General features: G+C 44.3%; 7 protein-coding genes across 19 annotated transcripts; 2 read left to right on the forward strand and 5 right to left on the reverse strand.

The window, feature by feature from the left end:
- Positions 1–8,219: 8,219 nt before the first annotated feature.
- RTF2 (replication termination factor 2) lies at positions 8,220–63,979 on the reverse strand. Of its 2 annotated transcripts, XM_075108974.1 has the most exons (10): positions 63,973–63,979; positions 40,433–40,532; positions 39,009–39,103; positions 38,817–38,910; positions 38,481–38,620; positions 34,169–34,247; positions 14,461–14,574; positions 11,272–11,326; positions 11,099–11,191; positions 8,220–8,554 (listed from the first exon to the last, which is right to left on the reverse strand). In XM_075108974.1, exons 2-10 carry the CDS (start codon positions 40,499–40,501, stop codon positions 8,370–8,372), a joined length of 924 nt encoding a protein of 307 aa, XP_074965075.1. In that variant the 5' UTR covers positions 40,502–40,532; positions 63,973–63,979; the 3' UTR covers positions 8,220–8,369. The 2 variants fall into 2 exon arrangements, with proteins under 2 accessions (XP_074965075.1, XP_074965073.1); XM_075108972.1 differs by lacking the exon at positions 63,973–63,979 and having other exon boundaries at positions 40,433–40,608.
- Positions 18,816–27,211, forward strand: LOC142064268 (putative beta-1,3-galactosyl-O-glycosyl-glycoprotein beta-1,6-N-acetylglucosaminyltransferase 7). 3 transcript variants are annotated; one of them, XM_075108970.1, is made up of 5 exons: positions 18,816–19,226; positions 21,782–21,918; positions 23,283–24,314; positions 24,787–24,882; positions 25,648–27,211. In XM_075108970.1, exons 3-5 carry the CDS (start codon positions 23,339–23,341, stop codon positions 25,872–25,874), a joined length of 1,299 nt encoding a protein of 432 aa, XP_074965071.1. In that variant the 5' UTR covers positions 18,816–19,226; positions 21,782–21,918; positions 23,283–23,338; the 3' UTR covers positions 25,875–27,211. The 3 variants fall into 3 exon arrangements, with proteins under 3 accessions (XP_074965071.1, XP_074965070.1, XP_074965072.1); XM_075108969.1 differs by having other exon boundaries at positions 21,782–21,909; XM_075108971.1 differs by lacking the exon at positions 21,782–21,918.
- On the reverse strand, positions 40,948–66,061 carry CASS4 (Cas scaffold protein family member 4). Of its 5 annotated transcripts, none has more exons than XM_075108964.1 (7): positions 65,784–66,059; positions 51,862–52,290; positions 48,547–48,651; positions 47,362–47,511; positions 44,220–45,554; positions 43,321–43,380; positions 40,948–42,601 (listed from the first exon to the last, which is right to left on the reverse strand). In XM_075108964.1, exons 1-7 carry the CDS (start codon positions 65,817–65,819, stop codon positions 42,188–42,190), a joined length of 2,529 nt encoding a protein of 842 aa, XP_074965065.1. In that variant the 5' UTR covers positions 65,820–66,059; the 3' UTR covers positions 40,948–42,187. The 5 variants fall into 5 exon arrangements, with proteins under 5 accessions (XP_074965065.1, XP_074965066.1, XP_074965069.1 ...); XM_075108965.1 differs by lacking the exon at positions 65,784–66,059 and adding an exon at positions 61,926–62,423; XM_075108968.1 differs by lacking the exon at positions 48,547–48,651 and having other exon boundaries at positions 65,784–66,061.
- Positions 66,062–68,265: 2,204 nt separating this feature from the next.
- On the reverse strand, positions 68,266–77,605 carry CSTF1 (cleavage stimulation factor subunit 1). 4 transcript variants are annotated; one of them, XM_075108903.1, is made up of 8 exons: positions 77,332–77,605; positions 76,479–77,105; positions 75,837–76,007; positions 74,999–75,194; positions 73,308–73,585; positions 72,321–72,518; positions 71,355–71,745; positions 68,266–69,845 (listed from the first exon to the last, which is right to left on the reverse strand). In XM_075108903.1, the coding sequence occupies exons 2-8, from the start codon at positions 76,596–76,598 to the stop codon at positions 69,586–69,588; spliced, it is 1,614 nt and encodes a 537-aa protein (XP_074965004.1). In that variant the 5' UTR covers positions 76,599–77,105; positions 77,332–77,605; the 3' UTR covers positions 68,266–69,585. The 4 variants fall into 4 exon arrangements, with proteins under 4 accessions (XP_074965004.1, XP_074965005.1, XP_074965006.1 ...); XM_075108904.1 differs by having other exon boundaries at positions 76,479–77,003; positions 77,332–77,576; XM_075108905.1 differs by lacking the exon at positions 75,837–76,007 and having other exon boundaries at positions 76,479–77,003; positions 77,332–77,473.
- Positions 77,516–84,545, forward strand: AURKA (aurora kinase A). 3 transcript variants are annotated; one of them, XM_075108908.1, is made up of 9 exons: positions 77,516–77,539; positions 78,012–78,097; positions 79,189–79,471; positions 80,053–80,131; positions 80,838–81,029; positions 81,729–81,867; positions 82,241–82,389; positions 83,024–83,198; positions 83,827–84,545. In XM_075108908.1, exons 2-9 carry the CDS (start codon positions 78,044–78,046, stop codon positions 84,016–84,018), a joined length of 1,263 nt encoding a protein of 420 aa, XP_074965009.1. In that variant the 5' UTR covers positions 77,516–77,539; positions 78,012–78,043; the 3' UTR covers positions 84,019–84,545. The 3 variants fall into 3 exon arrangements, with proteins under 3 accessions (XP_074965009.1, XP_074965010.1, XP_074965008.1); XM_075108909.1 differs by lacking the exon at positions 77,516–77,539 and adding an exon at positions 77,676–77,704; XM_075108907.1 differs by lacking the exon at positions 77,516–77,539 and adding an exon at positions 77,779–77,837.
- A 3,177-nt stretch (positions 84,546–87,722) lies between these two features.
- Positions 87,723–93,494, reverse strand: FAM210B (family with sequence similarity 210 member B). Its single transcript, XM_075108910.1, has 3 exons — positions 93,165–93,494; positions 89,824–89,996; positions 87,723–88,384 (listed from the first exon to the last, which is right to left on the reverse strand). Exons 1-3 carry the CDS (start codon positions 93,348–93,350, stop codon positions 88,168–88,170), a joined length of 576 nt encoding a protein of 191 aa, XP_074965011.1. The 5' UTR covers positions 93,351–93,494; the 3' UTR covers positions 87,723–88,167.
- Positions 93,495–134,839: 41,345 nt separating this feature from the next.
- MC3R (melanocortin 3 receptor) lies at positions 134,840–135,817 on the reverse strand. The gene has a single exon (XM_075108695.1). It carries the CDS (start codon positions 135,815–135,817, stop codon positions 134,840–134,842), a length of 978 nt encoding a protein of 325 aa, XP_074964796.1.
- Positions 135,818–141,235: the final 5,418 nt, after the last annotated feature.

Genomic DNA, 141,235 nt, shown 5'->3' on the forward strand with positions numbered 1-141,235 from the left:
GGTTTTCCCCTTTTTGCAGTCCATCTCTTTCCTACGGTCAGTATTTCTTCACTCATGACTACGATGCATTCCCCAAAATTAGGAGCTTACAAACTACATACGTACAAAAACAACTGAGGAAGAAGGAAAGGACGACAGAGGCATCGGATTTGTCCTGGGATCACCGATTCTCCAGGGGAGACGCTACAGCGAGCTGCCGTGCGCCCCGGATCACGCACAGCACCTCCTTCTGCACCCCGGGCCCCTGCGCGATGCCGCAGCATCACCTGCTCATCGTGCCAGGGGGTTAGTGCGCTGCTCCTTGGGTGGCAGCAGGGAAAGCTTTCGCAAGGCTGCTGTTACCTAGAGTTGTTTATTAAGCTGGAAAAACAGAGACGACTCGCAGCACGGTTAGGGAGTTTCAGAAACTTTGGGCAGCAGAGAGAGCGAACGAGAACGTTTCGAAGGGATGAAGTTCAGCTTGGGGTCGGTGACCCGGGGCTCTGCTCCCACCCGGGGCTGGGCTGTCCTGCCTCTGCCCTGCCCAGCTTCTCTGCTCCGGCCGCGGGGAATGCCCGGGCTGGCCCCCCGCCGCTCTCTGGGCCGGACTTCTGGTGCCACCGCATGGCTGCCGTGGCCAAGTGCAGCTCCCCGCCAGGCGCTGCCGTGCTTTGGCGCAAAGCCAAAAGGTCTGAAAGGACTAGAGGAGAGTTTGGTGACCCAACCTACTGCGGATTCAAGCTCAGCGACTCGGGGGACTTCGATTCGAAGAGGCATTTTACAGCACCCTGCTCTTCCCAGCCGGGGATGCTACAGATGCACCTCCGCCCGCTGCCTCGGCGCCTTCACCCGGAGCACACCCGCAGGTACCTTGGCAGGTAGTTGGGGTGTGCGTGTGACTAAATCTTCACCCATTCGATCAAATTCTGACTTTCTTATTTTTTTTCCCCGGCGGTTTTTAAAGACAGGAGCGCTGGGATGGTTCTGCCTCTCGCCCTCGCCTTGCGCAGCTGGCGGCAGCCGCTGCAGCCAGTCCGACGGGTATGTTTGAGACTTTAATGATTCCTTAAAGAATGGAAACATGCAAACCAAATGAGCTATGAGTAGCTTAAATCTCAATGGGGAAGTAAATGGCTACAGCTTAAGAGATCCAACCAGCCCAGCATGCCCGCTGCTGACCACAATTCAAATGCAAGCAGATTCTGTTTCACTGAATTAAACAAAAGTCCTTGTTCAAATATTAGGAAAACCAAGAAAAAAAAACGTTCTTGGAGAAACAAATCCTGCTGTGCTGGATCAGCTCCATGGACTAATCCGGGATTCTGTCCCAGGAGCCACCAGCACCAAGTAACTCTGGGAAAGGTGCAAGATACGGACACCTCATCTTGCCTCCGAACCGCAGGGATGCCAAGAGTTGAGGGAAACACAATAAATATCTAAGAACTAGGCAGTCTTAAGTGGACACCACAAAAGATTAGAATTCAATTCCATAAGCTTGGACGAACGATGCTGTTTTAACAACTGAGTTTTCATCTTTGTTAGTGTAAGTTATTGGTCTCAGCCAGATCCCAGCGGGGAGGAGAGCTGGCTTCAAAGGACAGTAACGGGCTTACTAAAAATACGTGTAATCACGCTAGGAATACCATGTTCTCCCAAGGAATGTATAATGCGAGGCCCGGCTGGCAGCTGCTGCTGGAGCAGGCGGGTGGGAGCTGGGACAGGGCAGTCAGGGCGCTGGACATCGAAGGGGAATCGTGGGGGGTGGAAGAGCATGGGCAGGTTTTGCGGTTGGCCTGGGCCGGTGCAAATAATCATTGCCATTCATAAACATAAGAGTCAAGTATTCCCACCCCCCCATCGCCATTTAAGAAGTATCTGACCTAATTATTACTATCCCTGTTGTGTAAATTCAGCACTTTGTCAGTCTGAATAAATGTACATTAGCCTTAACATGAGCTAAACAAGTTTAAACAACGAAGGAAGCTTTGTAAAGCTCCCTTGCTTTTTAACTTATTTGACACCACACTAAAGAGCCCATTTAGACTGAAGAGTTCAGCACATTTTGGGACCCATTAAATACCCAGGTTAAAACTAGATATTCCCTTTTTCTTTTTTTAATTTGTCCTACCTGGTTGCTAAAGTCAGCATAATTGAGCAATAAGCTGCTTTGCATTTCTTTAGCTTTGTAGGCAAGTTGAGGAGAGCTACGCCCATCCCATTGGATGTCCTTCCAATGCTAATGCGCCAAACCCCACTTATCACTGCGCAGCGGATACTGAGTGAGTCCTCAGAATTACTTTTAATTAAAAAAAAGAGGAAACTCATGGCATAAAAATATGACATTCATGACTATTAGGCAAACTTAGACTGTCAAATTGTTTCTATTTTAGGCTAAAAACATATTTCCAGAGACAAGTCAGCCTTTGACAGCCCAAGGGAAAACATCCTTTCTCGTCTGTTTGCAAATTGCACTGTACCCTGATACGGACATCTGCCGTACTCCAACTGTAATAATTAAGTCTTAAGACATCCTCACACAGTGGGGAAATAACTTAAATGGGACAGAAGGGAGGGAAGGGTTGGACATCCACCCAAGATCACAGAAGGAAGAGGGAAACACCTTCTTACCAGTAACATGGAAAGAGATTGAACATCTTCACGTTCTCCACTGCGGATACAACTCTGCTCTTTAAGAACTGCCACACAGGGAGCAAAGTAAGTAATCCGCACAGTGACACGCTATGAGCCCGTCCTGACCCAAACTGCCGTCAAATTCAGGGCCTGGCCTGGAAGATGAAGTTCAGCTGGGTGCGGCGGCCTCTCCGGCTGTGGAACAACTGCACATCAGCCCCAAAGGGCAAACAGGGCTGCAAACCCAGAGCATCGATCACCCCAAGCCATCCCTGTTCCCTGCTCGCCTGGTCATCGTCAAGCAACGCACCGTCTGATTTCTGTAGGCAGCAGAAATGGAGGCGGCAAATGAGAAGGAACAAGGGACAAACTGGGTGGAACAAAGCAGTGGTGTGGCCTGACAGATGAATGCTTCTTCAAGGGGAAGGGGTTGTTTTTCACTAACTCACACCCTTAACTTTTGAGAAAACCTCTTAGGGGCATCACAAATGCTACACAAAGGTTGAGTTCTGCTGGATGCGTTCCAAAGAGCTGGTAGGGCAACATTTTAGAAAGAGAATTTCATTTTACTCAAGGTCACGGTGAAACTGGTTCTTCCCTGAAACAGATCCGTGGTCAACCTGCAAACTGAATTCTGTCACTGACCTGTAAGCGATATTTTAATCCACATGAAGTTAAATGCTCGACAAACCACAGCTATGAAATCGTTAGCAGCACCTCCACAGTAAACGGGCAGTTGGATGGATACTTAGGTTAAAAACCTGCTCTTACAGGCAGAATTCCCCCCAACTGCAGATGGATCAGGATTCCATCCCTCTTGCTCATTTTGAAGGTGGGCAAAGTTTAAAATCACACAAAAAAACCCCAACTCAATTATAATTTCTAACTGTCAGGAAGGAATTATATCGGTTCCATCTTACAGAAGGAAATCGGCGCTGTCTAGCATTAATCAGTTCCACATTTGTGAAGCCTTCCAACAAAACACTTTTTGTCTATGATTTGTACTCATCTTAGGACATACTGATTTCAGACCCTCTGTGGCTTGTAACGTATAAACAGCCCTTTCATTTTTAAATGCAACTAAGAAACTATTTGGCAGGGCCACCGCAGTTCTGAATCTTGAGCAAAACATACCAACTGCAACTGGCGTCTAGGCTGCGAAGCCAGCAAGACAGGACACCGAGACAATCGGGTTCCTTCAGTTTAGCTAAGAATAGGACATGAATAAGAAATATTTTAATCTAACAAGGATCATGTTTTAAAGGCAACTTTAAGCTTTTTTTTGGTCAATTTGACAGGCATGTGATGATCTCATGGCATGGAAGTTGGAGACCGAAGCAGAGAGATTCCGAGATTCTAACAAAATCTCCCAACCAGCTTAGCAAACCACACGCATTTTCCCACTGTACGCCTCTCAAACTTTATTCCCGTTAGAAGGAAGATAGTTTTATGATAACTTCTAAAAAAACAGTAAAAGGAAATAAAATTTAACATACCCTTACAGAATGAACTCTGTCCCTGGAAGCTTACTATTCACTAGCTACGGAGTTTTATCAGCAGGATGTCACTAAATTCCGGTCTTTCCAGAACAGATACGACACGATCCTCCCTGCAGCTCTGCCTTCCCGATGGCTGTTGGGGACGCTGCTTTTTGTCTGAAGGATTTTAGTCTAGTTTTGTAGACTCAGGGCTGCTACACCCCCCCTTTTGTCAGCAACATTATAAACCAATGTTTAATTTCAACTAAGATTCACAGAGATATAAAAGCCCTGAAGGCATGGCGTTCTTAGAGGTTTTGTTGAAAAAAGATGGCTGGAGAGACAAGACCTCCAACCGCAACACCCTTACAGAGGGACAGGCTGCAGAGCTCGTCCGTGACCTGCCAACAGGCCGATTAGCTCATTCTTCCAGCCTAACTGCTAGTAAAAACACATGGGAAGGAGTCGATGGTGTTGGCAATATGGCGAGGTCAGGAGATGCGCCAAGAATGGAGGTACCAGAGGTTAGGGAGTAAAGGAGGAAAGGCACCTTCTACTGCGGTGTGCAGGAGCCAGGAAAAGAGCAATCCAACCCCAAACCCACCTTTGTCAGCTCCAGCAGCTTAGGCATACAAGGTTCAAGGCGTGCAAGGGTCACTGTCCTCCACAAAGACAAAACGCCACAGCGCCGCCGCCTCCGGTTCCCTTCGCAGGTCAGCACATGGCACAGGCGAGCATGAGTTGGTTCGTCGGCTGCAGGAGGGCATCGAGGCTGCTCCACGGCGTCCCCCCAGGCCAGACGCTGTCAGGAATTGTCGGGGACAAGGGGAAAAGGTAGTTTTTGCACGTCCTGCCAAACAGCGTGAAACATCACATCCGAGCTGGTGGGACTGGGGAGTCAAGCTGCCGTGCTGAACCCCGACACCAGGCCGATCTACGCTGAGTCTGCAGGTCTGAACACCCTCAGGTTTTCTGTTTTGGAGGTACCAATATCAAAAGGACTGTATGCTCTGCAAGTGTGCAGAAAGACAGACAGTCCACAGGGCTGTAAATCAGCAAATACAGGCTTTACAGTCCCTTTTCACTAGTGCTTATCTGGGCCAGGTTTCACAATCAACATTTGATTATTGGCTAAGTGAAGGAAATCATCGAATTTCAGTCCAGTTCCCAGTGGGCAGGTTCCACATCACCAAAAAAAAAAAATCCCCCTATTATACAACTGACACTAACTGGATCCTTTTTAAGCTCTTCAGAAGAGAGGCCGAGGCTTGAACATCATGGAAACAGAACTAACTGTTCTGTGAACTCCCCCAGAACACAGACACATGGATGCTGCGGGAGACCTATGCAGCATCTCAGAAAATACAGGTTTCAGATTCTAAGACTTCTGCAGTCTTCAACTTTCACCAACATTCAAATTCACCTACATTAAAAGAAAATTAAATTGCCCTCCCCCACAAAAAGCAAGCCACAACAAAGCAAACATCCTCCAGCAAACTATTTGCTTGAATCTATTAAAACTTGCCAAGTCAACGTTCCAGTCTCAACTGCCTAACCCAGCCTGGCAACAACAGAAGTGTCAGTTTTTTGCTCCTCTATTTTACATTAACAGAAGTCAATTGTGGCGATGAATTGCATCACATGCCAACAATATATCACATTCCTTCACAGCTGTTTTTTGTAAAGGGAAGGAAAAGACCTCATCAGTCACTGACAACACTTCCACAAACCATAAACATTTGAAGAACTCCATCCACAAAGCCGGGATGCTAAACTACCACCCAAAATCCTAACAAAGTGGCACGGCATGAACTATCAAGTCCAGATAATAAACCCGAGTGTACGTGAAGAACAAGTACATCAACAAATCACTGTAGTCATGATCTTACTGTGATAGATGAGCAGGCCAGACTGAAAAAAGAAGTCACTACTATGCCCCAGCGAGCAGGACAGCCTGTTACCAAGTCAGCAGGCTGGACTTCGCCTAACATAGTATCAAGAAAAGGGAAGCAAAACTGCATACTATGTTTTCTCGTACTCTTCAGCTAACTAATAGCTAAATCAAAAGCATTAAGTTAATCCCCTTTAGGATTAATAACTGATTTAAATGGAAGAAAAACGCACTCCTGCAAAACACTATCAGGACTTTAACACATATTGTCGAAACAGAATTAGACTGCAAATAAAGGGCCTCCTATAGTGTATCTTCTAGTGCAGTCACTTCATTATCTGTAACTAGCAAATAATAAAGGATAATAATGAAGAGGTAAAGAATACAGAACAGGGAGAACAAAGCCGATTACTACACATGCATACGAAATGTGGCTGAGTGCTTCCTGGAAGCTCAAGTAAACCTCAAACCGTTTGATGTGATGTATATATGCATTCACATCTTTGGAAGACAAAAATGCTTACCACCATATAAATTCTACAACAAGCCAATTTTTAATTATACCTATAAAAATAATAATAAAATCCTAGCAGTTTTATTCAACATGCTTGAATCATGGAGACCACCTACGCAAATATAAACACAGCATTTGAATCTCCAATTAACTATTGCCAATTATAAATGGGGACACTTTTAAAAATAAATTATGAGGATAATTAATCACTTTCACACACAAAGGTAACAATATAACACCATGCAGTGGTTTTAAAAGCCTCCTACTTTCCGCATTTCTATTCTGGTTAGTTTGTGCCAAGATTATAAAAGCGTAGTTTAATTTTAAAAGAGGAAGAGAAGACGGTGAAAAGCTTCCATCCCTCCCTCTGGTCATTTCATGTAGATATTATTGGATTCAAGTATTCAGCCACTAAATCATTGCTATGCAATATTAACATTTTAAAAAGGATTCCTGTACTTGGGGAAAAAAAAAGTTAAGGATAAAAGGACCAAAGGAAAGCCCATAAAAAGTTATTCTGTTCTGACAAAATAAGCACTTGTATATCTATCTGTTCAACTGAACATCAAACGTTATGGTCATATGACAAGAGCAAATTCTAGTTAAATCAATGTCACAGGGATAAAAGCATAAATATAGCAGCAAAACTCAGTGTCATGCTATTCTGAGCAGCTTTGTGTAACAGGCAATTAACACTCAAATAGTTGCTTGCTGTTAAGAATTTCATTTCAGAAAAGAACACAACGCGCACTACAGACGATGTGAAAGCGGCACATTTCGGTTACCTGCAAAGTGAAAGAGAAGCACTCTCAGAAGCTAACCCCAGCCTCACAGGGCTCCCTCCTCCAGCTGCCGATGGGTTCGACTCCCACGACGCTGGTGCCCAATGGTTTCTCCCTAAAAAACCAGTGCAGATCTGCCTGCTCCTGTTCTGTCACCACCCCTTTTTCTCTCACCCTGCGCAAATGGTCGTATTTTCATGTAAGCTGCTGAATTCAAAATGGCAAATTGCTCCTCAGAGAGGTACACAGAACAGTACTGTTTTAGCAGGAAAGCAAGGAAACTCATTCTTTAGTCCCACTGTATTCTGATCCTCTGAGAAAAGAGAGGAAGCTCAGACCTGATACTTCTAACCTTAAAACACACACCCACAAAGAAAACCCCAAAAACCTTTTTGGGAAGAAAAAACCGCCTTACTGTTACAGGCTCATCTTTATAGATAATGATTTACAAGGGAATACTGTGTTAGTTATCAAAACCAGGCTACAACAATATGTACAAGAAGCAGGTTGTACAAACATTTTCATGATTATGCTTTCATATATTCCATCAAAAGGTAAATTACTTGGAAATACCTACAGAACCTTTAAGAAACATATACTCGTTCTACTGAGGGCCCAGTTAGTTAGTACAAAAGAAAAGCATTATTGCTCTTTTTCTACTGTTAGAAAGTTTTGAAAAGTTTGAGTTTCTGTACTAATACATTGAAAACTATAATTAAAGTTGCGGCAAATATCAATAGAAGAGGAGAGCAGGCAGATCCTTCTACTCTCACTCCTACTACTGAGGACACTAGCTAGCGTGACTAAGAATCATGGCATCCAACTGGGAGAAAAGAAAAAATTTTGGGGCAAATAATCTATTATTTTAGAATGAGGCTGCTGATTCGACATGGATTCTGGTGATCTATTTCTTATTTAACAGAAGCCGCAACTAAAACCAGATCATTAGTTATTCACAAGTTTATAAACAACTTACAAACTGGATAATTGAAGATAACATCGGATTACAACAAAAGTTCTGTATCAGAGTTGTACAGAAAAAGCCTTAGGGAAGGCAAGCGGTAATGAATGTTACAATCAGGCTCATCATTGTTTCAGAAATAGTACGCCGTGTGAGTAATCCAATTGGAACACTCTTCCTTTGAACGTTTTGCTGAGCTGTGTGATGTAAAAATAGATTTGTACGCCTCAGATTTCTCCTCGCTGTCTGCAATGGATCTCTTCGCAGTAGCAGAAGCAGCCTTACCAACTTTCCCTGGTACAGATGAATTTCCGTTATCTGATAGAGAAAAAAGATTTGAATGAAGCACGTGTAACAGCTTACCATTGATAAAAGTATTCAAATAAAGATGGAAAAAAGTATTTAAAAAATAACATTTATGAAGATGAAGCATACACACTTTTCAGGGCTATCGCAAACATATCCCGTAATTTTATCCAACAGCAAACGTTCCTAAAGCAGACGTGTTCCTAACAAGCTTTTAGAATTTCTGCTCAAAATGCATTTGAAATCTTGGAGAGAGAGCAATTCTTTCTTACTTGTGTAAACCCCTTGCACTGTAATTCCATACTGACAGCATTTATTCCTCTAAGTGAAAAATGGCTCTGAACCCTCATCTTAAGAAAGAGCCATGAAAGTATTCCACCACCCTGAAGTATTGTTTAGAAATTAGCTATCGAATGACAAAAGCTAAACTTGTGACATACTGTCCCCAGGGAATCTATCTCCTCCTTTTATTCTTTGCAACATCATTTATGACCAATAACAATGGTCTGCGTCATTTTATATTTGGGATAGGAAAATGCCCATCCCTCCGTTTCTGATACCATCTCTCAGTGCCTTGTATCTGCTGTTACAAGAAGACCCCCTCTCTTAACCCCCTTCTTAACAGCTATTTAACCTTCTCCAAAGATGAAGGACAGTATTTTAAAAAGCATGTGCCAAATCTCTTCAGCAAAGGAATGAATACATAGAAACCTACAGAAACCCTGTGTGTTTAGGTTAACTCAGGCACAATGGCGTGCAAATAGCTCGCAGGGAGCCTGTCTGAAAACGCACTTAACTGAGTTCTGCATGTACTCATAGCAATTATATGTGCAATCCTAAATCATCGTAGATCAGACCCTTTTTACAGTTGGAGAATGCTGCTTTTAATGCCACCAATAGTTGTCTGGAAAGAATTACCAAACGCTGGATTTGAAAGAATGAGTATGTATGCTGCAAGTCCAGAAACCTTAGGGTGCCATGTTCACAAATTAATTCCTGTGCTACTGGCATTCCTCAGTCCATGGATTTTCCTTTATTTTCCCCTCCCTCCTCTTAATCTCTTGCTGGTTGATATAACTGCTGCCAGAAACATAAACCAACGACCTGACATTTCAAAAAGGCATATTTTTTCTTTTACACTCTTGGAAAAGAAAAATGCATCAAACATTATTAGAATTACCAGGTTCCTAAACATCCAAGAGCAATTACAATCATCTGGAATGACACATTTTTAAGTCTACCCTTTACAAAAACAGACAGTAGGGGGCAGGTAAGGCGTTTCTGATGGAAATTCTCCTGGCTTCTCACGTAGTTTATCTACAGTTCATCATTCAACTATTCGCAGATTCTTCAAACAATTTATATTGACTTTTTTCGTGGCTGTAACGTATACAATTGAATACTTCACGCAGAAACCTTAGACTGACTTTAAAAATATACCCATTCTTATAGTCCTGTATGAAAACATCAGTATGAATTAGAGACATTAAATAACAATATATATCGCCTAAAGAGAGGCCACCATCCTTTGGACTAAAGGACTGCCAAGATTACTCATAGCTGCATGACTGCTGTAGGTACGGCAGCACATCCTGAAGATCCATTCCACTGCTCCCAGCGACACACAGCAAATTAGCAGCTAAAATAGAGAACTAAAAATCAAGTCATCAGCCTGGGTCATTGTCATGGAAATAAACCGCCAGAACAGATTTTTTGACCACTTGTATTTCAGGAAATCAGCTACTATTTCTCCTCAGACAATCTCCTAGCCAATAAAACAGATACACCAAACCCTCGACTATATCACTGTGTGAACAAGAATCTCTAACCTCATTCAAGTTGGTTCCCACTACCAAAGCACAGCAATGTTGGAATGACTTAAACAAGTAAATCTGGCTCGTTTCACAGTGAAAAAAACAAAATGCGATACGGTGAAAAGCGTTCATTATTTTTATTAGTTATCTGCGTCACTGGAGCACTTCCTAGTCATGAGCTGGAGCAGAGACCCTGTTGCTTTAGGTGTTTTGTGAAAGCAAAAGAAGAAGTCAGTCGCTACTCTACAGACTATTCACTCAATGTATAGGACGACGGCCAGCAGATGGGACAAGGGCAAACTGGGCAGGGTAAGGAAGAATGGATGAACAGACGCCTTTGCACACTCACTTTCTGCAAAATCTACAAAACTGACTATGCAGATTGTAAAACAAAGCTCTGTTTTAAGAAAAAGTGAAACTGACTACAGTTTCTGTTGAACAAGGAGCTTTGTGCATGTTTACGAGGCAGCTTCCTACTCTGGCTTGGAAAGGCAGCCTTTTAGGACAGACTTTTGAAAGAGGGGGTTCTTTCAAAAAGCGACCCACGACATTACGGCTTCCTTGAAGGCAGGAATTGACCTTTTATTACTGAGAAAGATTAAAAAAAGGAAGTGAGAGGAGTGAGAGGATAGCTTCTGAAAACTATGGTACAAAATAGTCAGAGAAGGATTTCTCCAATATTTTTCAAAGCAGAAATATTTGTTCACATTTTTTACATTTAGATTAAAGAATAAACACCAACCCGAACTTTTGGTGAAGATAATCTGCCTCTTTTCCCCAGTGCTGGAATTGGCACAATCCTTTTGATTCTTGGTCTTTGATGGACCTGGAGAATCTACGAAAGGAAAAAAAATGAAATCATGGATCTGCTTCATGACTCAGAAGGCTACACAAAATTTGGAGCTGTGACATTACCTTCGGCGGTATCTTGCTGAGAAGTTGATTCTGCTGACTTGCTTTTCTTTGATTTCTGAAACAACACAAGCAGAAATCTGGTAATGTACCGAGAGGATGTGCGATTCCGATTCCCAGCTTGCGTTTGATAGACGCGCAATCACATTTAGCACATTTTTCTCTCTTACATGGTGGAACTCTTCCTTTCACAATATTGCTCCACACTTTTGGTATTATTTCTATATGGAAAAATAATAACCTTGAAGGCATCTTAAAAGAAAATCACACAGGCCACAACTAAACTGTCTGGATACGGTATTTTGGTTTGTGTACTTTGCAGGGGTGTGTGTGTGTGTGTGTGCGCATGTGTGTGTGTGTGTTACCATCATTAAGGTAATCTGATACCCTGAACCTACATGGCAGGACAGTAAATTGCATGACATTAAACAGGACACAGTTAACCGTAATCAATAAAGATGTTTTTCAATAAAAAATAGCAGAATAATCCTGCATCTCATATCCACTTAATTTTATTTACTTAATTGAAAGTTACCCAGGAGGGATTTTTTATAACTGGCCCCTTTGTTGCAAGATTGCTTGGGAAGAAAAGATGCAAATAGTTAATCTAAATTTTTTAAAAGCATCTGTGGACCAGATTTTCCAAGTTAATTTACGTTTTTTCCAGATTAAGAAACATTAAAAAACCAAACAACAGCAACAAGAATCCCATTACTGGCTTTGATTATATAAATGCCAAGCTGAAAAAGAAAGATGTATTAGAATAGCCGTTGGCGTTATTATCACAGAAGATGACTCTGCATGCATTCATAACGGTGTACGTACTTCAAGAAAGCTACACAAACTCAAAAAAACCCCCCCATATTTCAATGTGTTCTCAAAGTTAGGAGAATCCATGCTGTCAAGCATATGATTAATGACTGAGGGAAAAAAAAAAACAAACCACATGTTGCTGCAAAGCTTGGCCAGAAGGTGGTGGCAGAGGGTTTATATTCTGAAGCAAACTTGCCTTTCCTGGCGTCCTTCAGTGTCGGTGAAAAACCTCTTCTCAGGGTGCTTCCACCTTTGTTATTATGAGTGGATTTACAAAGAAAAGTTACCTCCCAGTGTGTGGCATCTGAACTATGAGATGTTTGTAAATATATGTATGCACATAATGAGTTATATTATACGTATGTCATCACAGGCACATATGACATAGTTGAGTTCGAATAATTTTTTATACCAGTGCTAGCTGCGTCTTCGTCTCATGGCTACAAAGACAAGGAGCTTCTGCTTCCTGCTCCACATACAGTTGGTCCACTTCGACCGCCCCCCTAACTGAAAGAAGGAGCAGAGGAAGAGGTTCGAACAGCAGCACCAGCAGACCCCGAACTAGAAACTGCCTTCTGATGCTGGGACTGGAGCTCACGGATCTCGGATTAGAGCGAACGGTGCCAGTGACAGCAGAGAAGACTGGTTCTAGCTGCAAAAAGATCAGCTGGTACAGCAAGGCAGCACTGCAAAACCAGTCAGAATCTGAGGATGAAATGCAAGGGGCCTGCTGAGAGATTTGCAAATAAGGTACCTGCCTGTAATATAAGTCTTCACTAAACAAACAAAAAATATTTGCATGCTCACCTCAGGCATACAGATCCTGAAGACCAAAGCATGATCTCCTGTTGTCTGCCACCACAGTGACTGGGCTGACACCGTAAGAGACAGAAGAGCTCAGCACACATAGGTGGTACTTCAATGTGTGGAAGTTGGGGACAGCACCAGCTTTCAGACAATTCCCAATTATTTGAACCAACGCTATAGATGCAGTGTTAGGCCACCTTCCTAATGAAAACTGAGTGCAAATGACCACTATTCCGGGGGCTGATTACTTATCTACTGAGATCTGCACTGTTCTATCATCAAATTATCTTAAAACTTCTTTCAAACAGTTAATTACCAAGTATTGAAAAGAAAAAAAATCTGAAGACACAGCATAAGATTTATAGCATTGCTTTTATGCCATAAGCTATAGGACACTGAGTGCAGAGGCTATGAACTGAGAGAAAAGAGCAGTAGGGTTTCCACGGGTAACGAAGCTTTTCTTTTATTGCCCAGGCCCAATGATGCCGTATTGGTGCAGAGGAATAAAGACCCTATCGTGAGAAGGAATCATATGTTCATAAACTGGTATTTGTTTCAAAACAATCTAGGAAAACATTTATATGCCGTCTAACCCTACAGGCAGACCAAATCAAGCGCAGTAATAGGGGGTGAGATGATCAATGTCCATCTAAAGTCTCAGCTGCTGAAAGCGTCAGACAATGATGATTCACGCTCTTGAGATTCAACTAAATCTGTCTGCACCCCGGATTGAGCCAACGCTGAAGTTTTTGCTTGCTTTGTCATCCTCCAGAACAGCAATGCCAGTTCAGAAAAAAATAGCAATGCTGAAAAAAGCCCCATGTGCAGAACTGTCATTGACAGTACAGTTCCGGAGAACAACTATTACTTCGCAGAGCGGTAGTATACAGTAGAGTTGAGCTGCAACGACTATTTTCATGGCATTTTGCCCAGTCAGATAAAAAAAAAAAAAAAAAAAAAAAGAAAAGAAAAGAAAAGAAAGAAATGCAAAGACCTCAAGAGGATGGTGGGAATTAGCATTGCCAGTAATCACTCAGGACTGTAAAAACCACAGAGTATGACACGATTTGCCAACAGTAGTCTTCCAGAACCAGACCGGGAATCCACGCATTTCAGTGGTGTGTTTCTGACTCTGGCCAGTAGAGGATACCTGAGATCAAAAACTAATAACCTACCATCACAACAAACCAGGAACTACCATGTGAAATACAGAGAAGATTTTGCTCATTACCAGAATTAACTCATACAAGGCCTTTGTTTCAAGAAAAACCTAGAGTACAGCTGCGCAGTGTCCATTTTCCCCATAGCGTTAAATTCTGTGATTTTCAGAGCACCATGTGCTGCCTGTTAGTCAAAAGACAGTTTCAGTACATACAACTTCAATATGCTATTAGCAAAATGTGCATGCAGCCCCACTATTTTAAGAGTAGCACTGAAGTACAACACAGCTTACTGAGCAAATCCTCCAGTCTGCATGAAGATTAGCAGAAAAAGCTACGCAATCTAAGAGCCGATTGCATTACAGACAAGAACACTTTTAGTTTTGTTTTAAACAATGAATAAAAAGATTACCTTTTCTAATTTACTTTTAAGTCTTCTGTCCTCCATTCTTTTCTTCAATACTTCCACATCTTCTTTATTACCATTAAGGATAATCACATCTTCCTCTTGAAAGGGAACACCACACTTCAAGAAAAAAAAGAAAAAAAAGGACAAAACTATTATTCTTTTTCAAGATCTTTATGCTGTTGAACCTTTGTTTGAACTAACACTGTTTAAGCTCTCCAATCTCTTGTCACTGTCTTTTCCAATTGTCCTTTCTCCTTTAATACAGTCTAATACATCTTCTCACCTAAAATGTCAATGGGAAAATCTCAGCTGTTTTTACCACTGAGCAAAATAATACTGATTGACAGCATCCCTATTCTCAAAAAGAAGAATAAATACTCCTCTTACCACTGAACTATGAACTTTTGATAACCACATTTAAAAGTAGCTCGCGTACCAATCTGCACAGCAAATTATAAAATAATTTCAGAAATATGACAATATCTTGCTCTTCTTCAAAGCCCTATTCCATGTAATAGGGCTATGGAAATTGCGCATTTATTTCACTATCAGTCCCTTATAAAAAACATCCATAACTAATTCTGGTTTTAGTTTGAAGAAAAGGTCTCATGCATTTTCTGTTCGTGGGTTCCTTGCTCTACTAGCCTAAAATGTACACTGACCAGATTAAACAAAGTGGTCTTAACTAGAATCTACTCCACTTTCTGAACCCCCTAGCTGAAAACCAACACACTAAGGAACTTTGTGGTTTCTTTTTTAGTTATGAATGCGCTTCATTAAGAGCTCAGCATTATGCCACTCCCTCCAGAATTTGTCTTTCAACTTAGTAGGACAAGAAACAACAACTGATAGGAGCAGTTCCTTTACGCTGACTAGGAACACCACCAAAGGTGTTATTCCTCCACACGTAGAACAGACAGCACCAGGGAATTTTTCTCCCCAGCAGCTAGACAGGAAATCCTGCTTTGTTTGGATTTTTTTTGTTTATTTTTTAAAAAATCATCATTATTTTTAAAATTACTATGGAGATAAAAAGGGGTCATGAAAGGAACAATATTCACTAACCCAGCCTTGTCTTCTCATTGTCCTTCATCTGAATCAAACATTCCCAAATTTCAAATTACATTTATAAATTAATCTGGATAATGCACATCATGTGCTTCATGTAATTCTGCATTTGTTCTCTGGTTGAAGACACAGATGTTTCACTGTGCACATTTTCAATCATCTGGTGAAGCCAGCACATTAACTATGATGTTTTATTTTCTAAGATCTCAATTTCCTTTTTCGTGTGTGTTATTTTGTTAAATCCAGCAGCTTTCTGTTAATCTGCAAGATTAGTTTGTAATCCTGCCTTTGTCATTACTCTTCTGTTTTCTAAACAAAGGTTTAGAAAGGTTACTCATGTATTTGCAGTAGGAATTAAGCAAATGAAAGGACATATGGACAGCACTTTGACTACAGTCTGCTCAAGTGATGAACACAGTTTAAAAAAATGAATCTGAACACAAGCAGTCAGAGAGATTATGAAGGAGAAGCAAGGGTTAGAGAGATGCATGTTAAGTAAGTTAAGTAGAATAATAAGTCACACACAAGAAATGGGTGAGTAGCCCAAATTTTTCCATTGCTCCTCAATGAGCCAGTGTTAGAAATACCAGCGTGGTATGATCTCAGACACTCGCGAGTGAGAAGTCTGGAAAACCAAAACAGATGATCAGTCTTCATACTGAGGCAGGGGCGACTGGCGGCTGCCTGGACTCTAAAGAAGTCCTACATGTTCAGTTCTAGTGGGGTGTTTTCTGAATACAGCACGAGAGACTGGCACCCTCCTCCAGGCTCGTGATTTAAAAAATAATTTCTGCAGTAATTTTAAAAAACATATTCTGCTAAGCGTACAAAAAGAAGTGGAAACTTCCTCCAAGTAAAAGTTTGATATCAAAGGACTCTAATTTTCAATAAACGCTGCATTTTGAAAAAGCAAGCAAATCCAGGTTCCCGTCTGGAAAACACAGGTGGAACTGTTCTAAAATGAAGAGTATTTACAAGAAACAGGTCCTCTTTCCATTCACTGAAACAGATAAATTTTTGCCATGACAACAGCCGGACTATATTAGGGAGACCAAACCCTTCTCACCCAAGTACAGCAAGTTAGAGGCACAGAACCCACTCCACCTTCCCAGGTTTCACTGACTCCAGCAGGTACGATTTCTTGTTGCATCATACATGTGCATCAAACCATTTTTAATTGTTAGAACTGTTGGATGCAAAGCCTTAGTTCTGATTTTTTCAAAAGCTCACTCTACCTTCATGAAAAAAGAACAGGAAAGATTTTTATCTCAACATTTGGAAATGCTGAGATAAAAAGCAGAAAGAAATTTCAGTTTTGCAAATTCAAAAAGATTGTTCCTTCAAGATTAAGGTCTTCTGGGGCAGATTTTTGTTTTATGATTATCACAGGGTCTCCCTTGCTTGTACCTCATTTATATTGGGACTTTAAACACCTAAAAAGGTACTTGCTGCAGCACCTTGACTAGAAGACATTCCTAAGTGAGACTGAACTTGAAAACTATTCTGACAGACCAAAGCAGTAGAACAGCAGCTTGCAGATCTGAATGCAAGATTCGATCTGTAATTGAAGGCGAGCAGGATGTTAACCGAAGGAGATGCTGGACAAGCAGCTTGATTTTTGTCTAAAAGCCTTTTTAGGGTCCAATTATAAAAGCATGTCCAAAACCCTTTATATCTAAATGGCTTAACATGCGTGCACCAAGGAATTATTTAAAGGGTGGGCAGGTATGATCAAAAAGCCTTCAAAGTCTGATACTCATAAATTTATGTACCCTACATACCCCATACTCATATACATGTACGCACACACAGACAAAATAAAATTTACAATAAAAAACCCAAAACCAAAACCAACCCAAAGACTTAAAATCATTAGAACAATAGTCATTATGAGCTGTAAAAGCCATATTAGCTTAGGCATCAATATAATACTTTAAATTTAAACTAGTAATAGAAATAGTGAAATTACTCTTTCAAATGATAAAGACTTAAATTTCAAGTCATTTTAATATAGTAGGATAGCTTCTTATCTTCCTTAGAGAATAAAATTGGGGTTTTTTTTAGTAATAATGAAATCTTAGTTTAACATGATTTCCTGAATTCTAAAGTTTACAGCGTCTGAAGTTGCAGCTACATAAGGCAATGGCTGGACCGTATTTCTTGCTGTAAACTACTACTGACAAAGTGATTTTTTTTTTTTTTGTACAGCATCCAAGATGTAGTTCCACCCGTGACTAGTCCAGTCTTAAAATAATACAAATAAACAACAGGCAAATATGTTTTCATCTCTAAATGTTTACATCAATGTTAACAGTTTAATGTCTTTGGGGAAACCTGAAGCCTCTTTCCCAAATTATAAACAGTTACCTCCTGCAGTCCTCCGAAATACCACCACTACTAGGAAATGCATAAAGACACACATACTCTTCCAAAACAATTCCCACCAGATTATGGAACTCGTATGACCACACCTGACTTTCCCTCTTTAACCAGGGCAGGATTTGGAAAGAGGATCGAACAGCCCCCCGTTCAACCACGGTCCGTATCACCGCTCATTTTCTAGCCACACAAGCTCATGTATTAAAGATTATCGTCTCTTGTAACAGTTAACTAAAAAAACATGTTTTAAGAGAAGATTCTCTTCCAGCGGTTTATTCATTAGAAGATCAGTGGCGCAAGATTTGCTGAACACAGGTTTTGGCATTGCCACCCTAGTCAGACACACAGTGGGGCAAAGAGTAAAGGGTAACTTGGGAGGAGCAGTAAGTCTCCTCCATAATAACTCACAGAATGGGAACTTACCCTCACAAGCTGTAGCACCTATTGCAAAAACACCGCCCGAGCAGAAGCCTCTATTGACAGAGCTTCCCTTAAAGTGGAAGATACTTTTGTATCTGCCATACCTGCAGCTGTGCCTTAATTTACCTTCAGGCTTTCTCTGTTTATTTCTGACCAACGTGTTATTTTCACCTGAACGTGTCCAAAGCACACCAGCCTTCTTGTTTCTAGAACCCCAGAGCTTCTTAATTCCAGCAAATTTAAGCTGTTAACTTTTCACTTATTAAAAACCCCAGGAACCTTTATAAAAGTAGTCACACAGTAAACATTCAGTTTGGGAAGGAGGCATTTCAATTATTACCTTTTAAGATTCCAGCCACCAGCAATGACCAGAGGCAATTCTTTGCTATATTTATTTGCTGCAAACTGGAAAGTTTCAGCAGGCAAACAGTTAAGAACAAAGTGGGGGGAGGAGGAGGAGGTGGTGAGGGTTTATTTCCTTTCCAGTTATCATCATCCAGCATGCTCTGTTAGCAGTGCAGAGGTTAAAAGCTCTGAGGTAAAGAAATACTATTTATAATCAGCAGCAACGTACTCTACATGTTTTTAAGTCTGATTTCAGTCCTTTAAAGGCTTTCTCAGAAAGAGGGTCAACAGAAATTTGGAGAAGCTTAAGTTTTCTCTCATTATTGTGAGGCAGAGGATATTTCTGAAGCTGAACCGCAGAATAAATATGCTAAGCATTGCGGGAAACCAGAGGCAGTCTTAAATGAAAACATTTACGTTAATGTTTAACCCCTTTCACTCACACGAGATCTCTACACAAGCGACAGAACGAGGAATGGTGTCTGAATTCTGCTGAAGGACAATGGGACTCTATTTATTTTTATCATGCTGCCGTCTCCTGGCTAATTTTCTACAAGGTAAGACTGAATAATGAGATTGCAGGACTTCAGGTTTTTGCTTTTCCTTTATTAAAACCTGTGTTTTAATTGTTGTAAAGTGACAAATATATTCACTTCAGAAAGACCATTTCACTTTAAAAAAAATACTCAAGTCTTCAATAAGGGTAATCATTTATTATTTTTTTTTTTTACTTCGTCATAGAGGTACAGTAGGGTGGAGGTCACTACTATTAGTGCTGTTTGTCTCATAAAAATCACAATACTTATGAATACTCATTATGCTCGGTTGCAAGCAACTTAGTTTTTTTACAGCCATCTAACTTAATGGTTTATATAGCTTTCACAGTTATTTGTTTTAAATTGTTATGAAGTCAAATACACTATACAAGAGGGGGGAAAAAAAAACAAAACAGGAAGCCAGAAGAAAACAGCAAGGATGAACAGGAAAACCTCCATAAGTCTGGTAAATATTTATCAGTAAATACGCATGCAATATTTTTAAGTAAGAATGATTTAAAATTTCTAAGGCAGTGTTAATTTGGTTTGATGACGAAATTTCTTCTTTTACTTGACGCCTGTCACAGCACAGAAGCAGGCTCCCCATACTCACCCGGGCATAAGGAAAAACCAAAGCAACAGAAAAAACAGTTAAAAGCGCCAATTTTAACATTAAGTTTTCAGAGGATTGAGTATTCACTTGCTTATAAAGTGTCTACAGTAATGCCTGCATAAACACCTGTCAGACAAAACCAGACATAAAAAGGTTTGGAAATAAAGAGTTAATGCCTTCTCATTAGAAGATGAAGTATTCCTAAATCATTTGCTTTACTCGATTAATTCATATTATTAATTCACTGGATTATGAAGTCATATGAACTAAGTTCTATCTAAACATTAAGGAAATACAAAGAGTACAGACAAAACAGACTATTTAGAGGTGCAGTGATGCAGTCCAAAATCCTATGATAGGAAGAGACGGTGCATTGTACAATGATTTGTTACTATGAAGTGCACAGCAAAGTATATAGCTCATGGGGTCTTGACGAACTGAGATGATATTTCACAGGCTTATTTTCAGGCATAAACATAATTCTTCTTTTCTCTGGAGTTCACCTTTTTAATTGAGATGGAGGAGCTTAGGCTTACACCAATTTTCTGTAACGTAATATCCATAAAAGACGCCACAAGGGTGCTTGCAAATCCCTACAAACGGGTTGTTTTTTGAAGAACGTCAAACACTACTCTCAGCACTTTTAAAAATTAAGACAACTTCATCCCCCCAATGGAGAGAACCTATCCATAACACAGAAAAGGCTGAGTATCAGAGAGACGTTCTGATAACAATAAATACCTATAACACCACTCTTGCATAATAAAATCAATGGGCAAGACAGGCATAGACTGTGTTACGCCCGGACAATGGGTCTTAACAGTACAATAACTTGCTCTTCAAGGGCAGGAGGAAATGTGGGAGCGTAGTCCTCAGCTGCAGACAATAGCATAGGGGCTAGAGGCTTCTTCCAAGTGGCAAATTTCATACACAATGGGACTAATGGCTGCAATTCTAGCTCTAAATCTGGTGAAACACTAGCAGAAAGCCAGTGCTTTCATTCTACCCTGAGGCTCAAAGATGTCAAATTCTGTTCTCGTAGACATGGCTTCATCATTTAGTAATTCCCCAGAAACATGTTAACGCTGGAGAAGGAATTGTTTCTTCTGACCTGATAACTGCCTATTTGTGTACTTTTATGCTGTCATATAAAATACAGCTTCTAGAGGCCACGCAGTTCAATAGGAAAAATCCATAGTAAACACTTAACGACCTGAAACATCCCTGGAAGCTATTATTTGAAGGGTAATAAAAATTTAAGTGTATGAAACAGGTTATATATAGATTTGTTCCCTAGGGAAGTATCCTTTGCAACCTGTCCACAAAGATGTATTTAATGAAAAAACCAAACCCAAACCACCACACTGATGAACGCGCTCGTTCCATACAGATGCCCTATATTGTACGCAGGTATAAAGCCCCAAATATTTCTCTAACTGGCCATCGTCTTCAGGGTAATTCTTAAATCCAGAATGAACCTTCCCTGTGATGTACGAAAGAGACCGCACCGCACCTAGTAACTCAGAGCAAACTCAATGCCCCTCCTGTAATTATTAATTCAGAACAGAACAGTTTTTCTGACTCCAGGTCCACAGAAATCTGTGCCTCCCTAACAGACACTCCCTCTCCCTACCTTCTGCTCCTGGGTACATAATGGCCCTCATGCAAATCTGTTCTGAGCTCTGGTAGTCAGCTGGTAGCAGGCTACAGCACTGGCCGTTTGATTTTTGCTGTGAAAATCCTGGCTTTCACCTTTCAGGGGCATTCCTTTTCTCCTCCTTTCCGCCCAATATTGAAAGGTTGCCGTGGGTTTGATTTGCTGAAGTTTCTCGTTCCAATGGATGAAAGACTCACATCATCCTTGTTTACCCAGTAAACGTATCCCTTAACAGCTGTGAAGAAAAAGTATTCTTCAGGGACCTGATTCCCTAACGTTTTTCTTTGGCCTATGCATTCAATGCAGACTGAAGAGCGCTGCTGGTAGAACATAGAAGCAAAATGGATGAACCCTCCATCTAACATACAACTCTACTTTCTGGAATGCTAAGTGGAAAAGAGGCATTCATCCAGCATGAAATCCAGTGCATACCAGTAAGGACAGTAAGACAAATACATTCTTTCCCAACAGCCTAATAAGCTTTTAAAATTGTGATATTATAGAGTATCCATTCTCTTGGTTCGAATTCTGTACTTGTAATGGTTTTTAAAAATTCCATGCTTCATTTCTATTTTAACTACAAGGCCCTTGTTATTTTCAAGCTTCTAAAAACAGACGCAGACTGAGTTTTCTTTAAAAAAGTATTTTTCACTTCTAATGACAAACTAGAGCCTTCTAAACCACAATAGCATTCCTATGAAGAAACTACCTTTATAAAAATATGCCTTTTCTCTGTTCCCACGTACTAACAAATACATTGTGATGTTGACAGCTGCAAAGTATGACATGTTTACATGTGAAATACAAATTTTGTTAAAAACAAATTAATTGAATAAAATAAGAGAAAAATAATTATCTTTAAAATAAAAAATAAAATATTTCTTAACTATTAAGCTTAATGGCAGTAGCTGGACCCTTCCCCCAGCCCTGGGATTTTCTCCAGGAAGTTCTTTTCAAAGATAAAGCCTTCACTTAATTGCTGCGGGATTCAGGACTGCTGCGCTCTCATTCTTCTGACTTTTCAACAAGGAATACATAAGGGGGAAAAAAAAAAATCACAATGGAAACACTCGTATGCTAATACTGATGTAAAGTACACAGTTATCTCTGAAGGCCAATACGGCAGTAGTGTGCTTATCTCAGGATATGCACACATGCTAAAAATAAGAAGCGAGCCTTGTCCCCATGTTCTGTTTTCAGAAGCACTAATATAAAGATGTCAGAGAAAAAAAAATCTGAGTTAGAAACATTTACTGACTTTATAAGGACAAAACCCAGTGTATTTTGTGGATTACGTTTTTGTCTCTTCCTTTTGTTTATTTAATACATTTTCTGCTGATTTAATTTACTGAATTCTGGTCCTCTGGCAGAACTTAAGGTTTCCCAGGCCTTAAGGAAATCTTAGCAGCAGCTCTCCCTTAGCACGCGGTGCTCACACATCGTCACTATTCCAAAGCTAGTCCCTGACCAGCCTAAGGCACTGGGCTCACCTACCGCCACACACACTGCTCGAAGTAGAAGAAATTTCTATCCGATGGGCTAGGCCCCCCTCCATGCTCAAGTAAAAAGTGTAAAAAGCCATTTTGGGTTCTTTGGGTAATTTTGTTTGTCCTAGAAAGGCTGCTTCGTGGCTCTGCAAGTACCACCTCCAGTGGCCGAGTACACTGCAGCATGAGCACACGCACGGTCTCTCCTAGTAACTGGAGAGAGAGTAATCTCAACATTTATAAACGCAACACTAAGATGTCATCTGTTAAAAGAAGTCAGAAAGGTTCTCTCCCTCTCTTTATCTTACTTTTGCTTTCAGATAATCGGAACGCTTAATTAAACTATGATGAGAAGACAGTATCTGGAAAATAAAAGATGAACCTACTTGATGCTACCAAATCAGTATTTTTAGTGTGCGTTGCTGTCTGTATGTTCATCTACACCTTTACCTACCTAAAGGATATGCTTTCCAAAGACCCAAATGAACAAAAATTTAATGCAAATATAGCAGAGTGTGGTTTTTACCCGGATGAACTTTGTTCAGCTCTTTTTGTGGGGAAAACTGCTGCCTTTCAAATTGGAAGCTTTTGTCAGAATACCTACCAACCTAAACCACTCAGCTGCATTCAGACTTCGTGCAACTGCTCCATGGTTTTGAAGACACTGGATTTTATCACAAGACCACTGTCAGAAGAAGAGGGAAATTTCTCATTGGCATACATAATCACAATTCACAAGGAGCTGGAAATGTTTGTAAAGCTGCTAAGAGCTATTTATATGCCTCAGAATATTTACTGCATACATGTTGATGAAAAGTCACCAAAGGATTATAAAGCTGCTGTACAAAACATCGTTAATTGCTTTGAAAATATTTTTATTTCCTCAAAAAGAGAAAATGTTGTTTATGCAGGATTTTCAAGACTACAAGCTGATATTAATTGCATGAGAGATCTAGTTCATTCCAAAATTCAGTGGAATTACGTTATTAATCTATGTGGTCAAGATTATCCCATTAAAACAAACAAAGAGATCATCCAATACATCAAAAGTAAATGGAACGGTAAAAATATGACTCCTGGGGTAGTCCAGCCACTTCATATGAAATACAGGACACAGGTCAGTTACAGAGAATACGTACATTCTGGAATGTCATACGTGTATCCAACAAAGAACATAAAAGCTAAACCGCCACATAATTTGACGATATATTTTGGTAGTGCCTATTATATACTCACTAAAGAATTTGTAGAGTTCACACTGACTGATGCACGTGCAAAAGATTTGCTTGAATGGTCAAGAGACACATACAGTCCGGATGAACACTACTGGGTCACACTGAATCGCTTAAATGGTAAGACGTATGTTATTTCTGCTATGAATAACCCCTGGACCGACAGCATTGTAAGGTCTCTGACACCGAGAGCTAGCGAGCTCCAATTCAGAGCTTAATGCCACCGCTTAATTGAGTTACACTGCATAAATGTGGTCATTTCTTCAGCCTGGATGCTGCCCTTTCAAACAGTCACATCTCCTGACGGCTGAGAAACAAAGCTTGATGCCAGGAAAGTACTACTTGTGGTGCAGACCATTAGCTAGAAAAATGTTGATTAAAAAAAAGAAACGTAACTTCTTTTTTGCTACGTAGAAGCTCATGCACTCAAGGAATAAAAAAAAGCAATATAACTGAGAATGACGCCTGTTCTTATGATGTAAATATCAGTAAATAAATACTAACATAGGTACATTTAAAAAGTCTTCAGCAGTGAAAAATCTTCCCTGTAGTAAGTAGAAAGAAATCTTATCAGAACCTTATATTTTTAAAGATGCTCCAGGGGCTACACCCAGTGCAGGCTGGGAGGGAAACATACGAGCCATTAAATGGAAAGATCAAGAAGGATCCGCACACAACGGCTGCAAAGGTAATGTAAATTTCCATCAGGAACTCAAACTTGATTTACTGACCAGCATTCATTCCAAATTATGTATTTTGCTTTAAACTAGCAATTAAACCTGCCACAGCGGTCATACATATTTTATTTTGGACAGACCATATAAAACACCAAACCATCCTACTAAATCACTCCACTGTATCCAATGTAAATAGCTTCTGCTGCATTCTTGCAGAGATTGCCACAGTATCCACGCACTGACAACCATTCTTTCAAATGCCAATTACCAAAGCAGTAGCTTGACTGCTCCCTTTTCAGTGAAGGGCAGGGGGTTTCCTTGACAAGGGTGTTTGTCAGATACCTTCACTAACACCGGGTTAAAACTCCTCAATCTGAACAATAATAATTTGACCATATGGAAAGAATGTGGAAAAATATTTAAAATATGTAACCGTATGAACTCCGCACAGTAAAGGACTGCATGATTAAACCGTTATCCAGCAGAATTAGGAGATCAGAACTTCAGCATGCCCAACTACCAGACGCAATATAAAGCGGAGTAACACATCAGTGAAGCAGCTAGGGGTAACCTGCATCCATTTGTGTAAAAGAGAAAATGAAACCCTTGCCTTTATGTTTAAAATCTAGCGTTATCCTCCAGATACAGTTCAGTGATGCTCTATGTGAAATGAAAAGGTATTTTTTGTTAGTAACACTATAGAGCAAAGCTATTTCTTTTAAATGATGCTGTTCAGCGTTCTGCTGCTTTCAGATACCTTCCATTTGCCTTTGCAGGTCATTACATCAGAGACATTTGTATCTACGGACTAGGGGATTTGCAGTGGATTATTGAGTCACCTCATCTGTTTGCCAACAAATTTGAGCCTGCAACATACCCCCTGGTTATGGACTGCCTAGAGAGACGCTACAGGCTTAAAGTACTGCGCCAGGCAGAAGTCCCGATTGAAGATCACTGGCGTTTTCAGGACGAGAACCACTTCAACATGAAGCTGGACATTTGAGCTTAATTAACATCTAAACAAGTGTTCAAAATACTGACAGAAACCATTAATGTTGTGCATTACAGCAAGAGGGTGAGCACAACGCTGTACTTACTACCCCCGTCTGCCAGTGAAATAAACAGGTTTTATTTATTAGAGTAAGATAAAGAGCAACAACTGCTAATGGGTTAATTCTCAAAGAAAATTACAATGTCTAAATCTATAACTTACTGAAGACAAGGGGGAAGTCCATAATCCTTTAAAGGACTTATTTAACTGGAAAAATACATATTCCTCATGCCTGCAGCCAAAAAAAAGAAAAAAAAAAAGGACTATCTGGTATGAAAATAATAAAGTGGAAGCAATGACTGAACAAATATAAAATACACAAGTTAAAGTCATGCCTACTCTGACTTATGAAATAGATTATTTTGGGTAATGAAGTTTACGCTAACATTTCAGAGCTCGTAAATAAGCAAATGACAACCAGTTTCAGACACAGTCCATTTCACTGCTTTTTGGGTTTTTTTTTCCTCCATGACCAGCTGCATCTCTAATTTCATTGTGTAGCATGGCAACATCACTCTGACACTACTCAGGCTTTGCTCCTAATGAAAAGGGGGGGGGCGAGCCAGTGACAGTAGTAGGGGTCCTGCAATGCATCCTCTAAGTCCCTGTTCTGAGTCTCTGCACGAGTTTAGGGCAAGGAGACACAGGAAATTTGAGGCCAGGGAACAAAGGAAAAGCAAATGAAAAGCCATCTTTCAACCCCAGTGTACCTGAGGGAAACAAAAGTTCCATGAACCTTGCCATGGTCTGCAGCAATCAGAAATAAGACCTAGCAGCAAACAGGCCAAGCATCTCACTTCCCTAACCCTCTGCAGACCAAATGCGGCTCTTGTTGGTCTACAGTAAGGGAGTGGCTTTTACCACACAGGCAAAAACAGGGAGCAGTAATAAAAAAACCCCCAAGGATCCAGCCCTTTTCCAGGCAAGAGTTGCTCTTTCCTCTTCAGAACTCCTAAATTAATCCTTTCACTGTGCAACTGAAAAGATTGGGGAAATATGAGGAAACAGAGAGGATACAGGTGGTGGTCTTCCATACAATATGACAACTCTTCCACAGGATTAAACCTCTACACCCCATCTCCAAAGGTCTTCATTTACGTGCTACTGATGGAAAGAGACCAGCAGAAACCTGAACTGTGACAAGTCATTTCAAACTGTTCGTCCTCCTTGAGAAGTACTTTGGCAAGAATGCAGTTGAAAGTTTCTTTCCAGTAAATCCAAAAAAAGCTCACAACTATTTTGCATGAACTCTGACGCAAACTAATAAAATACATCGTCTTATAAGCTCACTTGATTAGAAACTACAAATTATAAATAAATGCCCAGGAGCAATTTAGAGGTAAGCTTCAATATACACCTAAATATGCACCCAGGAAAACTGATTTACAGATTAAGCATTCTGCCGCCCCCAAAATCAAATGAATCAACAAGTGACTCGAAGAAGGTGAAAGTTTCTTGCTACAAACTTATTCCCAGGTTCCCGGAACTGCACTGCTCAAGTTCCCACACGAGTTTCGTGGAAACATAGTATCCTTCAAATGAACTTTAACCTAAAGAAAGACCATCTGGTTCTTATTTATTTACAGAAACTTACAAACTCAACCCAAAGGCCTGTACTCAGCTTCATGTATAATCCAGGATTTATCTTGTGGCTAAATATTGCTGGAGATGCGCTTTTATGAAGGCAAATAAAGCAAAAAAAGAGGTAAAAAAAGCGCCATGCAGCATGTTCACTCTGAGCCTGTTTAGAGTCCCTCTGAAAACCATTACTGAAGCTAATGGGTCTCTGGCATGTATTAATCATGGCAATATTCATAATTAATTTCTCTCCAAACCACACCCAATCCACTGTAGGGCACTGCCAGCATTCCATGTTTTTTAAAAACAGAAATGGAACGTTCTTTGTTACTGTTGTTGCAGCAAATCCGGTCTTTGAGCTTCCACCATCACACAAAACAATCGTTGTGTCTCACTTCTGAATTGAATTAAAAGGATAAATTCAATAGCAAGTTGATGCATAACATGGGCTTGGTCTGCAGAAACTGAACCAGTCTGGGGAAAAAAACAATCTGCACAAAAACCCCTCTTAAAATATAATTTAGGTATGACTTTACCCATGTCAACCCGGGAAAATCATTGGAGCGTGATCCTCCTTCCTTAAAGGATTTTATATTTTAAACAAATTTTTACATATATAAACCCCCCAGAAAATCATAATTAAACCACCCCATCCTCAATCATTAAGAAACAGTATTTGACACATTATTTTGAGTGACCATAACCACATTATATTCTTGAAAGATTTTTTTACTTCTGACAACAGTTAAAAAATTAAGTAATAAATGGTGAAAGCTGAGAGCATTTAACATAAAAAGCATTAAGTTCTGTATGCATTATCGGGTTACGAGTAGATCGATCACAACTTTCAGATTTCAGCAACCAGTGTTTACTAGCTTTTGGTGACTGTTGATCTAAGAACATATAGTGTCAATGTGACCTTGCTGAAGGAAACACTGTGCTCTATAACATACTGCACACACATTAACTCTATATCTGAAAGATGTATGCATAATTTCTCTTTCAAAAAGCCTGAGGCACATGTTCAACAGCTCTATATCTAAGTTAAACATTTGACTAAGTGTTTTATATGGCACAGACTTTAATAGTTAGGGTACTATTTCAGGTGTGTATTAGAGTCTGTTGATTCTGAAAACAATTCCACAATAAATTTTAAAGTGACACAAGAAACTATGTCACAGAATCACAGGCTGGTGCGGGTTGGCAGGGCCCTCTGGAGCTCACCCCGTCCCACCCCCTGCTGGAGCAGGCACCCCCAGAGCAGGGGCACAGGGCCGCGTCCAGGCGGGGGGTGAATGTCTCCAGGGAAGGGACCCCACAGCCTCCCTGGGCAGCCTGTGCCCCTGCTTGGGCACCCGCACAGGGAAGGGGTTTGTCCTCATGTTCAGGTGGAGCTTCCCATGTTCCAACTTGTGCCCATCGCCCCTTGGCCTGTTGTTGGGCACTACTGGAAGGAGCCCAGTCCCATCGTCCTGACACCCGCCCTTCAGATATTTATAGGTATTGATGAGATCCCCCCTCAGCCTTCTCTTCTCCAGGTTGAACAAGCCCAGGTCTCTCAGCCTTTCCTCCCAAGGGAGATGCTCCAGCCCCTGATCCCCTTGGCAGCTCTGCGCTGGCCTTGCTCCAGCAGTTCCCTGCCCTTCTTGAACTGGGGGGCCCAGAACTGGCCGCAGCCCTGCAGGTGTGGCCTCACTGGGGCAGAGCAGAGGGGGAGGAGAACCTCCCTCGCCCTGCTGGCCACGCTCCTTTTCATGCAGCCTAGAACACTGTTGGCCTTCTTGGCCACAAGGGCACAGTGCTGGCTCATGGTCAGCTGCTTGTCCACCAGCATTCCCAGGGCCTTCTCGGCAGAGCCGCTCTCCAGCAGGTCCCCCCCAGCCTGTGCTGGTGCGGGGGGTTGTTTCTCCCCAGGGGCAGGACCTTGCACTTGCTCTTGCTGAATTTCATGAGGTTCCCCTGGGCCCAGCTCTCCAGCCTGTCCAGGTCTTACTGGACGGCAGCACAACCTTCTGGTGTATCAGCCACTCCTCCCAACCTGGTATGATCAGCGAACTTGCTGAGGTTACACTCCATCCCATCATCCAGGTCACTGATTAATATGTTAAATAGGACTGGACCCAGCACAGAGACCTGGGGAACACCACTAGTGACAGGCTCCATCCAGACTCTGCTCCATTCATCACCACCCTCTGCGTTCTGTTGTTGAGCCAGTTCTCTGTCCACCTCACTGTCCAGTCATCCAACCCACACCTCCTTAGCTTGCCTGTGAAGGAGGCTATGGGAGATGCCTGGCTGAAGTCAAGATAGGCAACATCCACTGCTTTCCCTTCATCGACCCAGCCAGTCATGCCATCACAGAAGGCTGTCAGGTTGGTCAAGCATGATCTTACCCGGGTGAATCCATGCTGATTGTTTCTGATAACCTTCTTGTCCCCTACAAGCTGGAGATGACCCCCAGGATGAACTGCTCTATTGCCTTTCCAGGGACAGAGGTGAGGCTGACTGGCCTAGAGTTTCCCAGGTCCTCCTTCTTGCCCTTTTTGAAGATAGGAGTGACAACATTTTGAAATGTAATCTTGTCCTTAACTTCCAGAGTGACTACCTGAACTCCCAGAGGGACTTCCACCAGATTCAATAACCACTATCCCCTCTCCAAACTACCTCTAGCCTGCTATTACACCAAGAGTAACTTATTTGCCAGTAGAGTTAACATCAGAAATTGGTAACGGTGCCTTTTTCAACTCCCCAAGACTGAGGTTAAATAGATGCTATACACTGCTAGATAATTCTTCTATTCCACCATTTCCAAAAGCATATTCTTTGTCAAACAACAGACTTCCAAACAAGCAGGCACCAAGGATTGTCCATGCAAGAATCAAGAAGCCAGAGAGAACAGAAGTTCCAAAGCATTTAATCACTTTTGGCCCCACCAAAATCTATAGACCACCACAGATTAGCACTAACTTAAAATCTGCAAAATCCCACTGAACAGCAGAAGAGTGAGTAGGAACTGTCCTGCTTGTTCTTTTTGTTTTCATAGTCTGTTGGAGAATTAAACACAACAGGTGAGAACATCCTATTCAAAAGTGCAAATTTTAAACTGACAGTTTCCATGACACCCCTGATTCTTCCTGAAGAACAGGAAGGTGGAGGCAGCAGAAAACTCCTGATCCTCAGGGCTTCTGCCACAGAACACACACCACCAAACTCCGGTATCTAGAAGCAAAGTTGTTTCTCTTCCTGCTGATCCAATGTCCTGCCCTGTGCATTTTAGCACATGATGTAGTACTGATAGAGTTTCTGCTTACTGTACAAAGCCTCAAAAATACAGCTCGAGCAAAATATGCTTCTGTGTAAAAAAGGTGTAAGTCTTCTTTGCATGCATAAGTTGCTCTGCTTTAGACAGAGCTCTTTTTCAACTCTTTTCAGCCTAAATAGAAGCTTCAAAATTTGTCCTAAGCACTTCATCTAACAAGCTCGCTCTCCAACATAAACCACCCCTGCAAAATTCGCATTGCTCTTTCAAAAGGTCTTTGCCCAGGGAGTTTTATATTTTGGCAAGACAGTTCAAAGCAACTACGATTCAGGCAATAAGAGACTATCTCTCTCTCAGCACTGCTACAGTGTCTGACTGTTTGCCTTAGAGTTTTCACATTTTGATGGTTTTTAAACTTGAATCTTTCAGTATACTGTTACTTAAGAAGTCAAGCAAGAAAGCGAAGCTTACTTCCAAGGGAGGTGAGTCACTTTGAAAAAGTCCTCGCACAATAATTACAGCTGCCTTACTAGAAGTCCTCCATCCCTGACACTTTCCTCTCACATTCTTCTGCCTTTCCAAGGTACCAGTACGGTCTTTTTAACAATTCCAGTAAAAGCAGATACATACATGTATTTAATATTGTCAGCTTTTCACGTAAAGTCTCTATTGAGGCAAAATAGGGTTTTTTTTGAAAGAGAACTCTGATAGAAAGACTGCTTCATCCTCCCTGTACCTAGACTCCATAACACCTTTCAAATCTAGTACTAGAGCAAATACTGTTGAGATAAACCACGGAATGCTGAATTCTTCGTCGTGGGGTTTTCCATTTCCTTCAATTAGACAAAATCTGCATACACATTCAATTTTTTTCCTAAACACTTATTTTGTGATGTGCATATTGCTGGGCAAACAGATCGCTCCGTATCTTGTATGAGCTATCACAGAAAAAAACGAGAAGAAAACCGAGCAGCGAGGCAAGCGCCTGTGGGACTTCCCACAAGGTGGAAAGCATTCCCATGAGCCGAGCCGGAAGGCCTGGAAAGGAAGCAACCCTCTGCTCCGGGCACAGGAAAGTAATTTCCTACAGTTTCCTGACAGACATTTTGCAATATGCATCGCGTAGCATGTAAATATGCAGTCATTACCTAGTTCAGATGATCTAGTTTAAAGTGTACGAGTATGAAGGTGAGGACTGCAGAATTGTTTGGGCTGGTGGATAGCTGTATTCTCTGGGGAATGTTTTTACTGCATCATTACGGCATCTGTTGATCTGATAAAGTCCTTTGGGAAACTGGTGCTGTTTACAATTTAGCGGACTATCAATACTGCTCTGCAGGCTCTTAGGTGAATTTAATGCACAATAATAGCTTGTTTTGAAAGAGCTTTCTTGAATTTCACGGTAGAAATGGGGAAGAGAGCTGCCACACAGCTCCCAGACTGACACTTCTCCAGTTCACATCCGTGCTATAAACCTCATCCCCTGGGATGAAGTGAAAACACAGATTCTGCTAGCTGAAAAGAAAAACTGAATGCAGAGCGTAAACAAGCAAATAGAGGATTATTCTTTTTGAATTACTCTCATCTCGTCACTCTCTGAAGTCACATAACAATGCCTCTGCACACACAGATGGGGCAGGGGCACACACTGGCAGACAGAAGGTGGCAAGGCCATGAAAGAAAATGCTGTGGCCCATATGTTGGATTTTGGTTAAAACAACCTATGTTGTCATTCTTTAAATACAGCAGTGAGGCCCAGGAGAAGCATAGGTATGGAAATCCACAACATGCAAAAATTTTCTGAAGTCCGGAATGTTTGAATTTTGAAAGAACATGTACCAGAAGAGGATTCTATTTGTTAATAAACAATCTCTAATCCTAGCATATGTACAATACACAACACTTCATTTCTTTCTTTTTTTTTTTTGTTTTTGTTTTTTTCCCTTCTTCATTAGTCTTGTTCGTTTTATTCTATGTCCCACTGCTACATAAAGAGAGAATGTGCTGGGGGAATGCTGCTCATTAGTGCCTTGGATATAAACAAACTGTTAGCTACCAGAAAGCACAGCAACCAGTTCCCTGTGATCCTAGTTAGAAAAGTTCTGGTCTCCTTCTTGATTCTGAATACAGAAGGAGAATATTATCAGTACGCATCCAAAAAACCTACCAAATCGCTCTTTGACCTTAATCAGAGGAAACGTGGACAAAAACGTGTTCTCCCAGCTGGTTACCAGTCTTTGTCCACCAAAAATCCAAGAGTGAAAAGATGACAGACTAGATTATATTACATCCACTTCATCATTTCTAGAAGCATCCTTCTGGATATTGTGAAGAATTCACATGTATGTGAAAACAGTTCCGTGCAAATATAAGGCTATGATAAATACTGATTATAAAAATAATCAAGTTACCCCATCTAACAACAAACATTTAGATGCAAACAAAAACCTCATTAAAAATAAATTGGTATCTGCCAACAGGAAAGCAGAGCCATTAGGAGTAAACCGGTATTCTACAGAACAAAATTAGCACCGAACGCAGCAGCATGAGGATAAACCTAGCCAAAAATATTCCATGTCAAGTACAACAACTTACCAAGAAAGGTTTTCCTTCACAGGTCTCGTTTAATACCGATACACCGTATGTTTTATCAAATATCAGGGTATTTGCTGAAAAATAACTCTGCCTGAATGTGGCAGCCATCACCACGAACCTCACTGATAACAGAAGTAGTGATAGGAAAAGAGAGTATTTGCAACTTTTATCATTGCTCCTAGCTACAAAGAAACCTATACAGTGAGATCAAACCAGCCCTGTAAAATGAAATACAGCTAGTATTTTCTACAACAATCCATGTAATTGCTGACAATTCCGTGAAGAGTCGCCTGGAAAAAGACAATGGCAAGTATCCTTTATAATGCCAGGGATCAAAACAAAACCTGAAAACATAATCAGTTTAAACACACTGAGTGGACACTGATAAACACAAACCACACGCATTCAGGAAAAAAGACCTGAATCAAAACGACCACCGCAAAGCAAAACAAATCACCCTTTTCCAAACTGAAATTCTAACCAAACATTTGAAAAAATGAGATTTCTGAAGTAGTTGTTGCAAGACCAAACTGTCTGTGAGAACAAAAATGGTCTTTTTTTTTTTTACAACTATTTAAAAACACATTTTTATTAAAAAAGGCCATATAGAATTACTTCATGCCACCATAAAACAGAACTTTCACAATAATTCAATTTGAATTTGCATATTCAGACTGAAAAACCACTTTCCAGTAGTGGATGTGAATGTAACTGTGAATATATACGCGCACACATGTTTATAACCATACCCACATATCCAGCTGTGGGGGGTCATATGTGACCGAACTGCTACTAAAGTTGAAGAAAAACTCACCTTGTGACAAACTTCTGATTTAATTTCTTTGAGAGCACGTTCAGAGAACACACAGCCACAGTTTCTCAGGAAGCAAAACCTTCAAAGACAAGACAAGAGATTCAATCGTTTTTAAGAAACCCTGTGCCTGAAAGATACATCTGCAGTGCTGATTTTACACAGAAACAACCCGGCCGTGGTCTAGCAGGACACAGCTAACTGTCTCTTTACACAGCCCTGCAGCTAATCAAGGTATCAGCACCTCGATTAGGTACTTATTGATTTGCACAATAAAAGAATTGAATTAAAAATATTGGGTGTATTAAACCACAACATGTATTTTGTTATTTCATTCTCGGTATAATTCAGTGTAAGTTTACGACAACCTCTCACAGGATCTTAGCAAAACGGATGCTCTTGAGGTGTTTTTGTACATTTGCTATCGGTCCAAACAGGGTTCTCTGGGATCATCACCACAATCTGCTTTACTACAAAGTTATGCTCTTTGAAGGGTTCCACCTCCCACCAAGCTTTTGGGTTCCACTTACTCTGCCTCAAGCTCTCCAGCAAAGCTGTCACAAGCGTCCCCAGCCAGGCTCCGTTCTCCCACCTCTCTCCTGCCCCATGGAAGATTCTTGCAAGACTATGTGAAGCTACTACGCACATGGTTCACGTGATCTCCCTTTCCCGAGAGCTACTGTTAATCCTTTCTTCTCTATCACCCTCAACTGAATAAAAAAATACTAAGGCAGCTCTGGTAAAAACTGATTTACTTTTCAGGTTCTCTCTTTAACTCCACCTGAATATCTCCTGGCTAATCACTCTCTAGAGAAAGAAATACTGCGCAACTATCAAGGCTGTGAACCCGGCCTCTTCTCACTCATCAGGGTTAACATGCACAGAAAAAGAAATTGCTAGTTTGTCCCGACCAGGATAAAAGGAAATGTCCTTCCTCAGGCCAATAAAAAATAGATACTATTGCAGGATTAGAATAGACAAACAATCCATCTCCCTTCTGATCCTAACTTCATCGGCTAGCCAAGCTGGTGAAGAGGCCTGGAGGAGGACCACAGGCCAGCAGGAGCACACCTGAAGGGCAGCACAGAGGAATTCCAGCCATCCAGCTCCAGTCAGCTTCATCAGGGGCCCAGCTTACACGCCTCTGTGCAAACACACATAGCACGGGGAATAACCAAGGAGTTAGAGGCGTGCGCACGTCTGCAGGGCCATGACTGTATTGGCATCACGGAGATGCGGTGGGAAGGCTCCTGTGACTGAAGTGTTGGAGTGGAAGGATACAGGCTCTTCAGGCAGGACAGGCAGGGGAGACAAGGAGGGAGTGTCACCCTCTATGTCAGTGACCAGGTGGAACACATAGAGCTGCCCCTGGGGATGGATGAGGAGCCGACCGAGAGCTTATGCCTCAGGATGAAAGGGAGGGCAGGGACAGGTGACATGACAGTGCTACAGGCCACCCGACTAGGAAGACTGAGCAGATGAGGTGCTCTATAGACAGATAGGAACAGCCTCACATTCACAAGCGCTGGTCCTCATGGGGGCTTCAACAACCCCAATAGCTGTTGGAGGGACACACAGCAGGGCATAAGCAATCTGGGAGGTTCCTGGAATGCGTTGATGGTAATTTCCTTCTCCAAGTGATAGAGGAGCCAAGGTGCTATGGTGGACCTTGTTCTCACCAACAAGGAGGGACTTGTGGGGAAAGCGAAGCTCAAGGGCAGCCTCGGCTGCAATGACCATGAAACAGTAGAGTTCAAGATCCTTTGGGCAGTGAGAAGGATGCACAGCAAGCTCACTACCATGGACTTCAGGAGAGCAGACCTCAGCCTCTTCAGGGATCTGCTTGATAGAGTATCATGGGATAAAGCCCTGGAGGAAAGAGGAGCCCAAGAAAGCTGGTCAATATTCAAGAATCCCCTCCTCCAAGCTCAGGAGCGATGCGTCCCAACAAAGAGGAGGTCAGCCAAAAATGCCAGGAGGCCTGCATGGGTGAACAAGGAGCTCCTGGACACACTCAAACACAAAAAGCCTACAGAGGGTGGAAGCAAGGACAGGTAGCCTGGGAGGAATACAGAGAAATTGTCCAAGTAGCCAGGGATTAGGTTAGGAAAACCAAAGCCCTGATAGAATTAAATCTGGCTAGGGACATCAAGGGCAACAAGGAAAGCTTCTATGGGTACATCAGTGATAAAAGGAAGACTAGGGAAAATGGGGCCCTTTCCAGAAGGAAAGAGGAGACCAGATAACCCAGGATATGGAGAAGGCTGAGACTCTCAATGACTTTTTTGCCTCAGTTTTCACTGGCAAGTGCTCAAGTCGGAAAAGGCAAAGGCAGGGACTGGGAGAATGAAGAACCGCCCACTGTAGGAGAAGATCAGGATTGAGACCTCTAAGGAACCTGAAAGTGCATGAGTCCATGGGACCTGATGAAATACATCCACGGGTCCTGAGGGAACTGGCAGATGAAGTTGCTAAGCCACTATTCATCATATTTGAGAAGTCACGGCAGTCCAGTGAAGCTCCCACTGACTGGAAAAGGGGGAACATAACCCCTATTTTTAAAAAGGGAAAAAAGGAAGACATGGGGAACTACAGACCAGTCAGTCTCACCTCTGTGCCCAGCAAGATCATGGAGCAGATCCTCCTGGAAACTATGCCAAGGCACATGGAAAACGAGGAGATGATTGGTGACAGCCAGCATGGCTTCACTAAGGGCAAATCGTGCCTGACAAATTTGGTGGCCTCCTGCAACGGGGTTACAGTGTTGGTGGATAAGGGAAGAGCAAGGGACATCATCTACCTGGACTTGTGCAAAGCATTTGACGCTGTCCCGCATGAGATCCTTGTCTCTAAATTGGAGAGACTTGGATTTGATGGACGGGCCACTCGGTGGGTAAGGAATTGGCTGGATGCTCACACTCAGAGTTGCGGCCAACAGCTCGATGTCCAGGTGGAGACCAGTGATGAGTGGCGTTCCTCTGGGGTCGGGATTGGGACCGGCGCTGTTTAACATCTCTGTCGGTGACGTGGCCAGTGGGACTGAATGCACCCTCAGCAAGTTTGCCCATGACACGCTGGAGCGAAGGGATGCCATCCAGAGGGATGCTGACAGGCTTGAGAGGTGGGTCCCTGTGAACCTCATGAAGTTCAACAAGGCCAAGTACAAGGTCCTGCGCATGGGTTGAGGCAATCCCAGGCACAAACACAGGCTGGGCAGAGGATGGACTGAGAACAGCCCTGAGGAAAGGACTTGCGGGTGTTGGTTGATGAGAAGCTCAACGTGATCTATCAATGTGCGCTCACAGCCCAGAAAGCCAACTGTATCCCAGGCTGCATCAAAAGCAGCGTGACCAGCAGGTCGAGGGAGATGATTCTGCCCCCCTACTCCGCTCTGGTGAGACCCCACCTGGAGTACTGTGTCCAGCTCTGGGGCCCCCAACGTAAGAAGGACATGGACCTGTCGGAGCGAGTCCAGAGGAGGGCCACGAAGATGATCCGAGGGCTGGAGCCCCTCTGCTGTGAGGGCAGGCTGAAAGAGTTGGGGTTGTTCAGCCTGGAGAAGGCTGTGGGGAGACCTTACAGCAGCCTTCCAGACCCGAAGGGGACCTGTAGGGAAGCCGGAGAGGGACTTTTTACAAGGGCATGTGGTGACAGGACAAGGGGTGATGGCTTTAAACTGCCAGAGGGTAGATTTAGATTAGGTATAAGGAAGCAATTCTTCACTACGAGGGTGGTGAGGCACTGGGACAGGTTGCCCAGAGAAGCTGTAGGTGCCCCATCCCTGGAAGTGTTCAAGGCCAGGTTGGATAGAGCTTTGAGCAACCTGGTCTGGAGGAAGGTGTCTCCGCGAGCGGCAGGGGGGTTAGAACTAGATGATCTTTAAGGTCCCTTCCAACCCAAACCATTCTGAGATTCTAACAGAGGGAGAGGTAGAATTGCTTGATGTGACACAAAGCGAGGTCTTATCTGACCTCCCTCTGCTTGCCCATACCAATCTCCTGTGGTTTAGCCCCCAGACAACTTTTAGTCACTTTTTCTCTGCAAACATTGCCCTCTACTCCTTTATGTATAATGTATAAATGTATAAATTCATTTAGGAAACAGTTAACTTTTTATCTTTCCTCTCGAGCATGAGATGAAAGGACACTTAGTAGTCTCCTGTACTCCCTCCTTCTGAAAGGAGAACAAACATTCCCCACAAAGGCTTGAGCAGGTACACGAGTTACCACATCATCGATTCAAACATTTTCCCCCGCTCTGTATTCCGTTTAGCATAGTACTCACTTCTAAAAACAAAATTCAGAAACGTACTGACCTATGCCTTCCATTCATTTCCAATCCCACCACAGGGCATATAAAGCGTGCAGACTGGATGTCATCATATTTGTCACCTTTTATACTCTCTTTATCACCACTCCAAGCTGGATTATCTGCAAGGTTTAGCTCTGTTACATTCTGAAAAACAAAAACGCAAGCCGTAAGCTGTTTACTAACGGTTTCTGAGCCACAATAACATTCCCTAAGATTTTTTTTTCATTGTGGTTTGCTATTTTTAATGCTTTTAGGAAACAGTGAGAACACAAGCGAATTGAGATTTTGTGGCATGTTTTAACTTCACGGCGCTCTTTAACATTAGGCACAACCTGTTTACCTTAATGCTCTTGATGTGCGATGCAGCTTCCATTGGAGTTTTATCAGCTGACTTGTCCAACAAAAATTCAATGACGGCATCTTTATTATACAACCTATAACACAAAATTTTTAGCAGTCATATTTGATTCTTAAAACATTATTTATAAATTAGTACCTTTTAATATAGCGGTCTTTATGGCAGCATTCATACCTGCCTAGCTCACAGGCTACGATTGGCCGACATAACTTCTCTTGACTCAGAGCACAGTAGTACCATCTTGCCACCAGTTCAGCATTTTTGTCGACCTGGAGAAAAAAAACAACTGATCATTTTAAAGAAGATTTTATATTTGCAAATGATTTAAACATAAAATCAAGTAACACTTGAAGCATTAATCAAATCCCCAGGTATCTTACCAAACCTACTTTCTGCATTCAAAGCTATCTGGGAAAATAGCTTTAGCAAAACCTCATAGCAAAATTCATGACCAGTTTCGAGGGTTTGCCTTTATCTATTGAACATGTTTCTGCACCTTGGGGCTTATCTTCCTACCTCTGACTCAGTTTTCTTATTTTTTGCCACTTCCACCTGTCCCCTTCCCTCTTTATTCTTTTTGACTCTTCACATGTTCCCCCCTACCCTCCTCTCTCTAGTTCTGCATCTCATCCCTACTGGAGTTAACTACCAGTTCCACTCCCTGTAAGGAACAAGCTAACAAGAAAAGCAAATCAGGGGATGTCAGGATGCTACCTGAAGCTCCAGGCTAAAAACATGAATTTCACGACACACAAGACCATATGAAAAAGGCTGAGGTTCACAGCTACTCCAACAGTCAGGTGTGGGGAGGAGATGGATTTTATTTACTTATTTTAAATCAGCAAGTGTAATTCGCCTTACTTTTCTGCCACTTGCTGTGAGAGTTGTGTGAATCCTCACCCACTCATCCACACACGATGCTGCTGTATATCCATTACCCTCAAACACCCTAAAATGATGAGCTCAAGCCACACTCAGAACGCAAGCAGGTGGAACGCAGCAATAGCCATGCTCAACACCACTGATGGTCTGGCTGCGCTGCTAAACAATCTACTGAATGTGTTACCAGCGGATACCGTGCCCTGAGATGGAATCATAGCGTCATTAAGGTTGGAAAAGACCTCTAAGATCATCAAGTCCAACCCCCAACCATGTCCTGAAGTGCCACGTCTTCACGGTTTTTGAACATCCTCAGGGATGGTGACTCCCCCACCACCCTGGGCAGCCTGTTCCAACGCCCGACCACTCTTGCAGTAAAGGCATTTTTCCTAGTATCCATTCTAAACTTCCCCGATGCAGCTTTAGGCCGTTTCCTCTCGTCCTAAATAGAGGAAATTTCCCTCTCCTATGGAAGAGGTCCCTAAAGCCCACGCGCTCAGCAGGATGCCCAAAATCCCGCCAAGCCCCTCGCAGAAGACAAAGGGAGCTGCCGCCAGCGCCCCTGACACACTCCTCCGAGGCGGTACGCGCAGAAGGGCGCTCTGCCCCGGCTGCCAGCCCCGGGCGGGCCGTGCCCGGCCGAGCGGGCCCGAGCGGGCCCACGGTGACGGCCCAGGCTCTCAAAGCCGGCCCGAAAGCCCCCCGCCGCCCCGTCCCACCTTCTCGGCTTTGCGGGGCCCCTTGACCAGCTCGTGCCGCTTTGGGATGGTGCCACCGTCGCACCCCATCTCCCCCCCCGCGCCGCGCCGCTTCCGCGTCCGCTTCCTCCCCCACGGCGCTACTTCCGGGGAAGTGAGGAACTTCCGGCGCGGCCTGAGTGCGTCATCGCTGCTCCATAGCAACCGGCCGGCTGGGGGCGCGGCTACAGCGCGCGGGCGGGAGGGGCGGGGGAGGGCGGGCGAATCCATGGGGCAGCGCCGGAGGGGCGCGGAACGTGCCATTACGCGCGGAGGGGGGTGGTGCGGCGGGGATGGTTCTCCCCTGCTTTTGTGAGGAAAAACCCCCGCAGGACTCCCATTTTGGGGGTTTTACGGCCAAATCGGGTGTTCCCGGGCTGGGCCGCGGGCTGCCCCACGCTGGGGAGGCGCCTCCCACCTTTCCCGCCCTGCCCCGCCAGCTACAAACGCTGGGTCCTCCCAGGAGTGAGTTTAATACAGAACATACAAAGCCAAGGTGAAACTCTGTGACCGCGTTTAACTGTGCAAACAGTAATAGTTACAGACGCCGACGTTTAAATAACGGGATAAAACATGGTGACTGCCGAGTAAAAACAAAACGGAGAGGAAGACGAGGGAGCTGGTTTTCCCTCAGGCGAGCGCTGGCGCGGTGCAAATCAGCCATAACCACTCCCAGAACCCACCGTGCGTTTTTGGGGCAAAGACGCGGGTACAGCGTTACCCAGAAAGGCCAGGCTTCGACACTTCCAGATAAATACAATAAATTAATTTTTAAAAAAGTACAAGTAGCGCAGGCGTACGAACGGGCTACGTGCGTGGTGGCAGGGCCTTCCTCGTATTTCAGATCCATCAAATTTAGGGATAAAGTTCCCGAGCTAACGCAGCCTCGCCAGCGCGGGTGCTCTGGGTGCCCAGCAAGAAATAACATCACGTTTCCAGTTCGTAGGAATAGCTTGTCCAAAGCCGCTGCCTGTTTTGTGAATAAAACCAATTCTCCTGTTGGAGCAATGCTGTGAAAGGCGTCAGGCTGCAGCGGGGGACGGCTGAGGTGCGCTCCCACAGACTTCTCGGGAGCCAGGACTCCTCCAAGTCAGTTTTCCTTCTGTGCTCCGATACCGGCTGGAGCGTCTCCCATTAACATTCCCATGAACTGGCGCTGTACCTGCCAGAGTTTGTCCTGTAATGCGTTCATCGCATTGGTACATGAAGAACAAAAGTTAGCTTTGCAGCTTGTAAAAAAAAAAAAAAAAAAAATTGTAATAACAAATTTTGAGTAAATTCCTCAAGAAACAACTGATAACGGGATATCATAAGTGACAGATCATTGTGCAGCAAAATTTAAAGAGACATTTTACATACTGAAATAGAAAAAAAAAAAAGGAAAATATATTTATTTGACCTATACAGAAATTAAAAAAATAAGAAATCAGCCAGATAACAAAATAATTTTGCTCTAATACACAGCAAACATTCCTGCCCAGCCACTAAGATGACGACATTTCCAGGCAGGACTTGAACAACGGAGAAGAAAGTACAGATTTAATTCTACAAATCCTCTTCTGCACCTGCTGTTACGTGGATCTTCACTTGCTCAAAGCAGCACCCTGGCAGCTGCCCGACAGGAGCTCTTAGAGGTGACTGAAAGCTGGTGTCACTGAGCTGCTTTTGTCCCCTTTGGTTGCCACGTGCCAAAGGAGCAACAACAACGGAGAATTTGGAAAACCGGCAGAGGGTCTTTCATTCCATCATCGCTCTGAACTGCTGCGTGTACTTAGACAGCTCCTCGGTTTGATCCTGAAGTTCCCTCATGGCGTCTGCGTTTGGGTATTGTATTGCAGCGTTTTTAGTGGCGAGAGCCAGGTTCTTCAAGAGGCTGCAAAACCGGCTGCTGCTGTGGAGAATGTCGTTCCGAGCTTCTCTTTCCTGAGTTTCCTGGCAGAGGAAATCCACCAGCTTTTGTCCCACCATAATGATCAATTTGCTGTGGGATATGAAGACTTCGGGTGGCTGGTTGTTGCTCAGACTATTCGTAAATACGCTAATTGCCTTGTGAAGTGCACCAAAACACAGCTTACAGTGTTCTGGGAGGGTGATTTTCTTGGCAGAGTCCTGCTTGCTTTGAATTACAGTCTTTTTTGCAGATGGCGAAACCTGGAAAAAGGTTAAAAAACAAATAAATAGACTCAGCTTGGTGGCAGACTGATCATTTCTTTGCCCTACCCTGTATTCTTCACATGTTTCTTTGATTACAGGGAGTTTTGGCAGTTAATATTCTCCAAATTGCCCCAGCTCAGGAGTCTTTTACAATCTTTTCCCGTTCCATAAAGTACTGGACTTCAAAGTGGTGTTTTCTCCTGGTAGCCCTTTCCCTAAACAAATTCTGCTGAACACAGTTTTAATAATGGACAGCACACAAAGGGCTGTGGCTAAACATCCATCCCTTATGCAGCCTGGGTTTTCAGATAGTACAAAACATCCAGACTTGATCTTTAATGGTGCTGAATTCCCAAGAGTTATGAATTATTAAAACTGTGCAATAACAGGAGAGTCAGTCCTTACACTGGTGCATGACAGGATATTTTGAAACGCCAACTCTCTCGGCCTTATCCCACATGACACACAAAGGCAAGCAAATAAATAGCATGACTTCAGACGAGAGTGGCTCGTTACATTTGAGAAAAATAAATGTTTTGCATGGGTTTTCAGCAGTAATTCTAAGAACTAGTTCTAGGAAAAAGTACTATGAGAAAGCAAACAGATCTCTATCTGTGGATATGTGTGTCCAAACGCAAATGATTTTGAATTTTACCAAGCACAGAAATCAGGAACTAGAAGTCCTCATAAGTAACAGTTTTCAAAATCAGAAATACCTTTGGTTTTGAATCTGTACTCTTCTTTGCTACTTCTTTACCTGAAATGATTTTCTGTGCCTGTTACAAATCAAAATGAAAGGAAAGTTGAAATGGTTTACATCCAATATTTAAGTATAAATGTGTTTTTCTCTTATTTTAGGGGGAAACAACTACTTGCTATGCAGCCTTCACGTTACGGACAACAATAGTACCTTTATTAAGAGCAACTGTAGGTTTTTTCCTACTAAAAACTTAGTGTCTGTTCCTGCAAGATCCAAGACTGAAACCAACATCAACAAAACATAACACTTCCTAAATTCAAGGGACAAGCCAGCGTTTCTTTGTGAATCCAAGAGAGTTACAGTCATAGTAGAATTTCGGTAATTCTATGGGGAATGATGCTAACAAACACCCAAAATTATTCTAACAAAGAAATTTGATAATTCACAGTAAGAGTTTAATTTGTTAAAACAAAATTTTCTACAAAAGCATGTTTTCTAATACACCTCAAGTTAGAAAGTTAACATCTCCTGTACAGTCACATCAGAGACAAACAAATGAAATGGACCGGCAAGAAGAGAACTACTAGTCAAAAGAGAAGAAACAAATTGCTAAACCCCTGCTAAAAGCTGACTCTCAAATAAATTTAAAAGGGTAATCTGAAAGCCTTTTCTCAGTACTGGCTGGCTGCCTGCCCGGGTAAATTCTCAAACGCCAGTTCTCTTCATTATTTAAAATTACCGATCATTCTGCGTGTGCCATCTAGCACTCTAACAAAACCCTGCATTCACATAAAGGCTGGAAAATAGGAAGTAGCGCAAACTGAGTTTGCGACTAGCGAAAAGCTAAAATAGCGCAAATAGTGTAATATCTGCAAACGATTCGGAATGTAGAGAGTAAAATCCAGTTATACTGACCTGTAACTGAACATAATCACAGTCGTCAGCGGCATTTTCTTTTGGTTTCTCAGACGAGACCTGACTTTGGCTGGGTTTACCAGGAGTACTTCGCTGAAGTGAATCTGTTTCTATTCTTCTTGGCACTGTGATTTGCTTTGCCAGTTTGCATTCTGGGTTCGCTTTTGATTGCTTCGTCTCTTGTTCCTTCTCGTTCTTTCTGAAGAGCAGCTTTCCATTGGCAATGATGATGGAAACAAACCTCTTGATATCATCGGGAATCGTGCGGGCTACCATAACAAAGCGATCGAGATCATCTGGGCTGTTCTGAGGTTTCCTGAGGACCAAAGCCTCTAGTGACCAGTTGCAGTTGTTTAGAGCTTCTCTTGTTTCTGTTAGGATTTTGAATGAATTCATAAGAATTTCTAGCTGTTTCTTAATTCTGCTCTGAAGGTTGTTATCCGTGAGGTAGGAGGCGTTTACCTTTACGACTTGAGCAAAGGCCAAGAATTCTCCCAGTGACACTTTTATGTGATCGACTGCTCTATGGATTTCTTCGATGCTTTTCTCTAGGTGCTCTTGTAATCTCCATTTACTGCTCACAAAGATCATTAAACTCGCAACCGAGCTGGATACGCTGTGCTGCAATCTGGTCAGCGTCTCTATGGCTACATCAAGGTCCAGTTTAATTTCTCTGGCGGGCTCCTCTGGTGATGACATAGAAGACGACTCGGCAGAAGGGTTGGAGGACGTAGAAAGCGGGCTGCTTCTGCTGTCCACACTAGAAACAGATAATTTGTCTTGTTCTAATTTGGCATCTCTCGAGAGCTGTGGAGGAGCACTGTGTGCTTGGTCTCCAGAACTATCACTGTTTTTTTCCATCTCTTTCTTGGAGTGCAAAGCAGTGGGCAAACCTTTTGGAATATCATAAACATTCTCTTCGGTGATCTGATTCTCAGCCTTTGGAGCCAGGAGACTTGCGGGTACGTCACAGCTACCGTTTTGTGGCAAAAGGAGCGTGTCCCGCAAGGATGGAACATCATAGAGAGGGATATCTGGAAGCGTTAATTTCCGTTGCGTTGGTGGAATATCATATAATTGTGGATTTACAGCTTTGGCTTCAGTGTTTGCCATTGGTGCCTTGTACCTGGCTGGCGGTATATCATACAGCACCTGGTTCTCCGAGGAATGGCCGGGAGGGTTTTGTTTTAATCCTGTTTTTTCAGGCGATACTGGAATATCATAAATCCACTCCGACTTCCGAGGATTTGGCAAGGTATTGTAATGGCCCCAGAACTTCTTCTGAGATTCGTTTTGTGAAATATCTGTTTCTCTTTTGGGAGGGACATCATACAACTGCAACAGAGCACAGAGGATTTATAAGGAGTGTTTTATACAAGAAGGAACAAACAAAACTGATTTCTTAGAGCATGCAAAGGTATCCAATTCCAGTAATGTCAACGGGACTGTGCCACAAAAAGGTTAGCCCGTAATTTTAATTTTCTTTCTGAAATGCACAAGCGGCACGTGTGAAGGTGATTAAATCATACAGCAGGGTCCCCCGCCAGTGAAATCTGTGAGCTCTTCCCTAACTCCTTTGGGGTGGGAATCTTTCATAGTTTTCCGAAATGGCTATGAAAAAGTGAAATGCCAGTCTATTAATAGGTAAAGTCAAACGCTCAGCTTTGCAGAATGAAGGAGGTAAGATTTTATTAGCCTCTGCATCAGAAAACACTTGGTTTTCCGGTGTCTCCACCCACATTCATATGCATACCCTGACAAAAGAAAAAAAATCACCAACAGACACAACTGACCTTTCTCAAATAACTGCAATGAGTTTAAATTTTTTACTTCATACAGGTTTGCTAAGACAGACACAGACCTTGCCCGATGCTTTAAAAACACGTGTGCGTGCAGCTGAAGCCTGTGAGCTGGGAAACGCGAATGCAAGACCACTTCGTGTGTGAGAAAATCCAGCCTGATGCAAATAGGCACCTCGGGACAGATGGCACCTGGATGCCTTACAAGCACAAAGCACGAGCACGAGGGAGCGCAAGGAGCTATAGCGGTGTGCAGCAACAAGAAACAACCGAATGTAATAAAACACTATGTAATAAAAACTTTAGAAAGAACTGGCCAGGTCAGGCTTCCCCATCTGCAGAAAAGCTGCCTGAGAAGGGGATCGCAAACAAGGGTGTTTCAGACCAAATCCAGAATTTTCCAAATTTCCGATGAACAAAGAATTCTAAGAAAATTTGATTTTGGAAGCAAGGATGAACCGTGCGTCCAAAAGAAAATCTGCTCCCAGGCTGCTGCAGCTGGTCGATACGATTGCCAACAGCCATGAAGATGTTGGGAATGCCAGCTTCAACGAGCCATTGCTCATGTGCCAGCGCCCCAGTTCTGGGTAGCACCAGCCCGGCGGTCACCACTGAACAGACCCTGTGCAAGACCCACTTCTCCAGTCGTGGGGCAGCCGTGAACCTACAGCACTTCTCTTTAAATCCACAAAAACAGGAAGCCTCAAGACTTCCTGCGCTGGGATGGTCTGCCCTGAGGTCACACACCTCAGCGCTGTGCATGTGTGCTAAGGAGCCTGTCAAAATTCTCTTGGATCCTAAAACTGTTCAGGAAACCCAAAGTAATTGGCGCTCAACTAATAAAGAGCTTCCATTGAGGCGTTTTCTTTGTTGTGAAGTTTCAGATCAGCCCATTCTTCAGGGTACTTGTCAAACAGTGGGGAAGAGATGGGAAGCCTGAGCCCCCCTGAAAGCCAGGTGTGCTCCACTCCCCAAAAAGGTGGCAGGAGAGCGCTGCATGGAACAGGGACGGTTAGTTTCTATCTCTTTGAATATTACAGACATTCAAGAATGTAGGGTATTGAATTTGCTTTTCATACTGTCATAAAAAGAAGTTAAGGCAAGAGATCTTGTTGCCTGCAGTCTAAAAACCAAATGCAAACGCGGTGGCAGCCCTAGTGCTGGTAGGTACCCTGATTACGCAGGAGCCAGGGAGCATTCAACTTTTTGATATGAAGGACAAAGTACTGCTCTGAAGATGTGCTGCTCTTATCCCCGCAATCGCCTCGAGGGAGGTTCAGCACACGTGCCCAACGTCACAGCAATGAAAGATTATTCTCTTGTGCCCAACAAGCCTTACTTACGTTGCACACTGGTGAGTCTTTCTGGATAACAGCTCCTGCCTTTTCTGGGCTGGATGGGATGTTGTAAAGCTGCTTCTGCTCTTCCTGGAAGCCCTCGGTGGATCTGACCAGCACAGAGCCCTTTCGTGCGGTGGGCGGAGTGGCACCGCTCTGGTTAAAGGGGGAAAAAAAAAGAAGCAGGTTGACTTCAATCCTGTGAGAGCCCGCTGAAGACTTTGGTGGAATCAAAGGCTTTCGCGTCATGTACTGCGTAACGCCTAGTTTGGACAGCGCAGGTCAAACTCGACCTGCTGGAGAGCTGCTGGAGCTCCCTCCGGCACGCTGCACGGGAGGGCGGTGGGCACTATGTGGTGGAAGGCAGCCGCCACCCGCATGCCTGGCTTTGGGTCTGCGCAGGGATCACCCCTCTTATACAAAGATGGGTAAACGCAAAGAAGTTTGTGGATAACTCGCTAATAAATGAATTCTAGTGGGTTCAACCCCGCACCGCTGGGTGCTGCCAGGGAGCACGGGGAGGATCTGCGGACGTGCTCCGGTCCTGCACACACCTTTGTGCAGCAGGTGACGGGACGGGGCTGGGGACCGGCGTCCACCCCAGCCTGCTGACCTGCACGGGCTGCAGCGAGACGTAGAGGAAGCGCAACATTCGCTCTCCCCAGGGAAGCACGGTATCGAGAGCAAGATCATGTAAGAGGACGCTTCAGCGGTAGATGCAATCGACATGTTGCCCTTACCCTGAGCGTGTCATGGTTACACGATCTAATCCCTTGCATTTCCTTGCCCAAGAGGCAGGTGGTGTGGGTGACGGTTTCTTTTTGTGCACCCACTAGCGACTCTTCTGTAAACATCTTGACATCTTCCCGATCAAATGACTCAAAGTGCATTTCCTGATGGATGGCCCAAGACAGGCTGACACCCTAATACTGAGAATTCATCTGTGCCCTGGAACTCGCTAATGGTAAAACTATAAGTATTTATTAGAAACGTACCAGATTTAAGATGCATTTCCTCTAAGTATCTAAAATTCAAAAGAAAACTGCTTTAGGTTTTGAACTTCCCTAAAAATACATGGTTTTCTGCCAAATTTTACAAAAAGCAAACAGGGAAATGCTAAAATTTACCCTCAAATCTATTCTGAGGTCCTACAGGGTCCCAGCTGCGCGGGGGGACCGTGGCGGCACTCACCTGCGTGAGTAAGGACTCCCGGCGCTGCATGGATGGAACATCATACACTTCACTCCTGATATTTGGGACTGAAGCCCAGCATGCTCTCGGGAGAGTAAGCAGGTGCTTTGGCGGGGGGAGAAAAACCCAAACAATAATGAGAAAGCTGCAGTGAGCCGTAAGCTCAGGCCATCTTTGAAAACTCAATTAGTTGACTAGGCTACCGTTGGAGTAATCACTCTTAAGTGATTAAAAACCTTTCAGCTTTCACTGATGGCGGTAGACAGGAACTGACCTTACAAGAGGCATGGTATTTTTTTCCCCATAATTCCCCTTTGACAGCATTTCTGCTTTATTTCAGATAAGATAAGAATTGGCACGTCTGAATCAGAGACGATCTGCCTTAGTAACCAAGGGAGGGAAAAGACTTGGAGACATTCCAGCTTTGGTTATCACTTAAATCTTTACACTACCCAAAAGCAGAACCACTAAAAAAAAAAAAAAGCGGGGGAACTCCTCCAGTCTCACAGAGCCATTAGGTCAAGCCATATTTAGCGGGAGTAAGAGCAGCAAAAAGGAACAGGCTGAGATGTGTTATTCTGTAGTTATGAAAAACTGACTCCTCTGGAAGGAGTAAACATAGTTACCTTCACATGCTGTCCAGCTCCATAAACAGAGATAAGGGACCTATCAGACTTCTTTAGGTCACATTTTACATGTACACACAGATACACTTTTTAGGTCAATTACACACTAATTCTCCTATTTGCTTAAAATGTTGTTTTAAGAGCTATGAGCAGATCTGCAGGACACATAGTTAAGATGCCAAAATACAAATGTCGGAAAAGGACTTTTTTTTTAAAATCAACCCCAAAAGCATGGAGTTTTGTTCATTTAGCACGGGTTTAGCCTGCCTCTCCGCAGCTGGTTTATAAATGGAGTACTGCAAACTACTGACCCACAGAAACAGCGCTGTGTCACAATAACTTAAAATTGGAGGTAACGTTCTCCGCCATGTGAGCGAGCATTGTAGTGACTAAATTTAGGGGAAATATGGTAGAGGAACAAGACTCCAGCTTTACGACTGCTTGCTTCATCTTTGTGAAAGCTCTTAGCTCTCATCTGAAGAAAGGGAATGACGAGGGAATGCAAATCCCCTCAGCGCTCAGTGATACGAGCCATCTTGCTTGCAAACAGAGGCATAAAAGAGAGACTTTCCTGAGTAGAAAGGGTAAAAGTTAAGTGGTGTCGAGAAAGCCATCCTTAGCCCAGGTCTGTTTTCAGATGAACAAATCTTATTCAGTATATAGCAAAGAGGAAGCTCACTGAATGTTGTATTTTACTACCACTTCAAGAGCAAATCCTTCAGTAAAGCAAGAGCCTGCCCCATGTGTTAGGCGACAAATAAAGAAGCGACAAGGCTTTTCTATAGCCTTTCCATAGCACACAGGCTTCGAGGGATTTTGTTTTGGTTTATTGTTTTCAATCAGCTCTCTCAAAGACTTACACTGGCTTTACCCAGCTGCTCAGAGGACAGCTGAGTATGCCAGGAACTTTGCCAGCTGTCCCACAGGATCTACGCAAGGCGGCCCGGAGCGCCGCGGTTCGTTCTGCACTCGCAACAGGCTGTTCACCCCGAGCCTCCCCGTGCATCTGTGTATGGCTTGTGACCGCCGCGGTGCAGTTGGTGTGGGAACAGCTGTGACGTTGTGCAAGAGGCGGCTCAGGCAAATCTGAGCTTCTAAAAAATAAAAGCAGGCTAGGACTTTTTTTTTTCGTTCTTTTCTCTGTTAGAGTAAACAGGGCTTAGGTACATAAACTCCTGAAATGAGAGAGACAGGAATAGCCGAGGAGCTCTGCTGTTGGGCCATTCATTCAGATAAAGAATAAGAGATGGCATTTTCAGCCTGATTTGCTGGCACAACATGGAAAATTTGTATCAATCTCGCATTCAATTTGCAAATGCCTTCTTCAGGGTTAGGAATGTGGAGAAATCAGATCACAGCAAGTGCAAAAGGGTCTTTTGTAGCTATTAGTTTGAGCTTGCAGTTATGGTAACTGTACACAAAGGCTGAATGTGCAGCTGCAGCACTGAAAATTATGTTTCAGTCACCAGAGAAGTACCAAGTTTGTTTTCCAGCACCCACTTGCCCCACAAAAGGAACCAGCCCCTTGGGTTCCATAGCTTGCCTTTCAGCGCAGTGGGATGAAAGCTGGCCGACTGAGTCCCGTAAATCAAATGATCATTAAATCAGCCTAAAAGGCTGTATAGTTCAGGGCTGAATCTCCTTCCTTTTCCATTTTTCAATTAACATTTCTAATGTGATTTGCATACACAGAATAAAGAGCCACCCAGGGCTGAAGAGCTCATGGAACTGAATAAAAACATATACTTGAACTCCCACCCTGCCTGCTCTGTTTACCTGTCGTCATAAAAGATTCCTCGTTCATTTCATGCTGAAGAAAGCACAAGGTCTGTTTTTTTTTAATGTTAAGACACTCGATGTAACATTTAGTCAAATTATATTTTACGTGTTTCATTTGAATGCCCAACGCAAGGAGCAGGGAGAAAGAAGAGACCAGGCAGCTGTCGTGAAGCCCTGGAAGGGTAGGTCTGCAATTCCCCTCCGTAACTGGGGGCACTGGTGGCTGCTCTCATCCTGTACACCCTGGGGAAAAACAGGCTGGGAGAGAAATTCATGCAGACTACACCACCAAACCCTCTGTCCTCCAGCATGTCTGTAGTAGGTGCTGCTACTTTGTGCAAACATAGCGACAGCCTTGAGTAGCAGAAGAGAGAGGCAGCAGCACTCGGAGCTTGCTGAGGCGCTGGAAGTGGTAGGAGCTAGACCAAAGGCAACAATCACACAGCAAAGGGTGATTGGGGTTTTTAATTACAAATCACCTTCCTGTGCAGGTGGATGCAAAGACCCCACACGTGCCCAGAGGACTCTGGCTGGACGCATGCTGCAGACCATCAGAGGAGAAGGTTCTGTGTCATTTTAACTTTGGGGTAGGTTTGTAAATCATATCTCAATTATTCCAAACAAATGGTATATTCTTGACTTCCTGCTCTCTTTTACAGCTGCTTTAAACTGTCAAAAAAAGTGAGGGACTACAGGATATAGAGACACATCTGGTGTGCAGAGCAGCATTGCTCAGAGAACGCTGTAAACTGTGGTAGAATTGAATGGAGTTTCCTAAACACCATTTATTTGAATGGCTGTGCTGCAAATTCCACTGAAATGCTCAGCATAATAACGCCTTATTATTTTCCCACTCCCAATGATTGTTTTAGCAATAGCATTTATTACTTATAGCTGCTTACATTCTTACCTGTTTTGTTGAGCTTTGGGTCCTTTCACTGAGCAGCTGCGCAGCCAGGGCTGGTACCTGGTATATTCCTTGGGCAGGTGGGGCAGAGACCCTAGCTGGAGATTTAACCCACCCGTCCATCTTCTCGTAGGTAGACGACACCACAGTAGGCTTGGGGACGGAGGGAACCTGGTAGATGTTTTGTTGGCCCGCTGGCGACTCTGCGGAGTCGCTGCAGGTGGAAGGAGGTGGCGGGACGGCCTGGGAGGCGGCGAGGAGCTGGAGGCGGTTCGCCGGGGCCAGGCCCTGCCTGCCGTGGAGGGAGCATTTCCACCAGCCCTCGCTGCCAATGACGTTTTGGTCCAGAACCGTCAGGATGTCTCCTTTGCGGAAGGCCAGCTCATCCGAGCACTCCGCTTTGTTGTCGTATAGCGCCTTCGCCAAGGTATTCTGGAAAGAGAAAAAACATTGGCGTTGCGCTGTTACATCAGCAAAAACATTAATTAGTTTCTGGTTTGGTGTTTGTCTCCACCTTAATTTCAGTTTAATTCAAGTCCACTCTTTTTCCCATTAAAAAATGTTTCTCAGAGCATTGGTTAACGGATCTCAGAGGTAAACGTTTGCAGCCTGTGTCTGCTATGTTCAGTGCAGCAAAGAAACAGATAATCATAATACTGCAATATGTTCCTTCACCACCTTTTCCACCCCCGAGGCTCTTGAAGAGCACTGCTGATGTTCCTTACTTAGACTTATTGTTTGTGAACATCCCTAGATGAAAAATAGGTAGTTTTCCCCACTGGCATTCTGCGAATTCTTTCCCAGAAGCTGCAGAGAAAACACATCACCCATCCAAAAATGAAACTCATGCCTTCCTGCCTGCTACCCAATTTACCTGAGGACTTCAACTGTGCATGAAAAAGGCTAATTGTTTCTTACCTGAAAAAAAAAAAAGGGAAAAAGAAAAAACCCAACCGTGCTTATTTTCCTTTAAAGTTTTTCTTTTCTCAGAGCCTTATGAAGATAAACCTCTTAGCACTAAGGGAGTGAATAAGTGCCCAGTGGTAATGCCAGCGGCAGAAACACTGCTGAAGAGCACTGGTGGGCTGCGGAACCCGTGAAGACCCAGACCCCAGCTAGCCGTGTCCGCCCCAGAGTAGAGAGCTGGATCCTGCCCATTCAGAGCATCCCAGGCTAATGGTTTGTACGAGACATCAGCTCAGGGAAAAACCTCACGATTCACACAGTGACACCCAACAAATGGCTCTGCTGGCTGGTAAGTCTTCACGGCAGGTGGGGGCATTTGTAGGCTTAATGCAGGTAAGCACACCTGAAATGGTGGCTGTGTTTCTCCCCATCACACAGACACCACCTGTACCCAAGTACTTCTGTCTCCAGTATATCTTTCAGCATCTTCACAGAGTGCTCTTATTGTATTTTTATTTTTGTAAAGACAGAAAACCAAGGGAAAATAGAACAAGAATTTTCCTAGGATCACAGAAAATTCGTGTGGGAGCACATATTTATATTTACCACTTCTTCACCACAGGGCAGCCCTACCCGTCTCGGCTGAAGCCTATAAATTTCTGGCAGTCATGAGTGTGTAGGTCACCACATTTTATTCTTAGCGTATTTATTTTGGGCATTTGCTTACTCATTCAAAGACGACAGTTAAAAGAAAGAAAAGTAGTAGCAGGAGGTAGCTTTATCCATCCGAGGCATTTGTGCAAAGGGTAGAGTGCTGTGGACGTAGTGTTTTTCAGTACAAGACACCATTTGCTTCCAGCTTTAAAATGAGACTGACTGCTTCCCAGCCAGTGGGACGCTGGCTGTCTTTCTTTCAGCATTAGTTTCTTATCAGAAAGTGCAAGTAATGGCCAAAGAGATAGTACCCAAATAGGAAACGTGATGCTTTGTATTTTTGTCCAGAGCATTTGCTGTGAAGCAACAGCTGGTTTGAAGTTGCAGCAGAAGAATACCAATTTGTCAGCTCAGCTGATGAAAGTAGCCTGTTGTTCGCAGCACGCATTTCTTCATCAGGGTGGCCACGAACAATGGCCTTTCTATGATACGTGGGCTTGTCCATCAGCAGCTGCCAGGGATGGACAACGGTCCCATTTACCTTATGTCACAGCCTGCTTAAAATAGTCTTCTTGCCTTGAACGTGGGAGCCCACTTTCTATTTGGCCAATGCCAAGTGTTCTGAACCACCTGTGTTGAAGCCAGGCCTTCAGGAATCCCACCACAAAGTGCAGCCTGGGGTGGGTTTGGGCTTCACATGATGTTGCAATCGTAAAAAAAAAAACAAAGGAAAACAGCCAACTTCTATTATTCATCTGCAGCCCTTCCAGCTCTGGCTTAATATTTGATCCCTTCTTGCTGGGCACCGTACAGACACGCTGAAAAACAGAGCCTCTTCTTCAGGCCTGAAGAGGATGGGCAGAGGGACACTCTCCCCTTTTTGCAAACAGGCAACTGAAATGTGAAGAGCCTTATCCAGGCGCACACAGGAAATCGGTGGCAGAGCCAGGAAGCCTGAACTCAGGAACTGAGCCCCTGCCTAGTGCACTAGACAACACAACCATCCTTCCAGTTGTACCACCACAAACAGGAGGAAAGTTCGGTTCACGCTATGGTTTTAAAAGGCATCTAAATGTTGACCTTTCCCCAGCTAATTCTTTCCTTTGGAAACAGCATAACAAACACATTATTGGGCCTAATTCTTGAATTAACCAATGTATGAAACTACACAAGTCTAATCTGAAATCTCATTTGTTTTAGAGTAAATACGCCGATTCTCACTAGGTCAGAATTTGGCCGGTGCGGATCAGTGAGAATTTCTGCAAGTAATTACGAGTACAACCTGAGTTGCGTGGAGTGAGGAGGTGCTCTTCCCATCAGTGATATTTCAGAGGCAATAAAACGTGACTGCAGCAGGTATCAGCAGGAGAAATAATTCCAACTATTCTCTCATGTCTCTTCCTAGTCACTGCTAGTTCTGCTCTGCTGCAAAACGAGCAAAGCGAGACAACGGCCGGCTCAGTGGAAGCAACAGGGCGGTCTAAGCTCCGTTCAACAGCGAAGGTGTTCCACAGAAAGGTTGCCAAAACTCAGCTGAGCAACATCGCATTTGGCAAAGTGAGATGAATGTATTCAGGGGCACCCATGCTGAACGAAAAGTTAAGTTTTAAACTTACACCGTGAAAGTCACAGCCTTGTCAGCAGAGGGGTCTCCTCGCTTGAAGCGCAGCAAGCGTCCCTTTGGTTTTGCCAGTAAAGCTGGGCGAACCTCCAAGGGCGAGCAGCCCACAGCGAGGTGCCAGTTCAAAGCAGAACACAGTGGTTCACGTTTTGAAAGGTGGTCTCTGATCTGCAAAGCTCAAATTAGGGCACCTGGGCTTACATCTGTAGGCCACACAGATACCCAGGAACCTTTGAAACCATCTCAATTGTAGGCCAAGCAGGGGATTAAAAAAAAATGATTATACGACGCCTTGGAAAACCTGACTTAGCTAGAGCAACAAATCTGTTTATAGATTGTCACATACCCCTGTAGGGCTGGAGCCAAAAAATTTGAGACCTTAAATAGAGAGGTGACAGAAACAGGTCCCAACCTCCAGACTGTAGAACATGAATGAACTGGAATATCACAGAATCCCAGAATGGGGGGGGCTGGAAGGGCCCTCTGGAGCTCACCCCATCCCACCCCCTGCTGGAGCAGGCACACCCAGAGCAGGGGCACAGGGCCGCGTCCAGGCGGGGGGTGAATGTCTCCAGGGAAGGGACCCCACAGCCTCTCTGGGCAGCCTGTGCCCCTGCTCTGGCACCCGCACAGGGAAGGGGTTTCTCCTCATGTTCAGGTGGAACTTCCCGTGTTCCAGCTTGTGCCCGTGGCCCCTTGGCCTGGCGTTGGGCACCACTGAAATGAATCCAGTCCCATCGTCCTGACACCCACCCTTCAGATATTTATAGGTACTGATGAGATCCCCCCTCAGCCTTCTCTTCTCCAGGCTGAACAAGGCCAGGTCTCTCAGCCTTTCCTCCCAAGGGAGATGCTCCAGCCCCTGATCCCCTTGGCAGCTCTGCGCTGGCCTTGCTCCAGCAGCTCCCTGCCCTTCTTGAACTGGGGGGCCCAGAACTGGCCGCAGCCCTGCAGGTGTGGCCTCACTGGGGCAGAGCAGAGGGGGAGGAGAACCTCCCTCGCCCTGCTGGCCACACTCCTTGTCATGCAGCCCAGGATTGTCAGACATCTGCAGGTCAGCGAGGCTCTCAAAGCTCTCAAACAGCAGGGCAGGGGGAAATAAAAAAAGAAAGGAAGCAAAGCAAAGATTCTTCCACTTAAGGCAGAACTAAATTAAATTTCAAGTTTCAGGACACGTGGTCAGTACTACAGAGCTGGAGAGCAGATCTTTTCCGTCTGCTCTCAGTTCCAGTATGGCAGAAGTGCTCAGCAAATTCGTTCGAATCTTCACAATTTTCCTTCAGGAGCACGAGCCTGTCACTGGCGTAACAGACCAGCCGCTGGTAGAGACACGATTCCAGGTGCCAGTGGAAGGCGTTAGTGATGTGGCTTGCAGCCCTTGGTGACCTTTTTCCGTGCATTTTAAAAAGGGTAGAGAAACTTAGAGAGCTATTTTAATGAAGATTTCTTATCCTTTTGACCTGGAACTAGTCTCTGAGGGAATTTATGAGAGGTAGAAAGGTGTAACACAGAATATATCAGCAATTTGTAACAAGCAAAGTACAGGAATGTCCCAGGCAAAGCTCTTTCAAAAGACAGCTTCTTGTTGCAGTGCAATATGAGGATGCACAAAAGAAAAAAAAATCCAAACCACTAAAGCAACACAGAAGTCCCCAGCATCAGCTTCCCTGAACACACTCTTCTGTGTATTTTCAGTACCCGCAGCTTGGCAGAAAGTTGCAGCAATACAGTGAAACAACAATCCAAGCAGCACCACACCGCTGACGTAACTTCATTTCTGCTGAACTCTAATCTCCCCCAAAACACAGAAGGAGGAACAATTTCACAAGGTGTAAAAACAACAGGTCAAACAGCTCTGCCTTTATATGCTGCTCTCTGTTCTCCTTCGCTCCTCTGTTTACAGGACAATTAAGTCCCTTTTATTTCTTGCTTCCTTCCCAGCATTCTGGTTGCTCACCAGCCTCTCAGGACCCAATCACAGCCAGGCTGGTGTGGAAGAGACCTGTGAAGTGTTTCTTTTATCTCATGCTATCACCAAACGAACATCACCAATACTGTTCATCTAAGCTCCACTAGTTTTTGAGGAGTGCCAGCTGTGGGTTCAACAAATACTAGCGCAGGATGCTGAAACAGATGTTGAAGATCAGCCTAATGCTGCTAAAACAAACTGTAACAAAACCCACAGCAACGCCTGGCATCACAGGTGCTATTTTATAAGATATACTTAAAAGCAAACACTGAACTAGCTGGCTTCGGTACTGGAAGGCGCTGTAGTTCTGGCAGCGAAGAGCTTGCTGTAGGTTGGCTGACTTTCAAGTGGGCTTTGAGGCAATGAATCCGCAGCACTAGAAAAAACCTGCTGGAGCCACTGAGCTGGGTCAGTTGTGAAAGCTGGATTGGGGATGTCCATGTTCCACTGAGGCTAAACCCCCGGCACGACCTACCCGTGAGGCGGGTATGGCCACCCTGGGTTAACCACAGCACTGCGAGGCTGGGTAAGGAACCGCCACTTTCCCGCCTGTGCCCCGTCCCTTACCGGCATCCAGGCCACCGCCAGCTCTGCAGCTCGGCCTCCTGCGGGCGCCGCCCACTCGTGGTGAGAAACAGGGTGAGTTACTGAGAAGCCGCTGGACGCCAGAGCTGTTCTGATTTGCTTGCCAAAGAAATTCCAGTTTTTGGAGACACTTTTAAGAGAGCTTATCCCAGCCAATTGACTTTGTGATCCCAATAACAGTAGGAGCAATTTTCTAGACACAAGTTACAGGAGGTTTATGGCAGGGGAGCGCTTGATCCGACAGCACAGACAGACTTGCCAGACCGTGGCTATTCCCAGTTACGCAGAGCGAGGTTATTTGTAGTGCGGGCTCTGGCGCATCTACCGTGGGGCTGTTTGTCAGAAATCAGGACCTATCTACACTTTCAGCCGCCTGGGACATATGTAACAATCACTGTGGCAGCCCCTTTCTACCATGTGAGCAGAAGCATCTCTGGCCTGCCGTTAGCTATAAACAAGTACTGCATTCCCAGGATCGCAGAGACCTTAGGGGTTGCCTGGCTAGGAGGAAGCTGTGCTTTGGGGCCAAGGGGATCTGCATTTTCCCTGTATTACCAGCGGAGCAGAAGCTGGCTGTCTAACGCCATCATCCACAAAATGCCATCCAGGGCCAGCTGTGTAGAGTTCTTCGTTATTTTACGCAGTCTCATTAACGTGTCCTTACAATAACCAACATGCAATAAGTACTAAAGCAACACAGATGAGATCAAAACCATTTTTCTTCTTTGACTTTTGTTGCTTCTTCCCTGTCAGCAGCCCTGAAAAAAATCCCCCAAGACAAAGAACATCTCAAAGCCAGTTCATCGCCCCATGAGAAAGCGCCTCGGCAGTCAGCGCTGTTACCCTTCTATCAGATTTTAACAGGACGATGACAGAGCACAGACCTAGAAAACTGCATTGCATCCTCTGCAGCCTCTCCCTGAGATGCCGTTCTCCCCCACGCAGAGCCCGCGACCTCGTCAGAGCAATCCAAAGCAGTCGCTACACCGAGCCAGCCACGCTGAATGGATTTACAGTATGAGACCTCAGGTTCAGTTAACTCAGGTGTGAAGGAGAGTTCTCGCGCAGCTGGAAGCGTGTCTCCTCACACTGGATGTTAGGGTAGTAACTCTCCCTACAAACCTGAATTTTTACACCTTTCTTGTTCGCGTATCTTTAGCCAGCGACACTCCCGCTACAAAACCTAACAGCCCTTGGGAGTCTTCAGAATGAAAGCTGTCAGCTCATGTTTATTAATGAAGACAGCGAATATTCTAATTAAGAGTCGCTAAAGCTGATAATTGTACAAGTCCAGTATAAAATTCTGTAACCTCAAAACGGGAGCGCTCGCACAGGCTGACATCTGTGCTCTACGCACACAATAAATACCTGCGCTAAGGCAAAACCCGCCCGCTAAGACTAAGGTTTCCTGATCCCTTTCCTGTCCCAGTCTCTATCCTCAGCCTACGGCACAATCAACAGAAGAAAACCCACCCTCGCAAAATACACGCAAGTGTTGCTAGAACAATCCTTCACGATTATCAGATGATGATTTGAGCATCTTCCCTGCAAGTCTGCCAGAATCATTTCTGTACCCCCCCTGCCCACTCAGTTTGTACCTGGAAACTCCAGTTCAGTGCTACGTACTCTTTCACACAACACTTAGGTGCTGTAGCGCTTCACAGCACTTCAAGTTAAAAAAAAAAAAATAAAAATTCTTCAACTATTGCTTTAAATTTGCTTCTTAAGAAAACCTGTTGAAATAATCTTTAAAAAAAGGGATAGCTTTAATCACAGGAGTTTCTTTTGTGGATGAAGATAAATAATGTGCAAAATGCACATAAAAAAAAACACTAAGCATTTTTACTGCGGAAAAATGGGGCTTAAAATATTTGAGGAGAAGGAAGAGATACAAGTAAAGGCAGTGGATTGTGTTTGCTAAACAGTTATGTTCATGCATCAGCGACGCCCCTGACATGTTTACAGAACTGTTTCCAGTTAATCTCCTCACCTCCCAACAAAGCCGAAGAAATAAACATTCCCCATCGCCCCCTTAGCCGGGAACGCGCTTCCCGGAGAAGCCCCTTTTAAATAGCAGCCAAGCTGAGTCCATTTAAGTCTTGCCCAAGTCAGTTCACTGTAGACGGAGCTCCCATGGCCAACATCCACAGAAGGCGGCAGAATTTACCTTCAACGCTCCGATCTCTCATCTACAGGCACGTCCCTTCCCTCCAGCCGCAGGGCCTGCACGTCCCGCTCGACGCACAACGTTTTCTCTGACTTGCAGAGGGTCCTTCTGCTGTGCTTTTTGTTTTGTTTGCGTATTTTTGAGAAGTCTTCTGGTCGTACAGAAGCTTCAGATCTTTTTGTACGAGCTTCAACAAGGAACGGATATCGGACTTGCTTTTATTGCCTGTTGAAAGGGTTAACTGATTTGTGGAGGGTGCAACCAGGCGCTAATCATCAGGATTTAAATTCTGAATGGTCAAATCAGTTTTTGATAAAATAAAGAACAACCGGTTTTTAAACTCCAGGCAGAACCACTTGGATGGAAATTGTGCATCTGCGCATTAGTCAGTGATGGAGAGGGGTGGGAATTACGAGCTGGTGCTGTTAATTTTCCCCAAACTCCCTTTTCTCCCCCAATGTAGCTAATCAAATTCTAGCTGCGTTAAAACCAACAGAAACCCCCGCCGTTTTCAGTGTCATCAGGATCTCATTCCCACCCCTAGCATTTTGACTTGCGTGGTCTCATGCCGAAGTTAAAGGAAAAACAAACTGCCATTTCCTTATATTTAAAAATTGATATGTATGTATTTCTGCGTTTGGGTTCCTCCTACTATCCAAATGTTTTTTCACCCCAAATGCACCAAATTAGTTTACTTTTTTTTTGGCTTTTCTAAGCCTTTTAGTATCTTAATTGTATTTTACTACGTCATTTATTTCCAAACACGGATTTAAAGATACGGAAAGTCCTGATGAGTACGAGTTTTCTCCTTCTGCCTCCCGAGCAATAGATGCTTCACAGAGAGCCGTTAGAGCGGGGTCCTTGCTCTCCTTCCTCTGCCCGCCCAGGGAACAGGCGAGAAATTCCCAGAACAGGCAGGCGGGAGCAGATTGCAAGTCCTTCATTTGCGATGGCTGCTGCCTATTCTTCCTCCCGGGCGCACAAGCGCGGCAGGAGGCTGCCCCTGCATCCCAGCTGACCTGCGGCGCGGTTTCTGCTCATCCCCTGGCCGTGGCAGAAGCGACAGCAGCCCCAGAGGCAGAGGCTCGGGGTGGGCGTTCTCTGATTCATAATGAATCAGCAGCAGCACCGCCACAACTCCCAAAGGCTGCCGCTTCCTCCAGCTCTGTCACTGCTCTGACCTGCCCCGGAGCAATTCTTTATTAAAACCACCCTTCTGGACCAAGTCTCATTCATCTGAAATTTCAGTATTTCATTGGAAAAGCAGCGGGTGGTTTTTCACCTGCCCCAGTCACCGCCATAGGCCGCCCCTTCCCCTGGCATTACCCCAGGGCGACCGTGCAGACCCCGGCCCGAGTCACAGCTGCCAGAGATCAGCTGTAACGTCAGGCTGGGAGATGCAGCGAATTTCACAGCCAAGGAAATTCTGCTCGGCACAACGCGTCCGCCTGTGCGCTGTGCTGGGAGTCTGGGCAAACCCAGGAACCTACGACTATAAAATGGGTTTGATCCATCCACTTATTACCCCCCCCCCCCGAGCAGGATTCCCCAAAAATGAACACTGCCACTGCTCCTTCCCTCTTCTGAGCTTCGGTTCTCCCTGCAAGAGCACTGCAGGATACGATCCATGGTTATCCGAGAGCGCACAAGCTTTTCCAGGCGCGCGTAACTCAGATTGGAATTACTTGACATTTTCTTCATCAAAGAGTGACTCAAGCTGCTAAAACATTTCCGCTACCCATTTTCTAGTAACTGGTGTAAAAAACACCATCTCTTTTGAGATAATGTATAATCAAGCATTAGTCACTTAAGCTCGTTACTTCCAAGAAAACGTGGGAAGCGAGGGGTGTCCTCGTGGCCAGCCAGGGTCAGTCACAGTAGCTGTTTTTAATAGGGCATATTATTGCCTAATACGCATGGTGCAAAGCCCCGCCCTTCTTAACCGTACTGTCATTCTTGAAAAAGCATTATTTCAGCTTAACTTAGATCGTATTTTACAAGTTAAGACCGCGCGCTCTGTCAGCGACGTGCAGGCACGTTCATAGCGTGCTTTGAGAAGCGATCCCGGCCGGCGCAGATTTTACCCTCTATACACTTCCACCGCAAATGAAATAAGCAAAGCCATTAAATTAACCGCAGCAGAAATAAAATAACCAAATACTTACATTGACCTTCATTTCGTTACCTCCTGTTTCCCTGTTACTCCATCACCTGAGGAGGAGGATGGGATCTCCCCCAGCCCTTCCTCCCCCAGCCCGGCCCGGCGGATCAGGCAGGAGCACTGGAGGCTCTGGCTGGAAGCCTGGAGAGCAAATGCCCAGCCTCCTTCCACCTCCCGCCGCATCTGCCGGGAGCCCCAGAGGAGAGCAGCTACCGGGAGCGAAGGGAGCTAATTACGTAGCAAAATCATCGCCGGGGTGCAATTGGCCTGCGGCTGCGGATGCTAATGAGGGCCTGGCGCAGGACGCGCAGTCCCTCCCGCAGAGACCCCGGGGAAGCGCCTTCCCCGCTTTGCAACTGCATCTTGGCTGGAAAACACAGGGCAGCGGGGCTGAGCCCGAAAGCGAGGACTGGATTTTAAAGCATTTTTGCATCAGCGTTGTTTACTCCTGTTTCTTTGAACCTAACAGCGGTTTGATACACTTTGAAGCTTTCACGTTCGGGTCTCTACATCTCCTTTGTAGTTACGGAAAGCGCTGCAGAATGATCACGCGCTTCGGAGGCAAGCTAAACATTAACTGCAGCTGAAGGGTTTTGTTTCTTTGATTTTTTTTTTAAAAATTCTCTAATATTATTAAATACTAGTGTTATTTAAAATCATCCATAGTTGCCATTTGCTCAGCAACAGCTCTGCCCAGGTTATGCTTATGCAAATGCACAGGTTTTACCGCTCGGGCCTTAAGAGTATCTTGGCGTTTGCAAACACTTGACTGGGTTTGCCTTTGCACAGGCTGCCTTTTCTCTGGCAAGTCTTTTCCTTCCCCTTTCCACGGTAGCTTCAAGATGAAATTAAACGCTTACTCCCAAACCCACAGTCACGTAACTAGAAAACCAAAGCATCTTGAAGAGAAAATGCTTTCTCAATAAAATCCGCACCTCTGGGCTGGGGCTGGGAGCAGGCAAGCAGCTAAGGCACTGGTCCAAATGGGAAAGAATTCCTGGCACAGCGCTGCTCGTTTGAATGCCTTCGGGAGGGGTATTTTGGTTTTTTTTTCCTCTTTTTTCTTCTCTTTTCTTTTTTTCAATATTACAACCAGCGGTTTTACTAGTTTGAACACTCCACCTCATGCAGAGGATGAGCAGCAGCCGTTCACTTACTACCCCGGATTTTTTCAGGTGCCACCAGCATTTGAAATGATCCAATACAAGTAACGAAGCCACAACTTGCGGCCACAAAACTACTTTCAGATACAACTGACTGTTCTCTTGCATTAATCCCAGACAGGACCTGGGCCACGCCAGAGCAGGGACCCCCGAGGGCCAGGGGCCATGGGTGACCCACGCCAGGGCAGGGACCCCCGAGGGACGGGGGCTGTGGGTGACCCATGCCAGGGCAGGGACCCCCGAGGGACGGGGGCTGTGGGTGACCCATGCCAGGGCAGGGACCCCTGGGGGCTGTGGGTTACCCACACCAGGGCAGGGACCCCTGAGGCACGGGGGCTGGGGGTGACCCACACCAGGGCAGGGACCCCCAAGGGACGGGGGCTGTGGGTTACCTATGCTGGGGCAGGGACCTCTGGGGGCTGTGGGTGACCCATGCCGGGGCAGGGACCCCCGAGGGGCGGGGGCTGTGGGTGACCCATGCCGGGGCAGGGACCCACGGGGGCCGTGAGTGTCCCGGGCAGGGAGAGGCTCGGGGGAGTGGAGAGGAAAGGGCACTAACCACAGAGCAGCGGTGGCAGCCGCAGACCTCTTCCCCCAGCCCCAACCTCCTGCACCGCCGTCACCTCCGGGAAGGAACTGGGGCAGACTGAGCGCACCCCAGACAAAAATCAGGCGAGTTGAGGCTAGGAAGGGGGAGGAAAGGTGTTTACTTAAGCGCTTGCTTAATTGCTCATGGTTTATTCTTTCTCAATCCCCCGAATCAGTGACTAGAAGTTTGTGTTAACTGGCGATAAATTACACAAGGTGAAAATTCCCTGGAGCGAAACCGTTTTGCCCGTGACAGAACTAAGGTTTTACCTCTGAGGTTTCCCCAGGAAAGCTGGGCATCGCGTCCGCTTCCATCTGCATCCTGCGAACAGCCTCGCATTTATTGTCTGAGGCCAGGGAAAAGGGAGCCTCCCCCGTTCTCTCCAGTATTTCCTCGTGGCTCTCTAACTCCTTGCTCAGTATATTAGCCCTGGGAAACCCTACTCTGAAGCACCTGTTTGATCCCAGGTGTTTGAGGCTGGGGGCGGCAGCAGGAGCCCCAGAGCCCCCGCGGCCGGAGGAGCTCACAGAAACACATCTCAGGCTGTTCTTCACAAGAAGGGGAATGTGTAAACCAGGCATTTCGGAAGGAGACCAAACCTTCAGATCAAGGCAATGGCTGTTTAAAAAACGCTCCTGGTTTTCCTTTGGTGCCGGCACTGAAAATGTTGTCGCCCGGTCCGAGAGCTATTTCCCAAGCGCAGCCCGTCACGCGAACTGTGTTTTATATTGCACCAAGAGGTGCAACGTTTCCTGTGCAGAGCGTGTCACAGGTGTGCACGCAGCAAGAAAGAAGCAACATCGTTCCCCTGGCCGCGCTCACAGACCGAATTCATTTTCGGAAAGGTTTTTCCTTGTGACGATGGAATCGTTGGGGCACAGCGATAACTGCAAAGCGCCGCCCGGCCCTCTGAAGCTACCGAGGGTTGGCGGGGGGTGCTTCAAGGGGTCCAGCGAGTAGAAAAAACACATCCTTAGTATTTCTGTATTAAGTATAATACTCAAATATTATAATAAACACTACTTCTAGGGCAGTAGGAACCTTATAAAGAGTTTGTAAGTTGTACAGCAGAAATAAATTAGACTTTCGGTTGTCACTCAGCTGCATTTGACGGGGTGTGCTCCGGCTGTGTCTAGAGATCTCACAGCAGAAGAGGAAATCAGCTTGCCACCATCACAGGTATTTAGCCATTGGCAGTCCACTTAAGAAAACTGAAAATATCCTGCCTAGAAATAGAAACTTTATTCTCTCTCTATAGAAATTAAAACCGCCCTGCATCGATTTCTGATGACTTAACATGAAAAATAGTCCTCTCTTATCTTTACGTGCCTCAATGGAAAATTTTGAGGGCAAAAGAATGACTCATCGAGTCAGAACTACGCTTCCCCCCGCTATATTTTGTATCAAATTTCCAGGAGGCAGTTTGTTTACAGTAAACACTGCCATCATAATCCAGGATGAAAATAAGAATTCCATTACGCGGCTTATTGGGCTTGCAGAGAGTGGGACAGTCAAGGCGCTGCCTGTGACTCGAGGCTTCAGCATTCTCTAAGCCCTATAGCTGCAGCAGGCTGTTTTATCTGTGTATATATAAAAAATTACACTAGATGCAATATGAATGCACAAATAGATGTGAAAAAAAACCCTTATAAACTAGTTCTGGTCTTTCAAAAGAAACAAATATCGTACTTCAAAGTTTCTTCTGTTCTGCCTGTAACGTTGGGACAGTGTCTGTTGTGCAACAGGTCGCCTGGACCGTCGCCGACAACCTCTGGAGACCGTGTCTCCAGTGTTACCACGGGACGGCAGTGAGACAGGTGGAAACGTGAGGTCACGTATGCATCGCATCGCAAACGCGTTCATCCACAGGCCTTTGCTCTCTGGGAATCCTGCTTTATTCAGAGCCCTCCCCCAAAAAGGCTTTTCTTCCAGTTAATAGTTCTGTCCCACCAAACAGCGCAGGGAGCCGCGAAGAGCCCTCCGCCCGCCTCGAGGTGAGGACACCAGCCATTTCCAACATCACCACGCGTCGCGCTGAATTCAAACATTCTCTAGGACCCTTTTTTGCTTAATTATTTACGCGCCGTACTCAGAACAACCCCAGACGTACCTTTGTGGTTCTGCCGGTTCTGATGCTCGCGTCCATCGCTGCCGCTCCCCAGCAGCGTCGCTTCGAGCGATACAGACAGTAACGGCGGCGCGGAGCGGCTTCAGCCTCGCACGGTCACCGCGCGTTACGAGCTACGTCTCAAGAGAGCACGTCTGACAGCTCTACCCCTGAAAGCATTTAGGAATTCGTAGAGAAGTTTCTCATGAAAGATAATTCCCGTGACAACAGGTAAGATTAAAAAGAACAGAACGCAAACCAGAAAAACCCTATCGGCGTCTAAAAGCGACAGAAAGAGTCTGTCTGCAAGTGGAATTTTCCTTGATCTGTCTGTCACCAACTTGTCGCAATTAACCGCAGTCAGAAGTCTCACCCTGCCGTTTTGCTACATGTTCCTGTATTTCCTCTTTTAGAAATGCGATGAATACAAGAATACTACGTACCACAAGGGGCTGTGCAGCGCTTGGCAGGCGCGAGACCGCCAGTCAGATCAATTCAGGGTTTCGAAGCCAACATTTTTCACGCCTTTCAAAGTCGTCTCAACTTTCAAGGCACCGATACAAATTTTTGCTGTTGCAAAGGGGCTTTGCAAAAAAACCTTACGTATAAACCATCCCTACCTGGGGGCAGCCACGGCGCGAAAGGCTCCTGGCTGCACCGAGGCTTGAACAGGCATGCGAGGAAATGCGTGGGCTGCGGCTCCTGTCCCGCAATATCCCGCCCAGCGAGCGGAGCAGCGGCGCTGCGGCGAGGCTGAAGGGACCCTCACAGCCCCGCGCAGAGCTTCCTAGCCCGACCCGCGCTTAACTTCTCCTTTATTGCGCTTCAGTTTTAGCTGGGATTTGGTCTCACTGGGCAGCTCTGGTGGAAAGCCAGGCTCTTGCGTCCAGGGAACGAGAAATACTGATCCCAGACCAACACCCCCTCTGAAGCAGAAAGTTTGAAATCCGTTTCAAGGGGTGGCAAACGAGCCTAATTCCAGAAGTGGCCTTTTAGGACAGGCTTTCCCTGGAGCGGCGTGCCAAGGAAGGCTGAAGGCCGGAAGATACAAAACCGTAATTACGGCTTGTCTCCGAAGCTGCTTGGCTTTCACGCGGGCACGGCTCGCCGGCCTGGCGTCAGCTGCGGCACCTCCTTGCCCCGTCTCCGCCACAGCTTCTCCCAAGGAGAGGCGGGAGCAGGTTACGTGCCCGATGGATACGACGGGCCTTTCGGCAGGTGATGGAGACTTTCCCGAGGAGGCGATAAGTCCCGAGCACGACTGCGCTGCTCCGAGTTGAGCAGCTCGCTGGGGTGTAGCTACGGAGAGGTACGGACTGCGCAACTCGTGACGGGCAAGCGGCTGCACTGGGATCCTAATCGATGCGAGGACAGCTTCTAGGCATGGAGCCCCTCGGCCTGCAGCAGCCTCATCACATGAAGAATGTTTACTTAGATACCTCCAGACTCGGCTCAGAGAAAAGATGCATCCCCTTCAACCAAACGCAGACCTAACGGGACTACGCGCGTACGCACCCCTCTTCAGCGAGGCGCAGCTACGGCTCCCTTCGCCGCGCTTCCTCGCGCGCTCGCTCTGCACCCGGTGTAGCCTCGTCCCCAACCAGCCACCTTCACCTACCCCAGCACCCCTGGCCCGGCGCGGTGCTCAGCTGTTCCACTCTGGGGTCGCGCTACCTGCTTAAACAGGATGAGTTACGTTTCTTCTAGCCCTTATTTCTTACGCAGAAAACCCCCAAGCTTCTCACCTCGAGCAAGACGATGCACAGTATGAAAAGTACGAGTTTCAAGATGGCTTTGCATTGACAGAATAAAACTCCATGCTATGCTGCAAGTTAAAAGACCACAGAATTAAGCATGCTTGAGGTGAAAGCCGGCGCGCTGCTAACTTGTCAACCACAGCGGTGGTTTAATACCTAAAACACTGAAACAGCGTTTTGAAAATCAAGAGTCCAAACACCGGCGGCAAACGTACCAATCATGGCTTCTTTAACAGAACCGGATCAAGTGTGGCGCTGCGAATCACCGCTGCCGCCCCGTTAGCGGGGGGCTGCGAGAGCGGGGGCTGCTGCCGCCGGGCGCGCCGCAGTAACGGGGTGTCAGGGCTTCCCTTTCCCCTCCCACCAAGCTTTGGCTCTCCTCCTTCCTCCACCAAAACAGCCCCCAGAACCGCGACCTCCTGCCTCCCTTACGTTCTAAAGTTATAAGAACTTGAAGGGCGGCACAAGAGGAGCGAAGGCGATGGTTGGCCTAGGAAATACTTTGCATAACAGTAGCTTTTAAAAGGAAAACCGTATTTCATTCTTTACCTTAGGAAAAAAAAAAACCACCCCCCCATTCTATGCCGCAAGTCTGTGGTTATGCCTGATTCAGATGTGACACAAGTAACTGATCCAGCTTTAAGAGGTCCCCAAAGACAGAGCCTTCCCCTATTCATTGCTCCTTTGTTAGACAGAAAACGAATACATTTCTTCCTTTCTATATTAAATAACTTTTCCAAAGGCAATCTTTATTTAAATACAGACAAAACCTGCACCCTCGTCAGCCCTTGACAAGACACTTCATCGGCGGTAACGGCAACTGAGTCCAGCGGTAAGAACAATCTCACATTTGAAAATCCTCACGGAAGCAAGTGCTGCGCTTTTGGCCGGAGGCAGCCCCCCGAGCACTGTACAAGGGCGCCTCAACGAACACGTTCAAAACCAGGCAACCAGCTGTAAAAATAAGTAGTGAGTTTTCAAACTTACAGAAGGCTTAAGCACAGAGTTTCTTAATGGTCTGTACTTCTGTTGAACGGGATGGGAAACTCGGACTACTGGGGGAGGCATCTTGCGCGGGGAGAGGAAACAGTGAGTCTGGGTTTTTGAATAATAATAAAAAAAAAGAATGTTAATTCAAGTGCTGTGTAACAGACTTACAGAATGAGAATTCCTCAGTAAAAAACGGCAAAGTGACATTTCTGGGGTACATATACAAAAATTAATATGCACAACCATTCCTTTGACAAGATACTAGAAGTCTCTACGGCAAAATTATTCTCATTTTCGCATGCTGCAGCACTGCCGCATTTTACAGTTGCAACGTGGCTACTCCTTGAAAAAACTATCAATTTACTTCGAGGTCCCACTTGGTCAGATAAATTCAACAGAAGCTGAGATTTCAAGTCTGAGCTTTAATACCAGAACTAGAACACCATTTCTTGAATTCATCTGAACAATTTAAAATCCTGTTTCAGATGCTCATGGCACAAGGCTGGCTCAGAACAGAAGGTTCGCTTGGCCAATTAAAAAAAAAAAAAAAGATCCACCAAAACCAAAAAACCCCAGACTAAAAGATACAAACCAGAGCTTTACAAAGAATGAATTGGAACTGAAGGCAGCTTAAGGCTTCATTAAAATATTTGCCAAGCTCTGCTGCTACTTGTCTAATCCACTCTTTAAACAGATACAATGCAGAGCAAAACTGGCTCACACTGCCCAGTTTGAGCAAGATACAGTCACATTATCTTTTGTGGGATTTAGAAAGACAGGAGAACAAGTTTAATCCTTCCTGCAAGGATCACTTTATTCTTCCCCACACACTCCTGGAGTACAATTAGAGATGACTTCTGAAAATTAACGCCACACACGCTAATAAAAAAAATTAGCGTGTGGCAAAACTGACGTGTCAGTATTTTGATATTTTCTGCCGTATTTGACAGAATTAAAAACCAGACACAGCACGGCTTTCATCTAGGCATCTGTTGGCAGTACAATCAATACACGATGATACAATGAATCTGGATAATCACTGTTTCATAAAGCTGTCCTTAGTCCGTCGTTGACCTTCTGTACCAAAACCTAGCCCGGTAGTCGTCGCTGCAGGTCATGAAGCCAGGATTGGTTGGGGAATGGACAATGCAGCGGACAATGCTGTTGTGCCCCAGAGAAAGAAGGTTTCTCCGTTCAGCAGTTCTTGAATCCCAGCAGCAGAGGCTTATGGTCCTTTCATCTGGAAGCAGCACATAGTCTTCTGTGTGGTTGAAGACAGCTTGCGTCCTGTGTACTTGCCGTCCGCTCAGACCAGCTCCTAAATGGATGCAGCAAAATATTAACCCAAATAGGATCAGTTTTATGAAGTTTCCAAAGACCTAAGAAAGTATCGAGTTCTGCGGTCTGCGACGGAGCCTTGTTTTCTCGGTTAGCCTACCACTTCCACATGCAGCAGGTGAATCAATTAGTATTATTTTGTAGTTATATACATGGTATATTCTAAAATTTCTTAAGAGGACACAAAGATTAACTACTCCAGCCGTGTCAGTCAAGTCCAACCACCCAGCATGAGCACACCCACTTAAGAGCGCTTCTGCCGTACATTTTTGGTACGAGGCTTGCAGCTGTAACCAAGGGGAAAGACCACAGGTAGCAGAATACACAGATTCTCATTATCAATGACATTTGTTTTTAACGTATGTAGCGCACGGCACATTGTACGACCTACCTTGGCCATACTCTCCCTCCCTACCTCTCCTTCAAATAAAACGTGTGTTTCATACACAGGCATTTACTTTGCAGCGCGCACACCTGCATCCTACCTGCTGCTTTCCAAGAGTTTATCAAGGAGGTGCTGCTCCCTGCTGGTTGAGAGCAAAATAGAGCAAGCGGACAAAGAAGGACCATCTGCATCCCAAAAGCAAATACACAAGACTTCCAGCATCCTCTCCCCTTTTACGCTTGACTCCTAATGCTTAAGCACATCACTGCTTGACCCAAAGCTTCCTCCGGCACATAGCTGCTATTGTATGCAAAGCATCTACATCCTTCACCATTTCTTAGGTCCTGCTTTGATCTCAGCAGGACCATTGCCAGCATGCTCCGCGTGTGACTACCTTGCACACAACTGCATCCTTAAAATAAATTTAAAAAAAAGGAAAAAAAAGAAATGGACCAGCTGTAGCTGTTTTTCAGAAAATTGCCATGGCTTAATAGAGCCATTGTTTGCTCAAGAGTCTAATGGCTTAAACAACTGCCCCAAAGTAGGTTCAGTTCCCCCTGCCTGGGTTGGTGCCCCTCAGGGAAGTGGCCTACCCTAGCCAGAAACGGATTAGGTGCTAGTCCTGACCCTTCCAGTTTAAACTGTGCCCCTAGTCTAGCAACAAATGGACAAGTCACAAAATCAAGGTGATCACCAGCAAGAAAAGCCACAATGCTATTTTAATAATCGCCGTTTCTGAAACACCCTAAAGCACTAGAGAACAAAACCCTCTGCACAAACATCCTAGTCCTTAGGGCAGTGTTCCTTTTTACTTTCCCCTTGTTTAGTGACAACATCCCTCCAAAGCAATGGAGTAATGATGTCAGAAAAGTCTCCAAAATCTACTCAGACTAAATAGGTTTCCACTGACTGATATCGGAGAGTCACAGCTTCTCTTCTGGAATTAGTCTACATTAAGCTTTTTCAGAAATTTGGGGCAATTTATCCTCAAAGCAGCAGTCTCCCACTGCTTTTAAGAATAACTATTCTTCTGACAACACTACTACCCCTGCCGTGGGTCGGCACCTGAAAAAGAAGGTACCTGGAAGATCACCTGCCACATACCTGTGTATTTGACCAGCGTGCGACCGGTGGATATCTCCCACAGTTTAGCTACAGAGTCTTTTCCACTTGACAAGATATACTTTGAATTTTTGGAAAAAATAGCAGAACAGACTTCAGCTCCATCATGTGCCTTCTCAAAAGTAGTAATACAGCGATTTGAAACACCATCCCACAGTTTGATGCATCCGTCCTTGCTTCCCGTCACATACATGTTTGCGCTTGCGTTGTAATTTACTGAACATATAGCATCAGTGTGCTGATCTTGAGGATTGCAAGACACAAAACACTGGAAAGTATTGATATCGTACAGTCGTAAAGTAGGGTGCTGGGTGCCAACAAGTATGAAATCTCCAGAAGGGTGAAAAGAAATTGAGCGCAACATCTCTGCTTCCTGTTTGATCAAAAATACATAATTGGTGTAAGAAAGAAAAAAAAGTTCTGAAATGGAAGTGTCAATTCTGGGGGCATTAGAGCGCTAAAACACTAGTTAAATTATCAGTTAGCACGATGTGTTCTGGTTTTGCAAAACAGAAAGTGCTTCCTATGGATTAAAATGACAGGCTACCTTTAAATGTATCACAGATGTTATGCTAGAGCAGCTCGCAGCGCCCGCTCCTTCCTGGGACATCGCACAAAAGCCACAGGAGGCTTTGTCAGCTGGCCACGCGCCCCAAAGCCCACCACATCATCATCCCAAACTCTCCTCCAAAACAAAGATAATTGACTTCAGAGTTACCCATATTAGATTTGGTCTAGATTAACAAAGGCAGACACGCGCTAGATTTAAAGAATGCAGGTATCCGTTACGCACAAACTCTTAGCACGTAGTTACCACGATGCCTGCCAGTTTTGCAGCTGCGTACTCTGGACCTACCCACTTACAAACTCAGACACAATTCAGCTCACTGATACCTCAGTACTTTTACATTCAAGCTTTGGTTGCTCTGAACTGGTATCGTATCTAACCTGGATATATTTGAAGGCTCTTTTGGCAGAAGGTTTTGAATAATCAAACAATTTAAGTGTGTAGTCCCTTGAACCAGATGCTAGGATCTGTTCTGTTGGATGAAAAGCTAAACACGTAACTTCATCCACATGATCATACAGAGTCCGAATAACAGGGTGATTTTCCATGTTTTGCTGTGCTGTCTCATTCATCATGACCTACAAAGAACATTCAACAAGTTAGAGCGTTAGGAAGCAGAACATGCTTTCGACAGGAAAAAGTAGGTTTTACGCTGGCCAGAGTGACCAAATAACAGCTACCTTTCTGACACGACGAGGCACGTAATCACTATCACCGTAACTATTTGAAGGCCCATTTTATGTTATCAGAAAAAAACCCTCTGTCTTTACAAAGGTCAGCTGACTTGCTCAAGGACAAACTAGTTGCAGTAGCAGAGAACTGGTGCAAGAAAACATACCACCTTCATAAGCAGTCCAAATCAAAATACTGTATTGCTGTAAGAGTTAAGGGAAGCTGTACCAACTGGGTAAAAACTGCAATTTTCACTCACACAGGACACTGCTGAGAATTTGGTGTGCAAACCCCCCCACTTCTAAATTGCTCCCTGATAACTGCATCAGAGAAAATTTGAAGGAAATACGTATTCTGTGAAACAGTTCTGAAACACACAGCCACTGGAGGCTGTAGAAGCCAGAAGTGGGTTCAAAAATTAACTCTGTTCACAGAATACAGCAATTATCAGCAACTATCAGAAGCAATTTCTGGCTCAATTCTCTAGACTGCTGCCAGAAGTTACGCAGGTATACTTGCCCTATTTCCTCTTCCTTTTCTTCAAGGGTACTTTATGAGCCGCTGTTGCAGTACGAAATACGGCGAGACAGATACTTAGTCCAACCCACTGAGCCAGCCACAAGGCACAGACACGGCATGACACAGACAGCACCTCAAGAATTCACAAAGCGGTTACGATTCAAGTCATATTTTACCTCAATAGGCATAGCACTTTTGGCCAACATTCTCTCTGTATCAAGAATTTTTATTGAGGCATCAGCAGATCCTGTAGCTATTAACTGTCCGTCTCTGCTATACGTCGCTACGCGACACGGTCCTTTATGAGATGTGACATAACAAGTCTCATATTCGGAAGCCTCAGGAGACATGGTCTGTACATCTGCATCAAATTCCAAGTCAATTCCTGTGCCTGGAGCTACCGTATCTGACCGTCCAATTGCATATTGAACAGCACTGTCATCGTTCTCCATTCCTGAAAAGAGAGAAGTTGATGCACTTAAACCAGGTTAACTTTCTCCTTAGACAGCTAGGCTGTGGCCAGATCTACGCTACAGACTTCTGCAGCGGCTACGAGACAGGTTTCAAGAGAGACAGCTCTTGCTAAACACAGCTAAGCTAGCAGAGGTAGTTACACAGCAGTACTTCTCGTGAGAAATAAGTACTTTGGCTATGCCAGAGCAGAATACAGCTCTTAACATTATCCATGGAAATATAACCAGCAAATACCGTAGGATGGTAAGTGCTGATAACCAGTTACTGAAGCCATCGACAGGCCTCTACTCTGCTTTTTACAGAGGGAGAAACAAGCCCCAACATTATTACACGAAATTTGAAGTAAAAAAATTGAAGCATTTACCAAATCTTTTCCGTTTTATTGCATTGAAGAAAAAAACCTCCACCCTCCCCACAACTATCCCAGCATTGTAAATGAAAATTTTTACTCCTCTTCACACCCACTCTACAGACTTTTTTTTATTTCCAGGACGCATCTACAGAATAAAGACAGTTCAGCACTGGAAGCAGTAACAGGGCACACACGATAATCTTCAGCTATGTGCCTAACTGCGATCATCAACCGATCAACAGAAGAGTTTTTGTTGCTTTCATCTACAAACGGCAAGTCTGGCATTCTTATTTCAAACAGGTACCAGGCTTCACGTATTTATACTCTTGGAACTCAACTAGTTCAGGCAGCAAAACCAGTTCAGTTACAATACAGAGAAGACATGATGTTATGGCTAGACCTCTTCCAGTATCTTAGTCAGCTTGTTTCAACAGCAGCTCGAGTGTTTTGACTACATACCACCTCACAGATATACTTTCAGAGAGAAAGATACAGAGAGAACAGGTGATATCTTTGCCGAGACCCTAAACTGTGATGTTTGTTTTCTTGAGATTGACATATAAATGTTAGTGAAGACTGCCCATGGAAGGGCTTGCTCCCTTTCCAACACGGCCAGGAAGATCATATAGAAAATATTTCTCAAGTTGGCAGAGAACTGCACGGGTCAGTTTTCTATTAGGTCTGTGGACTCGGTGATCCCGTTTAGTGGAGCATATTTTTAGAAGGTTGCCAGTCACCCAGGACCCTGGCCAGGTATTCTTACGTGTGACAAGAAGTTCAAACACACAGATTTTGACAACACTCAGCGACCCGTTTTGCTTTTGACGCATACCGAAGAACGGAGCATCGAACCAGAATGCCCTTCAAAAAGAGTCACCGAGACAAAGGCCGTATCTAAATACATGAAAATGTTATGCTCTTACAAGACGTAACCTTTGCATAAGGGATGACTCTCCAGTACAACTAACCTTTTCATTCACAAGGACTTACGCTAGGGATTTAGAAACTGGACTCCTACATTTGCTTTTTATTCCATCTTACCTAACTTAATTAGGTGCAGCAGTTGTTCAGACGGTGCACAGACTGATTGCGGTTTTATCTCATTTATCAGGCCATTGGCAATATTTATGTATCCATCGTACAGCAGCTGACTAATTATCAGTTTATAAAGTTGCTGGCGGTCTTTCAAACTGACTTTCGTTCTATACATTGTGAGCAAGGAATGCCTCGGAGGGGCCTGAAATAAAAAGAAAGGAGAAAAATCACATACAAGAGAGTTGCATGAAAACAGGCACAACCTTTAAATAAAGCACATAATGCTGAATTTCAGTGCGGACACAAAATCCTGCTGTATCTTAGGTATGATCCAGAGACATAGAAAGGCAAAAAAAAAACAAAAAAGGAAAAACCTGTTGCACTTGTTTGCTGTAGAAACGAAAATCTCGGCAATGAAGAGCACACGAGCCGTGCGGAGGTGCGGCGGGGAGGGCAGGAACGATGCGGCATTAGCTGGCAGAGCGGTTCTGCCGGTGCCTCTCGCCCAGCCGCGCCAGCCCCGGCGGAGCCGGGCACCGCGAAACGTGCAGGGAACTCAAACGCCCCGCGGCCCTCACCCCGCTCCCGCCCTCCCACGCCGGGCCCGCATCCTCCCCGCGGACTCCTCCCGGCGCCGGGCGGCGAGACCCGCGGCCGGTGCCCGGGCGGGGAGGGGGCGAGGGGCTGAATGAAGGCGGGCGGTGCTTAGCCGGAGCAGGCGGGCACGGAGGGCGGGCTCCGGAGGCCGGGACGTGGGTGCGGGCGGCTTCGGGCGGGGGCCGTGGGGGCGAGGCCCGGGCCGGGCCGGCAGCGGGGGGGGGCGCGGCGCGGCCCCGGTACCTACCGACCCTTCCTTCTGCCTCCCTCGCTCTCCCCCTAAAATGGCGACCGGAGCCCTGAGCGCATCGATCGGCGGCGGCGGCAGGGGAGGAGGCGGCGGCGGCGGCCGGGACCGCAGAATGCTCCTCCGCGAAGGCTGCTGCATCGAGCGCCCGCAGATCGATTGGAGGCGACTCTTGAAAGGGAAGAGAACGGCAGCATCACGTGACCGCGAGTCGGGCGACGGGACCCGCTGGGTCACGTGACGGGTGACGCACCGGGGGAGGCCCCCTGCCGGGCCGGGCTGGGAAGGGGGGGGGGAGGCGGAGCGGGGAGGGGCGGCCCCGGGGGTCCCGCACCCCCTCCGCCGAGCTGGAGGCCTCCGCCGCCAGCCTCGGGGCCGGATCCTCACAGCGGGAGGGCCCGGCCTCCTCTGTCCCGGCTGGAAAGCTCCGAAACGGAGCATCCCGCTTCGGCCACGACCCCGGGGGACACGGGGTGAGGGGGGGTCCGTGAGGTACCGAGCGGCCGCAGCCTCCCCGAGGGGTCTCCGCCGCCCGGGCTGCGTGGTCACAGGCACCGCACGCAGCCAGCCCGCGCGGTTGCTCAGCAGGCCGAGAGCCTGCCCCGAGCGTGCGCCACCAACCCTCCCAAAAGCCCTACTCACGTCAGCCTCGAGAAACGGCAGCCGAAGTGGACGCGGGTCAAGGAGCGGCGATGCCATGCTACCCATGCCCCGTGGTAGCTGCCGTCTATCACATGCCGCAGCGACACGACGACCCGACATCTTCTTTTTACCTATCCTGTACCGCTTGTAAACACCAACACACACACCTGGGTCCCCTTCGCGCTTCTTTACAGCACCACAGAGACAGTTAAAAGTTGCCTTCAATCGCGGTTCTTCAGAGGCCCGAAGTACTGAACCGAGTTTCGGCTGCCGCTTGTCGCTCCGCGGCCGAGGTCCCCCTCACCGGTGTGAGCAGGACCACCGTGGCAGCCGGCAATGGAGACGCTGCAGCAACCTCGCGCCTCCTTTTACGCCGCTACTCACAAACCGCCGCTCGATCGTCCGCTGCCGCTCGGCGTCTCCTCAGGAACCCGGTGTCGGAAAGGTACCGGTGGCTGCGGATCGCCGCTGGTGTGAGGCGAGGGGTCCGCGGGGTTGGAGGAGGTACCTCAGGGCAGGCGTCCCCTGCGCCGAGGCGAGGTGGTGAGGCGAGGCGAGGCGTCCGACCCCTTCACGCTTGTCCTCAGGAGCGGCAGCACATGGAGCGCCGCCCCGGGCCACACGTCCCTGCGAGCGCGAGGCAGAGGCCCGCTTCACCCCTCCGCCCGTCCCCCCGCTCCCCGGGGCTACCGGCTGCCAACCGGGGCACTCACGCGCGGCCGGACACAATGGCCCCCGGCCCCACTCGTGTTCGGATCCACGCGAGGTGGCAGCACCGCCTCTCCCCTCAGGCCCGGGGCTGCGCGGAGGAGGAGAGGGAAGCGGCCGGTGCGCGGCGGGATGCGGGACTAACCTGGCGGCCTTCCCCAGTAGGCTCCCGGGCCTCAGCGGCTGCGAGGAGGGGAGGGCAGTTGTAGCGTTGCCACAGGTGGGTGGTCTGGGCGTACGCGATTTGCGTAGCGCGGGACCCGGCCGGGCAGGGACTTTGCGGAGCGAAGTGTGTACGCGGGGGCGCCGGCCCACGCAGTTGGAGTACGGAAGGAGGCGGCGGCGGAGAGACGGTACGTAAAGTACGCATGTAGCGCAAACACCGCCCTCGGGGCGGGCGGGTCGGACCGACTCGGGGTACGCAGCAGGCCGCCGTTGCGCATGCGCCCCAGAGGCCGGCGGCGACGAGGCTCGGCCTCGCAACGAGCGGAGAGTGCGGCGAGCCAATCGGAGAGCGGGTCAGTTGAAAAGGAACCAATCGGCGGGCGCGAACGGCGGCAGAGGGGCCAATGGCGAGAGGCGGTGGTTTAAAGGGTATTTAAGGGAGGGTGGTTTGAATTCAAACAGCCGCAGCGGCCGGAGGGAGCAGAGGTAGGCCGCGGGGAGCTCCGCTGCGGTTCGGGGGGGGGGGATCCTGCCCGCCGGCGTGGCGCGCGGGGCCTCCCGGGGTTTGGGGGGGTTTGGGAGAGATACGGGGCAAAAAAAGAGCCCCGAGGCGCGGTGCCCTGCCTGGGATTCACCCCCGTCCCTGCTTCTCCGCCCTAGGCCGAGCTGTGTGCGGCTCTTCCCTCGGCGCTATGGACAGGAACGCGAAAGAGAACCTCGCGGGGTGCCCTGGCCGTGCTGCCCGAGTAAGTGACCGGGTGGGCGGGTGCGTTTCTCCGGTCACGCCATGGCTGCGGGCTTCAAACGGCCTGTGGTAACTATCGGCAGCTGTACTGAGCAGCAAAAAGGGAGGAAAGTGTCTTGAAACTGTATTTTCTGTGTGCAAGAAACGAGTGCTAACCCCATCTTGGGGAGTACGGTGCCTGAGGCTTACTTCTCTTAATTGCTAATATTGGTGTTTGGTACTTGAATCAGAAAATCCTAATATTTTAACAGTAATCTAAGATCACTTAAGGAGAACAAACGTGTGTTAGTCACTTATTCCAGATATGGCTTCCAAAAGCACATGTTGTGTTAACATTGCTGCTCTCATGCCTGCACAGGGGTGCTCAGGATCTCCCTGGTCACATATTTTTGTACATAGAAACACAGGCACTTTTTCATTATTTTAATTTAAAACCAAAGAGGCCTTGGTAAGGATTCAGAATAGCACAGGCAAAGCTCCTTTTTAATCAAGCTGTCAGTACATTATTTTCAGTGAACTGAACCAGAAGACTGTCTAGGCTAATATCTAGAGAAGAACAAAGTACAAATTGTTGCACAGGTATCCCCAGAGGGCAAAAAATTGTGAGAAGCTAATCGTTAGCATTTGAACTTAATTGTAGGCAAAGTGTTCAAAAACAGCTAAGAATGTCTTAAATGTAAGCCTAAACTAATTTCCCTTATTAAAAGCAGATAGCTGAACCTTACTAAATAACGGTGCTTTGTTCTGCTGAACTCACACTGCAGTGCAAGGTGTAGCAAGATGAGCATTAAAGCAAGCGATTCAAAGCACTGTGCGTTTTAATAGCAAGGGTCTGCTGTCTTACCACTTTTGGCTGATATTCTTTGGATATGTGTGGAAAAGTTCTTCTAGCTATAAATAAGCGTGCTGTTGACATGAAAAAGTTTTCGACAACGTAGAAATTTAAGAATGTTTTCCTTCTTAACGTAAGATCAGAATACTGTAACATCCCCTCTTAATGTGCTTCGTGGGGTTTTTTCTGCTCTCCAGAATGTGGCCATAAAGGTAACAGTATGCAACTCTACAATGAATCTGTAATTTTTCTTTTTGAAGATTGCTAACCCCATTGGGGATGGCCCGAAACGTGTCCCAGTGTCTCAGCATTCTGCCCAGAGCCGGTTACTGAACAGTGGAGCTCAAGCACAACGTGTTCTGTGTCCTTCAAACCTTGCCCAGCGAGTTCCCGTGCAATCACAAAAGCCTGTACTGTCAAACCAAAAACTGTCTAATAACCAGACATCGCAGCAGCCCCGACCAAAGTTTGTGGTCCAGCCGACTACTAGGCCTCAGGTTCCAAGCAAGAGCAATGAAAAACCTCAACAGGCTCCAGTACCTGGTAATTCTGAAGAAAATGTACATGTATTTATCCAGTTGCGACACTTGGGATGCTCTCATTCTATGAAGCACTGCAGGGCAGAAAGCCTAAAGCTGATGTTGATGATGTGAGACAGCCCTGCAGAGAAGTACTTGGCTGAGGCCAGAAAGAGACTAGCAGCGCATGGTGCAGCGCAGGTGTTGCTGCGCTACCCGTGTTGCCAGGATTACCTGTTCAGAGCCAGTGTGGGTGCTGGAAAACTTCCAGGTGCTCGCTACTCAGCTGTGAATTAATGTAACTGGCACTCGTACATCACAGCGTTTCACAGTATTCTTCTGTGTAAGAGATTAGCATGAATACTGATTTTTCTGGGGGGGAAGCTTAATTTTTTTAAGAAAGCTTTTAAAATTAAATTTTGCTAGCACTGATATTGGCTATGCTGCTTTGCCAATAGTAAGCTGCACTAGGTTGTTCAAAGTGTCATCGAATGTATTCGAAGAACTGTGGCAGATAGTGCACAGTGGTTAGATTTGCTCTTGGATGAATTTTATACTGTGTTCATGGGTCTGGTTCATAAAGTTGATCTACTTCTCTACACATAGCAAAAAATTCCGAAGCAGAAAGCACCTCTAAACAGAAGAATGAAGAGACTGCTAAAAAGAAAAATGAAACTACTAAAAAGTAAGTTGCATGCCTGAATTGTAGCAGAGTCCTGTTGGAGTAGGCTTGCTTTTAATTTCTAGGACTTCATGCTGCAACTAAGTTGCAGCTAAGCTGAAGGCTACTTGATCCCCTGGGTTGTGGAGGCCAATGGCCCTAGGCTTCACAGAGGCAACACAAGACACTCTAAGAAAGTGTACTTTGACCTGATAATTCTCAGGGACAAGGACTTCTTGTAATCTAAAGAAAACCTCTGGCTAAATGAGTACTGCCTCTTCCCATGAGAGAGCACTGATAGCCACTGCTCCAGACACAGGGTGTACACTTGAAAACAAAGCCTCCCCCGTCTGTCTGGGAGGCAGGAGCTGAGCTAAGGATGAAGTTAGATTTGTGCTGTGTCTACTGTAAACAGTACTGTTCTGACAGGCACCATAAGTGCATCTGTATTACGTGAATCAAAGTGAGCCTGGGTCGGTGTGCGCAGTCTGGACTTTGCAGCGGTGTGGTTGAAGCTCGTATCTCTGCACACTTCAGAAGGAAGAGACTAGCTTTCAGAACTCTTCTGAAAGTCTCAGTGCGTACTTTATTCCCTTGGTGGTGTTCTCCTAAAGACTAAAATCCAGCCCAGATCACTAAGTGTCTATTGAACAGGAACATTATTGACTGTACCTTAGGAGTCAAAGGCCACAGAAGTATCTGCCTTTTGTAACTCTCTCTCCTCTTACAGGAGGCAGTGGTCTCTGGATGATTTTGAAATTGGTCGTCCTCTGGGGAAAGGAAAATTTGGAAATGTGTACCTGGCACGTGAAAAGCAGAGTAAATTTATTCTTGCACTGAAAGTGCTCTTTAAAACGCAACTTGAGGAAGCCGGTGTAGAACATCAGCTGCGAAGAGAAGTTGAAATACAGTCTCATCTTAGGTAAAGCTTAGTGACCAGTTACACCCTTTGCTTGGTTTATGGTCAAATAAACAAAGTAACCTTGTTTATGATAACATGTCCTGCTGAAGAAAAGGGAAGCTTTTTAAACATGTGACAGTGTGAAATTGCAAGTTGGGATTCTTGCCTTTCTGCACCAAGCCTGACCTCTGTCTAGCTCTTAGTGATGTAACCTCTGGTAACAAACCTTCCTATTGCCAAAAAAACCCAAACAACCAAACCCTTGTCCGCTGCTTGGTTTTACGAGGCTAACTGCTGTTTCTCAAGAGTCTAAGCTGTTTCTGGTATTCTATTTCCTGGAAAATAAGCCCAACTTGCTGAAGAAATGGGTTGTTTTGCTGAAAGTGTTTAAAGTGTTTAAGCTTAAATTCCCAAACCCATGGGAATTGGCGCCTCTAGTGGTAAGCTACTCTGCCAGCAGCTGTAGAAAGATATGTTCAAGAAGATAGGAATTAGCCAAACTCTTGGCTAGCTGCTCCCTAGTAGGGAGCCTAAGCTGCTGCTTTGATAAATGCCATCTATCCGCTATGAAGCGCTCTAGTGGATATGCTGTGAGCTGAAGGAATGCTTATGAGATGTTGAAGTTCCTATGCCCACCTTCAAAGCGGGGAGGCAGGAAAGGGAAATTAAAGTTATATGGACAAATGCCTTATTCAGAAGAATATTTAAATCTTTTTGCAGGCACCCCAACATTCTCAGATTATACGGCTACTTCCACGATGTTACAAGAGTCTACCTTATTCTAGAGTACGCACCTCGTGGAGAAGTCTACAAAGAACTTCAGAAGCTTACCAAGTTTGATGAGCAAAGAACTGCTACTGTAGGTTGTTCCAGCTTCTTATATGTTACTTGCTCTTCATATCTGCAGCATAAAGCTAGCTCTTCAGATCAAGTTCTGTATTCCGTTGTGTGAAACAGAGATTCCTTAGATGCTAGTTTGCTTGTGCGCTTGTTACAAGGAATAAGTTGGGAAGACAAATTACCGTATGGCACTAATAAACAATGTTCAGCATTGCTTAAGATTGCAGGTGCTTGGTCACTTCAGGCAGAGCCTGTATTGCCAGACTTTGAGGGTTTAAGGAATAATTGCTCTAAGTTAAGCTACTAGTTATGCCTAGAAAAGGCTATACTGTAGCCAGATAAGCCAGAGTGACAGTGTCTGTATACCTTAAAGACTTGTTCTCTTTCTACAGTACATCACAGAACTAGCAGATGCCCTGTCATACTGTCATTCAAAGAGCGTGATTCACCGAGACATCAAGCCAGAAAACTTGCTGCTTGGCTCGACCGGAGAATTAAAAATTGCTGACTTTGGATGGTCTGTGCATGCTCCATCTTCCAGGTGAGAATGCAATATATATCTTATGCAGTGAAATACTTCTGTAGTGAAAATGTTAGCTTTCTTGGCACGCGTACAGTTGTGGAATGGAGGAAAATGTGAACTTCCTAAAATACTGGGTGGGGGAAAATCCTTTAAGAACTGGGCCACTGCAGCAAAGGTCTTAATAGTCAACTGGTGTAGCAGAGAGGGAGTGTTGTTATCCTGTTGTTTCAACTTGTATAGTTCAAAACTTGCTGAACCTTGGACAAGTAAAGGCTGGTGTATTGGTGTAGGGTTCTAGTGGTCCCTGAGATGACAGACCAGTGCTTGTGTTCAAACAGCATACTAGCAATATACTGAAGACATGTCCTTATTTAGTCTGAATTGCACCTGACAGAGGAAGACTCTATCTGATCTAGCGAGCTGGATGAGAAAAGGAAGGCTGAGACTGAATGCAGTGACTGAGGTGCTTTAAAGCAAAAGTAGAAAACTTATTGCAGGAACTTCTTTACCAGCTATTCTGGTGGTGCTGAGTCTATCCGGGGTGGGCAGCGTCGAGGTACAGATGATTGCCGCCACTAGCTTCTCTCTGGCTCTTGAAATGGATCTTCTAATTGCCACCATCAGTAAGTAATTGGGACTTTTTCCTCTTCAGGAGAACGACTCTCTGTGGGACACTTGACTACCTGCCTCCTGAAATGATTGAGGGAAGAACACATGATGAAAAGGTGGATATTTGGAGCCTGGGAGTTCTGTGCTATGAATTCCTTGTAGGGAAGCCACCTTTTGAAGCAGAAACGTACCAGGAAACCTACAGAGCTATTTCCAGGGTATGTGCCAATGCTTGCTTGGATTAGCTGAATCATGCTGCCTTTCAGTTCTGTTCTTACAGAAGCTTAAATGGTCACCTTGAAGGGGGGCATGTGTTATAACTAGAACTGTGGCAAGACAAAGATATGCAGAAAACTAGATCCCTAAAACTACCTGCAGTCATTCAGTAGAATGACTAAGAGACCTGAAGATACCTTGCCTTACTCCCTTGGTTCTACCCTGTTCCTGCCCACATCTGAGCTGCTACCTTTCATAAAGCAACTAATCCTTTTCACATCTTTCCTTTTCTGATTTATAAAATGACTATTTAACATTCAAGGTGTTACTGAAAATACATAAGCTTAACTTTTCCTGTTGCATGCCCTAGACAGGTTCCAGCAAACTAATCTTGTTTGAAGTATGTTTAAAAATACACCAGCTTAACTAATACAAGCAGCAAGAACCTTGTTCTCTTCAGGATTATAATGAAATTACTTAATCTCACCTCAATAGGCATGAGGTGCAGAGCCCACAAGGCTGACACAGCTTTCCTTTCCTGACCTACCTGGAGGGTAGTGCTCTCTGTCTCTAGTCTGGTTATTGCCAAAGAACTTCTGCATCATCTTCAGCCTCCTTCCATTTCCTTAGGTGGAATTCAAGTTTCCTCCATTCGTAACAGAAGGTGCGAGGGATTTAATTTCAAAGCTTCTGAAGCATAACCCATTCCATCGACTGCCCCTGAAGGATGTACTTCTTCATCCCTGGATTACAGCAAACTCTACAAAGGTGCCCGACAGCAGAAAGAGTGATGTTGCTGCCCCATCCAGAACACAGTCTTAGCAGGGGTGACCTCATGGGATCAGCAAGAGGAATCTTGAACTGTTGACTACTGTAATCCTTACAATAGCAAAAGCAGGTCTTGGAATCCAATGGCAATTGGAATTGCAAATCTTTGGGTTGGCTGTCGTCTTTAAACTCTAATTGCAATGTAAAATTATTTGACTTCTAGCTGGAGGTTGTGGAATACGTAATATACTTGAAATCCAGTTACATGTGGGCCAAGTTTGTTGATGTAAGTATTAAGCTGTTCAAGGCTCTTATGATGTGGTCTCTCCTGGTAATGGTTCATTCTTCCAACAGTAAGAGGAAGCTGTCGTTCTAGCTTGTCGAACAGTGCAATATCCCGGAGATACCTGCCCCCTAACTTATTGGGCTGCAGAGGGTATCATAACTGTGGTGTAATCTGAAACTGAGTGAGGTGAATGCATTTCTCAAAGTGTCCTAAAAATGGTGTGTTGTTTTGTCTCTAATTTTGTCTCCAATGTGAGCACTCAACTTTTCAAATAAAGACTTGTGTTATACTGCCACAGTAAGTTCCTTATGGCATTTAGCACTGCCACTGGCTGTCTCGTAACCACTTCTCTCTACCATCAGCACAGCTTGACTCATCTGTGATCACAAAATAAGTTTACTTCCCACCTCTGTCAAAAAGGAAGCTGGTATAAAATTCTTGCTCAAAGTGCTGGTACCACAAAGTAGATGTGGCTACTTACTATTCTACAATCACAACGCAGGATTACAAGGTAAGTACCAAATGTGTTGCTATTTACCTTGTAGGTTTTCTACAGCCACTGAAACCTTGGCTGGCTACTTGGCTGTGTGTGCTTTGGGGTTTTTTTTTTTTAAGGCAGTTATTCAAAGACAAACAGCATCTGAAAGTACTTCAAAGAGAAGGGTTGGGAAAGTACTCTTATCAAACAGGATATGTAACGGGAACTAACGTTAACATCTGGTGGTGTAAGACATTTTTCCCTAAAATGTAGCAAGGGTCAGGCCACTCGCCAAGAAAACACACAAATCAACTGTTTTCCAGAAAAACACTTCAAGCAAACTAAGAGAAAGCAATTTATTGTATTTTTATTATAAGACTTTAAGGTCATTTTCACTATTTTACAAACAACTTTAAAAAAATGATCCTTTTACAAGCAAGGATTCTAGAATTCAAAATATATTCTCAAATTAATTTAAAATATACTTTGCAAAAAAAAACCCTTCATCTAAACAAATTGCCAGTAGTTTATATAGCCATATTTATCTTAAGTAAATCTGAATTCTGGTCATAATTTAAATGAAGCTCTGTTTACAGCAAGAAAATCTCTAGTGCTGGTAACTTTTAATAACTTTTGGGTGCATTTGCTTTAAATGACTCCTGCTTTACAGGAAGATTAAAAAAACCCACAAAACTTGACTACTGCTTTTCTATGAACTTTAGGACAAAACATACTAATCAGGAATGACTGATTAAGTGAAGAAAACAAGGATGCCTTGTGATTATTCTGGAATAACTTTGTTATCCTTGGTAATAGAACATTGCCCTAAATTGAGACCGAGAGAGGGCATGTAGGGGAAAAAAAAGCACCACAGAAAGGCCCTTGTGAAGGGGAAAAAAGAAAAAAGCCCAAGTAAAACTTACTCCTAAGACAGACTTAGAATTTAAGACTCTAGCTATGCTAGGATGTAGTAAGTCACAGACAGCTCCAGCAGCGTTGGCTGCGTGTTGTCATAGCATGGTAACCCTTCCACTGCTGTGGAGATAATGTGGTTTTTACCCCTCAACCACTCGGCAATAAGCTTCCATCCATGTAACAGGTATAATAATAGATTAGTTCAAGGGTAAAGGCAAAGCTTCCTCAAGGGACAAGCTGATTTGAAACTTATCCTCCAATTGCTGCTGAGCCAGCTCTAAGCGAAAGCATGCATGAAACAGGAACACCCCCCTTTGTTGTATTATTTTTTTTTTTTTAAATAAGCAGCTAGTCAAAACAAACTTGACAGCCCTTTCTCCTGCATGCATGGGGCTACATGAAGCAGCAGAGCCTTGGCTCACATTTAAGCAAGCCAAGCAGCTGTGCGTGACAAAAGGTCTGTCAGTGGCAGTTTACAGCTCCCATGGAAGCAGGCCACACTGCAAGGCTGACTCTCACCACATTCTGCTCCTAGGGCTGGTATTTTGAGCCATGTTTAACTACATAATACATCTTTACAGGTACAGCTATGTTTGTGTCACATATCAAGCCTCTAGCACATGTACCTGCTTGCTGCTGCAACTGTTCCCATCTTAAGACCCTAAACCCTCATCTGGGTTAACAGCACAGCCCCACTGAACTCCTGTCAAGGTGTTCTTTGTTTTCAGGTGTCAGTCTCTACTATCAGCTTGCTTCCCCAGGGCTGAAGAAGTAAAATATACCTCTTCCAGATTTCCCTGTCTCAGAGAAAACCTCTGATTTAACCAAGGGGCAGCAATAATGCAGAGGTACAAGGATACATGTGGCTGTGACTCATCTTCTAGAGCACAAATTCTGCCTGCCCACTTGTGAGCATGAGGATCCTCAGAGCATCTAACCAGCCTCTGGGTTGCACTTTGAGTGGGAAAGGAGTTGGGCTGCAATTTACTGTTATGGCTGAGCAGAATTAAGAGGTTGCTTATAACAAAAATAAATTACTTGCTCCTCCTTCCCTCCCTCAGCCAACCCCCATCCTAACCACAATTCCTTCCTCTCAATTTGCTAAACTTCAGCACACAAAAAAACCCAAACCAACATGACTCTGACGACCAGGGTCATTTCCTGCTATTTTGCTTTAATCAGATGACCAGATCTGTGTCACAGCCACCTTGGGGTAAGTGTAAGCACAGCCAGAGCAGGCAATGTAAAAGGAGCAGACCTGGAAGGAGGAACTGGCCCAAAAGACTGACAGATCTGGCTTGAGCCATCTCACAGAAGCACAGTCCTAAGTCTGAAACCTGGGTTTACCACAGGATGTTACGCTCACTACCTGGTTTTGGGATCCGGTCTTTAGGTAGACTGAAAGGTGGTATGTGAATACATGCATGTGCAGCTATTTTTAATAGGAACAGTGTCCAAATGAGATGAAAAGCACATCTAGTCGGTATGTTCAACAGTCTGTCAAAAGCACAGGAATTGCTCTTGAGAAGCTATGAATTGTAATGTCTGGACTTCAGGTGCAGATTTGCATTTCATCCACAGGAGCAGAAAGCTGCTGGGTTAGTTTTCAGATAAAAATGTGTCTCCAGTACAAAGCTGGATCTCAATACATTAAAAACTCATGGATACCTCACCTCTGACTTGATGATCTTTGGAATATGTTCACATAGGAGGTAATTCTGGTTGCACTGATTTCAGTAGACTCAGGATTGCTTCTGAGTCTATAGGCATTAAAAAAAAAAAGGCCTTTAATAAGGCCAGTTCCTAGCCTATAAATAAAGCACATTTTCAAACAATGAAATCTTGAAACATGGAAGCACCACAAAGGAGCTGTAGTTTCAGAGTGGTGCATCACCCCTTCTGGCTAAAACAATTATCACTGTGCAATAATTAAGCATACGGGTACTCCCACGTAAGTTAGCTCAGCATGTGTGTTGTGTTGCAAGACTGGGGTCATAATATATGCCTTTTGTAACAAAAGAAACGCCCACCTACCACCTTCAATTCCAGTATATATGCTTACCCAAAGAACTATTCATATAGCAGGATATTGTTTATTTCATAGACTACCAGGAAGAAAGTCTTACTCTGATTGTTATTAATAATCTTATTACTACACAGTAATAAAGTAATGCTGCCACTCTATTTTGACAAGAAAAAAAACTAAGGCCCATAAAGCTAGATTATAAAGTCCCAGAACTGTGTGTTCTAGAGAGACTGCTCATTGTCAAGCATTTATATTAGCACTTCCAGTGAAAATCAGATAGCATTTAAACAGGTTTTTCTAAAGAAGAGGTGGCAAAAGGGAAAGAAGATAATGACGGCACTTTTCACAGTGTAACATTTACCTGAAAGAACAAGTAAGAAATGCAAGAGGAGGTCAGCATTAACATGAATTCAAACAAGTCTTTTAAAGAAACTCAGCTGAAAAGCTACATGGATGTAGAGCATTTAAAAAAACAGAATATAAACCGGTAAGAAATCATCATGGATTTGGGGCAGGAGGTTTGAAGAAACCAATCTTCCGGCAGTATCGGACAATAAATGGCACAGAAACTACAGTAATGCTGATTCGTACTGGAGCAAATAATTTATGAATAGCATATGCCAACACAAATGTGCTTGTGCCAGCAGCCATTTTAGATTGCAACGAAGATTCACTGAAACCAAGTTTCAAGAGAACTGCAGTCATATCCACACCACTGGGGAAAAAGAAAAGAAGATTTTTTTCAGCTCATTTTAAGGTTGCATGCTGAAGAATAACTCAAAAGTGCTATTTTTTTTCAGGGAGTTTAACATGGCATGATTCCAACTCTGGAATTTATGTTTAAATCTAGATGTTGTTAAATAATAAAAACAATGAATTATTTTGGCAGTAACAGCTCAAGTTACTTCTGTAGCAGCAACACATGCAATACTTTCAGATGCGCATTTTTTCCATAAATTGGCAAGCTGTGATCTTAGTTTTACAACTGTGTAACTGCAGACCTCTATCAGACCTTCTGATAAAATAACCTATTTCTCTACTTTTGAATTTTAAAAAAGTTAGAAATTTGTGAATTCATGTTGGAAATTAATCTCTCCCAGATTTACAATAAAGTCTATTCTGTGTCTTGATGAAATTTACCACATAAGTATAGATCAACCCAAACTAAATAAGGTACCTGTTGTTAGTCTTGAGTGTTCTAACAGAGGAGTATAAAGCTGTTAAAATGACAAGTATCTTATCCAAAATCTAGCAAGCAAAGGAAATGTTACGGATCTCAAATAAGCATTATCCACCAAATCCATTAATATTTTAATTCTCTATAGACACAGCAGCTTTCAACAAGGTTCCTATGTTTGGAGTAAGTTTCCAAAAGAAGTTGTTACTCCAAGGTTTCCCCCATCAGTTGCCTGTAGGGCATCTTGTAACTGGGACTTACACCATACCTGAAGGAAAAACATCGCACTGTCACCCTGTGCCATGATGTAGTAAATGAGAGAAATCAGGTATTCACATGTTCCCACTGAAGTCAAGAGTAAGTGGCAGGGAATGTTTTGAGAAACAACATATTTCCATGTTTCCTCAGCTGAAAAACCTGATACTCAACAGACATGTCTGTTTCTTTCCCACCAGAAGCCACACACACAATTTCCCACCTGACTCCTACACAATTTATCCAGTATTTTCCTTTTTAGTCTAATCCCATTTTAGTGGCCGTTGCCTTCTGCAGTTTCAGCTGCAGAAACTGAGTTCAACAACCAGAAAAATAAGTTTATCTGGAAGCTCCAGCACTTTTGTATAGCTTTATCTGTACAGACCATGCTACTGTTTGAGAGCAAAAGATACCTCTGCAAACAAAAATAAATTCTCTCATCTGCCTAGTTACTCTGGTGCAGCCTCCACTCTGATGTTTTCACCTGCCCACCATGGACCATGAACCTACGCAAAAAGACCACGTACATCTACCCTCTCCCATGCCTGATGGGAGAGTAAATCCATTTATGGATCCATCTACCCTCAAAATTCAGAGGATTACTGTGTATAGACCAAATGGGCATAAAGTACATGTCTCCTTCCAGAAATAAGCACAATGGTAAGTTATTTTTCTTTGCTAAACCATTACCTAGAGGCTACAGACAACTCTACAAACCTCACCTTGACACAGCCAGGTAGAAGATTCCTAGAGATACTAATGAAATTCCAACATGGAACGAAACCCCTACAGCACCATATTCTTTAAAAACTTGCTTCAGTTGCTGGGATTTGTTGGGTTTCTTGTTTTCACCACTGGGATCCGTGGCTGCCTTTTCAGGGGATACACCTGCATCCTAAAAAGAAAGCAATTTAAAGCATTTATTAGCATTAAGCACACTGTCATATTCTAGTCAGTGCAACCAATCTGAAATTGATGAAAGAAGTGGCTTGCACACAGTGCTGTCCAGAACGCTTTGGGATAGCATGAGGACAGCAGATGCCTGTGGCACAGCCCATACAAGCTCCCTCTTCCCAACTGTTCATACCAAAGGGATGCACTGAGCTTGGTGCAAGTTCCCACACAATGCAAGTTTCATAATTAGAAAGAGTTGTTATAGTCCCAGTCTCCCATTTGATCCAAATGCGTGCCAACGCACACCCACACAGTTGCTCGAGAGATGAGACTGAGGTGCCAGAGAGACCTTCGCTTACGCCCACCGCTCAGCTTTACACCATGAATTCTTGTAACAGTCTTTTTGTTCAAGGGCTAAGCAGCTGCTGGCACTGGAAGCCTACATGATACCAGGCTGATGCTGGCTCACTAACAACTTACTGATAGACCAGGTCCAACATTTAAGTTGCTATAAATCACCCTCTCTATATCAGCTGAAAAAAGTAAGGCTTGGGGAATTGCTACTGTCGACAGCAACAGGCAATACCATTGTGAGGGTGTAGACAATAGCTATGCATACATGCCAGTGCCGGTGTAAATAGCCTAACTTCACTGAAAATGTTTGTCATAGTAAAATTTATTGACAGCTTTTTATCCAGGTAAATTTAAGGTGCATAATTTCATACTAAAATATACCCCAAAGCAAGGTGACAGTGCAATGCAGGCAAAGAAGGGCATATACGCTGCCAGTAAGACAGCCCTTGGATACCCCCTCATACTTGCCATAGAAGAAATAGTACTTGGAGAAAGAAAACTTTTCCACAAAGTCTTCAGGATTTTTCTCTAATTAGTGAGCGGTTTTCTGGAAAGATTAGAAGAGTCCTTTCTTTACAGCTGAATTCAGCAGCAGTTGTGACGTGACAGCAGGACCAAAGGCCCTGGCTGCCCACAGGACAGGTACAGCTGCTGGGTGCCTGGCACCGCTTTGTCCTACCCTAGGTCGGTGTCAAGGCACGCAAATTAGAAGAAAAATACTTTTGATTAATCCTTGGACTTGGCGGGACTGTAAATTAGGATACAAGACAGGCTCCTTTTGTAACACTCACAGTGGGATGAACTGGCTTTACTCAGTGATTTTAACCATACCAAGCACACCACCCACCCAAAACCTGATGTTTGCTGCTGTTTTTTTCTTTTTAATCGTAATTTTTGTTACCTTGTATTTAATTTTGGCAGGAAATCATGCTGATCCATAAATATGTATTTAGAGAATTGTGTAGTTCAGCTTATTCTGATTCTTTTCAACCATAATTGAAAACATTATGATTTTTATTTCTTTGGCTTATAAGCCGAAGCAATATTTGAATAGAAACTGAAACTTGACTAAGAAATGTCCAGTATAGAGAGAAATTTTTTATTGCTTAAACCACACAGTTTTAATCCTAAAGGGTAAACGAGGAAAAAATGTTCAAATATGTATTTTTTGAAGCAAGCTCATTATGCAAAGGAATGGATTCATAGTTAGATAATCTAATTACTTTCAGCCACTGGAAGTAATTAGATTCCATACATGGCTGTACTACACATGGCTGCTACTTCACCATGTTTCAGAAGTCATTCTCTTCCTCTTCAGTTTTATTATAGGAAAGGGCAGGCAGGGGGAGAGGCAGGAAGAATGCTGTTTTAACTACCAGTCTGTAAAATTTAAGTACTGAGTTATTGAACAGTCTCATAATACCTTCTGCCAAAAGTTGTTCTAACAATTTGATCAACATCACATGCTGAGGCAAGAACACTCATTTGTTCAACAGGGTGATTTTCTTAAAAGCCAGAAATGTCAGCCACGGTTTGAATGGTATTTTAAGATTTAATAGCTTATAGTGGATTTTTCTTCCAAAGACGACAATTGTCTATTTAGGGAGCCAAACATGAAGACTTTCTTCAGCCAGCTGCCATGAAAACAGGAGCTGACAATCTAGAGATACGTTAGCCTCGGAGGAACTCTGGGTCTTACAGCCACGCTTCCAAGACAGATCATAAGGACTCAAAAGTATCTTGTTCTCATCATCCAAGTACATTTCAGTTCACTCATGCTCTCAGGCTCACATGCCGGCTGTTTTGTAAATGGTATTGAAGCAACATGTTAAAAAAAGTACCACTTCAACAGATACTATTTGGACCACCTGGTACGGTCGTGTCCTGAATAACGTACAACTTAGCAAAGAAAGCTACCTATTTTCCATATAATTCTGCTACAATACTTCTGCTAGAAAACCAATTTTATTCCCGTTGTTGAGACAAAGATTCAGCTTCTGGACCTACTAAGGCATGAAAACAAAACTGGAACACCATATTATGTTTTGTAATGAGGCTACAGAGATTAACCTGGAAATTAAGCTGTAGAAATCAAACTGTAAGTGAGGCTTTGTAAAGCTCATGTTCACAGTCTTGGCACAAGCAAGTGTAAAGCAGGTCCCTGTCTCCTACAGAAACCCAACATAAACATGATTTAATAATGTAAGACACAGTTACCTGTAAGGCCTTCATTTGGTTTTTGCACAGAGTCATTTCAAATTTAAACCCAAAACAATGAATGGTACGAATTCATACAAATTCTTCCTTCCTTTCTTCAAAACATAAAAGGCTTAAACCACGGTGAAACACACAATTAATGGGGTGAACGCTCGTGTTTTCTCTCTCGGCCGTGACAAGGCACGGACAGGACCCTGCAGGCGCCCGCCAGCGAGCCATCTCCGGGGGCTCAAACCCACGGCGCTTTCAGAAATCCCTTTCAGGCACCGCCACCAGCAACGCCCGGCCTTCCCCGTGCTTGCGGGAATTACCGGACCCCCCCCCTTCTTTCAATTCTCCGTGACTCACCTGAAGCGCCCAAAGCCCGCAGCTCCCAGGGAGTACCCACCCCCACGCCCCCCACCACCACCGAGGCGGTGCCAGCTGAAGCCCTAATCTTGAAAACATCCCCTAAAAGCTGCAAAACACTTCCAGGCCAACTTGTGCTGCACCCGAAGCCGCGACCCGCTGGCTCAGCACCAAGGCGTCTCCCCCCGGAGGCGGCCCCCGAGGCCGCGGTACCTCACGGGGGGCTCCCGCACCGCGCCCCCGCCCTTACCTTGGCGGAGATGCCGGCGGCGGATCGCAGCGTTACCAGGAGCGGCGGCGGGCTGAGGCCAGCCCGGGCGATGCGGGGAGCGCAGCCCAAGGCGCGGGGGACGGCGGCGGGCGGGAGGCGGCGCGGGGGGCTGCGCGCAACCGGCGGCGGCGGCCGCGGCGGGCCCAGGCGCACCAGGCGGAACATGGCAACGGCAGCGCAGCCCCGGCCCGGCGCGCCGAGCGGCGCGGGCGATCAGGCCTGACGAGCCGAACGGCCGCCCCGCCCGCCGCCGCCCCGCGTGTGAGGGAGGCGCGGTGCGGGGGGGCGAGCGCTGCGCGCTTCGAGTCTGAGGGAAAAAAGCCTCTAAGGGCGGCGTTTTGCCGCTCGGGACGGCGTAAGGCAACCCCCTGCCTTGTCTTGCCTTGCCTGGCTAAACGCCCTCCAGCGCCCTTCTGGAGGGAGCTGTGGGAGGGTGACCGCGGCAGGTTGGCGGTGCAGCCTTCCAGGTAGCTGGCTAAGGGGACAGAAATAGGCTTTTCAGCCCCCTCGGCGGTATTTATGCCTGTAATCATGGTTGGGAGGCGATGCCTGTCGCTTTTCCGAGTGCCACCCCAAAGTCTGTGCCTTCATTCAAGTGGAGAGGTGGTTAAAGCGTGGTTGCTGCTGCAGTTCTGTGCATGGGCTCACAGCGTGGGCAGCCTCGTTACTGTCTTTCGTCGAATGTAGAATGCCCTGAGCTGGAAGGGACCCACAAGGACCATCGAGCCCAGCTCCTGTCCCCGCACAGGACACCCCAAATTCACACCAGGTCTCTGAGGGCCGTGTCCAAGTGCTTCTGGAATATCGCCAGGCTGGTGCTGTGATGCCTCCCTGGGGAGCCTGTGCCAGGGCTCCACCACCCTCTGGGGGAAGAGCCTTTCCCTAATGCCCAGCCTAACCCTCCCCAGGCACATCTCCCTGCCATCCCCTGGGGGCCTGGCGTTGGTCACCAGAGAGCAGAGACCAGCCCTGCCCCTCCTCCTCCCCTCGGGAGGGAGCTGCAGAGCGCCATGAGGCTGCCCTCGGCCTCCTCTGCTCCAGCTGAACAACCCCAGGGACTCCAGCCGCTCCTCGTACGGTTTCCCCTCTAAACCCCTCACCAACTCCATGGCCTCCTCTGGACACTCTCCCGTAGCTTTATACCCTCAATGTCCTGCGGCGCCCAACGCTGCCCACAGCGCTCGAGGTGAGGCCGCCCCAGCGCGGGGCAGAGCGGGACAATCCCCTCCCTCGCCCGGCTGCGATGCAGGGCTTGATGCCCCCCGGGGCACGGCTGGCCCTCTCGGCTGCCAGGGCACACTTTATCTCTAGTAATTTCCCAAGACTTCATGGTATAAGGCAGAGTGCAGATGCAGAGCTTTTCCAGTCCCAAAGGGTTCATAGCATCTCTGAGACCAGAAGAAGCCTTCCAACAAACACGGAGGAGGTCTTGCATTTTTAGCCTTGCTTCTATATTAAAACCACAAGAGAATGAGACAAAATGGTTTTAAGCTGCGTCAGAGGAGGTTTAGACTGGATATTAGAAAAAATTTCTTCACTGACAGAGTGGTCAGACATTGGCACAGGCTGCCCAGAGAGGTGGAGGAGTCACTGTCCCTGGAGGCGTTCAAAAAACATGTAAACGCGACACTTCAGGGCATGATTTAGGAGGCCTGGGGGTGTTGGTTTGGGGTTGGACTTGATGATCCTAGAGGTCTTTTCCAACCTTAATGATTCTATGATTCTAAATAAAAATACCACTGAAGTATAACATCACTGCAGAAGAATTGCAGGTGCTGGGGTGGGGTGGGAGGATATTCCTGGCAGGTGAATCCCAGTGCCCTGGGGAGCTCTATTTCAACCTGTAAGCCTTTGGTTGATGGGAAAGATCAGTCCACGTAGGGTAATTTTCAGGATCAATGCATAACCGTGGTGATTTCCAGACCTTTTGCGGTGTTTTGACCATTCAACATTAATGCTACTGAACACAATTTGATATCTGCAAGTTGACCACCACCCTGTGCAATGCCAAGGCTTTTCATAACTGCAATCGCTGCAGTTTCCTCAAATGGTGGCTCCTTGCCATCACAGATAAGGCTGCTCGCTGCAGGGGAAGGGCGAATATTGCATAACTATATTAATGTACTGAAACAATGCACCTGAACGCTAAGCTCAGGCAATAAAATACTTCTCTTTTCCTAATTACTAAGCCTTTCCTCTTCAAGCGCATTGTTGTTTTTTAGCAGTGTAAGCTTACAGGGCTGAGTACAATAGGAGAACTGTGTTGGATAAATAGGAGGTTTTCCCTCCGGAAGGGCCTGCAGTTCAGGAGCACAAGCTGGAACGGCACAGGACAACACGGAATGGTACAATGCTGAAATGGCATGCTCTGTGGCTGCTGTTAAGTGCAAGGCACCACAGAACAGATGGGTTTCAAGGAGTATCTTGGAAGAAGAGAGGGAGAGAGCTTTGCATGCATTAAAATAAAGTTTGTTCTGGGCGAAACAAAGAGCAGTGCCAGTTCTAGGGTTTCACACTTTCTTTAGTTCTTGCATCATAAATCTAATGTCTCTCAGAATGCCTTGTAGAAGAATAGTTTCTTGGGACACAATTTCACATATTTATAATGTTTACATATTTATTATGGTTATTACTGTTCCAATTTGCTAATGTGTTTTCTGTGAGTGTTTGTACACCAGCACCACCAGAGTAGACAGATGATGTTAACATGGCAGTGCTCTAATCATAGCACGCTACAATTTTGTAATTTTTTTTCCTGAATTATAAAATATCCCAAGAATTAATTCTGGTCTCACTCTGTAAAGGAGTGTCAGCTGAGTTCCACTGGCATGGACCACTACTGGGCTCTGCTCTTACACACCAGACACTTGCCGGTGTTTGTCTGGCAGATCCATCAGAGCCGTTGCATGGCAGAGAACTCCGAGCTGCTCCCACATGGCATATGCATTATGCTGCTGCTGGACACGTAGAAATCCTGGGCAAGTGCAGAAGAGAGCGGGAGGTCAGTTAATGAGGCATAAAAGCATTAGGGTTGGCAGTTTTGTATGTACAGTCCGTCTGTCTGCTGTCTGCAAAATCCCAGTGGGAGATTTCGCTTACAAGCAGGAAGGAACAATGCCATAAACATCGAATGACATACGCTTATTAAAAACCAAGTGAGCACCCAGGCTTAAGGTACCTTAGTGTGAAGACAGTTCACAAGTGCAGGGAAAAAGCCCTGAGCTCCATCCTGCTCACCGTAACTAAGACAAAGGGGAGAAGGTGCAACTTGCAAAGACAGCTCAAGAAAATGCGTCCGTGCAGATTCACATCTGTGTTATCCCAGTTGTGCAGGTCCCTCTGCAATATTTACAATGACATTTACTCCTTGCACGTGTCAGGGACTAGAAACTTGTCTCAACGTGGTTGGCAGGCTAGTTTCACTACTAAAGCCTGATCACTCTGCAGCTGGGCGGAACAGTTTAATCACCAAGGTCAACCCGGCAGGAATGTGCATCCCGTTATCTCGGAGTACTCGTCCTCTGCGCATACGCCCGGGCCCAAGGCCGACTGGCAACATACGGAGGGGGGGCTCGGACCCTCTAGAACTTTCAAGCACCCTCCAGTAACAGCACTGGGCCTGCGCCCCACTGCCGAGTGGGAGGCAAGGGTATGCAGAACAGTTACTGACTATGCAAGAGAGCGACCTTATAAAAGGGGAAGCCAGCAGAGACAACTGGGATGCGTTCTGGAACATCCCCCCCTCCACCGGCTTCAAGGATGCATCGGACGCCCGGAATCCCTGCCTGGACCGGACAGACTGCCGCAGATCCGTGGTGATAGCTATCGCAACAGTCCCACTCTCTCCTTCCCTCTCTCCCTCTCGTTCCCTTTTTCACCTTTTTTTAACTCTTTCTTTGCTTTTCTCTCCTGTATCTATTTCTGGCCAAATAAAGCAACTTGGCACTTGACTCCATTTTGAGTCTTAATTCTGTTCCTGAGAAGGTAACAGGAACCTAGTCACGGTAAAACATTGGAGTTAATCAGAAGTTAAGCTCAGCCGCCCCCAACCTCCCAGAATTACCTGAGGTCGGTTGGAAAGCAAGGGGGTTTAACCTCTGCCAAATTGTTAACCCAACAGTGGATCATGACAGCACGTCACTATTTCTATCTCTTTGCCTGCAGTAGCAGGATCTGGGGCCATCTTCCATTTGCAAGTCCCCCAAATTGTTACGTACTGCCTGAAATCTTCAGTCATTGCCAGGACACCTCAGACCTTACCCGTAAACCTGGAAGTACAAGTAGTACTGATGGTGCGGCTGAAAGACAACTTGACAAGTAAGAAGTTAAAGAAAAGGCTGGTGAGCCTGAGCATTCATTTGCCATTTGTGTGGCCCTCGGGAGAACAAGACTTTAGGCCTAACAAAGAATGGCCTTGAACTTGTATCTACCAGCTGGTAACACGCGAGATCCTGTGGGAGGACGTGACATCGGATCCTGCCGAGTGGGCGCAACAGCAGTTGAATGTGAAGGTGAGATTCACTCTTTGGTTACTGAATTTCTCTCTTACGTTGATACAGTGCATGTATCTTTCATGTAAATAGAGGGGACAGCTATTGTTAGTGAGCAGGACTGACTAGCAATTTTCATTTTTCTAAAATAACTCAAATTGTTCTATTGGTCTTTGATAATTCCAATATCGGTCTTTACAACATGTCCTTTTTTTGAGCAATACCTTAATAATTTATCTTATATAAATGTACTTCTGTCTCTGTCACTTTCCCACAAGCACTCATGTAGCAAAATGTTTCGGTGTCTATACTAAAGATAAACTGAAAATAATGGATGCTACAAAATGCTAAAATATTTACAGATCTCCCAGACATGTTCAGCAGTCCTGAAGCAAGGCCATGATGTGTCGAGATGTGAACCCCACATCCAGGCGGCTTAGGGATCTGTTATTTAATAATAGTCTTGGGCTGACGATGCACTTGATCTGCTGCATTTGTGTCCTGTCTGAACCACTGCTTCATCCCTCAGCCTGTTGCTGTAGAGATTTACTCTTATTTTCCTTTTCTAATTTTCCAACAGGCAGATAGTGCTGCTCTGGTTTTGTGGTATTCGTGTCATTATTGCATTGTTACTGTTTATCGTCAGTGGAGAGTAAAGCTGAGAGTTAAGATGAGAGGTTGGCAAAAAGGCAGTAAGTAAAATGTTGCCTGAAAATGCATTTGGATTCCTGCGAGGCAAAGACTTTTCCATAATGACCATTCTCATATGATTTTTCAGAAATATTTGTCATGCCTTTATCAAAACATTTATAATGAAGTAGCATAGGGGATACCTTTTATCAAGATATCTGTTATAAACCCCTTACATAACATTTTCCCTTCCATAATTTGACGTTTTGAAGTAAAAAATCTCTTGTGGTTTTACAGCGCTGTAGGGACAGTGATGGAACTGAAGTCTGCTATAACCTCAATTTCTGTAACTAGGAATCCGTGTTGTTGGTCAGTCTGTGGTTTGCCAAGAGGACAAGCCAAGTGCTGCCACTGATGCCTGTGGGACCCCACCCTGCAATGGGCTAGTTCAGGAATTAAGTTCATTTGTAAGGATAAATGCGATTAGTAATTCAGCAACAGCTTACTTTTAATCAAACTACTGACTTAGTCAAACTACAACGATGTTTTAATGGTGAAGGAATCTTAGAAGTCTCCTAAGTTTTATAAATTGCATGAAAGCAAATTTGTTATGTGTTTTTCAAATCATTTAATTTACAAATAATTCAGGGATTGTCAATGTGATAGTTCCAAACTATAATTCATTCTAATGGGCAAGTAGGAATTAGTTCCTGTATGGGAGTGGGAGGCAATTGCTTATGCGTGATGGAAGCTGTATCATTTAGTATTATTACAAGGATAGTAATGCCATGTACCTAAATATAATGAGAGAAGTTGGGAACTGATCATGAACCTCATTCAGAAAAGGAAGCTAAGGTAGATTATTTTATATTATAGAAAATTAAGGGCATGGCATGTGAGCTACTTTTACGTGACCTAGTTCTTCAGTACATTGGCTTTTTCACATCATGTTCTAAGGGTGCTTAAATTAGGAAGATGAGATAAGGCTGGTAGTTGCTGAGATGAACACGAATTAAAAAGATCTCAGGAAAGGTATGTCAGGAAATTTTATTTCCTTGAAATTAAAATTTGTATCTGTGCAAAGTATAGCATAGTGCCTGTTTATTATTTGAGGAATCCATCTGCAGTTTGTAAACATATTTAGTAGGAAACTTCTGTGTCGTGAATGCTTGAGCATGTACAGTTAGCTTTCAGGGACATATTTCTTCTCAAGCAAAACCAGTGGAAAAACATTAAAACTCAGTATATTCTATTCAATGAGAGAGCATTGCACTGCCAGGGTAGCTAAAGCCAAAGGAAGCCAGCCCAGGTATTTTCATCTGTGAGAGGAATTTTGGGTGCTTAAAATCTCCAAACAGGACAGCAGGGAAGGAATGATTTGCTTTATTTACCTGCAAATCCTTGAAGAACGGGGCTGTGTGACCCTGTTTCATCCCAGTGCTCTGGAGATGTGTGGGAACTCCCATCGCACAGCTCCAGCTGTCCAGGCAAGGGGAACTGTGGCTGCAACCCAAACCCCTCCAAACGCAAATCTGGTGATTGCTTGTGTTTGTGTGACCTGCTGCTGATCTCCCGTGCCCATCCTTGGCATGCACGTGCGTGAGCAGACTGGCGCTGCTGAGCAGCGAAGGTCTCTCTCTTTTTCACGGGAGAAGCATAGTTCTTTCATGATCTCTGTGCCTTAGTTGGTACAAGAATGCAGCAGCATTAATTCTACTCTGCACAAGAGTCCTCTCCAGCAGTCTTCTGAGATGTTTTTTCATTTGGATGGTGTGATGTATAGTGATTTGGACGTGTGTGATTGAAAATCACATCCAGTGTCTCCTGCTGGGTGTGGGATTGATAGCCCCAGCAAAGCAAGAAGGTCATTTTTTTCCCAGAACAGGTAAACTACCAGGAGGGGCAGCACAAGTAGCTTCCTTGGCACCCATAAATGTGTTTCACGCTAACAGGGAGGGTAACTCAGTCTCCACGTCCAAACAGCTCTTGACCTTTTTGCGCTCTCTCTGCATAATAACGCTGCGCTGAAGACACGCACAACTTCACAGTAGTCACCGGCTGTTCCCCCTGCCAGTAACTACTGCCCTGTGTTACATCTGAAGCAGCAATGATTGCTGTACCCGCTTCTAGTTCCTTGAGACATATTAGCATGTACCCATTCATGGTTTGGAAGACAAGTGTTAGCATTTAACTCGAAGACAAGCTTTAACATTTAACTCAAGTCCCCTTTTTTTGGTACCCAGCAAAGTTTCCACTCTGAAGAAGTTACCATCTTCTACTCTTAGACTGATATTTATTCTGCAGTGAAGTGCAAACAATTCATTCAGGTACCTGGGGTTTGGCATTTGGATAAGATTTCAGCTGGTTATTTAATTTATCATTCCGTGCAACCCACTCTGAGGAGAGGTGGCTGCTTTAGACCCTTACCCCTGGAACAGAGCTAGCAAACTTTTAGAACAGATGAAGTCAGCTAGCCCAGTGAAAGTGCAATGTCTTGTCCTGAAGGATATAACACACAGAGGGACGTAAAATGATGCTTTTAGTGAATGTTTTTAACGTCTGCTGCTGTTAAAATGGGTAAGGTGGTATTTTGTGAAGGGAAAAATTATGGGGCCAAATTTGGAAGCTGAATGTTTAAACTGCTTTGCCTCCCCAGGCTGTTTGACACCTCTTCTGATTCCCATGGACTTTCAAATCTGCACAGACTCCTTTAGATTTATTTTTCAATTTGCCTCACTGCTGTACTGATCATAATTTAGCTTCATGAGAACTTAGAAAAAATTAGGCAAGAGACATGCTTTGTGTTTATTTGTCTAAATGTTCAGCAATTTCAGATAGTTTTCCCAAACAAAAAAGCCAGTTGTCCTCTTCCCCTTCAGACTTCAGAGCTATCTAAATGGTTGATAACATTCTGTCGTAGCAGCCCATGACTCAGATTCTCAAGTGCAGATTTTCCTGCCCTTTGCTCCTTACCAATATTGCTATAAAGCAAATTGTCAGCCTGTTTAGATGAAACAAGTAACAGTCAGGGCCAGATTCCCTCTTTTCTACCTCTCACTGCGTAATGCCATAATGAGATTCTGGCCAAACTGCTCCGTGCACTGCAGTATTCAATCTGCAGGGTACTCAGAAAGGGCTGATGTGAATTACTAAACACATTCATTAGCCCCCATTTGTGTGAGGTTACTGGAAATTGTCCCCACGTCTTTCAGCCGGTTACGCTGCTGCACTGGGACGCATCCTTCCAAAGCGAGTGACGCACCCGGTTTGTACTCTAATACGTGCAAGTGAGTTTACCTTGCGGCTTTTCAATATGCCAGAATTTGAGATACACCCAAAATTGTAACCACTTTGAATGACAAAACCTTAAATAATAATATTACTTGCATTGACCCAAGCGTCTGATAGATGTGAGTGTCATATAACGTGAACCCATAGGTAGCATTGTAGATTACAAACCACAGTTACAGCAGCCTTTCGGTCTGCTGAGCTTTCTAACAATCCCTATCAATGAGGAATATTCTTTTAAAGCATCTAACCTGTCACTTATGAAAGATTTATGTCCTATTTTCAAGAGTGATTTGGTAAATTGGGACCGCTATAAATAGAGCCGTTCTGTACAGGGCTGTGAGCTTTGAGATCTTACAAAATAAGGAGCCTTTTGTTGGGCTCTGGGCGTGTGATCTGTAGTTGTACAGTTGCAGCTGTAAAACGAGTTGCATTCCTAGTGTCGTGTTACTGTACCTGGTTCTGATCTTGCATTATGGTGGTGCTTGTGATATGGTCTCAGTAGGAGAAAAGAGCCTCTTCTTTGGCTCTGGGCATGTGATCACCATGCGACTTGTGTTCTTGTGACGCTAGGTAGCTGGCACAAGCACCCACCCATCACGAGTCAACGAGTGTGATCACAGATATTCTGTCTGTATGAGTGAAGTCTTTTAACGTGTCTGGCAGCTGTTGCTTGAGAGCAGGCATTGTAGGAACTTGTTGGGGACCAGAGTCCAATGTATAAACACTTTCTGTAGCAAATTATCTGCAAGAAGGCAGAATGGAGGGATGTTGCGTGTTCGCTGATAGATATTTCTCCCCTGCCAAGCACATGCCTTACAAAATTTAGTCAATGGATGGCACTGCTGACTTGTCACATCTGGGCTAGTTTTGGGAGCTGGCTTGTGCAATGCATTTTTGACTCGCTGTTCAATTTAAACCATGTCTGAAAACTTGCTACTGCGAAGTGGCTACTTCAATAGCAGTCGTGCAGCCAGCTGTGGTGATGTTGTGGGCCATCGACGGGCTCTGTTATGGACACGGAACGGAGTCCCCAGCCAGTCCTCATTCATCGCGCACTAGTTCTCGTTAGGAAAAAGGCTTGCTGCACTGCTTCTGGGTACAGAAAACAGAGTGGGGTTTTTGTTGAGAAGGCCTACAGCATGCTTTACTGATAGGAGCTCAGCCTGCTTGGGCTCTGAGATGGCCAGAGTGACGTAACTGTTTTGTGCTGTGCTGAGCTGATGAGCTCTGCCGAGAAAAAACTATTATTTCAAGCCTGATGCCATGCTAATGTGGTTACCTGATTTCTAGTAAAGCTTGGAGCCACTGCCGAGTACAAGCATATCTGCTGGGAATATGGGCAGATGTCTACTAAATTGCTGATTTTTTTTTTCACTGCTGCAGAAGGTTCTTTGCTTGTTCTTCAGATGTGCATCTGGCTGGCAAAATATGCTTCCAAGAACCACTGTATAAAATCTGCTACAGTGGTGAGTGCGGAGGAAGGAGGGCTCAGAAGTTGTCCTCAGCACTAGGGAAGGAGGGAGGGAGGGCATTCTGCTGTATTACTTCCCATTGTTCATTATTACTTATTAGTAATGAATAAGAGATTCTTCATTATTTGTTATCCTGTGGGTTAGTACATGAGAATTCAGTTATTCACAGATTTAGCAAGTTTATCTGTTTATTATAAACTACTTCTCACTTGAGCTTACTGAGGCAAAGTCTTGATTACACTGTTGTAAACCCAGAGTCTGTAAAATGGGAGAGAAGAACAAGGAGATGTAACAATGTGAATTTAAATGGAGAATCAGAAAGGAGGGCAGAAAAACTGAAAACAATAAGAATCTTGGATGTTGTACAAAGGTTATTAAGCATTCAAAGAAAAGAAGAAACAGGAAAAAATGAAAGGGGAAGGTTAGAAGAAAAGCTGTCTATGAACAGATCCTCTTATTCCAGAAGCCTGGATGATGTTTAAAAAATAACCTGATTCCAAAAGCTCCTAAAGAAATTCAACTTCAGAACACTGTTTGGCTGGATGCAGTTGAGTGAAGTGAATAGTGTTGCAATAGTATAAAACTAGCATAAATCAAGGAGTGATCTATGCCTTAATTCCCAGTCTGCCATAACAGCAGATCCAGTCCTATGGAAAGCCCAGGTAGTTTCCATGGTACATCATTGCCTCCCACACTAAAGGGTCACATGCCCTCTAGAAATACTTTCAAGATTATTAAGAAAAATAGATTGGTAGATGATTTTGCTTCTAATTGGGGGTCAGATGTATTGAACCCTTGAAGATCTGAAGGTTTTACTAATAATCAGAAACAACCAGCATTCTATGGTGCTACCTGCTTTATTCTTAGTGGTTTGTGAAGTGCCGGATTTTTAACGGATGCAACAGGCACCACAGATAACCAAGAGATGACGGTTCTGGGGAAGCTGCTCTGCTGCCAAAGTGGAACTGACTTTTGCTGGCCCAAGAATAAGATATTTCTCATCTTTGGGATGACAAAACCTGATTTTGCCCATTATTGGAAAAGCCTTTGGCTGCCTCTGACAGGGCTGCAGGGAAAGTAATTCTACTGGAGAAAAAGATCTAACAGTATACATTGTCTGCTGAGAACTTCACTAGGTTAAGCAGTACTGCTTTGTACTGACTCATGAAATGTTTACCTATTGCTGGTCCATATGAATTCAGCTTTTTGATGCAGCCTTTGGGATTTGGAGTTGTTCCTGGATAATGCTTGAACACACAAACATTAGGCGTGTGGTTGTAAGCAGTTTCCATGGGAATAGAGTTAAAAACTATTGAAAGAATGAAAGGAAAATGAATGCATCTTTTGTAGATTTTTATGCCAAAATAATTGATCCTAAAAGCCAGCGTGAAGCGGTTCACACGCTGACACAACGGTGCACAGAGACCCTTAGTTCTGCTTTAGTTAGGGGTGAAGTATTTATAAGTACTTGTGACAGGTGAACACTGTGCCGACAGAAGTTAGATGAACATTTATGATTCTGCTCCCTCTTCATTTTATGTGCAAAGGAACTGCACTGATGAACACTGCAGTCTTTCCTAAGCCAATATTTAATATTAGTATTTAATTCTCAGTGAACAGAAAGAGCTCAGGCTCAGTTCAGATTATTTCCTTCTTTTTTGTTATCAGAGTAAAGTCAGGAATTCTGGAGGAAAAGAAAAGATAAACTCTTTGGTCTTGAAGTTGAGGAGATGGCACAGGAGTAACAAACCAGGGCATTCAGCACTCACAGATGCCCTAATAAATGCATATATCTATATATCTATATATCTGATGCATAATAAACCAGCATGTAAACTGACCAAACAAAAAGGGGGGGAAGAGCGTGTGCAGTCCTGAGTAACTCTGCTTTTACAGTGGGTAACTGCAGCGTGCAAGGAAGGGAAAGAAGAGAGCGGGAACAGGAGGCAGAATCAATTCAAGAAGCAGAATCTCGTTACAGGCTGCCAGGGAAGAGTGGCTAAGAGAAAATATAAATGATTGATTCAGCAAGATCTGAAAAACACCTTGTCAGTGTCATTTGGCATTGGGTCACTCTTGTTCCAGTGCAATATCGTCATCGGTGCCGGATATGATGAAACTAATAGAAACCAGGAATGTGTATTATGAGCCAGGTCAGCCGTATTTTACTGTTAGTGACAGCGTCATCCATTGCGATACCTGAATAGACTTTCTCACACACCATTAGCAGACACTAGTTTTTAGAAGCTGATAGACCCGAGATCAATAACTTACCTCATCCATTCTCTGAACCACCTAGAAGCAACTTTACACATGTGAGATTGGAAGGATGTAGTCTTGAGTTTATGACAGCCCATTCTCTTACAGCTCTTTCCCTTGGGATAGGATGTTCTCCCCAAACACCCGAGGGTGCAGGTCAAGGAGTGCCTCTGCAGCGGTGCAGCTTTGGCTGTGCCCGGCTTCCGTGCGCCCAGCCACGCTGGCAGCATCTCCTGCCTCCTCGTTTGAACTGCTCTGCACTGAGCACCACCATCAGGCTGGAGCTGGGCCAGGGGAAATTCACTCGTTTCATAAAGTTTCCCTTTTATGATGGACCAAATATAAAAATGTGACCCTTGAAGCACAGGCTAACATTTGCCTCGGTAGGGCTGGCCAAACAGGGCAGTTAGGGCCTGACCTTGTGAAAAACTCAGCATGGGCGGCGAGAGATGCTTAAAGAACCTTGGGACTTTTCAGGCCTTTATTTAGAGGAATGAGGAGATAATCAGTTTACAAGGTGTACTTCAGTGGACAATACCAATCAAATTGAAATTCTAAGCTGTATGTTCATGCTTGGCAATAGATTTTTTTTTTTTTAAATGATGTAAAATACTAGCTAGAAAAATGGTTTCCATCTAGGTTAACAATAGGAGCGCTTGCATAAGCCACTGGAGCTTAACAAATGCTTAAAAATAATTTCCTGAAATCTTCTAAATGGAACTGACTGAAGATAAAATTTGGAATAATTTTCTCTGGAACCTACATTATGTTTAACTTGTTGCTGTCAACATCTGAATTGCATTTCTGAGGCACCAACCGTACGTGCTCACCGATTAGGACCTGTATTGCGTGCTTTTATTTCTGTAGTTAGAAATGCTCCAGATGAAAGAAGGAACCTTTGTTATTAAGAAAAATACTTAATGCTAATTAAAAAACCCCACCTTGTCCAGCTTGTTAATTCCTGCTGTAGACTACCAGGTGCCAACTTTAGGTTTTTTCTTCTGCAGTTGGAGCATTTGTATATTAGTAGGGCACAAGAATGTCCAGCAGGGAAGGTATTGAACATCCTGGAAATTTGTTGAAGATCATGGAACACCATAATAGTAAATAATAGATAAACATGCCAAATATTTTTCTCTTCTAAACCTATAGCTGTACATTTAATAAATATTACAGAATTTGTGGCATTACCATTCCCATCGCCTTAATATGAAAGGACCTGAAGGCTGCACATTTCTGTGCTCAGGGGTTAAGATCCTTGGCAACTAGAAATCAAAACTAAATGAATAGCCTGTAATGAAGGCTGGGGGTGGTTTGTGTGACTATGGGAAAAAGTGGTTAACAGATTTGTCTTTTGATTTCAAAAGGATTCAGATTTCTTCTTCACTTCCTTTCTTGAATCATCGTGTAAGGCTACCGTGTACTCTCAGGCAGATGTTTCATTTTTGCACATTTCTTAAAGCTCGTAAGATAAAAAGAATGATAGTGGTGAGCAAGTACTTTACAGCAGTACTTGGGGTTCTCTAAAAGAAGAAACAATACTTGTCTGCTGTTGTAAAATGTTTTGAACTTAGTTCCTTCCTCATTCATATGAAATTTTATTCTTATTTAAAAACCAAGTTGGCTTTATAATGTGCACCCTGGTCTGTTTACAGTGCTGAGTTACCTTCAACCTGCTGCTTTAACACAGGGTTGTGGGACAGTTTCTTGCTGGCCAGCTGCTTCAGAGAATTAATTCAATATGCAGATCCCGAACTTTAATGAAAGTCTAATTATCTGGTAGTGGCTGAGCCTCAGAAGCCTGACTGTACCTTCAGGCTTTTCAGTGAAGTCTATGGAAGGCAGCTGTCACTTTCACACTGGGTTTTATCTGTTGAGGTCCTGGCTTAGCACACACACACTATTGTTACCAGCAGGCCCAGAAGGTGAAGGGGAAACCCATCAATTCCCTTTAAAATTTACGTGAAGTTCAATGCAAACTTCAGGAGATATAGTCGGTAATGACCTAGAGGCGGTTCATCCACTGTCAGATAATCTGCCTTTAGCTGAAATTATTTAAATACAGTGAGTCGAAGACATAAACCTGATCTCCTAAAACAGAGGGAGCTTCAGGTAGAAACGAGCAAAGTATTTTAAGTTAATTGAACACTTTCAAAATTAAAATAATCCGGCTGCTTTGGACTTCTCAGTGGAAGCAAAGCAGAAGGAAACCTGGTGTTTGATGGGTTTTCCAGCTCCTTTATTAACAGAGTGCAAAGTAGCAGGCTGCGGCTGGTATATCTGGCTGTTAGTTTTAACCTAACTGTTCCTCTTTTTTCCCTTCAGAAATAACAATTATGGAATGAACATTTCTTGGGCTTGTTTTAATGTTTAAAATGAGAAGATGCTCGCCTGACATGGCTTGACATCTCTTGATTTTTTTTTTTTTTCTGTTTCATCCGTTGTATCCTGATTAAAATGGCATGGACCGTCTTCTGATGTCTGATGTTAGAGCTCAAGTTTTGTAAAATCTCTTGGGTTTTAACATTCAAAAAATCAAGAAGCAGAGAGAACAGCCTGAGTGCTGAGGGCAGTTAGCCAGATCTGCAGACTGCTTAACAGCTTTAACTGGAAATAACTAGACTTTACATGGCTTTGGACCCTGACATTTATTTTCAAGGATTTCTCGGTAATAGGGTTTTTCTTTCTTTCTTTCTTTCCCTTTTGGCTTTAGATAGAACTGTTTTATTTAATGGATTTGTCAGCTTCCCTATCCTGCCAGAAATCAAACAGCCACTCATTTGTAATGGAATAAGTAAGGCGAAGAAGTGGTTTATGTATTGATATTTTGTGCACCTAAAATATCTTGAGGGAGGAAACAAGTTGAGTGTCTGATCCTGCAACTCTCTTCACAGCAAAGCTCATATTAAGTCCTAGCTTTTCCATGAAGAAGTCATGTCTTATAGGGTATTAATCAATAATCTCTTCATCTGACAGAGCTGACATTAATGGATGAGAAGTTTCATGTCTCACTTGATGTATCTGGATGAGAATGTAGCCTGGAAAGTGCTCTTAAAACTATTATTTTGTAGCTTTACATACTGCTGAAGGTAATCCTTATCATCTTAGTTATTTTTGTATTTAGAAAGGAATACATTGGTGAGAAACTTTATAAGCTTTTGGAAGAACTAGTGATTATTTTAATGTAATGCACTTTTTTTTCCCAGACACTTGACATCTCTCTTCTACATATTCTGGGTCTGGATCACCCTCAATCTGAGGTTAAATATTACTGATGAATTCTCCCTTGTATCACTTGTAGATAATTTGTTTCTTTGTCTATTGTGTTTGATGTTCATCTTGCATTGATGAAAACTTGCACTAGCTCTCTAAGGGTGTCTATCCTGGTACCAAACTAACATAAACAGAGGATTCTCCTCACTTCACGTATTTGCTGTTTTTTAATTTAAGCAGCCATAAAAGAACACACAAGTGGGATATAAATGTTGAACGATGACTCCCTGCCTCCTCCACATCCATTTTTTGTACCCTTCTTCTGTTTATCTGTGCTGCCTGTACTTTGTACACTGTGATAACAAAACTGACCTCAGCAGGTTGCCAGTTTGGGAAAAGTGCTTAAAAATCACTTGTGTGACTAACTAGAGAGAAATTCATGCCAGTGACTCCTTGCTTACCAGCCTGTCTGCACAGAACAACAGCCTCTTAATGCTGGGGCACACTGCGGTTCGGTACCCTGGACATGGCAAGGAGGAGTCAGAAGAGGTTTTCAAGAGGGATCCTCCCCATGAAGAGAGACCAGTCCATGGCCATGGAGAGAGAAGGCAGGAAGGAATTTCACTAAACTTGAATCGATGACTGTTTCTTTGAATCGAGGGGTGAAGTTACCCTAAGAGATGAGGAGGAAAGAAGAAAGAAGTGATCTCTGGATTTCTTCCACCCACCCTGACCCCACCAACAGGGCTTTTTCTTTTATACTTTCCTTTTTAGAAAGTATCTGTGATTTTAAAAAAACCAACAAACCCAACAACACACAACAAAACAACATACAAAACTTCTCAACTCACCCTGTCTACTAAAACACCGACTTTCTTGCTGTTATGTATTTCTAGGGCTGAGATTAACCACGCAGCTGAAATCCTGGGGGAGATCTCTGTGGGTTTGGGAATTCGGAGGGCTGAATTGCAGAAGCGTTCAGACTGGAATCTGCTCAGGAGAGTGCACTCAAGGGACCAGAAACCACATCCAGGCTCTGCCCAGGCCGCACCAGGGCTGTTTACAACAGCCAGGGGCTACCCAGAGAGGACTGAGTCAAGAGGTGACAAGGGTGGGCGAAGAGGATGAAAACAGAGCTGCTAAATGACTCAGGGCTGTGGTCTGTAGATGCTCAGAACATCGGGCACCATGTCATTTCAGTCATACAAATAACTCGGCAGTCCTCTGATGACATGGTATGCTGTGACTCAATTAATTCCTTAACGTAGAGGTCTGCAAGATACACTAGTCTTTTATGTTGTGTTTCCCTCAATTAATCTGTACGGTAGGCAGACAGACAACTTGTGATAATAATGGTGTAATTGTTCTCTGTCAAATCTTGAATGTTACAAAGAAAAAGCCCAGCTTTGCTGTACTGCGGCGAGACAGAGCTGTCACTCTCTTCTGTTCCACCAGGTGGAGAAGCTCACCAGCGCGAGTGAGAGGCAGGCAGATGCTAAGCAAACTGTGCAAAACAAGACTGCTTCTGATCAAGAAACCCTTTGTTTTATTTTAAGCCCAAACCTGCCTTTTGTTAAAAAGAAAAATGAACTGATCAACAAAAGTTTCAAATATAACATATTATTTTCTAAGGGAGCGAGATGACTTTCACATCCAAAGCAAGCACCATTTCACAGCCCTCTCCCAAAGAAACGCTGCTTATTACCAACACTCAATGTCCCTTCCCACCTATAAATCTGAAAGCACTTTTCAAAGATGGTTTAAATCTTTAACCCTCTTTTATAGGTGGAGAAGCAAATAAAGGCCAAGCAGCTTTCTTGAGATACGCCATAGATCTGTAGTAAAGACAGTGAATCACCCAATTTTGAGTTACAGCTAACAAGACTAGAAACACCAGCACAGGAAAACTGACAAAATCATAATCCTTTATGGTTTTGCAGTGAGTGAAAATGTGTATCATGAGCACTCCTCAAACTGAGATGCCTAATCTGATCCCCAGTTAGGTGACAGTATGGTATTTGCTTTTGCCATTTGAATTGTGGGCAGAGATTGTACCCACTGAAAGAACATCCTTTGAAACCTTTACTGTGTTGTCTGATAAACCAGGTTGGGGCTGGAAGTTATTGGAATTAAGGGATAAAGGCTTGGCTTTGCTGTTGGGACTGGGTGCTGAGCAGGGCAGCCCTAGAGAAAATCCAATCCCAAGGCTATTCCACACGGACAAGTGTGGGATGCTGGATGCTGGGCTGAAGACATACCAACATTGGCAGGAGCAGACAGACGTGAGGTGTCTCTGGTTATGTTAACCCTCCAACTGCAAGTGCAGCATCATTTGCACCAGGCTTTTCTCAGCTGGCAGGACATGAAGCTGCCTGAATGCTGGGTGATCTAGCTGTCCTAGCCCAGGGTCAGGGCTTATCAGCTAAAACACAGCATGAAGCTAGGGAGGGTGCTGTGCCAGCTCTGTATGCAGAGCATCTCTGTAAGCTATCCACTTGCAGTATGGCAGATCCTCAGGGCTCAGGGCTGTGCTCTCCACAGGGAGCTTACAGGTTTCTGAATCAAAGTTCTCTTTCAGGTTTCACTGTCTTGAGAGAAATGTTTGACCTCAGTTACCTGAGTTTACTTAGCTGTAGGATAGATTTTACTGTAACCACTTAGAGTAGTCCAGCTGGATAGTTTAAGGATTAAGTGAAGGAGTAAGTGATACATGAAGCAACAGATGATCCTTAAGAATTTCTTCTTTTGAAGTATAATCCTGCCTTTTGATATGGGTTGGCTCAAACTTCGAAAGCCTGGCTCTGGGAAACTGGACCTTGACCCTACTCCTAGACTTCCTGAATGTGTCCTGTTTACTGAAGTTCTGAATCCCTTTAGCATCACAAGACAAGACACGAATACTTTCTTGTCTGAATCTTGCCTTCTGTGCAAATCTCAAGAACTGAGAACTTGATAGAGCACGATAGTTTTAGGCTGTATTAAGATGAACTCTATACTTTCAGTCTATTATAATGTTTGATCTTTCTGACCCCAAATCAAAGCCATTTTCTGAAGCATTACCATGGTAATGCACAACACAGCGTATTGTCATTGCCAGTGCTTTTAGAGCTTTATTGAAATGCTTTTGAGCTGAAGAAAAAGATGTATATGAAATAATAGTACATTATATTAGAGATTGACTTACAATGGGTTGCTATATGAAACATTTAGTAGAATCTCTAAAATTATATCCAGACAGGTTACCAGAAAATTAAAAATACCTAAGTATATAGAGCTGCAAACATAGACATTAGTGTATGAGTACAATCAAGCCTCTCCCTTCAAAGCACTGAAGGAAGAAATGTTTGCTAGCAAATTGAGTAATTGTTTCTGAAAATTGGCAGCTATCTAGTTTCTGGGTAAGCCTTCGGTACTACCTATTTCTAAGAAACTTCTTTGGATTCACAGAGTGATTACTGTTGTGAAGCTAACAAATATGTTTTTGATGAATACATTTTTCCATTTGAATTGTGAGAGCAGTAACCTTTAGTCATACACAGACAGGATCATTTCAATTCGAGACTTGGTCCAGCAAAATTGCTTGATTCAGAATCTGATATGCGCTTGGCTTAATTATTTTTGACTTCCCTCCCCCCACCCCCCCCTATGGTGAATCTTATGTGGTGATCAGATTGTGAAGTTTGTTTTATGTGTATGATAAATTTATCTTTGGTCTGATGAATTTATTTCTCCTCTGTTCTCCCCTGCTCTTTAAAAATAGGCATTGTTTCCTTTATTGCTTTTTAGAATACCCTTTGTAAACATCATATTCTGTAGATCTAATCCCATTCTCCCTGAAACCCAGTAATGGGTGTTTGATGTGAAATCCTGACCCTATTCAGGATTCAGCAGGAATCTTAAAACGTTAACAGGTAGTTCAGACTCCACTCAGTGCAAATGAGGGCCAAACCCCATTCATTTTCCTGGGTTAGGCAAGAGTCCTAAAGCTCTGTTGTTGAGATCCCAGAATCCCAGACTGGTGGGGGCTGGAAGGGCCCTCTGGAGCTCACCCCGTCCCACCCCCTGCGTGAGCAGGCACACCCAGAGCAGGGGCACAGGGCCGCGTCCAGGCGGGGGGTGAATGTCTCCAGAGAAGGGACCCCACAGCCTCTCTGGGCAGCCTGTGCCCCTGCTCTGGCACCCGCACAGGGAAGGGGTTTGTCCTCATGTTCAGGTGGAACTTCCCGTGTTCCAGCTTGTGCCCGTTGCTCCTTGGCCTGGCGTTGGGCACCACTGAAAAGAGCCCGGCCCCATCCTCCTGACACCCGCCCTTCAGATATTTATAGGTATTGATGAGATCCCCCTCAGCCTTCTCTTCTCCAGGCTGAACAAGCCCAGGTCTCTCAGCCTTTCCTCCCAAGGGAGATGCTCCAGCCCCTGATCCCCTTGGCAGCTCTGTGCTGGCCTTGCTCCAGCAGTTCCCTGCCCTTCTTGAACTGGGGGGCCCAGACCTGGCCGCAGCCCTGCAGGTGTGGCCTCACTGGGGCAGAGCAGAGGGGGAGGAGAACCTCCCTCGCCCTGCTGGCCACACTCCTTGTCATGCAGCCCAGGGCACCGCTGGACTCCTTGGCCCCAAGGGCCCGGTGCTGGCTCAGGGTCACCTCGCTGCCCCCCAGCACCCCCAGGGCCTTCTCGGCAGAGCTGCTTTCCAGTAGTTCATCCCCTAGGTGTGCAAGAGTTGGCTGATGTTGCCTGAGTCTGTGTGTCTGCTCTGATTTAAGCTAGTAAAAGTGCAGCCAATGCTATATATTTTAGCCTGTATATAATTAATTTTAACATATTTTGTCATTTCCTCTCAAAATTCATTCATGAGAATAGAACCATTAAATTTACATACATCAATGACTAAGCAGTTATATTAACCAGATTGTTAGAAACATCAATATTACTTGAAAGTAGGTCTAATTATATACAGCTTCGCATATTGGGCGTTATTTCCGTTTGAATTGTAATGTGGCTAAATTATTATTTTGATTAAGCTGATGGGTTAATTCTCATTTATCGCCTTCATTCTGATAGATTTCATTCAGAAACCTTTTACATCTACATAACTGTCCCACTCTGGGAAGACTCCACTGAAGTTCAAGCAATACAGTGCTGTTCTTCGCAAGGGCAGATTTACTGGAAACTGGGAGAGGAAGAGAATGGAACAGGGTATTTTAAGTCATAGGATTTAACTTCCTGAGTGAACCTGGGCATCACTCAAGACGTTTAAATTAAAGCAAATAAATGCAAATCAGTTCAGCTTTGCCTCCAGAAGCCTGGTAAATGGGTGGAACTAGCAGACTTGAACTTGCTTGTGCTAACGGTCACCCTGATTAGCTGCCTTTTCCCAGCAGGTCCTTACCAAGGCTGGAAAAATTTTTTTCCAAGGATATTTATTTTCCATTCTGTGTGTCATTTCTCCAGAATGATGTTCTGCTAGTTGGTAACCGCTGTCTCTCCTGAAGGAGGCACCTGACATATTCGCGAGGCCGTTTCCTAAATAATGGGAAAGATTGCACAAGTCCTTTCAGAATTAACTAGAGCTCTCAGTGGTGGGCTCTTGCCACAGAAGCGGCAGGGCTGACAAGGCACTCCTGCTAGTCCTTATTGTCTCCCCGTCACATGAACAAGAGCTCTTTGTGTTTGGGAGGGAACAAAGAATGAAGCTGAGTGCCAGAAGACTCTCCAATCCAACACACAGTGTGCTTGTCTCATCTAAAGAGGTGACTCAGGTCTTCATTTACAGATCCATAAAGCTCATTAACACCTTGTTTACTAAGTAATAATTGAAAAAAATGGAAGTACAACAATCAAAAGAACAAATTAGGAATTATGGGAATTGTGGTTGAGGATTAGAGCTCACTCAGTCACTTGCTTGGACTGTATGTACCCAATCACCTCCCCCTGTTGCACATCTAGTTAGACTGCAAGTATTGTAATCGTACTTGTTAAGCTAAAGCTTTGCAGACTTAGAACCATAGAATCATTAAGGTTGGAAAAGACCTCTAGGACCATCAAGTCCAACCACCAACCCAACACCCCCAGGCCTCCTAAACCGTGCCTTGAAGTGCCACGTCTACATGTTTTTTGAACCCCGCCAGGGACGGTGACTCCCCACCTCTCTGGGCAGCCTGTGCCAGTGCCTGACCACTCTGTCAGTGAAGAAATTTTGCCTAATATCCAGTCTAAACCTCCCCTGGTGCAGCTTGAGGCCATTTCCTCTCATTCTATCACTAGTGGCTATGGGCAAAGGACAGCTCTTGCCCATAACTGCTGTTTGGGCCATGCAGAGCTTCATGTACTACTAACTGGAGGCAGGTTACCAGAGACGATACTGGGTGGTCTACCTGCGATGGTACTGCAGATTGAAAGGACAATGGCTTTATGAGTTACTGCTGTTGCACTGGGTTGATGTTACTCTGCTTTATAACACCGGTGAAATGCTTCCAACATTGCTGATTGCTTCTGAGGTTTGCCAGAGCTCTCTTCTTTCCAGCTGTGATGTCTGGAGCACCCACTAGCAACATGCTACAGAAAAGCGACACAGCTACCCCAGCTTTCCCCTCCATGCTCCATGTCTGACCTTTGCATATGCAGTAGGAAAAAAGGAGAAGAAATGTGTTTAGCAATTAGCTTCTCCGTTCTTGGTGAACCACTAGTTTAAGGGCTTAAGGGTTAACTACCAGCAACAATAACATGATAAATAAACTAATAAATGGATTACATACTGCATTACTTGTGTATGAAAAAAAATGCTTCAGGGTTTTGGTTTTGGCTGGATATCCTGAGTCTAGTCCTGCTCCCAGGTCAGTCATAGCCAGGCGCTCTGAGGTTGTAGGCTGCCTTCTCCCACAGGAAGACCCATGCCTTCTGCATGGGGGTCACACCATTCTCCAGACAAGCTAGTCTTTGTTTCTGTCCTCCTCCTTGCTTGGATGCAAGCTGTGCACTAGCTCTAGCTCCCCATCTCTTTGCAGTCTGGATACAATGCAGAGTAATTTAATTAAGGATGCCCTGTGGGGAAAAGAGAAGGCTGCTGCAGCCAGTACAGCATATAAAAGCAGAGCATCAGCTGCAGCTAAATGATCAATTGTACTGCAAAAAAAAAAAAACCCCAGATACTGTGGCAAGTTGGAAAAAAGGCAGTTTATACAAACTCACAGGGATCCCATGTTATGCTCAGAATCAAGACACAGCACATTCTTTTATGAGCTATTGCAGCAGGCAGTGTAAGTGTTGCATCTTTGTGGCTTGCTTTGTTTTCCTAACTGGGCCATGACATTTAATGAAACTGTTTTTTTTTCCTCGTTAATAATGCAAAATATTTAAACAGTGTCTAGCATTGCTTTTAGAGGCTTTGCTGATAACTTTCGTTGCTCGCAGCAGGGCTGGTTAGCCTCAGTAAGAGAAAAAGGATGGTCTGATCATTCCCACATGTTGTACAAGGAGCTTTGCTATCTTGCCAGCAGTGGCCAGCATCCTGGATGCAGAGCCATCTTGAAGGAAGCCTCAGGCAGGAGTGCCCACAAGACGTGTGCAGATGTTCCACCTTGGCATGTATTAACTTCTTTTCTTGTTAAGACTTTTATCTCTGTGTGTGGTGCAGGGTAGTCTCCATTTTATTACTTCACTTCTCTCGTAAAACTTCCTAATTCCCTGAGGCTTTTAGAGGGAGAAAGGGCCTCATAACTTGACCTTGGTCTCAAAAGACAGAAAATCAAAGGTCCACATTCTTGTCCCCACCTGACAGTATCAGGGCAACTATAATTGCACTGATGCTAGTGGAAAGAAACCTACTTCAGAGTTTCCCCATTGCAATGGTAATTTTGAGACTGTTGTAATGCTTAAAGTATTTTAAAAGTGGAGTACTGCATGCTGTTTCAGGAGCTGGCTTAAAAAAATATAAATCCAAACTCATTCTAATGTTAATCACGCTGAACTACGTACTGGGCTAGTTGCAAAGCTTTTAGCTGTGTTGGTTGTCCACGCACTCCTTACTTCCCTGCCTAGGGGTCCCAAATTACATATAATGGAAAGAATTAAAGCATTAAATGGTCACTGCAAGTGGCTTAGATTGCAGTCTGCCATAACATCTACGTCATCCCCACAGGGAACAAAAAACGTTATTGTCTGGAACATTTCCATTCATCTGAAAGACATCGGGAAGGCCTAGCACTTGACTTTTACATGAAAAATTCTTTATCTTTAGATGCTACAAAACAGAAAAGGGGGGGATTCTTAGAATGTATTTGTGATTCTGAAAGACATCAGAAATCTGTACTTAAGGATTATGGATTAGATAGTAAAAAGCCTGAGCAAAATAACAGAAATTCCTGTTTTGGTGGCTAACATTTTAAGTACCATGTCTTGATGCAGTAAAGTGATACGCTATAGTGTATAGGAAGAGAACAAGGACAAGGACTCCTCCCTGTTCCCTCTCTAAGTCCTCAAAGGAGGGGACTCATAAGTGACAAGGCCACAAAGCTATTTTTTTGTTGAGTCCTCTGCTGGTGCAAGAGAAGCTGGAAGGCTTTCACAGCTTTCACCTCTCCTTTTCTTTGGTAAAGAATGACACACATATTGCCTAGATGCAGTCTGCAAAATAGGTCCGGACACATTTCAAAGCTCCGCCAAAACCTAGCTCTGGCACAGTATGTACGGGGTCATACAGACTTGGTCAGGCTGGAATGCCTAAAATACATTTTACTTGCACCTGGCACTGTAAATACTCACCTGATTTTCATGTGCAGGTCAAGTACTTGCGCTGTCCAACAGAACTAAGCGGCTGCAAATATTTACCCATATTTAGTTTTATGATTATTGAAGTAGTGCTCGGCTTGAAGCTGCCATGAAGAATCACGTTTTCACCAAAATGAAAAGCAATCTACACAAATGATTTTTCTTTGCTTGTTTCTGTTTCCTACAGGCTGGTAATGAGCTGTGTAATCTGGCACCAGGTGGACACTCCAAGTTTTTCTGGGACTGCAGCAAACCAGAAATGTTCACTAATGAATTATATTCAAAGATGATATAAAAGCATCCTCAGCACCTGTCAGTGAGTGAACAGTCCCTGTTGGAGGTCTGTGCTTGACTGACTGCGTCAGCATAACCACAATGAATGTACTTATGGTGCTCAGCAGGTCTCTGAAAACAAGTTTTCCTTGAAAACACTATGCTATATTATGTCCTTCGATTACTTCCTACTGCTGAAACTGCTAGGAGAAAGATATTTGCCACTGAGGTGTTAAAATCAAACAAACACTCCAGGGTTTTGCTTCTGTAGGCCCTAGAAAAGAAGGGAACCAAGTCTTCATGGTTCTTTGAATTTTTGGCCTCTCCTGACCATTCTACTCTGTTGTTATGTCCTTACCCCTGTAGCATAGAAATATCTTCATAAAACATGAATTTATCTCCTGGGTGAGAAGGAAACAGAGTGAGAAGAAAGGGAAGCATTAAGAGGTCTACTACAAGAGAGTGGATGTGCTTTTCATGCTCACTCGTGATCTGTAACCTGCAACAGCCACTGTCTATATTATAACTGTATCCAGTCCTGATATGAAACTGCTGGTCTCTGACATGAGCTGCATCATGGCATGACATGGGCTTTGACATGAGCTGCACCAACAATAGACTGGGAACAGTCGTGCTTTGCAAATAGGACATAAGCCATTGGAACCACAGCTGTCAGGGTGGAGTTCGTGATGTCAAAGACAATCAAAAGGCCTGGGAAGGGGCAGTAAAATGGTTAATTCTTCAGTTTCTGAAGGGGATAGAGGGGCCTGTTGCTTTGGGCCTCTTCGCTTGCTCTCGTTACAGCAACAGGAACTCCTGCAGCTCCTCTTGAAGTGGGCTATCTTGAACCCTCGTGGAAAACTGATAATCAAATTGGGCTGATCTTTAACTGATCAGTCTACCAAACGATGTCATTGGGAGTGTTGCAAGATACCCAACCAACCAACCAACCAACCCACCCCGCAAAACCCACAAAAACCCACCTCCCCCTCCAAAACACTGAATGCATTGTAGCTCTTGCCTTTGTTCTGCAATGGCAGATGGAACAAGATATTGAGGAAAACAGGTCTTTCAGAAGAAATTCAGCATGAAATATTCACCTTCTATGACACAGGCCTTCCTCTTTTAAATTACTGTTGTCCTGAAGGTCAGATCCTGTGCATCCACTTGACGGTTCTGCTGGTTTCCCTGTTCTACACTGCTCTCAGGGATTACTGGTTGGTAGCAGTAACGAAAGTCCTCCTGTGTTGTTTATTTTTAAAAGTATCATATAATTTGAGAAACAGCGTATGAAGTCTGCTTTTGTCTACAGAAATGGCAGTATCTTTCCAGTCTTTCTTCCTTTAATTATCTGGAGAAAAAAAATCCCTTTCAAGTGCATTATAGCAAACCTTTAAGTGACAGCATCTCTGAGATGAGTGTGTTATCAGTTGGTGCAGTCTGAGTAAATTGGAGTGAGCTTGGATGACCTCTTCCCGTTGTTCAGAAACAACACCACGAGCCTCACAGCATCTATTTTTTTGCTTTGCTTGAGCACCCCAGAGAGAAGATGATCATCTATTGTCAAAAAGTAACACTATTTCTAACAAGAAGAGTAGAATTAGAAGCACAACTCTGGAATTACGGCAACATGTTATAAACAAGAGCAGCCAGGACACAACCAATGCACAAATCTTTGCTTCCTGAAGAAAGTACAGGGAAGGTACAATTGGTATCAACCAAGAAAGCAAAAGCTACATGAAAAGAAATTACTGATGACTATAAGAAATGGTGAAAATTGAAAATGTCTTTGCTGTCATTCGTTCTCTGTGGATGCTTCCTTCAACACACTTGGCAACCAACTGCAGGCAGTTTAGCTTTGTACTGAGAAAGCGGTTGTAGATACTTATATTTTACCAGCCAAATTCAGAAGAGTCCATAGGGAAATGGGCCACCTGGACTGCTGTGTCTTCTAGCGGGTCCCACTCCCAGTGCTTGGTGTTTCTGGGAGGGCTCTTCTCCCAGCGAGGCTTCCAGAAGCAGTCAGCAGACTGAGCCCTCTGGGAGGCATACCGACAGCTTTTGGGAGCGGTGATGTTTTCAGCAGTGAATTTTCTGGTTAGATGCTTAGATGGGTGATGATCTCTTTTGAAAAATCTGGCTCAGCAAAGCCACAGAATCCCAGAATTTCAGGTGGGAACGGACCTCAGGGATCATCTAGTCCAACCTTTCTAGGAAGAGCACAGTCTAGACAAGATGGCCCAGCACCCTGTCCAGCCGACTCTTGAAGGTGTCCAACGTGGCCGAGCCAACCCCTTCCCTGGGGAGATTATTCCAACGGTGACTGTCCTCACTGTGAAAAATTTCCCTCTCATGTTAGAATCTCCCCAAGAGCAACTTGTGTCCATCCCCCTTGTCCTCTCCATGGGACTCCGTGTAAAAAGGGAGTCTCCGTCTTCTTTGTAGCTGCCCCTTAAGTACTGGTACATGGGGATAAGATCCCCTCTGAGCCTCCTTTTCTCAAGGCTGAACAAACCCAGTTCCCCAAGTCTAAATGGCAAGACTCCCGACAGTGTAGCGCCAGCAGGCTTGAACCATGGCACCCTAGTTTTATGTGTCTCTCTTTAAATTCTTGCTCCTGTGTTTTGCCCTCTCGGAGTCTGACAGTTGCAGGGGGTTAAACAATGCAAGCCCATGTCACCACTGGGGCCCAACTTGTTTGTAGGTAGATTTTCCTTTTCTTCATGGGACTTGCTGTGCCGCTCCGTGTGGGCAGAGGGAGAAGGCAGGCAGGTGACTGCCTCGCTCTGTAGCGGTGCGGGTTGATCCCAAACTCAGACGAAGGAGCAGCCACAGATTGAGTTTTCAGAAATACCTGTTGACCAAGATTCTTCGTCAAGGGGAGGGAGAGGCCCCTGACAGCAACGTACAAGAGCACTGACCATGATCATTTTTCCAGAGAATATTTTTGACCGTTAGGGTTTCCCCCTCGATTAATAATTCACCCTGTTGGGATTAGGTGACATTCTCAATATTTTTGTTGTGGTTATTGAAGGTTATCTGGAGGTCTGAAGCTGGCCAGTGTAATAAGTCCGGGCTTGAAGCATTTTCTTATACAGAACAGAAACCTCCCCTGACAGTATCTCACAGTATGGTGTCAAGAAAGCCTTAATTTTTATGTGCTTGACAGTAAGAGGTAATTGATTTGTAATTTGTCTTGTTTGTGTTTCTTTTTTTTTTTATAAGAACCTTCTCTAATTGTCATTTAATATATACTGTTGCATCCAACGATTATCTTTTTCCACTTGAGTGACTCTTCCCATGGTGGTGTCTAACTGTTTAAAACTGAGTTTTTAGTCAAAGCTGGATTCATGATGGCTCCATGATTTCCTCCCTTGAAATAAAGTAATTATTCAACCAAACTATATACACTTCAGTTATTATGTCAACATACCCACTTCCTGCTGGGTATTAAACTGTATTATTCCTGGAGTCTGGACTGGGAATATGATTAATAACAGGTTCTGATACAGAAGATAGCAAATGAAGGCAGAGTAATAGTAATTTTTCATTTGAATCACAGACAAATTGGCTGTTTTGCAGTACTTGTGTATGGCAATTATATGTTGTTTTGCTTCCTAATACTGATTTCCTTCCACAGTTTATTAGCATGAATGTCAGGGAAACAGTAGCATATTGGTTTTGCCTATAAACACTTCTGGCCAGGTGGAAAAGGGAGCCCTGTCTGAACTGCTGATTAGCTCTGTTTGAATTCAGGCAGTCCTGCAAGACAGCGCTTTCGCCGAGCGCCTCTGATCCTGCCTGTGGTGTGGCACGGCAAGCTGCTCGCAGCATCATCCCGCTCGCGGTGGCCATCTGTGAATGCCCTGAGTTGTGACAACCTGGGGAAAAGACGTGCAAACCTTCTGCAGATGTAGTGCGTACCGAAAGCCAGATCATCCTTCTCTGGCTTGCACAAGTCGCCCTGCTGAGCTTAACCTGCAGGTTTGTGCTCTGCCGTGGAGCCCTCGCCAGGCTGGTCGAAAGGCTCGTCGCTTTTTTTGTTATTCCAAAATGGGATGTTGAGCTCTTCAGAAATGCTGACCTGCTGAGGTAGGTTTGCAATCAGACTTCAGCTGGATTTGCACAGGGGATGCTCAGCAGTTCACATTTCGTTGTGCATATGGTCAAGATCCTGTACTCTTCCAGGATTCAGTGTTCCCAGCTCTCTGAAGAAATTTGGCCCCCGCATGCCCTTAAATAGACAGAGGAACTAAAAGGGAGAAAAATAAAAAAGGAATTGCCTTTGTTTTCTAATTTGTCCACTAGACCAGCTGTATATTGTAGTTCCAGGAAATAAGATGGTAAAAATTGAAACAGCAGTTGGATTAAGTTGACATTGGCCTAGAAGAGAACCGCTGAGATTTAAGCTTTCCACAAGAAGGAGGCAGTACCAATCTTTCTAAGTAGATTGCAGATTGCTTTGTGCCAGTTTGTCTTAAAATGACTGTTGTGAGTCTGTGGATCTCATTTGTTTTTCACATTTTATTTCAAACTAGCTAGATGTAAGGCAGGCAGGCAGCAGAACAGAGGATGCTTACATTCCTACTACAAGAACACAGACAAATAACACATGCAAAGAACAAACGTGACTGCAAAAACCAACTAATTCCAGATTTTCTGTGAATTGTCAGTGACTGATTCAAAGTGTGCTTTCATTAGGAAAACGAATATATGGCTTGTATATAAACATGTATAAATGCACAGATATATATGTAAATATACACATATAACTCATGATGATGTGAAAATTGTTAACAAACTTATTCTCTACCATGAGCTACTAATTGTAGGATGTGAAAGTACACGTTTTAGCTGCTTAGACACCATGGATGCACAACCAATGTGGGTTTGATTCCATAGGAGCTGACACAATGGGCAGGGGCTGTTGGATTCCCAACATAAACAAAGAGATTTTTGAAAACAAATTGATTACATTAACATGATCATGCTAAGCAACATTTTTCAAACAATACAGATTTTGTAATGACAATTTCTCATTAAGACACAGCTCATTTCTAGACTTTTCCTCCCCTACAGAAATTACCTTTTGCTTTTAACACATGCTCGCTCATTATGCAGATGGCTTAATGTTCGTGTATTCATTGCTATACCCATGTCGGAACTGTATTCTTAGTTAATTCCATTTTTTCCTTTATTCAGAAAATCTGGTTGTTCAAAGTTCTTTGATGTGGTGGTTTTGATCGTGGAGAGCTTTCACTCACTGTTTACAGAGCTGTCTTAATGTACTTATCTCTTCAGGAAAAGGAATGTTAAAACCTTGTGTTACATGTTCTGCTCTTACCAGCTTCCAATAAAACAAGGAAGTGGGTAGTATATCAGTGAATTAATTTTCTAAATAGCATTATTTGTGCATATGCCTAGGAAGCTACTTGCCTTTCCTGATTAGTAATTATACAACAAATTGGGAGTAACTGTCACATTAGAAGTAAAGTATTATTTCAGTATATCAGAATAATTTTTAATTAAGGAGAACTACCAAAGGGACAGCATTTAAGAAAACAAACTACAAAACTGTCACATAGCTCCAGCTATCCCGGAAAATTCTGTTCCCTGAGCTGCCTCTCGGCTGTTACAATCTGGAAAATGCTGTTCCCTGAACTAAACATACTCCTGCCAACTTTGCTAGTTTCAGTATTTGACATTAATTAAGAAATGGTCCCCTACATCTTTTCCGGTCTCTTCCCTAAGCTTTACAGGACCTTCGAACATGAAAACTTATAAGCGGCATATTTTGGTGGCTAAATAAGAAATCGGGTTCATTTAGGAGGGGGCAGCAGCAGGGAAGCACGCGGAAGGTGCTTCTGCCCATGGTACCAATGAGGTTGCATTCTGGTCTGTAAGCCAGACAAAGAGAGCCTCGTACTCTAGTTTTCCTTAAGCAAGGCAAACCGACGGTGTCCAGTACAATATTCAATACCTCTTCACGTATTGCTTTTTGGATAATAATTGAGCTGGTTTTGAATATTTGTTGTAGATTTGGACTGTCAGTATTTTCACTGCTTTTAGATTCTGGCAAGGAGCTGTGCTTAGGTCAAAACAAGATATTTAAAATCCAGCATATCTGAGAAATAATTAGTTCCATTTTGATTACCCTGTCTCATTAACAGAGGGAGCATTGATTTTCACTGGTCTTGTGCTATCTATACGGAATTTAGATTGTGGATATTTCACTCTAAGTAACACTGTTATTTGATCTTGGTTGCCTTAAATGTCTGTATTTTGTAGACTTTAAATTTTAAAGGATTTAACTGCCATTTAACCCTTACAAGTGCAATATACTTTTAGCTAATGCAAAATAAGAATACCTAAATATAGAGGCCAAAGCTACAGGGCAAATTTTCACGTATCCCTTGGAGGTTTTCTCTTTCTGTCCCTCTGGCAGTCAGCAGAGGTTAGGACTAATGCCCATCAAGCTGGCTGGAAGCTGTTGTTCCTGGATAAAATAATATAAAGTCTTCTTGGTAACAGAACAGGGTGGAGGCAAGCGTTCCCTTGCCTCATGCGATTGCCTTTGGAAATATATGAGCCTGCTAAGAGCATCTGGCATAGGTCTGGTCAGCCAGCAAAGAAGGAATTTTAATACAAGAGAAAAAAAATCTTTACAACGTGAAGTCATAGGGACATGTCAGCTCCCAGCGATACTACACAATAAATAGTCAGAGGTGGCAGAAATCGAACCTAAACCGGTTTCAGTGAATACTATATGAGATGAGAGAATAAAAAGATGAATTGAAACTCTGAGAACATCATGTTTTTCCCCTTGGTGAATTCATTTTTAAAAAGCATATTTAGTAACTTATGTGCGCTCTATCTGATTCCATGGATGAGTGATTTCATCTCAATAGATTTTTTTGTAACTAATTACTACCTACCTGTAGAAATTCTGAAAAAAAGAAAAGATAAATACATTATTTTTTCTCTTGGTAGAAAGTCACTGCCCTATGAAAATTTGCTTTTGTTTCCAATGTCATCCCCATTTCTTCTAGCTTTTGATTTAAAATTCAGGTTTTCATAGTTATTAATACGGTAACAGAATTTATGACATATCTGGTTTATAATTTTAAGATACAATTTTTAATGACAAAAGAATATATGCAGTTTAGGCAATAACAATATGAAAAAATGATCAAATTGCATGCCAGATCATCCATAATAAGGCCAAATTATATGAATCAGTGGTGGAAACAATGTTTGCATTGTTATTACTCCCACAAGTCAACTTGTGTATGCTCGCAGTTGTATATGCTTGGATATGATTTCAATTTCAACTTAGCTTACTTAGTTGAAAAAAAAAAGCCCGTGCTTTCTGATCTAAATGCACTTAGCACAGAGAACAATTGCTCATTACTAAAAGCTTTTTACTATTGAAATATGCAACTGTCACTTTGTATGAAAATACACGCACGCTTCTGAATTTAACATTCTCAGTGCACTTTTTTCTGCATCATCTAGTCTGATTTTAATCAATGGGAACTTCTTTCATTTCATAAATAATCCAATATGGTGTCTTACTGACTAATTGCATTTACCTAAGTTGATTTTAAATGTTTACTTCTGTACACTCTGAAGTACATTAGCCTATATGAAGTTTCTCGGAGTGACTCCTGTGCACGCATCTGCTTTTTTTTGCACCTTGCAGGTGTAAGGTCCTGCCCCTGGGGAGGAACAACCCCACACACCAGCCCAGCACAGGCTGAGGGATGAACTACTGGAAAGCAGCTCTGCCGAGAAGGCCCTGGGGGTGCTGGGGGGCAGCGAGGTGACCCTGAGCCAGCACCAGGCCCTTGGGGCCAAGGAGGCCAGCAGTGCCCTGGGCTGCATGACAAGGAGTGTGGCCAGCAGGGCGAGGGAGGTTCTCCTCCCCCTCTGCTCTGCCCCAGTGAGGCCACACCTGTAGGGCTGCGGCCAGGTCTGGGCCCCCCAGTTCAAGAAGGATGGGGAACTGCTGGAGCAAGGCCAGCGCAGAGCTGCCAAGGGGATCAGGGGCTGGAGCATCTCCCTTGGGAGGAAAGGCTGAGAGACCTGGGCTTGTTCAGCCTGGAGGAGAGAAGGCTGAGGGGGGATCTCATCAGTACCTATAAATATCTGAAGGGCGGGTGTCAGGAGGATGGGGCCGGGCTCTTTTCAGCGGTGCCCAACGCCAGGCCAAGGGGCAACGGGCACAAGCTGGAACACGGGAAGTTCCACCTGAACATGAGGACAAACCCCTTCCCTGTGCGGGTGCCAGAGCAGGGGCACAGGCTGCCCAGAGAGGCTGTGGGGTCCCTTCCCTGGAGACATTCACCCCCCGCCTGGACGCGGCCCTGTGCCCCTGCTCTGGGGGTGCCTGCTCCAGCAGGGGGTGGGACGGGGTGAGCTCCAGGGGGCCCTTCCAGCCCCCCCCATTCTGGGATTCTGGGATTCTAAAACAGGCTAAACAGTTTTTGCTTGTGAATCAAAATAAAACTAACCACCGACAACAACAAAAAACCCAAACACCTCCCTCCACCCCCTAAAAAAAATGAATTTATTAACATATACCCAATCTCTTTGGCCATTCAAAAGCTTGCGCCAGGCCTACCCAAATTTTCTTCTTTGCACCCCCCAACTTTATGCAATTTACATGGCTCATCTCCATATATTAAATCATATGTTGGTTTACTTTGCCCATGATCTCTTAGAAGTACTGGATGATTAATGGACTTTAAAGCGTGTTTAAGCATTAGAATTCTATACCTTTATGCAAACGCATTTTACTGCTGGAATTGTGCTAGAGTTGTGATAGCTGGTTTCTCAAACGAGGGATACGAAGGTGATTAATGCTGCCTGTGATCGCTTTTGCGGAGTACATGGTCACAGCTACTGACTACACGTTCTTGACTCAGAAGGAAGTGAAAAGCTGTAGAGTCACAGAGGCAAGAACTGAGGCTCCCACCTCATACCCAGCTGCAAAGTTGGAAATACAGTAACAGAGTCTGTATAACAACACTTTCTTTTAAGTTTAGGTGCATGTTTATACATTAAAGAACAACTTTTTTGTTATATAACATGCCTTTCTGATTAGAGAGCCTGCTACATAAACATTAAAATATAATGCAGTACACTTACTATGAAGTCGTACAGAGTTTGGTTTAATTTTTGGAGATCAAGTTGTATATGCAAACCCGTTAATTGCTTTCTTAAGATAAGTTTACTGCATGCCTCATGCTTGGTCTTGCCTCCTGATTTGTTTTACCAGAAGTTTTGAATTCCCAAGTCTACCCAAATTGCCTTCATGCAGAGAAACCTGAAAATGAGAGATTATCTTTATTTACTGTCCATGCACCACTTAAGAACTTTAAATTATGAGTCCTGGATTTAGAGCGCATTTCCAAGTACATGCTGTACAATTTTAAGATTACTAAAGGCGAATCTTTTTACAGGTATCACGTAATTGCTCACAATGAAGAAGCAGGCAATAAAAGGCTACAACGGCTGGTCTGGTGTTTTGCCAAAAGGAAGAATAAGTTCAGCCTCATTTTGAGACACAAGTGTTTTGTGAAGAGGTGCTTTGTTCTTAAAGACGGGAGTAGCATGGGCTTTGTGAAATAAGACAATTACAATGATACGGATGAAGCCTGTACTAATTAGCTGCAGGCTCTTGATTTCACAGCTGACGGTCTTACCTGCTGACATGCACCAAAGGTACCCAGCCCCAGATCTTGTCCTCTCCCACGTCTCAAACGTCACCACATGCCTCCAGTAGCTGTTTTGCACAGCTGTTCAGACTTCAGTTTCCCATCCAGCTTTGTCCTGCCTCTCTTTTTTTGCCTAATATTTTCTTAGATGTGTTGATCCTGGCCGTGATGAAAATCTGAATTGCAATGACTCATAGAAATAATTCACTGCATATTAGAACTCCTGCCTGCTGGCAGTGCTATAGCTCCAGGTCTCCCAGAGTCTGGGCAATCCCAGAACCAGGCTCTCTCTAGGATCTCAGAGTTGATGGCATAGCTAGAAGGGATAGAGATGCCTCTGCCTGACCCTTTCCATCATATATACATTTCATAAAGAGGCCACTTTAACTTTTTTGTAATTTAATTTCAAACTTGGGAAGGTCAGCCTCTACAAGGTTGGATAGAAATTCACTGTCTTTCACTGAGGTAGAGATAAAAAGACTCCTCAGTTCCCTGAGAAAGTTATTTCAGAAAATTGTGGTCCTCTATTTTTTCTTGAATATAGAATTTTGCATGACCACTTACCTTGAGAAAACCAACAATTAGGTAAAAACATTTAGCATGCTAAGTTTTAGCCATTCCTGTCAGCTCTCTCTGTAGCTGAAGAAGAATTGCTCCTGGCGTAGATATGGCGAAGCAGTAGCCTAATTTGACTTTTCTAGACAGTCAGTAGAAGAGTATCATCCTCTCAGTGAGTGCAGAACTTCCTTGCCTGCAACATCAGCCTTTGCAAATATTCACCACCATTCAATAAGGTATTATAAAAGAGAAAGAGAGTCTCACAGTCCCAAGATGACCTGCGCAGCTGTAAGCTAACAGCAGAGGAAGTACTCTTTTTCTTAACGCACTTATTCTGAATCACACTTGGCTCCATTTCTCAGCACGCACTTGAGCAGTTCGAAGTCATACACACCAACACTCACGCAAAACTCTGTTAAGGTGCAATGTGAACCCCTAATGAAACAAGTGCTAATAGGCCCTCCCTGCCTTTTCTCATCACAGGAAATAATTGTTCAGGCTGATTCCCCCAGCTGCACCTTTTCACTGCTTTGATGATCAACTCTCTCAGTAAAATGGCCCCTTTGGGAGAGGTTGTTTCAACAGTGCAGCTTTTGAAGGTGGGGAGGTGCTGCCATTGCTACCCAACAGCTCATGTGAAATGGGACTGTGTTGAGTGAGCAGACTCAAATGGGGATGTGTGTAATAGCAGGTGTGTACAGGCAGGAGGTCTGTAGTTGCTGTGCCTTACCTACAGTTTCTTGTACCCCTCTGAATATGTAAGTCTAAAGAAACATTAATTTCTTGAGTTGCCTGTAGGTTTGCCTATGCTTAAATGTTTATTTGAGTTCAGTTAGTGGTTTTGGATAGCTGGAGGTGTTTCTGATCCACTGTATGGGTGTTTATTTAAAAAAAAAAAAGTCTTCATCCTGTTAATTTAAACTATATTTATTGCTATAACAATTAATACCTGGTTATAATATTTATGTGTTAATACAGAGTAGTCTCAAGTTCATCATATTTGGCCTCTGGCTTTGTAATTCAGTTGCAGCTTATCCCCAGTGTGTGTCCTTACAATTGTAGTGATTATATCAGTAATGGGTTGAAAGTCTTGTGCTGCTTATTGTTACGCCCATTTCAGTGAACGAGGACTGCTCTATATATTTTAATTTTTTTTTCTAGAATGTTCATTTCTGACCTTGAATTGGTAATAATAGAGAACAGCAACAGTTAGGCTCAGAGGTAACTACTGACTGTGTTTAATACTAATGGAGGCAGTTTGAGCAGTGGAATCACAGATTTATGGATTTCCTAAGTAAATCTCACTTCAGCAGAGCCTCCTTTGCTTGTAATCACAAGTGAGGAATAGCCTCGAATGAAATCTCTGTGTTTTTTTTACAAACAAAGAAATGAAAAGTCTAAAACAAGACAAAAAAATTTTGGAAATTCATAACTGCTTAGGACAGATTCTTAGCTCTGGCACTATGAACATTCATACCAGCAAAATAATGGATTATAAACAACAAAAAGTGATTTCTGTCACCGTACCAGAACAAGGAGGTATGTCCTCTTCTGGTGTAGAGTCATAAATGAGTAAGAATAGTGAGTAGATCCACTTTTGTTATTAGTGTTTTCAGAATGATGTGAATATTATATAAATTTAACTTAACTCTTGAAAGTCCTGGCTCAGGTCTTCCTCACAAAGTACGTACTTCTGGGCTTCTGCCCCGTGGACCAATACAGCATTGCGCAAACACCAGATTTATCGTGTTTCTGTTTCGGTGATGTTTCTAACTCACCTGTGGTGTCTCAGCCTCCCCATAGCAGGCAGGTTTAGGGCTACTTTGCACAGCACTGACTCGGTGAGTGTGATGGAAATACACCTTTTGCTCAAATCAGCCCTGGCGCCAGTAGCGAGGTCCTGTGTTGGTACCTTACCCAGTGACTTTAGGCTGACTCTAACAGGTATATATTACAAGTGATGAATGAGCATAGCCCAATTTAAATTGCTTATGAAATATATAATGACTGTGATGATGTTAAGCTGGTAAATGATTATGAAAAGTGGGTTTGGAGCAAGCTTCCCTATACTTGTTATTTCTGGGAAAATTAATTTTAAACAAGAATAATAATTTTAAAAATCCTTGTTTTCCAAGCAGATTTAAAGCATTAAAAGCTACGTTTTTCTCTTTGGAACGAATCTGATACAGCTTATTTTCATCCATCAGTGTAAAATTTGAGTTCAGCTGGGAGCCTAGGAAAGAGCACAAGGAACTGTGCAGCTGTGCCGCTTCCAGTGCAGTGGGCTTCCCCTGTGCAAATGGGCCTCACCTGTAGCTCTGCCCTTAAGAATCTGCTTTATCTTCCTTCCTCAATGCTTCTGTCTGCTTAATATGCATGATTAATTGAAACACTCAAAGGCAAGGCTGTATTTTAACCTTTTAAGTTTTAACCTTAAACTGAGCAGAACAGCACCATCTGAACGTTCTTCACAGTGATATATATGGACAGGAATTATTGATAGTCTGTTGTAGTGTTCTTTAAAATCTGTTTCTCTCCTCTGCCTTCCACCTGAAAGCTTGTTGAACATGGACGTTGTGTTACAGCTGTGATAAATACTTAGATCAATGCCTGTACCAGAGCTCTTCTGAGAAGGGAACACCAGAGAGCCCTGTCATGATTTGGTAGCAACATTTACAGTGATAGTTGGGGCCAAGCTTCAGATTACTAATGCAAGCTACATGAGCCCCCCTGCCCTGCACCCTGTAGCCTGCTGAATGCTGTCTGAATTTCTATGCCTTATTCAGAAAGGATCATCTTACGTCAGTTGGTGTGAGTGCAGCTTGCTTCTCTTCTTGGACGGTGGAGACAGGAGGAACAAGCTGTTCTGGAACTGTTGCATCTGCCATACCCATGCTGGGAACCTGGTTTCCTTCGTACTACCTCAGAGGTGTAGAACTGAGATTGGGCTGAGCTGCCCAGCAAAGGGGTTTCCAGTGTATGTTGTGAAGCAGCATTCCTTTGTGGGTGAGCTTCAAAGTCATTGTAATGGTTTAGGTATAGCCACCAAGCCAAACAGCTAGCCCTGGTCCCAGACCAGGCTTCAACAAATAGAAGCATCTTATTTCAGTGAAGAGGTAATGAAGGTATTTGTACTAACGGCCCTACCAATAGCCTTGGTTGACTGCAGAATTCTGTGCCTGGACTTTGTTATTTATCCATTAGGATAAATGTTTTAAATTATAAAACATTTAGACACGTATTGATGGGAAAATTGCACGCATAATGCTGAATTTTATACGAAAGAGGCAAACCTGTCTGTAATTTGCAGAATATGCTGTGTTGACTTAGCTGGATAACTCATGCTCTTGTGAATTCAAACACTTGTCTGAATATATGAAGGTTATCTAACAAGTCTTTGAGCAAATGGTATTCCTACAGTGCTCATGAACCACCTGATTTTCTTGCAGAAAAACTGAATCAATAAATCTGTATAAATGGCACCTTTAGATGAAAAGGATATTATCTCAGTCTATCATTTCTCATATTATCTAGGGGGAAACTGCATATATCTTGTTCAGCCCAGCACTCTTACCAAGGAAGAAACACTTCTTATGAACAGATTATACCTTATCTTAACAGTAATAGCTCTGAAAGTGTTTGCATTTCACTGCAATTAAAAATAGGGGCAGATTCTCAGCAGATGGAAATGTTGCTCTGGTTACTAGCATGTGTTAAGGACTGCTGCCCTATACCAGCCTGTGTTGCTGCGATATCTTTGTTCTGCTGTATGGACACATCTATAGGGTGCGCTGCTGGGAAATGATGCTGTTTTGGGGGGCTTCTGCTGATGTTCCAGTCCCTCTGCGTGTGTCTTAAGTGAGTCCTGACTTGAGCCTCAGCTCTGTCCCTGAGGGTGAATGCCACTTCCAGGGCTTCCTTCTCAGCGAAGCGTCAGGATCTGGCCCACAGCAATGGTGTGCAGTGGTATTTCCTTAGAGTGCAGTTCTTCACTTCCATTTCACACCTGGACCTGTAGCTGTCAATATTCATTCACTGCCTCCTGTTGTGGGGTTCAGCCCCGTGGAGGCTGTTTATTTCCCTTCCCGTTACAGGCAGGCTTGTGATGGCCACCATTCCGGCTCGATGCAGGAGACTGCACTGTGGATTTGCGAAGTGTGAGTTAGGGCTCGGAATCTGGAACTGGGGCTGGACAAACCCACCATCCATCTCCAAGGATAACCTGTAGGGAGGAGCTGCACCTTCACCAGCTGGTGCCAGAAAGTGAGAGAGGTCTTTGAGGGATTTCATGGATTCTCTTTCCATCGTGTTTGCCTGTGGGATGGAGGCGCCTGGCTTTTTTTTGCTCATTTTTGTGTAGCTCTGTGGACAACGTGTAGAATTCAGAATTTTTTGCCCAGTATTAGACTCTATTTCTATTCTTAAGAACCAGACCACCAGGGCTGTGGTTTGACATGGCATGGTGCTCTGATAGAAGCAAACACGATTCGAAGTGATGTCTTCAGATTGTTTTATTCAACAGACGTATGTTTTGCTTAAAGGCAAAGCACAGTATGAATCAGTCTCATCTAAAATCACTTTTTAAGAGAAGTAAGTAGGACATCAGGTACAATAAAAGCTAAATACACAGTAACCTGAGACAGAGTATCATGGCAGACCATGCTCCAGAGTATAAGGGTACATAACACTGACAACAGGTAGAGTTTTTTACAGTGAGTAGGTGCAGCCTTTCCACACCACAAAAGGGCAGGTGTGTGGTTTCCTATGCTGATTTGTTTCAGTTAATCTTGATGTGCTACATCAGGTGTCGCAGCAGTAAGACAGGCTGAGCTAACAGACAGATCTTAGTAGTGCCGAACTGTAATGTGTGAGACAGAGGTAAGGCTGAAAGCACTCAGGTTTAGCCTCCGTGCCAGTTGTTGGGGTTTTCTCTGGTCTCTACCTGGAACATGGGAGAATTTTTCATCTGTGCCTGTTCTGCCACATGCTCCACAGTGACCTTGGTGGGTTTTTTTAGTTTAGTAGTTTTTTTTTTTTTAAAATGAAGGGTTATGAGGTTAGGTAAGTGTTGGGAAGGTGGAGGTCTGGAGGATGGGGTTATAGGAGGAAAACAAAACTTGGTTAGGGAATCCAGGGTGTCATCAGAGGGCAAGGGAAATAGGGAACATGAGGTTGGTTTGGGCTGGTGGGCAGAGTGTGGCTAGAGCACAGGGAGAGATGGTTCTTGGCCCCATGAAATTTAGATACTCCATAGGACTGAGAAGTTAGGTTGCTCCCTACATAGGTTGTAGGATGCTGAGAACAAAACAGTCAAACACGGGCCAATATTTGCAAACTATGGAACAAATCTTCCCCATGGACAGCCAGAGCTGGGTTCTGGAGCCAGTAGCAGTGAAACACCATCAGCCCGGGTTGTACCAGGACTAGTGTGTGAATGCAGAACTGGAGGCACAGAAAACTGGGAAGCTCTGGTCTGCAGAACTGTTCCTAAACTGACAGAGGGGAGTCCCAGAAACAACGACCTACCAATGCCACTAGAAATAAATAAATAAATAGTCTTAAGTCCAATGAGACCTTTTAGAGATTTGAAAGCAATAGAGGACCCTGAGGCTTTCAGGTTACTGCCTTTCCTAAAAATGAGATACCAGAAAGGTCCAAGTAGACTTTAGAATGACCTTTTCCTTAGTCTGGCACTGTCTGTGATACTGCCTGCATGTTGCATTATATACAAATCGCGTCAGCCTTTGCTGAGTTACAATATGCTGTTTGAAGGCCACTTACATGGTTTCTTCATACAAAAAGCAGAGGCAAAGACTAAATTATTGTAGCTGAAGTTGCGTGCTTTACATGCCAATGACTTGCACACAGAGTTTGAAAATGATTGCAAACAGCACGTTGCTTTCTTGTTTCCAATGCAGGTGTGTCCATCCACTGCACTCAGTGTAAAGCTCTAAGTAAAAAGACACTGACCCATGACACACATTTCTCAATGCATAGAAGTCATATCTGCCATACATATCTTGTTTCCTCTAGGCACCTAACTTAGCCAAATAGATATCTCTAAAGACTCCATGCAGCTTTTACCCAAAGCTAAATTCAAACTATTTTGCATTTTAGCTATTCCTTATGTTCAGATCTGTGTAGTCTTCAAAATTTTCTAGGGATGGGTCTCCTTAGTGACAATTTATCAAAGGGAGATTTCCATGACTTCTTTTATCAGCATACCAAATGTAACATTGATTGGTGCATTCCAGTTTAAAAACAAGAATAAAATTGAGGATATAATATTCCTGTGTCACAATAAGTGATGTAAATGCCTTCTTCATACGAGTCGCTTCTGTCAGGCAGCTGTTTAAGTCACTATCACTGATACAGTAGCTGTTCCTGTTCACTTAACTGATTTCTACTGAAAGAGTATTTAATTGCAAGAGGAATGTTTACTTTCACCCTTCATATGTTGTACTCGCGTTGCTTTATAGCAAGCAGCATAAATGTCAGTCCACTCTTTCGATTAAAGGTGGAGGCATGGGAGTAAGTGTAGAGCAATGCTATTACCTGTTGGCATTTTGATTTGTCTTGCAAGTGATTAGCTTTCCATAGAGGTTACTAATGGAATCTTTTAGAAAACACTGACTTGTTGACAGTGGCACAGAGATAAAGCAACAGGTACAAATGAATGGTAGAGAGCATCTTATTTAAGCTTCTCTAAGGTAGTATTCCCTTACAGGATTCATTTTTCCAGTTTCTTGAGCTGTTTTGTAAGCCACTCTGGATTTCCTTCTGTTAAAACTATTTAAATAATTTAGTTGAATCTGGTTTTCATTTTGAAAAGTATAAATCAAGGCATCAAGTGAAAGATTTTTTTTCCTTCCTGTGCCATTCCTTCAAGCACTGCTCTTAAAGTGGAGCTGCCTTGCCTCTAGAGAAGTGTATTCATACACCTACTGTGTGTATTCTCTCTCTATTCTCAACACAAAGTCAGATGCTTACAGCATGCACTGTCCCACACTCATGCTGTAACAGCAACACACTATTTCTTTGAAAGTCTTTCTCATCTCCAGACTCCGGAAAGCGTAAATGAGTGGGTCAATTACTGAGTTGCACATTATCAAGACCAGGTAGGTATTAAAGTGTGAAGTGTAGCAGATGCAGTATGGATTCATTGGGCAAGAAATGATGAGAATGAGGTGTAGGAAGAAAGGTGCCCAGCAAACAATGAAGACACCAAGTAATATAGTGATGGTGACGGCGCCCTTCATGCAGGTACGCTGGTAGGGCACCCCGTCCACGGGGAGGGCTGCAATCCGCTTAACATGCAGGCGTGCAAACAAGAACATGTGAACATAGAGGGAGGCCATGAGAAAGAGCATGGTAAAGAACATGGTGATGAGACAGACAATGACAGTTTTGCTTTCTGAGTAGGCAATGAATATGATGCCACAGATGATACAAGCAATCCAAATGACCACAATCAGGGTTAAAGCTTTCTTCACAGTCATGATGCTGTGGTAACGGAGAGCATAGAAAATAGTGATGTACCTGTCAATGGCTATAACCAAGAGGTTGCAAATTGAGGCTACCAAAGAAATACAAATCATCGAGTCAAAAACATTGTCCATATGCTGAATGAAGTGGTCGTCAATGATCAAATAGCCGTTGCTCAGGATTGCGATCATGATAGTCTCCAAGGCATTTGACATGCTCACTAACATATCTGCCACAGCCAAGCTACAAAGGAAGAAATACATGGGAGAATGTAGGTTTCCATTTTTCAGCACTGCAAGAATGACAAGGATGTTTTCCAGGAGGCTGATGATCCCTAAAGTCAAGAAGACCTCGGCTTTTATGAAGACCTGCTCACAAAATCCATCACCACTTCTGTTGTTCAGAACTGAGTCATTGAAGTCTTCAGTGATGTTAAGCAGCACAGGCTGAAATGAAAATGCAAAGTGTGTGGAATTCATTGTCGGCAAAGGAGTTAAATTCACAAGTGATTATGGACCTGATAGAGCACAGGTTAAGAAAATAGAAGGGGAGAAAAGAAAGAAAAAGGACAAGTCCTTCGAAGCTGTTGCTGTGTGCATGGGATGGAATCCAGGAGGCCTTTTCTTTAGTCACTTTTACAAGTAGAAACATAAAATCTGCATTTACAGTGAGTCACAGGCTGTTGTTCTCCTTTACAAGAAAGTGAGCTTCAAATCTTGCAGGCATCAGACAGTTTTCTCTGAAGGCAAAGATCAGCAGCAGCCCATTGTTGTTTCTAGCTCTCCTGATGATTAAAAGCAGGGAGATTTCTTGTCTGCTGGGGCCAGCGCAGGTTTGTTGCCCATGTGTTGCAGCTCAGCAAAGTATCTCTTGCAATTTCAGTGTCAAGAAAGGAAAAGAGAACTCAGGGATTTATACATGCCTGAAAGAAAAAAATAAAACCAACTCCTACTTAATCCTCCGTGCAGAGCATTGGCCATTAGAGAGCAAGTACCTTCCTGACTGACAGCTGCAAACACCAGGTACAGCATCCTCACCAGCAGATCTGAAACTGTCTGCCGCCCTCTGCAGACAGCGAATAGTATGGATTTGCCTTCAAATTCGCCTGAAAAACGGGATTTTCATACGGCAAAACTTTATGCCTCCCATGGGAGTGAGCCCGGGCAGGCAGGGTGCCCATACACCATCCTGGCCTCTATGCCTCTCCTGCTCGGGGCCAGAGCTCCTTTTGCCTGGTCCGAATGAGCTGGCTGAGCCCTGAGCTGAGCCCAGGCAACATCTCCTTTGACGTCCTGGGCTCACTTGGGCTTTGGACCTCAACAACCTGAGGGTGAGCTGTAGCACAGATGGGGTGTGGGTGCAAATAATATGCCCATGATATAGTTGCTGAGGGACTCTGAAAGCTGTCGTTACGTAGGTACCATTGGCTTCATCACAGAACAGCTCCCAGGGATTTCATTCCTTGCCCACAAAAGGTTTGGGTTTTGTTTGTTTTACTTCCTAAATTCCTTGCTCACAAGTGAAGCAAAGTGCAGGCGTGAGTCTCCGCACTGTGTTCTCTCTGTGCTGTGACTCTCCAGCTCTGCTGAAGGATCTCGGTCAGCCTAAAGGCTTGACCAGCGCTTGCAAATGGATCTGTTTGGGGTTTTTGTTTGTTTATTTCCCCTTTTGTTTCCTCCTGCCTGTCTGCAGAAGAGTGCTATGTTGTACTGGCAGAGAAGGGTCATCCCAGGAAAGTCAGAGGCTCAGCTGGGTATTAAACCAGTTACACAGAAGTTAATTTGTAGCTGAATTCAACTTCCAAACCATCCCTGGCAGCACTGGCTTAAAGGACAGGGTTTCTTCAAGTTCAATTACCTCAGTTAAGCCTTTTTTTCTATTTTCTTTTTTTTAATACCATTGCCCAGTTCATGCGAATGGACACTTAATGTTGGCCCGGTTTCCTTGGTAGCATCTCCATCAGCTTGAAGCCTTCTGATCTAACTGCTCTTGAACTTTCTCATCATGCCTTAAATCTCTGAAAAGTCCTTTATTCCAAAGAGTAAATGCTAGGCAGGTGGGACTGCCCTGATATCAGACCTATTTTAACAAAGGTTCTTCTAGTAACCTTCATGGGCTGTTTGTGTGAACACAGAGCTGTGGGGTGAGTTGGTCTCACCCAGTATGGTACTGGTTTGCTGGGCCTGTCCCCAGTATTTCAGCAGGGCCATGTACCCTTGGGCACCTGTACTAGAAGAGCTGCCCAGACAGACATCTCTGCTGGAGAAACAAAACCATTTTCCATGCGCCCTTTCCTTTCTTTACCTTTTCAAAAATAATCCTTCCACCCAGCAGCTGCTGCTTCTCACAGGAGCCCACCATAACTGATCTTAGCTGGAATTGTCCTGATTTTAAGCCTATGCAGGACCAGGGAGATTACAGTTATCGTATATTAACAGGCAAGCATAAGGTAGATCTTCCTTCCACATTATTCACTCACACTATATCTCTGTAGTGAATTTTCTTAGTTTGATTTTTTTTTTTGGAAGCTCTCACTGATGTCTGTATACTTCATGACTCATGTTTTTGCAGAACTACTTTAGAATCAAAGCCACACAATGTCACGTGTACTGATGTTTGGTGTTTCTATTACAGGTTTGTTAGCTCAAAAAGTTACAAATATTTTCCAGTTTCATTTTGAGCCCACAGAATTATCACATACCCATAATTCAATACTAAGAGGCAACAAACCTCAAATGCAAACTCCAGATGATACGTTTGCAGGGGCAATATCCAGTGCAGTAATTTTCATCTGAAAAAAAAATAGCTGGGGGCTCACCCACCAACTTGCCCAGTTAACATTTTAAAGATTTTAATTGGTCTTTCAAAGCCTCTCCCTAAATTCGCAGTGATGTATTTTAAAGCAGATGGCTTAAAACAACAAACTCTCTCTGCCATGCCTCTAATCCCATGGCAGGGAAAAGATATTCCCTCTGTTCAAGAGTAGCAGTTATGGATTTATGCCTACAGCAGCTATCTTTATTTTGTGCAGTGAGCCCCAGTTGCTTCTTGCCAGCTTTCTCGGGCTGATGGAGTGAGATCAAGATAGTGATTTCAAGACACGATGACTACCCCTGGCCTTGTAAATGGAGTCTTTCCAACTGAGGAGGAGCCCATCTTTGCCAGGCTGGGCAGATGTCCCTCCCTGCCAGCTCTGTCCTTGGGTACTGTCTTGGGAAGGGGCAGGTGGAGGTTGTATCCTCCCAGGGCAAGGACAGGCTCAAAGGCAGAGCTCCCATTCATAGAGGAGGAATAGCATCCACCTGGCCTTGGCTCTGGGTCACCTGCTGATGGAGGAGTACTTATGTTTTAGGCACCCACATGTAGATGGATTCACAGGAGCGCTCTGCCATTTACATTCCAGTCCTGTCTTCCCCATCTGGTTAGTCTCAGCAATATACTCCATTAGTCCTGTAAATACTGACTCCAGAATGCTTCATCCCTTGTTGCCACGCTGTTTCAAATGACCACTACAGATTTCCCTGCCTTTCAGCTGAATCTGAGAATAAGAAGTCATTAAATATGTTTCATCATGAATTTCTGAATGTATCTGACGGCAGGAATCAAGCTACCATTTGCACCGAGGTGCAATTTGAAGTGGAAATTGAATGTTATATACCAAAGTGGATTAATGGCACTATTAGCTTTGCCATTAAGTGCTAAAAATAGTGGGCTAGAGCCTCATGTATCTGATTGCAACCTCAAACTGACTCTAAGGCTGTTGCAAAAATGGGAAGAAGCTGTATTTGCACAAAGGACAGTGACATGTTAGGTCTTATTTTTGAAAGGTGTAAGGGGATTTCTCTGCTCAGCGTTGGAAAACCTGCGTGATCTGAAATTTTGCAATACGTTTTGCAATAACGTGTAATAAGTTGCTGGCCCTCAGCTGTCAGTTCCCACTGCATTTCCAGAGATAGTTAGTGATCGTGTCTGTTGCAGTGCTCTAACATCCACCACCATGCTGCAGTGGATTTGCATCCTAGCAAATGTTATGTTACATCTGAGGAGTGGCAACTTATTAAAATGTAGTAAAATGTTGGTAGGCAGTCATATTCTCAATCTCCTAGGTGGTGAAGTCACTTGTCTTGGATAGGGGAGCAGAGCCATGGCAATTGTTGCAACCCAGGGTGTGTAAAATGAAATAATACTTGGTTTAGGTCCTCCCTCCATCAAACCCTGGTGAAGAGAAGATTGGAAAGTTAGAGACATGAGATGTCTGTCTGTACTCCCCAAATTTTGCCTTGTGCGTAGCGGTTCCCACCTCTTATACCCAAGGCCTCAAGGGAAAACTTTAAACTGCTGTCTGGAATGTGCTCAGGACTGTTGTTCAGAGGAGGTCCAGGATGGAAGTCGTGTGGGTTGAGTGGGACCAGTCAAGGTTTTGGATCTCTGGGCTTTGCTGGGTCGTGGTGGGTCAATAAGCTCACAGTACAGCTGAATGTTTCATTGCAACTCTGTTAATGCACAGGAAGTATCATCTATTTTAGATCGGTGAGTAAAATACCTTTCTCACCTCTTGTCTTGGGTGCTGCAGTCCATGATTAATGTTACATTTCAGAGCCTTCTCTCTGGGTGTCGTGCGAGTATGTTTATTTGACACCCAGGGAGCAGTGTCATCTTTCTGCTGTGTTCTTGTTTATTCCCCAGACTCAAAAAACCAACTCACTGTTGAAATTATTGACATTGTTTTTTAATATTCTGGTGTGCTGAACGAGAGAAGTCCTTGTTTTCTGTCCCCGTAGTTGCTATGCAACTGCACCTTCTCTCTGTGTAGTTCATGATGCCACGTCTAAGCCGGACGGCAGCTGGGGCCATAGGTCAGAGGGGAATAGGTGCACGGGAAGGGAAAGCATCTCTTGCGGCATTAAGGTTGGTCCTCTGCTGTTTCAGTTATCGCTGACAGTTATATTGCCGCCTCCTCATATTTCATCCTTTCAACTTCCAGCCCCAAATCCCTGAGCTGTATTATTCTTTGTAGATGGAGAGGAATCTGGGTGTTTCACCAAGATTATCATATTTGTAATGATCAGATAGGTGGTAAGAAATCTGTGGATTTGGGCTCTAGAATTACCTTTCTTTTCTGATTTCTTTGTTAATGTATTTCTTATGATGAGTCTTCACATACCCAAAAGTTTATGGAGGCAAGGGGTGATTTATATGCTTGTTTTACTTTGCATTTTGCTACGAGGACTTAACCCCCCTATACTCTCATTCTGAATAAGCCGTGCTCTTCAGTCTCCAGAGTGATTTACCGGAGGTGGATTGTGGAGATGGTCCTCAGGGTCTTGCTTAGTTGGGCAATAGAAATCTTCTGAAATGCACCTAGAGTTCAAATCTTTTATTGGTTCTGTATACAAATACCAACACTTGAGTAACCGCCACGGTTAAAACCAATTCTTTAAACAGGTGTGACCTAAGACAGTTTTTAGTGGGGGAAACACCCTTCTGTGCTTCTATAAACAATAATTAAAAAGCCCATAAAAATGAAAAGTTTTAGCAGCCTGAGGGCCAGATTGAAAAAATGAACATTGAATTTCATTATGAAAATATCTCCCTACCTGTGGAGGCATTTGAACTCAGTCAGCACCAGTCTTTTGACCCTGAATGTTTCTAGCTAATAAGGATTTCTGCATCTCAGCCTGTGCATGTCTCAGGTTTGGCTGATAGAGCTCGGTGTGCCTAAGCCTGACCAGGATGCGTAAGCCAGCTGGCGGACACCTGCAGCTCCTCTCTCCTCACTGTGCTCTGTACCTGTGACCAGATTTGACAACACGTACCAGTCGCCACCTCCTCCTTTTAGAATGGGTTCAGAGGAAAATGCAGCTTTGCTGTTTTGTGTTCTGGGCTACTGATTAGAG

Source organism: Phalacrocorax aristotelis, chromosome 13 (genome assembly GCF_949628215.1).
Source record: "Phalacrocorax aristotelis chromosome 13, bGulAri2.1, whole genome shotgun sequence".
NCBI classification, from domain to species: domain Eukaryota; kingdom Metazoa; phylum Chordata; class Aves; order Suliformes; family Phalacrocoracidae; genus Phalacrocorax; species Phalacrocorax aristotelis.

Coding starts and splice junctions, on each gene's coding strand:
- LOC142064268 (XM_075108970.1), top strand. CDS start 23,339: ATGAACCTACTTGATGCTACCAAATCAGTATTTTTAGTGTGCGTTGCT. Junction 24,315..24,786: donor CACACTGAATCGCTTAAATG/GTAAGACGTATG, acceptor ATATTTTTAAAG/ATGCTCCAGGGGCTACACCC. Junction 24,883..25,647: donor CGCACACAACGGCTGCAAAG/GTAATGTAAATT, acceptor TTGCCTTTGCAG/GTCATTACATCAGAGACATT.
- RTF2 (XM_075108974.1), bottom strand. CDS start 40,501: ATGGGGTGCGACGGTGGCACCATCCCAAAGCGGCACGAGCTGGTCAAG. Junction 34,248..38,480: donor GAAATGAATGGAAGGCATAG/GTCAGTACGTTT, acceptor TTGTCTTTGAAG/GTTTTGCTTCCTGAGAAACT. Junction 8,555..11,098: donor TATCTTCACCAAAAGTTCGG/GTTGGTGTTTAT, acceptor TTTCTCTATCAG/ATAACGGAAATTCATCTGTA.
- CASS4 (XM_075108964.1), bottom strand. CDS start 65,819: ATGGACGCGAGCATCAGAACCGGCAGAACCACAAAG. Junction 52,291..65,783: donor GAACCGGCAGAACCACAAAG/GTACGTCTGGGG, acceptor TTCTCTTTCCAG/AATACCTTGGCGAAGGCGCT. Junction 43,381..44,219: donor GTGATTATGTTCAGTTACAG/GTCAGTATAACT, acceptor GATTTGTAACAG/GCACAGAAAATCATTTCAGG.
- CSTF1 (XM_075108903.1), bottom strand. CDS start 76,598: ATGTCGGGTCGTCGTGTCGCTGCGGCATGTGATAGACGGCAGCTACCA. Junction 75,195..75,836: donor GGAGGCAGAAGGAAGGGTCG/GTAGGTACCGGG, acceptor TTTTTATTTCAG/GCCCCTCCGAGGCATTCCTT. Junction 69,846..71,354: donor CACGCTGGTCAAATACACAG/GTATGTGGCAGG, acceptor GCATCCATTTAG/GAGCTGGTCTGAGCGGACGG.
- AURKA (XM_075108908.1), top strand. CDS start 78,044: ATGGACAGGAACGCGAAAGAGAACCTCGCGGGGTGCCCTGGCCGTGCT. Junction 78,098..79,188: donor GCCCTGGCCGTGCTGCCCGA/GTAAGTGACCGG, acceptor TTCTTTTTGAAG/ATTGCTAACCCCATTGGGGA. Junction 80,132..80,837: donor AAAAATGAAACTACTAAAAA/GTAAGTTGCATG, acceptor CTCCTCTTACAG/GAGGCAGTGGTCTCTGGATG.
- FAM210B (XM_075108910.1), bottom strand. CDS start 93,350: ATGTTCCGCCTGGTGCGCCTGGGCCCGCCGCGGCCGCCGCCGCCGGTT. Junction 89,997..93,164: donor CCGCCGGCATCTCCGCCAAG/GTAAGGGCGGGG, acceptor CTTTCTTTTTAG/GATGCAGGTGTATCCCCTGA. Junction 88,385..89,823: donor TTCTACCTGGCTGTGTCAAG/GTGAGGTTTGTA, acceptor CTTTTTCCCCAG/TGGTGTGGATATGACTGCAG.
- MC3R (XM_075108695.1), bottom strand. CDS start 135,817: ATGAATTCCACACACTTTGCATTTTCATTTCAGCCTGTGCTGCTTAAC.